General features: G+C 39.8%; 1 protein-coding gene, 120 non-coding genes and 1 pseudogene across 121 annotated transcripts; 120 read left to right on the top strand and 2 right to left on the bottom strand.

Moving 5' to 3' along the window:
- Window positions 1–3,068: 3,068 nt before the first annotated feature.
- LOC118800648 lies at window positions 3,069–4,235 on the bottom strand. The gene has a single exon (XM_036560904.1). The coding sequence runs from the start codon at window positions 4,172–4,174 to the stop codon at window positions 3,242–3,244; it is 933 nt and encodes a 310-aa protein (XP_036416797.1). The 5' UTR covers window positions 4,175–4,235; the 3' UTR covers window positions 3,069–3,241.
- A 62,816-nt stretch (window positions 4,236–67,051) lies between these two features.
- Window positions 67,052–71,420, bottom strand: LOC118800649 (annotated as a pseudogene).
- Window positions 71,421–89,986: 18,566 nt separating this feature from the next.
- On the top strand, window positions 89,987–90,105 carry LOC118800655. The gene has a single exon (XR_005006272.1). It is a non-coding gene; the product is annotated as a 5S ribosomal RNA (ribosomal RNA).
- Window positions 90,106–90,257: 152 nt separating this feature from the next.
- Window positions 90,258–90,376, top strand: LOC118800654. Its single transcript, XR_005006271.1, has one exon. It is a non-coding gene; the product is annotated as a 5S ribosomal RNA (ribosomal RNA).
- Window positions 90,377–90,529: 153 nt separating this feature from the next.
- LOC118800777 lies at window positions 90,530–90,648 on the top strand. The gene has a single exon (XR_005006393.1). It is a non-coding gene; the product is annotated as a 5S ribosomal RNA (ribosomal RNA).
- Window positions 90,649–90,799: 151 nt separating this feature from the next.
- On the top strand, window positions 90,800–90,918 carry LOC118800776. The gene has a single exon (XR_005006392.1). It is a non-coding gene; the product is annotated as a 5S ribosomal RNA (ribosomal RNA).
- Window positions 90,919–91,069: 151 nt separating this feature from the next.
- Window positions 91,070–91,188, top strand: LOC118800775. Its single transcript, XR_005006391.1, has one exon. It is a non-coding gene; the product is annotated as a 5S ribosomal RNA (ribosomal RNA).
- A 152-nt stretch (window positions 91,189–91,340) lies between these two features.
- LOC118800726 lies at window positions 91,341–91,459 on the top strand. The gene has a single exon (XR_005006345.1). It is a non-coding gene; the product is annotated as a 5S ribosomal RNA (ribosomal RNA).
- Window positions 91,460–91,610: 151 nt separating this feature from the next.
- LOC118800725 lies at window positions 91,611–91,729 on the top strand. The gene has a single exon (XR_005006344.1). It is a non-coding gene; the product is annotated as a 5S ribosomal RNA (ribosomal RNA).
- A 152-nt stretch (window positions 91,730–91,881) lies between these two features.
- LOC118800656 lies at window positions 91,882–92,000 on the top strand. The gene has a single exon (XR_005006273.1). It is a non-coding gene; the product is annotated as a 5S ribosomal RNA (ribosomal RNA).
- A 153-nt stretch (window positions 92,001–92,153) lies between these two features.
- Window positions 92,154–92,272, top strand: LOC118800774. The gene has a single exon (XR_005006390.1). It is a non-coding gene; the product is annotated as a 5S ribosomal RNA (ribosomal RNA).
- Window positions 92,273–92,426: 154 nt separating this feature from the next.
- LOC118800773 lies at window positions 92,427–92,545 on the top strand. The gene has a single exon (XR_005006389.1). It is a non-coding gene; the product is annotated as a 5S ribosomal RNA (ribosomal RNA).
- A 152-nt stretch (window positions 92,546–92,697) lies between these two features.
- Window positions 92,698–92,816, top strand: LOC118800771. The gene has a single exon (XR_005006387.1). It is a non-coding gene; the product is annotated as a 5S ribosomal RNA (ribosomal RNA).
- Window positions 92,817–92,968: 152 nt separating this feature from the next.
- LOC118800769 lies at window positions 92,969–93,087 on the top strand. The gene has a single exon (XR_005006386.1). It is a non-coding gene; the product is annotated as a 5S ribosomal RNA (ribosomal RNA).
- Window positions 93,088–93,239: 152 nt separating this feature from the next.
- On the top strand, window positions 93,240–93,358 carry LOC118800724. The gene has a single exon (XR_005006343.1). It is a non-coding gene; the product is annotated as a 5S ribosomal RNA (ribosomal RNA).
- A 152-nt stretch (window positions 93,359–93,510) lies between these two features.
- Window positions 93,511–93,629, top strand: LOC118800768. Its single transcript, XR_005006385.1, has one exon. It is a non-coding gene; the product is annotated as a 5S ribosomal RNA (ribosomal RNA).
- Window positions 93,630–93,780: 151 nt separating this feature from the next.
- Window positions 93,781–93,899, top strand: LOC118800767. The gene has a single exon (XR_005006384.1). It is a non-coding gene; the product is annotated as a 5S ribosomal RNA (ribosomal RNA).
- A 151-nt stretch (window positions 93,900–94,050) lies between these two features.
- LOC118800723 lies at window positions 94,051–94,169 on the top strand. Its single transcript, XR_005006342.1, has one exon. It is a non-coding gene; the product is annotated as a 5S ribosomal RNA (ribosomal RNA).
- A 152-nt stretch (window positions 94,170–94,321) lies between these two features.
- On the top strand, window positions 94,322–94,440 carry LOC118800766. The gene has a single exon (XR_005006383.1). It is a non-coding gene; the product is annotated as a 5S ribosomal RNA (ribosomal RNA).
- Window positions 94,441–94,590: 150 nt separating this feature from the next.
- On the top strand, window positions 94,591–94,709 carry LOC118800765. The gene has a single exon (XR_005006382.1). It is a non-coding gene; the product is annotated as a 5S ribosomal RNA (ribosomal RNA).
- Window positions 94,710–94,861: 152 nt separating this feature from the next.
- On the top strand, window positions 94,862–94,980 carry LOC118800722. Its single transcript, XR_005006341.1, has one exon. It is a non-coding gene; the product is annotated as a 5S ribosomal RNA (ribosomal RNA).
- Window positions 94,981–95,133: 153 nt separating this feature from the next.
- Window positions 95,134–95,252, top strand: LOC118800721. The gene has a single exon (XR_005006340.1). It is a non-coding gene; the product is annotated as a 5S ribosomal RNA (ribosomal RNA).
- A 152-nt stretch (window positions 95,253–95,404) lies between these two features.
- Window positions 95,405–95,523, top strand: LOC118800764. Its single transcript, XR_005006381.1, has one exon. It is a non-coding gene; the product is annotated as a 5S ribosomal RNA (ribosomal RNA).
- Window positions 95,524–95,675: 152 nt separating this feature from the next.
- Window positions 95,676–95,794, top strand: LOC118800763. Its single transcript, XR_005006380.1, has one exon. It is a non-coding gene; the product is annotated as a 5S ribosomal RNA (ribosomal RNA).
- A 152-nt stretch (window positions 95,795–95,946) lies between these two features.
- LOC118800762 lies at window positions 95,947–96,065 on the top strand. Its single transcript, XR_005006379.1, has one exon. It is a non-coding gene; the product is annotated as a 5S ribosomal RNA (ribosomal RNA).
- A 152-nt stretch (window positions 96,066–96,217) lies between these two features.
- On the top strand, window positions 96,218–96,336 carry LOC118800761. The gene has a single exon (XR_005006378.1). It is a non-coding gene; the product is annotated as a 5S ribosomal RNA (ribosomal RNA).
- Window positions 96,337–96,488: 152 nt separating this feature from the next.
- On the top strand, window positions 96,489–96,607 carry LOC118800657. The gene has a single exon (XR_005006274.1). It is a non-coding gene; the product is annotated as a 5S ribosomal RNA (ribosomal RNA).
- Window positions 96,608–96,759: 152 nt separating this feature from the next.
- Window positions 96,760–96,878, top strand: LOC118800720. The gene has a single exon (XR_005006339.1). It is a non-coding gene; the product is annotated as a 5S ribosomal RNA (ribosomal RNA).
- A 152-nt stretch (window positions 96,879–97,030) lies between these two features.
- On the top strand, window positions 97,031–97,149 carry LOC118800719. Its single transcript, XR_005006338.1, has one exon. It is a non-coding gene; the product is annotated as a 5S ribosomal RNA (ribosomal RNA).
- A 152-nt stretch (window positions 97,150–97,301) lies between these two features.
- LOC118800718 lies at window positions 97,302–97,420 on the top strand. The gene has a single exon (XR_005006337.1). It is a non-coding gene; the product is annotated as a 5S ribosomal RNA (ribosomal RNA).
- A 153-nt stretch (window positions 97,421–97,573) lies between these two features.
- LOC118800759 lies at window positions 97,574–97,692 on the top strand. The gene has a single exon (XR_005006376.1). It is a non-coding gene; the product is annotated as a 5S ribosomal RNA (ribosomal RNA).
- A 152-nt stretch (window positions 97,693–97,844) lies between these two features.
- Window positions 97,845–97,963, top strand: LOC118800758. Its single transcript, XR_005006375.1, has one exon. It is a non-coding gene; the product is annotated as a 5S ribosomal RNA (ribosomal RNA).
- A 152-nt stretch (window positions 97,964–98,115) lies between these two features.
- LOC118800757 lies at window positions 98,116–98,234 on the top strand. The gene has a single exon (XR_005006374.1). It is a non-coding gene; the product is annotated as a 5S ribosomal RNA (ribosomal RNA).
- A 151-nt stretch (window positions 98,235–98,385) lies between these two features.
- On the top strand, window positions 98,386–98,504 carry LOC118800717. Its single transcript, XR_005006336.1, has one exon. It is a non-coding gene; the product is annotated as a 5S ribosomal RNA (ribosomal RNA).
- A 152-nt stretch (window positions 98,505–98,656) lies between these two features.
- On the top strand, window positions 98,657–98,775 carry LOC118800715. The gene has a single exon (XR_005006334.1). It is a non-coding gene; the product is annotated as a 5S ribosomal RNA (ribosomal RNA).
- Window positions 98,776–98,926: 151 nt separating this feature from the next.
- Window positions 98,927–99,045, top strand: LOC118800714. Its single transcript, XR_005006333.1, has one exon. It is a non-coding gene; the product is annotated as a 5S ribosomal RNA (ribosomal RNA).
- Window positions 99,046–99,198: 153 nt separating this feature from the next.
- On the top strand, window positions 99,199–99,317 carry LOC118800713. Its single transcript, XR_005006332.1, has one exon. It is a non-coding gene; the product is annotated as a 5S ribosomal RNA (ribosomal RNA).
- Window positions 99,318–99,469: 152 nt separating this feature from the next.
- LOC118800756 lies at window positions 99,470–99,588 on the top strand. Its single transcript, XR_005006373.1, has one exon. It is a non-coding gene; the product is annotated as a 5S ribosomal RNA (ribosomal RNA).
- Window positions 99,589–99,739: 151 nt separating this feature from the next.
- Window positions 99,740–99,858, top strand: LOC118800711. Its single transcript, XR_005006331.1, has one exon. It is a non-coding gene; the product is annotated as a 5S ribosomal RNA (ribosomal RNA).
- A 152-nt stretch (window positions 99,859–100,010) lies between these two features.
- LOC118800710 lies at window positions 100,011–100,129 on the top strand. Its single transcript, XR_005006330.1, has one exon. It is a non-coding gene; the product is annotated as a 5S ribosomal RNA (ribosomal RNA).
- Window positions 100,130–100,281: 152 nt separating this feature from the next.
- Window positions 100,282–100,400, top strand: LOC118800709. The gene has a single exon (XR_005006329.1). It is a non-coding gene; the product is annotated as a 5S ribosomal RNA (ribosomal RNA).
- Window positions 100,401–100,552: 152 nt separating this feature from the next.
- LOC118800708 lies at window positions 100,553–100,671 on the top strand. The gene has a single exon (XR_005006328.1). It is a non-coding gene; the product is annotated as a 5S ribosomal RNA (ribosomal RNA).
- A 152-nt stretch (window positions 100,672–100,823) lies between these two features.
- LOC118800707 lies at window positions 100,824–100,942 on the top strand. Its single transcript, XR_005006327.1, has one exon. It is a non-coding gene; the product is annotated as a 5S ribosomal RNA (ribosomal RNA).
- Window positions 100,943–101,095: 153 nt separating this feature from the next.
- LOC118800706 lies at window positions 101,096–101,214 on the top strand. The gene has a single exon (XR_005006326.1). It is a non-coding gene; the product is annotated as a 5S ribosomal RNA (ribosomal RNA).
- Window positions 101,215–101,366: 152 nt separating this feature from the next.
- Window positions 101,367–101,485, top strand: LOC118800705. The gene has a single exon (XR_005006325.1). It is a non-coding gene; the product is annotated as a 5S ribosomal RNA (ribosomal RNA).
- Window positions 101,486–101,636: 151 nt separating this feature from the next.
- Window positions 101,637–101,755, top strand: LOC118800703. The gene has a single exon (XR_005006323.1). It is a non-coding gene; the product is annotated as a 5S ribosomal RNA (ribosomal RNA).
- Window positions 101,756–101,907: 152 nt separating this feature from the next.
- Window positions 101,908–102,026, top strand: LOC118800702. Its single transcript, XR_005006322.1, has one exon. It is a non-coding gene; the product is annotated as a 5S ribosomal RNA (ribosomal RNA).
- A 154-nt stretch (window positions 102,027–102,180) lies between these two features.
- Window positions 102,181–102,299, top strand: LOC118800701. The gene has a single exon (XR_005006321.1). It is a non-coding gene; the product is annotated as a 5S ribosomal RNA (ribosomal RNA).
- A 152-nt stretch (window positions 102,300–102,451) lies between these two features.
- LOC118800700 lies at window positions 102,452–102,570 on the top strand. The gene has a single exon (XR_005006320.1). It is a non-coding gene; the product is annotated as a 5S ribosomal RNA (ribosomal RNA).
- Window positions 102,571–102,722: 152 nt separating this feature from the next.
- On the top strand, window positions 102,723–102,841 carry LOC118800755. Its single transcript, XR_005006372.1, has one exon. It is a non-coding gene; the product is annotated as a 5S ribosomal RNA (ribosomal RNA).
- A 151-nt stretch (window positions 102,842–102,992) lies between these two features.
- On the top strand, window positions 102,993–103,111 carry LOC118800754. Its single transcript, XR_005006371.1, has one exon. It is a non-coding gene; the product is annotated as a 5S ribosomal RNA (ribosomal RNA).
- Window positions 103,112–103,263: 152 nt separating this feature from the next.
- LOC118800699 lies at window positions 103,264–103,382 on the top strand. Its single transcript, XR_005006319.1, has one exon. It is a non-coding gene; the product is annotated as a 5S ribosomal RNA (ribosomal RNA).
- A 151-nt stretch (window positions 103,383–103,533) lies between these two features.
- On the top strand, window positions 103,534–103,652 carry LOC118800698. Its single transcript, XR_005006318.1, has one exon. It is a non-coding gene; the product is annotated as a 5S ribosomal RNA (ribosomal RNA).
- A 153-nt stretch (window positions 103,653–103,805) lies between these two features.
- On the top strand, window positions 103,806–103,924 carry LOC118800753. Its single transcript, XR_005006370.1, has one exon. It is a non-coding gene; the product is annotated as a 5S ribosomal RNA (ribosomal RNA).
- A 152-nt stretch (window positions 103,925–104,076) lies between these two features.
- Window positions 104,077–104,195, top strand: LOC118800697. Its single transcript, XR_005006317.1, has one exon. It is a non-coding gene; the product is annotated as a 5S ribosomal RNA (ribosomal RNA).
- Window positions 104,196–104,347: 152 nt separating this feature from the next.
- On the top strand, window positions 104,348–104,466 carry LOC118800752. The gene has a single exon (XR_005006369.1). It is a non-coding gene; the product is annotated as a 5S ribosomal RNA (ribosomal RNA).
- A 152-nt stretch (window positions 104,467–104,618) lies between these two features.
- Window positions 104,619–104,737, top strand: LOC118800696. Its single transcript, XR_005006315.1, has one exon. It is a non-coding gene; the product is annotated as a 5S ribosomal RNA (ribosomal RNA).
- Window positions 104,738–104,888: 151 nt separating this feature from the next.
- On the top strand, window positions 104,889–105,007 carry LOC118800695. Its single transcript, XR_005006314.1, has one exon. It is a non-coding gene; the product is annotated as a 5S ribosomal RNA (ribosomal RNA).
- A 152-nt stretch (window positions 105,008–105,159) lies between these two features.
- Window positions 105,160–105,278, top strand: LOC118800694. The gene has a single exon (XR_005006313.1). It is a non-coding gene; the product is annotated as a 5S ribosomal RNA (ribosomal RNA).
- Window positions 105,279–105,431: 153 nt separating this feature from the next.
- Window positions 105,432–105,550, top strand: LOC118800692. The gene has a single exon (XR_005006311.1). It is a non-coding gene; the product is annotated as a 5S ribosomal RNA (ribosomal RNA).
- A 152-nt stretch (window positions 105,551–105,702) lies between these two features.
- LOC118800691 lies at window positions 105,703–105,821 on the top strand. Its single transcript, XR_005006309.1, has one exon. It is a non-coding gene; the product is annotated as a 5S ribosomal RNA (ribosomal RNA).
- Window positions 105,822–105,972: 151 nt separating this feature from the next.
- On the top strand, window positions 105,973–106,091 carry LOC118800690. Its single transcript, XR_005006308.1, has one exon. It is a non-coding gene; the product is annotated as a 5S ribosomal RNA (ribosomal RNA).
- A 152-nt stretch (window positions 106,092–106,243) lies between these two features.
- On the top strand, window positions 106,244–106,362 carry LOC118800689. Its single transcript, XR_005006307.1, has one exon. It is a non-coding gene; the product is annotated as a 5S ribosomal RNA (ribosomal RNA).
- Window positions 106,363–106,514: 152 nt separating this feature from the next.
- LOC118800688 lies at window positions 106,515–106,633 on the top strand. The gene has a single exon (XR_005006306.1). It is a non-coding gene; the product is annotated as a 5S ribosomal RNA (ribosomal RNA).
- A 152-nt stretch (window positions 106,634–106,785) lies between these two features.
- LOC118800751 lies at window positions 106,786–106,904 on the top strand. The gene has a single exon (XR_005006368.1). It is a non-coding gene; the product is annotated as a 5S ribosomal RNA (ribosomal RNA).
- A 151-nt stretch (window positions 106,905–107,055) lies between these two features.
- LOC118800687 lies at window positions 107,056–107,174 on the top strand. The gene has a single exon (XR_005006305.1). It is a non-coding gene; the product is annotated as a 5S ribosomal RNA (ribosomal RNA).
- A 152-nt stretch (window positions 107,175–107,326) lies between these two features.
- LOC118800732 lies at window positions 107,327–107,444 on the top strand. The gene has a single exon (XR_005006350.1). It is a non-coding gene; the product is annotated as a 5S ribosomal RNA (ribosomal RNA).
- A 153-nt stretch (window positions 107,445–107,597) lies between these two features.
- Window positions 107,598–107,716, top strand: LOC118800686. Its single transcript, XR_005006303.1, has one exon. It is a non-coding gene; the product is annotated as a 5S ribosomal RNA (ribosomal RNA).
- Window positions 107,717–107,869: 153 nt separating this feature from the next.
- Window positions 107,870–107,988, top strand: LOC118800685. The gene has a single exon (XR_005006302.1). It is a non-coding gene; the product is annotated as a 5S ribosomal RNA (ribosomal RNA).
- Window positions 107,989–108,140: 152 nt separating this feature from the next.
- Window positions 108,141–108,259, top strand: LOC118800684. Its single transcript, XR_005006301.1, has one exon. It is a non-coding gene; the product is annotated as a 5S ribosomal RNA (ribosomal RNA).
- A 152-nt stretch (window positions 108,260–108,411) lies between these two features.
- LOC118800683 lies at window positions 108,412–108,530 on the top strand. Its single transcript, XR_005006300.1, has one exon. It is a non-coding gene; the product is annotated as a 5S ribosomal RNA (ribosomal RNA).
- Window positions 108,531–108,683: 153 nt separating this feature from the next.
- On the top strand, window positions 108,684–108,802 carry LOC118800750. The gene has a single exon (XR_005006367.1). It is a non-coding gene; the product is annotated as a 5S ribosomal RNA (ribosomal RNA).
- A 153-nt stretch (window positions 108,803–108,955) lies between these two features.
- Window positions 108,956–109,074, top strand: LOC118800748. The gene has a single exon (XR_005006365.1). It is a non-coding gene; the product is annotated as a 5S ribosomal RNA (ribosomal RNA).
- A 152-nt stretch (window positions 109,075–109,226) lies between these two features.
- LOC118800747 lies at window positions 109,227–109,345 on the top strand. The gene has a single exon (XR_005006364.1). It is a non-coding gene; the product is annotated as a 5S ribosomal RNA (ribosomal RNA).
- A 152-nt stretch (window positions 109,346–109,497) lies between these two features.
- Window positions 109,498–109,616, top strand: LOC118800746. Its single transcript, XR_005006363.1, has one exon. It is a non-coding gene; the product is annotated as a 5S ribosomal RNA (ribosomal RNA).
- Window positions 109,617–109,768: 152 nt separating this feature from the next.
- LOC118800745 lies at window positions 109,769–109,887 on the top strand. Its single transcript, XR_005006362.1, has one exon. It is a non-coding gene; the product is annotated as a 5S ribosomal RNA (ribosomal RNA).
- Window positions 109,888–110,040: 153 nt separating this feature from the next.
- Window positions 110,041–110,159, top strand: LOC118800743. Its single transcript, XR_005006361.1, has one exon. It is a non-coding gene; the product is annotated as a 5S ribosomal RNA (ribosomal RNA).
- Window positions 110,160–110,311: 152 nt separating this feature from the next.
- LOC118800681 lies at window positions 110,312–110,430 on the top strand. Its single transcript, XR_005006297.1, has one exon. It is a non-coding gene; the product is annotated as a 5S ribosomal RNA (ribosomal RNA).
- Window positions 110,431–110,581: 151 nt separating this feature from the next.
- Window positions 110,582–110,700, top strand: LOC118800730. Its single transcript, XR_005006348.1, has one exon. It is a non-coding gene; the product is annotated as a 5S ribosomal RNA (ribosomal RNA).
- Window positions 110,701–110,852: 152 nt separating this feature from the next.
- On the top strand, window positions 110,853–110,971 carry LOC118800680. The gene has a single exon (XR_005006296.1). It is a non-coding gene; the product is annotated as a 5S ribosomal RNA (ribosomal RNA).
- Window positions 110,972–111,125: 154 nt separating this feature from the next.
- LOC118800679 lies at window positions 111,126–111,244 on the top strand. Its single transcript, XR_005006295.1, has one exon. It is a non-coding gene; the product is annotated as a 5S ribosomal RNA (ribosomal RNA).
- A 152-nt stretch (window positions 111,245–111,396) lies between these two features.
- Window positions 111,397–111,515, top strand: LOC118800742. The gene has a single exon (XR_005006360.1). It is a non-coding gene; the product is annotated as a 5S ribosomal RNA (ribosomal RNA).
- Window positions 111,516–111,668: 153 nt separating this feature from the next.
- On the top strand, window positions 111,669–111,787 carry LOC118800678. Its single transcript, XR_005006294.1, has one exon. It is a non-coding gene; the product is annotated as a 5S ribosomal RNA (ribosomal RNA).
- A 153-nt stretch (window positions 111,788–111,940) lies between these two features.
- LOC118800741 lies at window positions 111,941–112,059 on the top strand. The gene has a single exon (XR_005006359.1). It is a non-coding gene; the product is annotated as a 5S ribosomal RNA (ribosomal RNA).
- A 152-nt stretch (window positions 112,060–112,211) lies between these two features.
- LOC118800740 lies at window positions 112,212–112,330 on the top strand. The gene has a single exon (XR_005006358.1). It is a non-coding gene; the product is annotated as a 5S ribosomal RNA (ribosomal RNA).
- A 152-nt stretch (window positions 112,331–112,482) lies between these two features.
- On the top strand, window positions 112,483–112,601 carry LOC118800677. The gene has a single exon (XR_005006293.1). It is a non-coding gene; the product is annotated as a 5S ribosomal RNA (ribosomal RNA).
- A 153-nt stretch (window positions 112,602–112,754) lies between these two features.
- LOC118800675 lies at window positions 112,755–112,873 on the top strand. Its single transcript, XR_005006292.1, has one exon. It is a non-coding gene; the product is annotated as a 5S ribosomal RNA (ribosomal RNA).
- A 151-nt stretch (window positions 112,874–113,024) lies between these two features.
- Window positions 113,025–113,143, top strand: LOC118800674. The gene has a single exon (XR_005006291.1). It is a non-coding gene; the product is annotated as a 5S ribosomal RNA (ribosomal RNA).
- A 153-nt stretch (window positions 113,144–113,296) lies between these two features.
- LOC118800739 lies at window positions 113,297–113,415 on the top strand. The gene has a single exon (XR_005006357.1). It is a non-coding gene; the product is annotated as a 5S ribosomal RNA (ribosomal RNA).
- Window positions 113,416–113,567: 152 nt separating this feature from the next.
- Window positions 113,568–113,686, top strand: LOC118800673. The gene has a single exon (XR_005006290.1). It is a non-coding gene; the product is annotated as a 5S ribosomal RNA (ribosomal RNA).
- Window positions 113,687–113,837: 151 nt separating this feature from the next.
- On the top strand, window positions 113,838–113,956 carry LOC118800672. The gene has a single exon (XR_005006289.1). It is a non-coding gene; the product is annotated as a 5S ribosomal RNA (ribosomal RNA).
- A 151-nt stretch (window positions 113,957–114,107) lies between these two features.
- LOC118800738 lies at window positions 114,108–114,226 on the top strand. Its single transcript, XR_005006356.1, has one exon. It is a non-coding gene; the product is annotated as a 5S ribosomal RNA (ribosomal RNA).
- Window positions 114,227–114,378: 152 nt separating this feature from the next.
- On the top strand, window positions 114,379–114,497 carry LOC118800671. The gene has a single exon (XR_005006288.1). It is a non-coding gene; the product is annotated as a 5S ribosomal RNA (ribosomal RNA).
- A 152-nt stretch (window positions 114,498–114,649) lies between these two features.
- Window positions 114,650–114,768, top strand: LOC118800736. The gene has a single exon (XR_005006354.1). It is a non-coding gene; the product is annotated as a 5S ribosomal RNA (ribosomal RNA).
- A 152-nt stretch (window positions 114,769–114,920) lies between these two features.
- On the top strand, window positions 114,921–115,039 carry LOC118800669. Its single transcript, XR_005006286.1, has one exon. It is a non-coding gene; the product is annotated as a 5S ribosomal RNA (ribosomal RNA).
- A 151-nt stretch (window positions 115,040–115,190) lies between these two features.
- On the top strand, window positions 115,191–115,308 carry LOC118800731. Its single transcript, XR_005006349.1, has one exon. It is a non-coding gene; the product is annotated as a 5S ribosomal RNA (ribosomal RNA).
- Window positions 115,309–115,459: 151 nt separating this feature from the next.
- On the top strand, window positions 115,460–115,578 carry LOC118800735. Its single transcript, XR_005006353.1, has one exon. It is a non-coding gene; the product is annotated as a 5S ribosomal RNA (ribosomal RNA).
- Window positions 115,579–115,730: 152 nt separating this feature from the next.
- LOC118800734 lies at window positions 115,731–115,849 on the top strand. Its single transcript, XR_005006352.1, has one exon. It is a non-coding gene; the product is annotated as a 5S ribosomal RNA (ribosomal RNA).
- A 151-nt stretch (window positions 115,850–116,000) lies between these two features.
- LOC118800668 lies at window positions 116,001–116,119 on the top strand. Its single transcript, XR_005006285.1, has one exon. It is a non-coding gene; the product is annotated as a 5S ribosomal RNA (ribosomal RNA).
- A 151-nt stretch (window positions 116,120–116,270) lies between these two features.
- Window positions 116,271–116,389, top strand: LOC118800727. The gene has a single exon (XR_005006346.1). It is a non-coding gene; the product is annotated as a 5S ribosomal RNA (ribosomal RNA).
- Window positions 116,390–116,540: 151 nt separating this feature from the next.
- On the top strand, window positions 116,541–116,659 carry LOC118800667. Its single transcript, XR_005006284.1, has one exon. It is a non-coding gene; the product is annotated as a 5S ribosomal RNA (ribosomal RNA).
- Window positions 116,660–116,811: 152 nt separating this feature from the next.
- LOC118800716 lies at window positions 116,812–116,930 on the top strand. Its single transcript, XR_005006335.1, has one exon. It is a non-coding gene; the product is annotated as a 5S ribosomal RNA (ribosomal RNA).
- Window positions 116,931–117,084: 154 nt separating this feature from the next.
- Window positions 117,085–117,203, top strand: LOC118800704. Its single transcript, XR_005006324.1, has one exon. It is a non-coding gene; the product is annotated as a 5S ribosomal RNA (ribosomal RNA).
- A 152-nt stretch (window positions 117,204–117,355) lies between these two features.
- LOC118800693 lies at window positions 117,356–117,474 on the top strand. The gene has a single exon (XR_005006312.1). It is a non-coding gene; the product is annotated as a 5S ribosomal RNA (ribosomal RNA).
- A 152-nt stretch (window positions 117,475–117,626) lies between these two features.
- On the top strand, window positions 117,627–117,745 carry LOC118800666. The gene has a single exon (XR_005006283.1). It is a non-coding gene; the product is annotated as a 5S ribosomal RNA (ribosomal RNA).
- Window positions 117,746–117,896: 151 nt separating this feature from the next.
- Window positions 117,897–118,015, top strand: LOC118800665. Its single transcript, XR_005006282.1, has one exon. It is a non-coding gene; the product is annotated as a 5S ribosomal RNA (ribosomal RNA).
- Window positions 118,016–118,167: 152 nt separating this feature from the next.
- LOC118800682 lies at window positions 118,168–118,286 on the top strand. The gene has a single exon (XR_005006299.1). It is a non-coding gene; the product is annotated as a 5S ribosomal RNA (ribosomal RNA).
- Window positions 118,287–118,438: 152 nt separating this feature from the next.
- On the top strand, window positions 118,439–118,557 carry LOC118800670. Its single transcript, XR_005006287.1, has one exon. It is a non-coding gene; the product is annotated as a 5S ribosomal RNA (ribosomal RNA).
- Window positions 118,558–118,709: 152 nt separating this feature from the next.
- On the top strand, window positions 118,710–118,828 carry LOC118800664. Its single transcript, XR_005006281.1, has one exon. It is a non-coding gene; the product is annotated as a 5S ribosomal RNA (ribosomal RNA).
- Window positions 118,829–118,979: 151 nt separating this feature from the next.
- On the top strand, window positions 118,980–119,098 carry LOC118800663. The gene has a single exon (XR_005006280.1). It is a non-coding gene; the product is annotated as a 5S ribosomal RNA (ribosomal RNA).
- A 152-nt stretch (window positions 119,099–119,250) lies between these two features.
- Window positions 119,251–119,369, top strand: LOC118800662. Its single transcript, XR_005006279.1, has one exon. It is a non-coding gene; the product is annotated as a 5S ribosomal RNA (ribosomal RNA).
- A 152-nt stretch (window positions 119,370–119,521) lies between these two features.
- Window positions 119,522–119,640, top strand: LOC118800659. The gene has a single exon (XR_005006276.1). It is a non-coding gene; the product is annotated as a 5S ribosomal RNA (ribosomal RNA).
- Window positions 119,641–119,792: 152 nt separating this feature from the next.
- On the top strand, window positions 119,793–119,911 carry LOC118800772. Its single transcript, XR_005006388.1, has one exon. It is a non-coding gene; the product is annotated as a 5S ribosomal RNA (ribosomal RNA).
- A 152-nt stretch (window positions 119,912–120,063) lies between these two features.
- On the top strand, window positions 120,064–120,182 carry LOC118800760. Its single transcript, XR_005006377.1, has one exon. It is a non-coding gene; the product is annotated as a 5S ribosomal RNA (ribosomal RNA).
- Window positions 120,183–120,334: 152 nt separating this feature from the next.
- On the top strand, window positions 120,335–120,453 carry LOC118800733. Its single transcript, XR_005006351.1, has one exon. It is a non-coding gene; the product is annotated as a 5S ribosomal RNA (ribosomal RNA).
- Window positions 120,454–120,605: 152 nt separating this feature from the next.
- Window positions 120,606–120,725, top strand: LOC118800729. The gene has a single exon (XR_005006347.1). It is a non-coding gene; the product is annotated as a 5S ribosomal RNA (ribosomal RNA).
- Window positions 120,726–120,878: 153 nt separating this feature from the next.
- Window positions 120,879–120,997, top strand: LOC118800749. The gene has a single exon (XR_005006366.1). It is a non-coding gene; the product is annotated as a 5S ribosomal RNA (ribosomal RNA).
- A 152-nt stretch (window positions 120,998–121,149) lies between these two features.
- Window positions 121,150–121,268, top strand: LOC118800661. Its single transcript, XR_005006278.1, has one exon. It is a non-coding gene; the product is annotated as a 5S ribosomal RNA (ribosomal RNA).
- A 152-nt stretch (window positions 121,269–121,420) lies between these two features.
- On the top strand, window positions 121,421–121,539 carry LOC118800737. Its single transcript, XR_005006355.1, has one exon. It is a non-coding gene; the product is annotated as a 5S ribosomal RNA (ribosomal RNA).
- Window positions 121,540–121,691: 152 nt separating this feature from the next.
- LOC118800660 lies at window positions 121,692–121,810 on the top strand. The gene has a single exon (XR_005006277.1). It is a non-coding gene; the product is annotated as a 5S ribosomal RNA (ribosomal RNA).
- A 152-nt stretch (window positions 121,811–121,962) lies between these two features.
- LOC118800658 lies at window positions 121,963–122,081 on the top strand. The gene has a single exon (XR_005006275.1). It is a non-coding gene; the product is annotated as a 5S ribosomal RNA (ribosomal RNA).
- Window positions 122,082–122,233: 152 nt separating this feature from the next.
- Window positions 122,234–122,352, top strand: LOC118800653. Its single transcript, XR_005006270.1, has one exon. It is a non-coding gene; the product is annotated as a 5S ribosomal RNA (ribosomal RNA).
- The last annotated feature ends 160 nt before the right edge of the window (window positions 122,353–122,512 follow it).

The raw sequence follows: 122,512 nt of genomic DNA, 5'->3' as shown, positions 1-122,512 counted from the left end.
ACACAGACACGGGAGCACCCTGAAACAATCTGGCATCCCTCCACTCCACCGTCCACAAACCTGAGTGATCGCGTGCGCGCGGCGGGACAACAGCACCAGCGTCTCAGTTTACTATAATTCCCTGCGTCCATGGACCCCTGGATCTGCTGCCTTTATCTAAGGGGGAACATTAACTACCAAAAGCTAAACTAAACAAGTGAGTTTTCAGCCTAGATTTGAAGATTGCGACTGAGTCTGAGTCCCGAACATTTTCTGGAAGATCATTCCAGAGTTTGGGGGCTTTATAAGAAAAGGCTCTTCCCCCAGCTGAAACCTTCTGAATTTTGGGAACTGTTAAAAAGCCAGCACTCTGTGATCTGAGTAATCGTGGTGGCTCATAATGGGAAATAAGGTCTTGCAGGTACTCAGGAGCGAGCCCACGTAGGGCTTTATACGTCAATAAAAGAATTTTGTAATCGATACGGAATTTAACAGGCAGCCAGTGAAGTGATGATAGAACTGGACTGATATGATCAAATTTTCTGGTTTTAGTGAGAACCCTGGCTGCAGCATTTTGAACTAGTTGAAGTTTACTTAAATTCCTGCTGGTGCATCCTGACAGTAGTGCGTTACAATAGTCTAGCCTTGAAGTAATAAAGGCATGTACTAATGTTTCTGCATCATGCAGCGATAAGGCATTTCTTATTTTGGCAATGTTGCGAAGATGTAAAAAAGCTGTCCTAGTGATACTGCCTATGTGTTGATCAAATGATAAATCTGAATCAATTATGATGCCAAGGTTTTTTGCTGCTGAACCAGGTATAACTGGAAAGTCAGCAAGATTTAAAATTAAATCTGGTAATTTATTTCTTGCCAGTTTTGGACCCAGAAGAAGAACCTCTGTTTTGTTGCTGTTTAGAAGGAGGAAGTTACGTAACATCCAGCCTTTCACATCTTTTACACAGTCCTCTATTTTCTTTAACCTGTATTTGTCATCAGGCTTGGCTGATATGTATAATTGCGTATTGTCTGCGTAACAGTGAAAGTTAATGCCATAGCTACTTATAACTGTGCCTAACGGTAACATGTATAATGTAAATAATAATGGTCCTAAAATAGAGCCTTGCGGAATTTCAAATCTTACTTGTGAATAACTGGAAGATGAATCATTTACCTTTACGAACTGATAACGTTCCGTTAAGTAGGATTTGAACCACGATAGGGCGGTCCCTGTGATTCCAACCATGTTTTCTAACCTTTCTAGGAGAATATAGTGGTCTATCGTATCGAAAGCTGCGCTGAGGTCAAGTAGTACCAACAGGGATACGTAGCCTTGATCAGAGGCAAGAAGAAGATCATTTGTTATCTTAACTAGAGCTGTCTCAGTGCTGTGATGTGGCCTGAATCCAGATTGGAATTTTTCATATATGTGGTTCTTATCTAGATATGAACTAAGTTGTTGGGCTACAGCTTTTTCTAAGATCTTAGATATAAATGGTAGGTTAGAAATAGGCCTGTAATTAGACAATACGCTAGCATCAAGGTTTGGTTTCTTGATCAGAGGCTTAATAACTGCTAGTTTAAAAGATCTGGGTACATGGCCCAGGCTAAGGGACGAGTTTACTATAGTTAAAAGAGGATTAATGATAACTGGTAGCACTTCTTTGAGTAATTTTGAGGGGATTGCATCAAGTGTGCAGGTTGTACAATTTGCAGAGTAGATAATCTTCTCTAGTTCTAACTGTGGTAGTGGGTAGAAAGTTTCCAGCCTTTCCTCTGCAACTACGTTATGTTTTATATCAGCCACATCAGATGACAGCCAAGTTGGATTTAATACTGTGGGTTGAGTTTGTTGTCTAATATTTTCAATTTTATTATTAAAAAAGTCCATAAAAACATCACTGGTGAGAGTCGCCGGAATTTGTGGTTCAGTGCCTGCCTGATTTTTTGTAATTCTGGAAATCACACTAAACAGTCCTCTAGGATTATATTTATTAGTCTCGATCAGCGAGGCCAGATATGCTGAGCGAGCTTTAGTGAGAGCATTTCTATACTCTATAAGGCTTTCCTTCCAGGCAAAGTGGAACACTTCTAGCTTGGTTGATCGCCATTTCCGCTCTAGTTTCCGTACTGTTTGTTTTAAGGTACGGGTTTTATCATCGTACCATGGGGCAAGCTTTTTCTGTCTTATCCTTTTGATTTTAAGTGGCGCCACATTTTCTAAAGTAGATCGAAAGGTATTTTCTAAATAGTCGGTTAGTACATCTAGCTCCATTGGGTCTGATGGAGTGGAGACTAGGGTTGTTAGTTCTGGGAGGTTTTCTATGAATTGCAGGGCGGTAAATGGTTTTATTGAGCGCTTTGTAGAATAGCGAGGGGACGTACATATATTATGGCTAAGACGTAGCTCATAAGAAATTAAGTAATGGTCAGAGATTACTGAGGTTTGCGGTAGGATATTAAGCCTGTCTATGTCAAGTCCAAGTGTCAGAACTAGATCTAAAGTGTGACTACAGTAGTGTGTAGGCCCTGTTACATTTTGCGTAATACCAACAGAGTCTAGGATTGAAGTAAATGCCTTTTTTAGTGGGTCATCTGCCTTCTCAAAATGGATATTAAAATCACCTACAATTATTACTTTATCATTGCACACAGCTAGGTTTGCAGTGAAATCACTAAATTCTTTAAAAAATTCTGTGTAGGGCCCTGGTGGTCTGTAAATGTTAAATAATGAAAATGCGTTCTTTTTTGTGGCCGGATTTGTAATGTTGATGGAAAGAACCTCAAAAGAAGTGAAAGTGTCACACTGTTTCTGTCTGATATCTAGGGTATTCTGGTAGATTACACATAATCCACCTCCGTTGCCTGATAATCTTGGGCTGTGTACATAATTATAGCCTATAGGGGTGGCTTCATTTAGTGCTGAATATTCATCCTGTCTAACCCATGTTTCAGTGAGACAGAAAACGTCAAATTTATGATCACTTATTATTTTATTTACGATGACTGCTTTTGAGTTTAGTGATCTTATATTGAATAACCCAAATTTTAGAACTGAGGTGTTGCTGCTATCATCTAAATATGATTTAATGTTGATTAGGTTATTGAGGCGGGCTGATTGAGTTTTTCTACATTTAGATTTTGATTTAATTCGGGGCAAAGACACAGTCTCAATATAGTGGATCCTAGGTGACGCCTCAAGGCGGTTCGCAGACGGTCGGTTTAGCCTGTCTGTCTGCGGCCTGGTCCCGGCTCTGGATTGTCAGCAGCTGTTTACACTACTCTGCCGACTAACTAAAAGGCTATGTGCTATGCTGCAAGAAAGTAAGGCAGCACCCTCCCGCGTGGGGTGGACACCATCCCTACCTATAAGACCAGGCTTGCTCTCGAAATGTAACCAATTATCTATAAAGCCCAATTTATTTTCCGAACACCACTTGGACATCCAGCAGTTTAACGCTGAGAGTCTGCTGTAGGCTTCAGCGCCGCACCGCATTGGGATGGGACCAGAGCAGATTACGGCATCGGACATCGTCTGGGCCAGTTTAATCACCTCTCTAATGTTACCCTTAGTTACCTCAGACTGCCGCAGACGAATATCATTGGCCCCTACATGGATGACTATCCTCGAATATCTCTTATTAGCTAACAGTCTAAGGTTGCCGCTAATGTCCGGCGCTCTGGCTCCCGGTAAACAGCTAACTGTTACTGCTGGCGCCCCTAAAGGAGTAGCTAATTTCACGTGTCGAACGATCGAGTCTCCTATAACCAGAGCACTTTTAACAGGCTCCTCAGCGGGTGTTTCGCTGAGCGGGGCAAACCTGTTTGACACGTGAATCGGAGGAGCGTGGTGTTCTGGTGGGCTAGCTTTGGCCTCAGCGTTAGCATTAGCCTTAGCTTTCCGGCTATGTCGCCGAGACGTCACCCATTCACCCCGCTGTGAGGGCTCTAACGCCGGAGTCGAGGGGGTGCTGACTCTCCCTAAGACACCCAGGGCTGCTAGCGGTGAATCTCGCTGTCTGTCCCTTAATAAATCCTGGATGCGCACCTCTAGCTGGTCCACCTTTTCCACCAGGGAGCTAACTAGCTGGCACTTAGCACAAACACAGCCACTATCATTATCGCTAGAGGTGGAAAAGGGGATTAAACTAAACATGCCACACTCTGAGCAGGCAAAGAAACCAGCAGTAGCCATGGTATTGCAGGAACTTACCGTTTTTGGTTGATTTAGAAACTTAGCAGAAAGATAGCGCTGGAGCGGCGGGTCAGCAGTCTGTGCGTCTGTGCGTCGTCTCTGTGCGTCTGACGTCTCAGATCCCTGGTTGCTCATTGCCTGTGGGCGTTTCTGAACTTGAGCAGGCCGTTGGTTGTCATGGTTTCACTGATGCCAAGCACAAATCAGATGCATCACTTGTGTGCTTATTTTTATTTAATCCCTGTGTCTGTGCAGTCAGTCTGTGAGGAAAACAGTATTTGTGATAACTGTCTATTTGCAGCGTAAGCACCGCCGCCATTATTCCACCTCTAGTAGGAAGAAATTATCTAGGAACCAAAAAAGGAGCGTACAGTTTCACTGTGGTGGAGATAAAGCACATACTACACTGCTCAATGCTCAATTTCTACAAGCCTTTCTCTCATTTCTGGGTTCAACATTTCCCATTTGGGAAGTTTTTCCATCTGCAATGTTTGCAATGGCATAAGTTAGCAGTAAGTGTTCTTGTAGCGAGCCTTCGTGCACTAATTCTAAACAAAAACAGCCATATTTGAGTTTCCATCTGATGTGAATCTCAGAAAGAAATGGTTAGTTGCAATAAAAATGTAATGGAAAGCAACTGAGTACATGTGCCTTGTGTTGTCTTAAGAGAAAACCCGTAAATGATCTTTTTCAACTTGAAATTTGATGGCTTTTTCTAAACTAACATCTGCATGTTCCTGTGCTGGACAGGTTTTTCAACCAGGAGGACACACATCCAGATTTTCGGAGGCCCTGGCAGTGCTGCTGGAGCTTCTCAACCGAGAGAGGTGATATGGATGGGGTGCCACAATTGAGACCCTGGTATTTCTGTTCTGGCTGGCAAACGGGACATCATATAGGGTCATATAGGTTTGGGATGCCTCGTTCCACTGTCCACCACATCATCCACACTGAGGTCACTGAGGAGGTGGTGGCCATTCGACACAAAGTCATCCACCTCTTCAAGGCACCAGAAGACTTGAAGTAAATATCCCATGGGTTTGCAGGGCTGGCAGGACACAGGGCCTTCCATAAAACAGCTGGAGCAATCGACGGCTGCCATGTCCGCATCAAGCCACGAAGCAGCCCTGATGGTCAGTGCTACAGGAACATGGAACTGTTCCCTTCCATAATCTTGCAGGCTGTTTGTGACCATCAGGATTGCTTTAATGATACCTACGTGGGATTCTCTGGGTCAGTATTGGTATTACTGTTGTATTCCTGCTGGCAAGGTGTGTTGCGTTTATTTTTTTGTTTTAATTCCAAACTGCACATGCCTATTTCAGATACACACAGTAACCTACATGAGTGCTAAGATGTATTTGGAAGTAGATGTATTCGAATAGCTTCATCCATTCCTATGAAATTATAGATCAGATAATCTATGTTGCTTTATCCATCCATCCATCCATCATCTAAACCGCTTATCCTTCTGGGTCGCGGTGGGGTGCTGGAGCCTATCCCAGCTGTCATTGGGCGGAAGGCAGGATACACCCTGGACAGGTCGCCAGTCCATCACAGGGCAGACAGACAGACATACACATTCACACACACTCACACCTAGGGGCAATTTAGCATGTCCAATTGGCCTGATTACATGTTTTTGGACTGTGGGAGGAAACCGGAGTACCCAGAGGAAACCCACGCAGGCACGGGGAGAACAGGCAAACTCCACACAGAAATGACCCTGGTCACCCGGCCGGGAATCGAACCCAACCCACTGCGCCACCGTGCCGCCCTATGTTGCTTTATATTAGACATAAAACTTTTACATGCATTCTTACACATTAAATGTCTTGCGAAAGAACATAAACTGGGTTTTACTGTGGAAAAATACAATAAACCTGAACATTTTGGTTATATCAGCATTTTTTGAGAATATTGATATGTTCATAGAGAAGCATTCATTTTACAGCAGCCAGTGGCTTCACTGTGATGTCATCAGCATTCTAGCTCTCTCTCTCTCTCACTCACTTACTCACATGCACATATAATATTTGTCACCATGCATCTCCATTATGACATCATCAGTGACATCACAAGTGGGTGACAGTTCATAAACCCAACATTTCCGTTTAGCAGTTCATTCTTGATTAATCACTCTCAGTGATAGGTTGATGATTTATGCTGTTAAATGACCAAGACAGTGAAAAGGAAAGCGAGTGAAGGTAGTGATGGCCAGACCCTCGCCCAGACATTCCCCATCAAAAGGACCCGCACTGATGGTGTGGAGGTGAACTTTTCCACACTCACCTTCCCACAGAAGTTGTGGCACATAGTGGAGAACGACATCTACAAGTCCATCGAATGGCACCGGTGGGAAACCTGCATTATCATTGGTGTAGAGCTTTTCTCGGCTGAGATTCTCAGTCGACAGGGAGAGTTAAAGATCTTCGAGACTTCAGTTATGAAGAGCTTCATGCGACAACTCAACCTGTATGGCTTCAAGAAGACTTCTAAGGTAATCTACTTCTAAGGTAAGATGGCTAAGAATAGCGACCAACAGTTCCCATTCTAGGGAGAGGAGACCTTTACAGTTTAATTTCCCAGTTTGTGGGTGGAAATCACCAAACTGTGCTGGACTCTGGCCCTTCCGGATCAGAACTGGTGACCCCTGGTGGCCCCTGAACAACTGCAGCTGAATAGATGTCACACATGCAAACGGGCTGTAACCTATTCACTCTCCATGTTTACTATAGAAAGAGGTTTTCTACAACGGCTACTTCTGCAGAGAGCACCCTGAGCTGCTCATCCACGTGAAGCGCCGTTTGCAGGTCAAGGCGAAACGGAACCCTGGTTCCAAGCCCATGACTTTGGCCTCCACCTCCCGAAGTCAGACCCCTCAGTCAGGTCTGATTGAGGAGGCGACTCCTAACACCTCAAAGACTTCTCTGGATCTCGGAATCAGCCAGGACGACATCACTGATGCTCCATCCCTGACCTCCTCTATCAAGTCCAGCCTGGACCCTATCCTGCTGTCTCTTCTGGCCAAAATGACTGATTTGGTCCAGACCACCACCACAGACCTCCACCGGAATGCTGCCCAGCTGCAGAGCACCTTGGCTGCATTGATCTCACTCTGTATCCCTTCAATGTCACCATCAGTGCTCGCTGACTTGAGCAGCCTGGTCTCCAGAACACTGGCCCAGCCTTGCCCCAAATGTGGACACAATCCTCTGTGCTCTGAGGATTCTGAGAAAGCTGGACATCAGTAACAGTCTCTTCCCAGTTCATTTTGATACTGTAGTGTGAAATATAACAACAAAGTTCACAATAAAATGATATTGCACCAATGTTGGGTTTTAATGTATCATTTATTTATTTATTTATTTATTAACAGAAACAAAAAGTAATAAATAATAAGAAATGAATCAAGTACATTCAAACGGGTAAAAAACATAAAATTATTTTCTGAACAACATATAGACAAAATGCACAGGGTCCATTACTGAAGCCACAGCTCCAGTGCTGCATACTTCTGGAAGTAAATTGTTCTTATTATACTTGCATTGATTTTTGATGGTTTTTAAAGTCTGTTTCTTTAAGATATGCATCAAACTGTTATGTAGTTGTTGTTTTCTGCAGAGCCCATCTGACCTCATGTAATGTACTGCATTTTTCTTTTTGAAAATTCTTTATTTTATTACATTTTTAGTACATTTTATTGTACTAATAATATGACTGTCTCTGTGGGAATCCCTGTGATATGTTAACTGAGATTTACATTCACTTCTCCACCCTGGATTAAGTGCTACTTGTTGGAACTCTACATTAATAAGGACGTTTAAAACTGGTAAGACATTCATATTATATATTCTTTGTTTAAGCAGTTTTTCACTGAAACCTTACGAATATATTTAAAATTCCAAGCCTTACTCTGAATAGTACCAAAGGGTAGCCTCTTAGCCTGTTAGCGAGCTGAGCTATCTGCTAAGCTGGTCAGTAGAGATCTGGTAAAACTAAACTGCATTCTTAAACAGAGTATGTTCAGACTTTTGTGAGAAGTGTGGTTTCAGACATTTTTCTTCATATACATGCAGTTTGTGACTGCAAACATACATTACACATGTTCCTGCATACTCTGCATTTGTAGATTGAAAGCCATGTTCAAAGCTACCTAATTACAAGATAAACCAATCTGGTGCCTACAAAAATCACCTCAAATTTAGTACTATTTAACTGCTAAATAATTTAGCAATTCAACCATGTATATCCCCACAGCAGCTAGTTGCCCAAGATAAAGCAAGCTGTGAATTTGTGTTTGAAAATATATTGTGTCATCCAAAAATGCTAAAAAGAAATATTATTCTTGTGAAAAGTATAGCCCAGAAGAACTATATAAATAAGGAACAGGATAGGACCCAGTGCTGACCCCTGGACTGTACTGAAGGCCGCACTCAAGTAAAATGAGCAGGCTAGGAGAACCAGAATCTGCGGCCAACCAAAAAAATCATTAACCACACAAACCAGCGCAGTTTGAGTGCTGTGAAATGTGCGATATCCAGAGCGAAAAACTTTATACATCATGCTGGATTCCAAATAAGTCTCTAACTGGCTGGCAACAACCTTCTCTGAAACTTTAGATAAAAAAGATAAGTTGGAGATTGGCCTACATGTTTAAATGTCATGCTTAAATGTTTCCTTACATGGTGAAATGGTTCTTCAGATTGACAGAGAATGTGTTTTAAACGCTTTTTGAAAAGGGTTTTATATAGCACCAAAAATTCTGTGCTATTGTTACAATGTAAAGAACATTTTTGGTGTTATGTAGTACCCTTTTCAAAAAGGATCATATATATATATATATATATATATATATATATAATATATATATATATATGTATATATATAAAACCATATGCAGTATTCTCAATATGAAGAGCCGTTTAATCATGCAAAAACCAATTAAGCATACGAATGTTTTCTTGAGTGTTCATGATCCTATTTAGAACCGTCACCTTTACTAAAGAACTCTTGAAGAACCATCTTTTTAAGAGTGTATAGTTAGATAAGAGCAATCAAGATCATCTTTTTTCTGCAGGGGTTTCTCTGGTTTCTGCAGCCATTTTAATAAGTGATGTTACCACAACTGTTGTCCAAGATCTATTAATAATATAGGTAACCAAAGTTTATAGGCCACTTGCACTGTAAAAAATGTTTAGCTTTGGTACAGAATTTCCCTGAATTATTTTTTTTGTTCACTCAACTTTTGTAAATTAGTAGTTATACTTATTGATATTTTTGTCAACACTAAAATAAATATTTGGTTGAGCTAACATGAGAACCATGAGAGTTACATTCATTTTTCTTTCTTTGCTTAACAAACTATATAACTATAATAATTTATGTAACAATTACATTCTTGTTTACTAAAGAAAGCTGATTAAAGGTGAGTGAACTAAAAACATACATTGGAAATCAGTACTAAGGAATATTAAGTTTTGTCATTAAACTTAAAGAACATAGTTGGTGTCTGAAGTGTAAAGAAACAGAAGAGGCACTACTCTCTAAAAGAAACAAGCTTTGTTTTATTAATCTCACAGTCTCAGCAGATGCAACATGAATCAAGAGGAGAAAAACAGCAAATTAGTAGTATGACTGTGGTATGTAGTTCAGAAGAGTAAAATACAAACACCAACTATTATATGTAATTATTTTAACCTTAGTCCACATCTGAACACATTTCATCTGACCACAAAGTTTAAAAAAAAAACTTTGTTAAGGGAGCATCAACATCCTATGACAGGATAAAAAGAAAATGAACAAAAACAGATGTTTAGCTGCTCCTGAATTTACCAACAATAAAAGGCTTTACAATGTTGCAGCCAACAAACAACAAAATCAGACCATCGGACTGGACTGTCTTTGAGAATGCAGGGTCCAAAGTGGTGTAGCAACCAACCCAGCTGACTTATTTCATCTTAAGGGATGGACTTCACAGTGATAAATGTGGGTAAAATACCCACCAACTGAACAGCAACACTTTCTCTGTCTACGGCTTGAAGAGTTTATTCTTTAGGCACTGAACTCTGCTGGTGCACCTGCCTCCTAGTCAGAGATGTTTTGCACTGCCTGTGCATTGTAGTCCCTTTGGATATTCCTTGTTCAGCGTATACAACAGTCCAAAAAGCGTCATGAAGGCTGTGGTGTCATAAAGTCATAAAGATTTTCCATTACCACTGGTCCCTCAATGACAATGGCCAGGTTCACAAGTGTCTGAGCAAGTTCATCCTCCATCACTTCAACGATGATATTTTTTCTCTGCTTTTGTAAGACTCCTCTGGATCGGTATCCTAAGTTTAAGAAAAAATATGCAAAATCATGATGCCCTTACATGCTCCCTCATAAAAAAGGCAATTTTAAGTACACTCTTTCTGAAACAGTAAACATGTGAAAATATTTCAGTGCAGCATATCATTTCCTGGCTCGTTTTACATTGGTCACTAACTACACACCTATGATATCAAAACTCCACACTTTTTTAAACGTTTTATCTACTATACTGTGCAAACTAAAACACTATCCAGAATAATATTTTCTGAAAGCATCTTAGAACAAAGATTACTGTTAAACAGTGGATCAAGCATCACAGTGAACACTAACACTCTCTACCAGTATTGTTAAGATAATCTAAACAATAATATAATTTTGGAGATCTGGCCCAGCTAAATAATAACTGCTGACTATTTTTAATGGGTGTGCTAAAGCAGGGAAAGCAGTGAAATGTGCAGGTCAATGTTAATCCAAGACTAGTGGTCCTCTGACCGTCCTCTGAACTGGTCACCATGTCAAGAACATCAGTGTTTGTGCAGCAACAAGCTCTCCTATTCAATCAAGAATCACTTGGAAAAAAATCACTTGGGACAGAATTATCCTCAATCTAGTTAGTGAGTGTTAAAATGTCACCAGCAGCAGTTGCTGTTGCTAGCTCTGTATTGTATTAAACAAGCATCAAGCGCTGCGCCAATAACACCGAAGTTTAGACTTGTCTGTGCGTGATTTGACTGGCCAATTTGAAAGGGATGTCAGACCTGTGTAATTACCCCAAATAGCCTGGATCAAAACATTATCACATGGATGTTTACATCATGAGACGATCAACACATTTCCAAACAAATAACACACTAACTGGCAAATATGCAAATAAATGTAAAATAATAAAACGTGAGACTGGATGAGGGAGTAGACTTTATATCTAATGTCAATGTGGGGTGATGCAAATGATGAAATGATGGTGTGTAGTAGTGGGCGATATACTGGTTCATGTGGTAGACTGGTTTGAAATTCTTTTTAAGGTGTTGTTGTCATTACCTTTGTCATTACATTACAGATAATGTGATTTACAAACAATGCAGAACACACCGATTCTCTCAGTTGCAGCCTGAGGTAAGTTAGTCTAGTTTATTGTCAAAAGAACAGACACAAGATTGTAATCAGTTAACAGGGGGAAAAAGAGTGGAAGTAAAAGGGGTTTGCAATTAGCCTAGCATATACAATATGATACAATACACTTTACTGTCAGATTTCTCTGAAATTTTTCTTGCATCATAGCAGCTCTGTGGTGAAAATAAGGGGGAGGGGGAGGGAAAGATGACAGGCAATCAGACAAACACAAACACAAACAATAAATACAATAAAAAAACACATACAATAAATCACAACAATACACTTTACACCATTACCACCACAGTACACCCTACAACCCAACCCAAGATCTGTGTTTTGCTACCTGTGACTCATCTAAACAGTTCACTCATTTGGTTAAGTATCACAACTGACTGAGGGATGAAGGAATTCCTAAACCTGTTAAATTTTGACTTCGGTACTTTAAAACATCTGTTTGAAGGCAAAATATTATATTCACCATATAGCACACGAAATGGATCAGACAAAATACCACAAGCTAATATTTCCATATTTTTCCTCCAGGCAATTATAAAACCTTCCTCCAGAGGCTGACCTGCAACCTTGGAACAGATTTGTATCAGTCTAAACAATCACGTCTTTGATTTCACAGAGAGACAACTATACCATGCTGTCACACAGTATTGCATCACACTCTGGATTACTGTAGTATAAAACAAAAATAAAATCTGTTTACTGGCCCCAAACAATCTTAACCTACAGAAAAAATAAATACGTTGCTACATCTTAATAAAGACATAATCAATATGACTATTCCATGATAGTGCTGCATCTATATGTACACCAAGGAATTTATATGACGTAACCTGTTTAATTTCCATGATCATGAACTGAGGAGGTGGATATGAATCAGGGGAGAGACCAAAATAACCTCCTCTGTCTTCTTTCTAATAAGATCATTCTCATTGCACCAATCTACTGGCCCATCAACACCCTGCTGAAATAGATCAATATCATGGTCTAAAACTAGGACTGCTTAATATAAGTTCCCTTACTCCTAAAGCCGTCGTTGTTAATGAAATTATTACCGATCACAGCTTTGATGCTCTGTGCCTCACAGAAACGTGGATTAGACCCGATGACTACTTTAGTCTAAACGAAGCCACACCCCCAGGCTACAGCTATGCACATAGCCCTCGTTTAAGCGGCCGAGGTGGAGGTATAGCAACCATCCATACTAAAGCTTTAGGCGTGAGGCAGAAAGTAGGCTATACATTCTCTTCTTTTGAAGTTATTTTACTTAATATAAGTGATCAAGGAACAAATAAAACTTCCTTTACACTAATTACAGTCTACAGGCCACCAGGGCCTTATTCTCAGTTCTTACAGGAATTCTCTGTCAAGTCTAATAACGCTTTCAAATAAAATAATAGTTGTCGGAGATTTTAATATCCATTTAGACAATCCCCAAGATGCACTAAGCAAGGCATTTATATCTATCATAGACTCCATAGGTTTCACCCAAATCATAAAGGGGCCCACACACTACCACAACCACACTCTAGACTTAATACTGACTTTTGGTGTAAACATAGATAACTTAGCCATTCTCCCCCAGAGCACAGCAGTCTCTGACCATTACTTAATCTCTTACGAAATTCACTTTAGTGGTAATGTGCGTTCATCACCATGTTATTGTGTCAAGCGGACAATAACTCCCTCCACAGCTGGTGGCTTTATTAGAAACCTTCCTAAATTATCAGCCGCTCTCAGCTGTCCATCTAATCCTACTGAGCTAGATGCTATGACCAAGCTCTTAGAGGATAGTTTTCGATCTACTCTAGATAGTGTGGCCCCATTAAAAAGTAAAATAGTAAGGCAGAAAAAACTCGCCCCCTGGTATAATGACAACACTCGGGCTTTAAAACAGAACGCCAGACAACTTGAGCGTAAATGGCGCCTGACTAAGCTAGAAGTGTTCCAGTCCGCCTGGAAGGAGAGCCTTACAGACTATAGACGAGCACTTGCTACAGCACGCTCATCTTATCTCTCCTCTCTCATAGAAAACAATAAGAATAATCCTAGATTACTTTTCAGCACAATCTCTAAACTAACAGAGAACAAAACAGTTAGTGAACCCCAGATGCCATCAGCCTATAGCAGCAACGATTTTATGAATTTCTTTAGTGATAAAATTGAAAAAATTAGGCAGAAAATTCAGAATACGCAATTAAACTCTAGAAACCTGCTTCCCCATAATGCCAGCCTCAACCTTGAAAATATTATAATTCCTGCAGAGAGGCTGGAATCGTTTACCTTACTCCAAGAAAATGAACTATTTAAAATAGTCTCTTCCGCGAAATCATCTACCTGTATGCTAGATCCGATTCCTACAGGTTTACTCAAGGAAATTCTGCCAGAAATAACCAAGCCTATTCTGTCAATAATAAACTCTTCTCTTAGCCTTGGGTACATCCCAAAATCTCTTAAACTAGCAGTAATTAGACCGCTGATTAAGAAAGCGAACCTCGATCCATGCGAACTTTCAAATTATAGACCCATCTCGAATCTCCCCTTTATATCGAAGATCTTGGAAAAAGTTGTAGCAAAAAAAATACATAGGAATCAAATACATGAAAAATTCCAATCTGGTTTTAGGCCACATCATAGTACAGAAACAGCACTAGTAAAAATTGTAAATGATCTATTATTATTTTCTGACCAAGATCATGTGTCCTTGTTAGTTCTCCTCGATCTTAGTGCGGCATTTGACACAATAGACCACACTATCTTACTAGACAGACTAGAAAACCTTGTAGGGGTAACAGGAACAGCTCTTTCCTGGTTCCGGTCCTACCTCACTGATCGGTATCAGTTTGTTAATATAAACGGTGAATCATCTGTTCTCACAAAAGTAAAATATGGTGTTCCACAAGGCTCTGTTTTAGGACCTGTATTATTCACTTTATATATGCTATCACTGGGCACCATTATCACTAGACACGGCATAAACTTCCACTGCTATGCCGATGACACTCAGTTATATTTAGCAAGCGACCCAGATGATAGAATTAAACTTAGCAAGATTGAAGACTGTATACAAGACATAAAGGACTGGATGTCGAGTAACTTTCTCCTTCTAAACTCGGATAAAACAGAGGTTCTGCTTCTTGGTCCAAAAGCAGCTAGAAACAAACTGTCTAATTTAACACTTAAACTTAACAATTTCTCAGTTGCATCAAGCTCATATGTAAAAAACCTTGGTGTCATTATAGACCCTGATCTGTCCTTCGACAGACATATAACTAATATTACTAGAACAGCCTTCCTGCATCTCCGCAATATTGCTAAATTGAGAAATGCATTATCTCTACAGGATGCAGAAAAGTTAGTTCATGCATTTATTACTTCAAGGCTAGATTACTGTAATGCCCTGCTGGCTGGATGTCCCAGCAAAAGCGTTAACAAGCTTCAGTTGGTCCAGAACGCTGCAGCCAGAGTCCTTACAAGAACCAGAAAGTTTGACCATATCAGCCCAGTTTTATCAGCCTTACACTGGTTGCCAGTAAAATTTCGGATTGATTATAAAATTCTCTTGCTGACTTATAAAGCACTAAACGGACTCGCCCCGCTGTACCTGAGTGAACTTCTCTCTCACTATGAACCATCCCGCCTACTTAGATCACAAGGTGCTGGCTTACTATTAGTACCCAGAATTAATAAAGTTACGTCAGGGAGGAGAGCTTTCTCATACAAAGCCCCCCAGCTTTGGAATAGTCTTCCTGTTAATGTTCGGGACTCAGACACAGCCTCAGTGTTTAAGTCTAAGCTAAAAACCTACTTGTATATTCAAGCCTTTGGTAATTAGTTTTCCCTGTTCTATACCTGCCAGAGTCTCTGCTAACACTGTAATTTGTGATCGGTCACCCATTACAGAACTAACTCTGTGTGTTTTCCTCTCTGTGTGTTTTCCTTTCTTTTCCTCGCCGAGTTGAACAGCTGCCCATCCTGTGCGTTCTGATGCTGCTGCCTTTTCTGCCTCGATCGGGTGCCACTGCTTGCCAGCCCTCTGGACCAGGTTACCAACATTGAGCCTCCTGCTGTACAACGCCGTGCAAACCTCACCCTCACAACCTGACCCCACTGATACTACTGCTGTTGCTGCATGAACTATTCAAAATTATTCACTTGAACCAATCAATCATTCAAACTAATTCAAATTAATCAATCACCCATTGACTGTGTTTTTCCTCTCTTTCCTTTGCTGAGTTGAACAGCTGCCCATCCTGCTGCTGATGCTGCTGCCTCTGCTGCCTTGATCGGGTGCCACTGCTCACCGTGCAAACCTCACCCCCACAACCTGACCCCACTGATGCTGCTGCAGCATGAACTGAACTATTCAAATTAATTGTTTCCTTCACCTTTTACCCTGTTTTTGTACTATAATACTTTATACTAACAATGTTTACTATCCGGTGTTGACCAGAGGAGGATGGGTTCCCCTTCTGAGTCCTGGTTCCTCTCAAGGTTTCTTCCTGTTTCTCTTAGGGAGTTTTTCCTTGCCACTGTCGCCACTGGCTTGCTCATGGGGGCTCGGACCCGGATTTCTTTTTGTAATGCTCATTTCCTTGTAAAGCTGCTTTGTGACAACACCTGTTGTAAAAAGCGCTATATAAATAAACTTTACTTACTTACTTACTTACTTACTAATCATCATTATCAGCAACAAAGCTAATAACACAGAATCATCAGAATATTTTAAAATAAAATGATTTGGTTCCTGAGCTTTGCAGTTATTTGTATACAATGTAAATAGCAGCGGAGAACTTACACATCCTTCTGGTGCTCCAACATTAGTTATAACAGGCAGTGATAGTGTTTTATTCACTTTCACCTGCTGTACTCTGTTAATAAGAAAATCCCTATACCAGTAGAGAAGATAAGGATTAATATCTAATTCAACCATTTTTAACAGTAGAATATCAGGTCTGATGGTGTTGAATGCAGAAGAAAAATCCAGAAAAAGTGCTCTAGCATATGTATGAGGCTTGTCCAAATCTTTTAACACAAAGTGGACCAATGTAGTTACTGCATCTTCGGTACTACGGCCTTGTTTATAAGCAAACTGATATGAATCTTGTACCATTCATTGCCTTAGTAGGACCCCGAACTAAGATCTGCTCAAAAGATTTCATCAAGACTGATGTAATTGCTACTGGATGAAAATCCTTACAATCCCTAGGACATGATTTCTTAAGGACTGGAGTAATATATGATGTCTTCCATATTCTAGGAATAGTGTGTGTATCTACAGACAGCTGGAACACTACTTGCCAAACTGGAACCAGTTCCCTTGCAAATGAGTTTAGAACAAAAGCACTAATATTATCTAGAACAGTAGCTTTTCTTACATTACTTCATCTAAATGTGCTTAGTACATCACCTACAGAGATTATTATCTTAAGTAAGCTAGTGGGTATAATAGTCCTGAGAATATCGGTACATTTATCCTCAATGTCCACCATTTCAGTCTCAAACCTCGTAAAATAACCATTCAATAAGTTTGAGAATTCAAAGTCATTTTCCACTGGAATTGGTTTCCTTACTGACAACATCTCCATCATTTTCTTCATAGTGTCTCAGCGTCTCTTTGGGTTCTTGGTTCTAAAAGCATCCTCCAGTCTTTTACTATACATCATTTTCGCCTCTTTCAGCTTCCCTCTCATATATATATATGTAATATATATGTATATATATATATATATATATATATATAATATATTATATATATATATATATATATATATATATATTTTTTTTTATATAAGTTTAACAGCACCCCAGTCCTGATTTCTACAGGCCTTCGTCCTCTGATTGATCACATGTTTAATATCCTTAGTGATATACAACTTACTATTTGGCCAGACCTTGATTTAAAACAGGAACAGTTCTGAGAACAAGTCATGTGTAGAAAATGTGTTTACTACTAAATCTACTGCAACTTTAGTAAGATCATTATGAGAAAAATATTTGACTGTAGAGTAGATGAATGAATTTCATAACAGCAGACATGTCTCAAGTTATTTCTTGAGTAATCAAGTTAGTTTTTTGCATATTTGTCATCACAGCCGAATTGACTTGGCGATTTCAGTGGAAATAATCTGTACAAACAAAAATAAAATCAACCATGACATTACATGAGAAAAAAGTTTTGAGTCCTGAGACTGATAACAGTATGCTGTATGCACTGCTAGGCTTTAATATTAGCCATTTCTTGCCCCTGATATACAGCATACCAGCCACAGAATGACTGATCAGAGAATGGCAACAACTGAGCTAAGATAAATGACTGGGCAGCTCCACTATCTCTTAATATTTTAAAGGTACAGTATCGATCTGGAGAACAACGCTTGATGTTTGAACTCACAAGCAAAACAAATACACCCCTCCCTTCAGTGCTCCTTCAGAAGCTCCGCCCCCCAAGTTCATGGACGTGCATTGCACCTCTGGGTGAACCATCTTCGTGCTAAAGAAGACCAGCTGTTTTGCCAAGTCCCACCCTTCTCTCCTTCTGATTGGTTGCGGGAAGAATTGTTTGGAAGATTTGTTTTACAGCTGTCTCAAATGATTGGTGACTGGGAATGACTGGAACTGGCCCTGTGCAATTGGCCAGTGTGGTTGCCCAGTCACATGTATGTATGTTATAATCGTATTTCTGCACTAATTAAGGGGTGTTAGCTTGCTGGCTACACATCACAGTTTCAATAGTGTTTTTTATTAAACAGTAAAATGTTTTTGTCCCTGTAGAATTCTTCCTTTTTGTCAGTTTTCTTTTGATTATCTTGCTTAATCTTTGTAAAATGTTTATGTATCATTTATTTTTTTAAATATTTTTTCCACTGGAGTTTTTCTTTAACAAATTTTCCTCCTTTTATATATTAATTTATCTTGCTAAATTGCTGGAATGATTTTAATTGCTATCAAACATTGTTTATACGTAGAATATTAAATTTGTCAATTACTAGTACCGATATGGCAATATTTTATCATATGAACAGTAAATTACATTACAAATGACTTTTGTGAGCATATTGTCATTTAAAGATCATGTAGTCAGTATTTATGGACCCTGACCAAAAGCATGTTCCTTCAGAAAGAGAGCAGAATTAGTTTTGTTTAATTGGATTTAGTGCAGTGTTTAAACAAAAATTTTATGTTCATAGCTTTTATAGTCATTTTTAGATGTGGCAATACTGTGGCTTTTCAATCATCAGAAAAACAAAATATAGTGAAACATACCCACGCAACACCTGATCACACTTTTTCATAATATTTTTGAAACGTGTCATTAAGGCTGTGTTGGGTCTGTTGCAGCATAACAAATATCCAAAAAATGAAATGTGAAAAGTGATAGATGCACTATGAAAACATTAACATTACAATAGTTGTCTTAAATTACCATGATTCTATATTTTTGCCATATCACTCACTCCTTACATTAATTTATTTTATTTTTATTTAGAAGTATTTTCTAGAATTGATCTAAGGCCAGCATTTCGTTGTGAGGAGAATGATGATGAGCTGATTGTGTGCGCAATGGAGGTGGACATACCAGGTATGTGTTTCATGATTTCGTCTTTTATTTTTGAAGGAATGATGTTACATACAATATGTAATGAATGTATTGTAGCTTTTTCCTATACATCAATGTATTTATTAGCTCTTTGAGAGTGGTGCAGAAGAAGTTAAGGTCAGTGTTGTAACTGGCCCATTGAATATTAAACCCACTCATAGCACTCATGGCTTAGTTGGCTCTAGTGTGCATGTCCTGTCCTTCTGTCCCTTACTTTGGTAGAATAATTGCATAGAATGCTCAACATCCTTTATCTCCATGCTGCACTGCGCACGGGTTCTACCTCCCTTGAGTCATTCCACCTACAACCACTTTATTGTGATATAATTGCATGTACTTTGTAAATAAATGAGAACTTTTAATTACATCTATAACTTGTGATAGTACAGGTGTACAGAACATACTTTGTAAATAAATTAGTATTTTGTATTATTTAAATTCATTTTTTATATTTATAATTTATTGCTTGTATGTGCCCTGCAAATGAGTGATGCTGTATTATTTAGATTATTAAGATTTTTTATATTTCTCAAAAATAATTTAATAAAAAAAATGATCTGCCCAAATACTGTATTGTTTATAAAGCACAGATTATAAAAACAAAAAATAACTCAGATTATAAAAAATAAAACAAGAGTATGGTGGCCTTTTCCTTCTCCAGCCTTTTCTTCATCCTCCAGGCAGTTGTTTTTCAGGATAGCCCTCAGCTGATCCTGTCCAGCTGCACTCTTCTGCTCCACCAGCCAGTCTGAGACACTCCTTGTGCTTTTGCCCCTGTAGTAGCTGTGGCCAAAGTTCACCCTTGACAGAGTTTACAGGGGTAGGCCGTTGGGTCCTGCCGGCGATGGACTCTGCCACCGTTCTCCTGCGTCTTCTTGTCCTCCTCCATTATCTTCTTCCTCTGCCACGCTGTAGCTCTTGGGACCCTTTCCATGGCCACTTGAGCCACCGATAGTAGTCCTAACCAAACATATAAAGCATCTCACAAAAGAGTCTAAAAACAATGATGTAAAAACTAAATGAATATTAAAAAAACATTTGTCAAAATACACTACCTGGTCTGGGTAGATTTTTAAGCATCTTTCTCTGAACATAGGAAATTTTATTTCCTATGTTCAGAGAAAGATGTAAAATTATAAATGACGTAGTAATAATGGATTAATTAAGACAAACTAAAAACACAGGCAAATGAAAGACAACAACTAGATCATTAAAAAAACAATATTTTCTGGCCTTTGAACTCCTTGAGGCATGGACCCTCTGGAGCATTTCCTTCACATTGTCCGGTAGCTTTTTAATCCTGAAAAGAAAAATGAAAAAAAAGTAAATCAATTAAAAACTTTGGCAAAGCAAACATACAAAGAGGCATACTAAGTACATAATGCACCTGAAGTGTTCCATTTATCGTCTTCACTGTGAGACACGCCGTTCTGTCTTCTCACGGGGTAGGGAGTAAAGGTGAACTGTGATGCTCCGCACCTTGATTTAAGTTTGATAGCAAAACCCTGAAACCACGCCCTTTCTCGGTGAAGGACCGCCCTCTTAAGAGAGCAACGGCACAGCGAAGAGTGTGTGTGGTCCGCCACCGCTCAGCCTGCAGCAGCCTGCAGTGTTTTTTCCACTTTAAACCATCAAATGCAAGCGCTGCAGAGGCGCAGTGGGTCTATAGTTGTATAGATTTGTACAAATGAACAAAAACTTCTACTTGTTGATATCTAAAAATGAACAATAAATGTCAGTTCAAGTTTTGTATAGATTTGGAAAAAATGAACAATAAAACCTCAATCAAACTGTACAAACTGATTGAACTGACTGAAACAACTGTTAATAATGAAAGTTTTAAATGCATCAAGTGCTCACAAGCAGAGCCTTACTGATCAACTTCTGAGTCATGAACTATATCACCATGAAGGTTACACAGGGCTGCACAAACTCTCAGAATCTTGTCAAATTTAGGCACAAGGTTAATTGGGACTGTTTGAGAAATTATTCTGAAGTTTTCTATGACCCGTTCAACGTGGACACGTACATTGGCAATGCGCCTAGTTTTGGTGGTGTCTTCTTCTGAAAGTTGCATGCCTCCTTTGATAAACGCTGGCAGGATGAGCTTAACTTTCCTTTCATAGAGGAAATCTTGGAAGACAAACCCTCTGTCAGCCATGACCTCATCACCTAGGTGTAGATATTCCAGAACGTCAGAATTTGCTGTGATGAACTTACCACTACATGTTCCTCCATACGCTGGTGAAATGAACATTATTAGCCCACAGGGTGCAACCGCCACTAAGTACTTGATGTTTTTTTGGCCGTAATAGTGACTGTAAGACTCACCTCTTTAGTCAAGGTTGTGTGGATTCTGAAGCAGAGTCTCTGAACAGTCAAGTACACATAGTGTTTGGGTAATGTTCTCTGAAGCACTGAGGCATTGTTGTTTGGATTGTCTCCCTGTGCAGCCACGGGATGTAACACCTCATCATTTCCTCCATGAGGTCCAACCAACATGAAGTGACCTTACTGACCTCTCTGCAATGTCATCCTGCAAAAAATTTAGCTGAAGCTTCATCAGGGTCGTTAAGAGCTGATCTTTGGGGTGTAACTGGAAGCAGTTGTTTTATCTGTGTGTCAGGTCATCAGCCAGTGAATTAAATGCATCTAAAGGAAATCCTGTATATACAATGGTGGACATTTCTTAGTACATCAGCATGCGTTTGTGCTGGTTCAGTACACTGTGTTGCCTGATCACACAGAAGGGGCAGGTGAAGTGGTGCACAGGCAGCATAGCTGTTGTCTGACACAACTGGATCTTCCCATTGTGTGGCTGCATCACAATGTGTCACAGCTATCTGATCATTAGCGTCAGTGCCCCCCTCTACATTGCTGGTCGGTTTATCTGTGAAAATAATACTCACAAGTAAGTTTTACTATTTTGGCAACTGTGAAAATAGTACACATAAGCAAATGTTGGACTATTGGACTATTCATATTTGCAGCCTATTACTGCACTATTGATATTTGCACAGACAGTTACTGTACATGTTTTACCCTGCATACTTACCCTTCACATATGCTGCTCTCAGAGTACATACAACCAACATTTGAATTTTCTTTGTATATATGTATATTATATTTATACTTGCACATCTTTTTATACCTCTCTACCATCCTCAACTGTACATATTGTGACCACAGCATCACTTACCACGGTTACCTCATGCACTTTATATGTAAATAATACTGTATTTGCACTTCTGGTTAGATGCTAACTGCACAAAGCAGTTAAACCTAATCTAATCTAATATTACAATGCATTTCTGCATCTGTAAAAATATACACATAACTGTAAAAAATGTCTTTTTATTAATATTCACTCTTTAAAAATCTGAAATGAATACCGTGTGAAGTAGCTAGGTTACTGCTTTGGACACTGATCATAATGTAGCTATGCTAATGCAACATTTCAACAAGCTATTTGACGTTAGCTAGCATAGCCAACTAGCTAACATTCGCTCTTAGGTTAACGTTTTACTTGACAGTCTCACAAGCACCCGACGTGTCCGTTTCACGTCGGCATGAGGGTGAAGGCTAGCACAGGCTTCCTCTGAGACCTGTGAAGCACCACCGCATCTTTTCTCACTGCTGCTCACGCAACGTCATTGGACAGCTGAACACGCTCTGAGGAAAGTTACAACCACCAGATGACTTCCGGTCACGGATGGCTGTAGCATATGTTTGCTACATACCATGCACTGATTTTAAAATAGTTAATAAACAAGCATTGGTGGTGTTTCTTTTGAAGATTAGATGTCCTCCTAAAATTTAAAAGGTAAGTGTATTCTTAATACTGCCTTTACAAAATGTAACTTGGGCTGAATACAGATATTTAATTTCTGTTTAATATTTAATCTGAATGCGTATTTCGACTATTTGTATTCCATGCATGCAAACACTGTGTAATACTTATTTTGTGTCTCTTGTAATATTCTTTTCTAATAACAGTCTACATTTTTCACATACAGCTGCCATGATGAGCTTCCACTGAGGTGGAAGCTGAGAAGTGTTTAAAGGCACCAAGGAGATGTTAAATTCTGCTGTTTGTGTTCATTGTTAATTTTTCATTTAATCAACTTGTTAAATTGATATTTAATTTAATTTTTTGCATATCTCAAGGAATATTATTAAAGTTAATAATGTCTGATGTTTGACATTTTAAATATATAATTATTAAATGCTGTTATGATCCCTGATTCCTGGATGTATTTTAAAAAGTAGCATTCCTCAGTAAACTGGATAATTTAAAGCTGCGATCAACACAGTAGTGTTCTATTGCTTTTATGTAAATGTAGGTCTGTAAATCTGGAATACAGTGGCTGAATGTTTAAGTTACTGCAGATGCATAAACATTTTGTGAAAACATATTGCAGACGAACAAATGTGCTATTAAATATATATTCCAGACTCATGGTCTTGCATGCCCAGAATGTGTATTTTCAGAGCTGTGGGCTTTTGTTTTCGGGATAACAGAAAACAAAAACCCAAAATGTTTTTAACTTCGCCTCTTGAACCTAGAAGTAATCTATTGTCCTAGCATAGCAAACATAAATGGTACACATAGGTTGTTTGATAGCTGGCTAGGTTAGCCAGCATGCTAACAGGCCAACAAATCTCCACCGTTAAAATAATAATAATAATAATAATAATAATGAATTAAACATTTTAAGGAAAAAGAATCTGTGTCTAGTGCCCTATCAGCTCATCATTTATTATTTATGATTTAACATTAATATTGCATTTGACTGCTTTATCGTTAAATTTCGTAAAGTGAGCCCACACTTTTGAATGTCTTACACTTTCTGCCCTAACAATTCGGGCAGATCTGCCGAGCTCTCTGAATGTCTCAAGGAGCAAGGTAACCTCCAATGACTGAGTTCGCTGCTGGAGCAGTGTGTATTTAGCCATTACATTTTCTTTGAGTATCCACCAGTAACCCCACTGACACATACACCAAATTATCCAGTTTGTAATTATTAATCTACAAAAATCTAACTACTCCTCTTGAAACTAGACATAATCTATTATTCAAGCATAGCAAACATAAGTGGTACAAGTGGGTTGCTTGATAGCTATAGCTAGGTTAGCCAGCATGCTAACGGCCAATAAATGTACATGGTAAAAAATAAATAAAGATATAACTACGGCTTTATGCAAAACCCAGCCCCCTTCTAGGGCAGCCATCTTTGGGTAGCGTTCAGTAAGCACTTTATCAAATCTATGTACTAAAAACTAAATGGCAACAAGCATTTTAAATCTGACACAACACAGAAAGTAAGTCAATTCTAAAAACTTAACAAATACCTTACTGTGATCAGCCCCATCAGGCAGGTTTATAGTCTTCTTTCCTAATCCAGTCTGCATTAAGATCATCTCCTCTGCAGGTTCTGGAGTGTGATCAAGATTGGATTCAAGAGATTAAACTGCAGTAGGATGGACTTTTGGCTGACGGGGCTTTTATAGCCTTTAAGTCACTGCCTTCCCCTCAGTGGAGTCCTTTGAAATAATCCTGGAAATGATCTCTGATCAAGACACCCTAATAAATGAGTGTTTAGAAGCTTTCTTTATTTTACACATTCTTAAATGTAACCAAGTATAGATATAAACTGGATTAACATAAGATGTGTACTATTAACAACAGTTCTAAGTTCTCAGTTCTCGCTTATTTGAGGAATTCACATTAAAAGTGTATACCAGAACTATTTCACAGTCTGTCACTTAACCATGTAAGTTAATGCTAGGTAATATCAGCTAACATTTTCACTACTCAATACCTTCCCATTTCTGCGTCTGCACTGATGTTGAGCTGATTTCTGAATCACCTTTATAACACATAACAAAATTACCAGTAGATGTTATCAGTAACTAAAATGAGAGATAACTACGTAATGTTAGCTACTGTATTAGCAATACATAATTTACACAGTCTTTTACCTGTTCTAGCTGGTCAGTAGGATAGCAGAAACAAAATTTAAAACGATGTAGTGCCTTGATATTTGGGGTCAGTAGTCACGACGGCTAGCTAGTTAAATTAGCCAAATTATATAGCTAGTTAGTTGAGATGACTGACATAAGTTATCATGGCTGTGACATTGATACACCCTTATCAAACAGCAACTAGGTCACATTAAAAAACATCCACAAATACTACCTGAGGCGACTCCGCCATTCTGGCAAATACAGCAAAGCAGACTGTATTGGAATAATTCGGCCCCTGTACCTCTTAACCAATCATCACTCACTTTAAGTAAACTATGTCGCAACTGGTTGGACCAACAGGCTCGCCTGATTGGCTGGAGTTTTAACCCAAATGTTCTTATGTTTTAAATTGAGCAGATGTGAAACCTGAGAGAGGTTTTAAACACTTGCCATTAATATTACATATTGATCCTTTAAATAGCTTTATTTTTACTAAAATATATTTTTTAAATATAATATTCCATAAAAATTTAAATTAAAGCCAAACGGAAAAGTCAGAGCCAATAAAAGAACAGCCAATGAAAACTGGACAAGCACAGCCAGTAACAAGTAGCATGTGTGTGTGACTAGCAGCCACATCAGACCCCTCACTCTTTAAGTGGGGTCACTCTCAAAAACACTGGTTCTTCAGCAGCATTTCCAGCTGCAGGACTATCAGTGAAAATTAAGAGACCCTTTAAGATTAGAGAAGCACAGCTGGAACAAAACACACTGGAAAAGCAACATGTGGAGTAACTGGTGAGAGCTTCCTGAGATCCTGCTGTAATAAACTTAATGTAGTGATTGTACACAGGATTAAGTTAATAGACTTGTGTTGTATATAGTTCAGGTTTTTAGGAGGACAAATTTACCCACTGAAGATAACTGCATACAGAAGACTGAAGACTGAGGACATCTTTCTGAAGACAGGGAGGACTTTCACACAGCCACAGCCACACTTGAACAAACTGGTGAACATTCATATACACTATATGTACAGACACACACACACACACACACACACACACAAAAAACACATTGATTTGGACTTTTTATTTTGTTTATTTGTGAACAGCATTCAAAACTCAGGAATAGTATTTGGGGGAAAAAGAAGATGCACTAAAGTTTACCCCAGGGCCCCAGGGGGCTTAGGTTACATGGTGATTATTAATATCTCTATTCATGTGAATCCTGACGAAAGATTATACCTCTGTTCCTGTCATTCCCGTTAACATGAAAGGAAGTAAACAAAAATACGATTAGGTTAAAATATTTTTGAATAAAGTCTGGTTGCTGATGTAAATATAAACCCAAAATGTTTTTAACTTCGCCTCTTGAACCTAGAAGTAATCTATTGTCCTAGCATAGCAAACATAAATGGTACACATAGGTTGTTTGATAGCTGGCTAGGTTAGCCAGCATGCTAACAGGCCAACAAATCTCCACAGTTAAAATAATAATAATAATAATAATAATATAATAATAATAAAACAGTTTGGGCTGAATTAAACATTTTAAGGAAAAAGAATCTGTGTCTAGTGCCCTATCAGCTCATCATTTATTATTTATGATTTAACATTAATATTGCATTTGACTGCTTTATCGTTAAATTTCGTAAAGTGAGCCCACACTTTCTGCCCTAACGATTCGGGCAGATCTGCCGAGCTCTCTGAATGTCTCAAGGAGCAAGGTAACCTCCAATGACTGAGTTCACTGCTGGTGCAGTGTGTATTTAGCCATTACATTTTTTTTGAGTATCCACCAATAACCCCACTGACACATACACCAAATTATTTTAATTTGTCATAATAGTCATTAGCCATACAAAATTGCATTTCAGTGCTCAGTGGGTGAAGTGTGGACAAAATAAGGTGCACATCTTCTTTCTAAACATTCGGTTCCCTTTGTCTTGCATTTACACAGGCATCACTAAATTTGAAGTCACAGAGAAAAATGCTTTAGGAGTTACAAACTTGTAGAATTATTTTTTTCTCCCACAAACACAACAGTTACACCTCCTCAACTTTTCATTGCAGGAGCACAAAATAAGAAAATCTTACGCTCACAGTTTTGCTACAGTGAATATGGTGCAAAACATTCACACCCATATCAAAAAATGTAGTCATAAACAAAATTTGCACATCCGTGATTCAATATGTGAATTCATGCAATAAGAGTTGCTCATTTGTAGAATATTTCTTCACAAATAATTTCTAATATTTTTTTTTCTTGGACATTTTTCTAGCACAAACACAAGTCAATAACTATAACTGCTCAAATCTGCTGCTACAAGTCTCCAATGCTGTTTTTTCGCTCACAAATGACAATTTCCGTATGCTCTCACCTTTGCACACATATCTGAGTGAAATGTGGAGCACTGATTTGTGTAGCTGTAGAGTCAGGGTGGGCACTGTTCAGAGATCCAAGAACCCTTATAGCCAAACAAAAGAACTCGTTTGGCAAGGGTGGGATATCTAGTCAATCACTGGCTGCTGGTGATAACACCCACCAGCCTAATACATCTCACTGGACAATGGAGAACATTGAGCCAGTGCAGATAAACTGTCTATTTTTAATGTTTTATGTGTTTTAGTAATGCACTATTTGTCATAAGAGCAGAGAATAAAGCTGCTAACTGCTGTGGTTACACTAGGTAGGTTTTAGCTATGTAGGAGCACAGCATTCCATATACTTCAGTATTCCATACAGTTGACCTTTTTCTGTGATTTAAACAATAAATTACTTCCAGGTTATGCGCTAAATATAATCTGGTGTCATTGTCATTCATTCCTATTTCATTGTGTTTTGCCTTCAAATCCGGGTAGGTAGCGAGGAAGTTTAGCAATGTGAATGCAATGGGGTGGGAACAAATTTATTGACTAATTTATGTATGTTTTACCCCCTTTTAACATCACATTTAACTTTACATTTAATAAGATTAAATGTGAAACATTTAAATAAGACCATAACATGTAATATTGTAATGCTGAATTAGCATAAGAGTTTATAACTTACATTGAAAACGAGCCAACTCCAGCTTCACATACCACAGGCCTTAACTAACAGTTAACATGACCTTGTCAGTTATTTTAAAGGAACACAAGAAGGTCAGGAAAGGAAAAAAAAATAAATACTAAGGAGACCCTGTTGAGAGCATTAGAAGAGGTGAAGGCAGGGAGCAGTTTGAGGGCAACTGCAAAATGGAGTTCCCGATATGACACTGGGGAACAATAAGGCAAATGCTGTAGTGCAGGCACCACACCCTAACCATGCCTTTACAGTGGATAAAGAGGAAGCCTTCATTCATTTCATCCTGTGGATAGTGAACCATGGCTTCCCCATCACCCGTACTATGGTGAAAAAGGTAGTGCACAGTATGGTCAGGCAAAGTAGGGAGGCGCATCTTAATAAACATGGAGACTTAAGTTTCTGGTCACTCAGACCTGTCCATGAGAACACCTGACTCCCTGGACCAAGGCTGCATCCATGGGGCGAACCCTAAGGTCATGCAGGGATTCCTTACCATCTTTGAACCCCTCTACATCCAGCGTAGCAGGAAAAAACACACCTTCTCTTCAGCTGTGACAAGACAGGGTTTGGGGACAAGGTCCAGAGAGAGGATCCTTTGCCTCAGGGGGAGAAAACACATTTATAGGCAGCACCAGACAACAAGGGACCACATCACTGCACTGCTGTGTGAGTGTAATGGGGTGAGCATCCCTCCATTCATTATTTACCCCTGCTGCTTACCTCATATGCACTGCTAGGGCTCTCTGGCGCTCTGTCTGGAGTTTCAGATGAGAGCTACATGGATTCAGAGCTCTTTCTGAAGTGGCTGGGCCACTTCATCAAACATGTCCCTGCAGAGGGGCCCCTGGTGGTGGTCATGGACCAACACGAAACCCACCTGTCTTCTGTGGCCATCACTTTTTGCACAGAAAACAACATTGAGCACACACAACACATGTCCTGCAAGCCCTGGGCATTAGCGTCTTGGACCCCTAAAGCACCATGTAACTAAAGTTGACCACCAGCATGCGCTTAGTGCGGGGAAGCATAATGGTTCTCAGAAACAGTTCTCAGTTCTCACAGGTGCTAAGGTACTGCTGCCCAAAGGCCTCCACACCTGTGAAAGTCCAGGGCAGGATCAGGAAAGCTGGGATCTCACCTCTTTGTCTCCAAACTTGTTCCAGCAAATTGTGCAGCCACTGTGGGGGCAACCTTGGCGGCCACTCCAGCGACCACATCAGCTGCCACCGTTTGGGCAAGCCCAGTGGTCCATCCCTGCTGCCTTGCCCAACATGCCACCAGATGCCCTCATCCAACCATTTTTGGAAGTAGGAGTGATACCTCCTGGCTTGGCCCACATTCTGGTCCCTCCTTGCTTTGAATGCAGTGGAGGTGTGCATCGTCGCCTGCCTGTGTCTGCCCGTTTCATCACAAGTGATGAATTTTACACCCTGATGCAGCAGAAGCAGGCTAAAGAAAAGAGAAAGAGGAAAAGAAGAGGGTGAGGAAGGAAAAGATGACTGGGAAAAAGAAAAGTAGGACTGAGGAGGCACAGGAGTGCGGCTCCAGTTCTAGCATTACCATAGACATGGAAGGTGAACAGTGTGCCTTCTGCCACAGTGTGGTCCCACCTGATTCTGATGTAGAGGTGGACGAATGGGTTGAATGCAGCTCTTGTCAGCTGTGGTTCCACAATGTTTGGGTGGACCTTCAGGAGGTGCCACAGGGTACTTGGTACTGCCCCAAATGTACTTTGTACAAATGTTATTGAATGAAATAGAAAATGCTGATTATTACTTGATTTTATACATAGGTTTGTAACATTTAATGTTGTTAAGTCTTTATACAAGTTAAATTCATGTTATTGTAAATAGTTTTAAGATTTAAAGCCCAGTTAAGTCATATTGGAAGTTAAAGTTGTTTTTGTTTTGTTTTTAAGTTAATGTTTATGAATAATGTTTAGGGAAAACATTAACAATTAAATTACAAGTAATCTATGTTTACTGACAACTATTATTAATATTTGACGTGATTACGATAAATTTCTCTCTGACACGTCCACTTATTAACTGAACTGAAGAAAAAAAATTAAATACAACTTTTTCCCTAGAAGACAAAATGTAATTTTATTGTACAACATATAAAAGTAGTATCAAACTGTAATTTTACTTACTGGAGGCCAAGTTCTGCAAAAAAAACATCACCACGTGTGGAAAAAGATGTACGAATTACCGTTGCTTGTTTGCCAAAAGGTGTTCGGAATACTGACGCTCCAGTCTCATTTTCTTTAGAACGATTGGTCCAATTAACCAATCAAAATGGATTTTGGTTGCTGGGCAGTTATTCCATAGCTCAGCCAATCATTATAGCCTCCCAGTAAACATTTGGCCGTTGAAACAACGTTGAAATCACGTATCTGACTGCCGTTTAAACTACGCTTTATTAAGGTTGAAAATGAAAGTTGAAAAGACGTCTAAACCTAGCTGTTGAAAAAACGACCAAAATAGTCCCATTAAAGACGTCATTTTAAGGCCGTTGAAACAACGTTGAAATCACGTACATAACTGCTGTTTAATTTACGTTTTGTTAAGGTTGAAAATGAAAGTTGAAAAGACGTCTAAACTTAGCCGTTGAAAAAACGACCAAAATAGTCCCATTAAAGACGTCATTTTAAGGCCGTTGAAACAACGTTGAAATCACGTACATAACTGCTGTTTAATTTACGTTTTGTTAAGGTTGAAAATGAAAGTTGAAAAGACGTCTAAACTTAGCCGTTGAAAAAACGACCAAAATAGTCCCATTAAAGACGTCATTTTAAGGCCGTTGAAATCACGTACATAACTGCTGTTTAATTTACGTTTTGTTAAGGTTGAAAATGAAAGTTGAAAAGACGACCAAGCTTAGCTGTTGAAAAAACGAACCAAAAAGTCACAGTAAAAACGTCATTTTAAGGTGTTTTAAAGCCTTGGAAAAAAGTAGAAATAAATTAAATAAATTAAAATATACTACCAGAGTCACCTAGCAGACATAGTGTCTGGGTTAAAAGGCATTGAAAAGTAATCCAAAATTATTTGCCACTAGTCCCATTAAAGACATCATTTTAAGGTATTTTAAGACATTGGAAAATGTTTAAATAAATTGAAATAGTCACCTAACAGACAGTTTTGGGTTAAAAGGCACTGAAAAGTTGTTCAAAATTTAACTTAAGTCCATTAGTACACTCTCAAAAAAAGAAACAGAACGGTTCTATCTAAACCATCAGTTCTATATGGAATCATTTCATGCTTAATACGCTAACAATAGAAGAACCTTTTTCGTGCTATATAGAATTCTATACAAAAACATATATTCTCCATCTATCTGAAGAACCATTTCACCATGCAAAGACTCTTCATGTAGTTAACAGTTTGATCCCAACATAAACATAAGATAAAACAAATTGTTAAATGGCAAGTTTATTGAAAATATTTGTTCATTTAATTTGTGGAACATTAAACTGAACCATGATCTTGGTCAGTATTATGTATGGCAATGCCAACAAAAGATCATGTACCATGCCTCAATTCACAACAAATTTCATTTTTGAAACAACTTGAAACAATGAACTTCCTCAGTATATATGATTTTCAATGTTCTAACATGAAGAAAATAAAGGTAATTATTTAATACGACAAATCACGTTAATTTTGGTTTTGAGAAGTCAAATAACAAACATACATAAGTGAAAAGTTCCTGGTATGTGACATTTTCAGTTTCACTCCTTCTTTTTGTAACCACCTCCCCCAGATCTACCAGGGGCATGCTTGAGGTGATCGGCCATGGCAGCATCCATTTCATGAGCTGTGGCTTTGTCGTTCCACTTCAGAACTGCAGCTAATATAAAATACAGACAACACTTTCAATTAATGCACACAATGTATTAAAATCTTTTGACAAAAACAGACAGATGTCTGGAAGGTGAAAGCTATACTGTCATCTACTTATTAATCAGTGATCACAATCCCAGAAGGCTTTTGATGGCTTTTAGGACCTCGATCAGAAGCAACTGATGATGCAGATGAAGCACCAACAGCTCCGGTCCAGTAAATTTAGCTTTATTTGTGTCATGCGATCTTTGAGATTCAGTTCTTATTTGTAGCTGAAACTTGTGTGTTAATCTCTCTTTGCCTTGTTGTCTAGTGTGAGCGCCCTCATGACAAAAAGACTAATCTAGACCGCAGAGAACTGAAAAGCCTATCTATTTTATTTTGGTAAGAGTTTATCTGTCCAAAAAGGAACTGGGTAGTAGATAGTACACAATGCAGCTGTATAACATAGGAAGTGTCACAGAAAAGCTCAGATAAACATCAAGCTCCAGTATTATTATTTGACTTTTTTTTTTAAATGCCTTACAAATTCCAATATCAAATTTGACTAATAATGCCCATTCATAGTTTCAAAGTTCTACATTTATTTGCAATGGGAGGGTCTGCTGCTGATGGGCTGTTAAACATCCTTTCTGATTGACATGACAAGAAGCAAACACATAATGTCCATTGTAATGCACACGGGATCTGAAGGGGTTAAAAAAATTTGAAAAGTAAGCAAATACCTTGCACAACCGAGTAGAGTTTGGTGCTTTCAAATGCCCTTTTTGAGCCAATCCCTCTTCCCTTCATATTAAATTTTGTCATCAGGCCATTTGTGAAGAGTCTAAGACGACATCAAATGTTAATCAGATCTACAGAGCATCAACATCTAAAAATCATCTATACATTAGTGAGTATAGTAAATCATGAAAAGATTATGATCACAACAGTAGCATATGAAAAATTAAGAATAAAATTACCTATCCAAGATTCGATTGGTGCAGTCTTTTGTGTTTTTACCTCCAACTTTTGGTAACTGAGCAATCTGAGGGTAAGAACAGGAAATACTTAAGACAAACTAGCATGGTTATGTTTAAAAGATGAAAAGCTGTAAATGTGTCTAGCTGTTGTAGTTTGCACAAAAAGAACACTTCACCTTGACACTTACACAATCACAACCAAAATACTCATTTACTAAACTAAACTTAACTGTTAATCTTACCATAAGCTGGCGTGACTCTGGAGTTTTAAGCTCTCTCTCCAGGACATCAAATTCCTCTTCTGTGTCCATTCTGTGTATATGGAAATCAGAGTCCTCAGGTTCGAATCTCCTACCCACACGCCTCACCTCCTCTAGTATTTCCACCAGTTTTCCAAGGACACACTTTTGGAATCCTTTAAAGCAAAATGGACACATAAGCAAGGCCAGACATCATCTCATAAATTATAATGTATGGGGAATACCATGAAAAACTTTGGGCTAAATGTGGGTGGGAGAAAAACATGCATAGTAAAATATATGTTTCCTTTTGCAAAAGTAAAACAATTACATTAGCTACTGTTGGTTGGTGGAGTATTCTCAGTCCAGCAGCGACACTGATGTGTTTAAAAACTCCTGATCCACTTGCACCAGCGCAAACACAGAACTACCAAGTCAGTATCACTGTAATGCTGTGAATGATCCACCACCCAAATAATTGCTCTATGGTGGTCCTGACCACTGAACAACAGGGCAAAGGGGGCTAACAAAGTATCAGAGAAACAGATGGACTACAGTCTGTAACTGTAGAACTACAAAGTGCACCTATATGATAAGTACAGCAGATTAAATTGGCGAGTGTGGAAACAAGTACTTAGTGAAGTGGCTGATGGGTGTATGTATTCAGTTATCAAGAGTAACCAACATACTTGCTGTAGACATTGGAAAGGGCCCAGGTTGAGGGGATTCTGAAGCCTCATGTGACACACTTCCTACAGCATAGGTAGAATCAAGGTTAAGGGTTTGTATACCAAATGCTATAATAACCCTTTGAAATTATAAGGTTCCATCCGTGTTCTGAGCAGATTTGTTATTGAGCTTCAAAGATTTTGCATTCCAAATAGCAAAACTGATATGAGGAACACATCTCTTTCATACATGAAAACCACAGACACTCTAAATTTGATCCAAATGTCAAAATTGTAATCCTAACAACTCAATTTCTGCTTGGAATTATAAGGTGCTATGATTTTAACACAAACAGTTTACTCATTTGTTTTAAAACATAAAATTTGCGTTCTAGTAGAGTGTCTACACATATCAGAAAGTTGAATTTAATGCTTTCTATGACATGAGATACCGCGACCCAGAACGATAAGCGGTTTAGATGATGGATGGATGGATGGATGGATGACATGAGATTTATTTGTATTATTTATTTATTATGACATTTATTTCTTGCTTTAGGACAAATCATCTTTTTCTTATTCAAAAGAGCATTGCAGATAAGAATAAATTTCAGTGCTAAATATTGTGTCCAGTGCAGAGGTCAGTTTTCGGTAGGAAACATTAAGTTTCCTTTAAGTCAGACAGCAAACAGCTACTGTAATAAACCCTCTCAACAAGTGAGTGCAGCAGATCAGTTTTAACATAGTATGGGTTTTTTGTTCTGTATCAGAAATGTTGACTCTAATGCACCAAAATATCTTATTTTGGGAAAAAAGGAAAAAGAAAAGATGGATGAACAAATGAAATTGTTTATGTTGTAGTTACAACTCCATCAATGCAAATGTTTACTATTTTATTAACATTAAGGTGTAATATTTATACAATGTAAGACAGTAAAACTACAAGAAGACAGGCAGTGTTTCAGCAACATGTTTTAAAGTTTTATAAACATTTCCCACAGTCACTGACCAGTGCAGCGACATGACAAAGAAGCAGAATCTGACTGGTCCTCTTGTGTGTATTGACAGTGCTGACTGGCATGCAGATAGAACCTTATAGAACTAAGTTAGAGTTTGATTTTGGATATAGAACTTTTTTTTCTGGATAAAGAGTCCAAAACCGCCAACAACTTACATACAAAACCACCTCACATAATTTTAAGAAAGTGTCACAGAATTAGAGTACATGAGTTACTCAATTTTGACAAAAATGTCAGATAGAACATTGTAATTCCAATGGGACAATTAGTGTAAAAAAAGAAAACACGTAAATCAACTAAATAAATAACTCGTACCATGAACTGAAGACTGACTGGAGGCACATATATGCTTTGGGACTGATGAGCACACCTGCTCAGAATCTTCCTGGTCATGAATAGATGCCTTCTCTTTAGGAAACATGAAAGTTTAAAACAAATACACACACACACACACACACACCACACACACACACACACACACCCACCTCATCACCACCAATTCAGTGTAACAGTACATCATTCTCCTTTGTCACATGCTATTACTGTACATATACCTGAACTTAAAGGGGCAGGTACACTTCGGTCTTGGTGCAGATAATCCTTAACACATGGATCTAGAGTCCTTTCTGGAATAATAGATAGTTTTACCATTAATCTCACATTACAGTACGTAACACCAGTGTCACTAAATCAACTCAACACTCACTAGTTGCATTAGGTGCTGCAGTTAATGCTCTGGCCTTGCTGTAACTTGCTGTGACTTTCTCAGGTGGGACAGGAAGATGTGTGCTTAGGTTAGGGCCTACAAAAAGATCACAAAGATCACATTAAAGCCACAGTGCCACACAATATTATTAAAATATGGAACACAGTCATCCTGAGATTCTTCCTGAGCTATGAGTTTTGTCATAACCTTTATACTGGAATGCCATGAATAGGTGCAAATAAAGCAACATACAAACTGTGGAAAACAAGCCCACGTTATACTGTTTAGCTGAATGGCTAAGTCAGAAATGTTTGTTATATTTCAAATGAAAATAATTTGCGGTATGAGGCCACATTAGTCCAGTTTGTTTTCAAGGCAACAGACATAAGAGAGAAATATAAAAAAACGAATGGTGTGTCTTGTTAGCCTTTTAGCTGACCGCTTCTATTTCCTCTCGCACTGCCTGCAGCACCGTCTCACAGTCAGGCACATCAGACGACACGGCAGTCTTAGGGCCTGGCAAGCCAAGGCTTTGCATCTGCTCAACAGGTACTAATACATGAATGACTTGCAATATTTGTAAATTCCATCAGTACCTGACCGTTGAAGATGTATGCACAAGTAAGTAGGACACACACTTATAAGACAAATGGTGTGAGAAGTATTTACATTGAAGTGTAAAATTCCACACTTTTTTTTGGTCAGACCTAGAGAAGCTGCCATGTGTTTAGGCAAATACATCTTGTTGGGGTCAGAAACCAGCACAGACTTATATTTGTGTTGTAGACATTGCAACCCCTGATTCCCATCACGAACACTAAGTATGACAACAGTTCACACACACACATACATATGCACTCACACACACTTACATGTCTTAGTAACAACTGGATGAGTTTCGTCTTCATCTGAGAAAATGGGTTCTAAAATACAGAAATACATCCTTGGTAAAACTTCTGCATAGCTTGGAAAAACTGTATAATTAGCGAATGTAAGTAGGCAATACCTTGAACAAAATCCTCAAAAATCTTTGCTTTTTTTTTTCTCTTTCCTAGAGGCTCCTCAGTTTCACTGTCTGACTGGCCAGTAGTGTAGTCATAATCATGACATTCCTGCTCTACATCTACAAATTACAATAGAAAAATAATTGACTTCACATAACTTTGTAATGCATACACACACATTAATAATTTTGCCAATAGTTACCTGATGTCATCTTCCGTTTGACAAGTCGAAAGGTGAACCAGTCTCTTTCAGGCTCTAACTTTCGGTTAAACGCAGACAGCTGCCCCCTTCTAGGCCACCTTACTTCCTCCTTTTCACAGTCAATCCATCGATTAGGGAGAACACCTTCCATTTGCACACCATTTTCTATCCACACAGCTCTTGCAAAAGCCATTATCTTAAAAGGAAAAAAACGTTCATGCTTATATCTCCATCAAAACACACACATGCACTTAAAATATGTACAGACAAGTTTCCTAAAAATATGACTGCACAATAATTAGGCTCCAACTGAAAATAATCCTGTTATAAATTTAGTAAAAGTATTTATTAGTACCCTTTTTGCTACTCTGTGCCATGCAGGAGAGGGAAAATGGCATAGCCCTCACCACACTGGAGACAAACTGCTTTTTTGTAGATATCCTTGCGCTGGAGTAACAGCCTCTTTGCTCGTTCCGCTGGTCTCCTCACAAAAACAATGTTCAATAGCTTTGACGCACATGGCTTGGTGAAGAGGTTTTCACAACTGTCCTGTGATATAACTTCACAAATCAACTGTCCTTCTGGTCTCAGTTCTTTAATGAATGCATATGTCATCACTGAGCAAAAAGCAGCAGTCCTTCTTCTTAGATGATATGTAATATGACTTCATTTTTGATTTCTTCTCAGCACCTCTGTTAAATTTTTCAATTTCATGCATTCTCTTTGTTACTTGAGCAATAGGGTTATGGCCATTCTTCACTAGCTTTTTGACAGTGTGGAGATAGTTTTCAAATGGAAAGCATGAGATGTCATTCAAAGAGCAGTTAAAATAAGAAACATCTTCTGGTAAATGAATAAGATTATGTACATTGTACACTGCAAAAGTTTTGCCATAAATCTCAGTGCTATTCTCAACAAAGTAACTCAAGAGTTCTTTTGCATATCCAAGGTAGGCATTCCATCTGTCAGCATCAGACTTGAGCAGGATGGACAGTGAAACAGTTAAAGAGAGGAAATGCGTGTATACTTCCTTGGACACAGTATTTCTTAAGACAATGGGTCCAGTGTAAAGCATAAATTGCCTGAATTCAGTGGCTTTCCATCGATCAACTTCCTGTAATGAACGAGGCTGTCTGGCAAATTCAGTGGGCATAGCACCAGTCAAGCTCACAAGTTTGGCCGAAATTTCAGTTCTCTGTCTAACCGACAAACGACAGGTATTGGGTCCTCTGAATAAAAACACAAGCACACGTTTCACAACACCTAAACACACCAAATGCATGTAGTCCAACACAAAACTACTGACACATGATATTCCAGCTGTAATAAGTGGGCTTTTTTGTAACTGGTGGTTTTCGTGGTATGCAAACTGACTGAACTCTTCATCCGTTCTGTGCTTAAAAGTTTGCTTTTGATTAAAAACAACCCTGCCCTCCCACTGGCCAGGAGCTGTACACCTCTCACAGCTAAAATAAGCATTATGCATTCTGGTACATTTTAGAAAAGCTCTAGCAGGTGCATCACATGTAAACGCTTTGATGTGCACTTTGTAGGTGTTTCCCTGAAAGACAAAACCTTCATTCTATAGTTTTCCCAGCTCTTCTAGGAAGTCATCAAGGTAGTCCACTAGTGGATGGGGCTTTGACTGTCCACAGAACAGTGCAACAACAAATGGCTCTATGTTGTGGAATTTCACTGAAATAGGCCAAAATTGTGTGCTGTTTGACTTGAAAATTGGAAGCCCATCAACATTCACTATTAAATCAATGGTGCTACCTGATTGTGTTAAGCATGAACTCTGACCTAGTCTTCGACAAATGCTGGATTCTAGACCATAATAAATATATTGTCCACTACATTTCATTTTGACCTCAACAGCTGTGGGGGATGAAAGCAGAGTGCGTGCATCTTTGGGTAGACTGTGTCCATGATCCTTAAGGATTCCTAAAAGTTCATTAATGCTGCTTTGAGTGGCCCTATTCTTTGTGGCCCATTTTGCAAGGTCCGAGCCAAGGTCAGGTCCATCGCAATCTGTGTCTTCATTTAAAAGTTCTGTATCTGTGTCAGAGGATTCCACACTTTCAGAATATCCATAGTCTGTAATACTTTGATGCATGCTAGAACCAGAATTCAACGTTACATCTGGAAAATCTACATTCACACTGGCAGCAGTGTTCACTGTAATATCCTCATTAACTTCATTCTGTATATGTGGTCCATGGTCAGAACTTGCTAAAGCGTTCACTTTAGCCATTCGGCTTCTCCATCTTTTTAGATACTGGGCATTGGATGCCATTTGTGGTTCTGTAAAATGAGTTAGACAATAATTAAATTAAGATAATAGAAAATAAATTAAAACACAGAGTGGGAACACATAGTAGGTAACAGTAAAAACTTAAAGAAATCCAATTTATACAATTTTCCCCTTACTTCAGATGTAACCAATTAGCCAAGACATGTTAAAATTTTGCTTCTTTAGTTTAGCACTGCCATTATGAGTAACATTGCTCACAAACACTAGAAGACAATATTAACCCAAATGTTTTTCCATTAATACATCCCTAAAACTTCTCACCCCTCTCAAACCACATCTAGGTCTCCATTAAAGGCAGCAGACTTGTCAGCGTAGTGTAGGACACAAAATGACTTACTTTAAGCTATAAAATTAACAAAGCTTCACTGCTACAGACAGTCATTTCAGGCAATGACAAGACTTCTTGGATCAGTATTTATGACTGTCATTTCCATAAAAACTATTCTAGATCAGCAATCCTACTCCTGAGACAGAGAGATCACCTGCAGCATTTTATTCAGTTTTCATACTGTGCCCTAAACCATATTGACAAGTCTACGCCACCTTAATGAAGACATAGATGTGGTTTGAGAGAGTTGAAAGAAGTCTTCGGAAAGCATTTGCAGAAATTATTTAGGTAAGTATTCAGTTTGTGTTTTTAAGAAATGTTAGCTTCACAGCTCCATTGCTAAACTAAAGAAGCGAAATTTGGACATTGAACATGTTTTGTTTGATAGACTACATCAGGGGTAAGTGGAAAATCATTTACATTTCTGCTGAACCAGTCCTTTAAATGGATTCTTAGTCATAAAATGAGTATGGCAACTGATAACCAGGAAAACAGTGCATAAATTATTATACCACATTAAGTTATCTTGTGTTGCAATAAAACTTATTTTTTAAACTTGTTTGTATTATTTGACCACAGCCTGGATGATGTGACACACAAACAAATCTAGTCAGCTTCTGAAACATCTACAAAAGAAGATAGTCAGCTATTACAGTTAATTCAGTACCTCTGCTGGTACATTTCATTGTCTAATAAAAACTCCCTAATACATTTACCTTGTGCAACCAAAGCTAATGAAAGAAGTATTCGGATGATTGCCACATTTTCCCCTGCCTACCAACATGCAGCTATATTCACAACTACTTTAAAATATTATTAAACAATCAGTAGTCAGCTATAGTACTTCGTTTTGAAGAAAAAATATGCTTCTGGAAGTTTTAAAATTAGCCTCAAACTATTCATGCATGGGACTACAAGCTTAGTTGAATACAGCAAATATAGCTCAATATAGCAAGCTAATGGCTATTTACAAATAAGCCCGCGCAAAAATCCAAGATACCACGCACCGATGTAGACGTTACATAAAATGCTAAATACACAATATACAGCTATAAAAGTACTAAATACACAATATACAGCTCATTTCGAAAAGTGTTTTATTAGAATGATTATGTGGTATTTCTAAATAAGTTAGTTAGCAAAGACTCATACGTTGGGCAATCACAAAAACAGCTAGCTAACGTCAGGAAATGTGTGTTGTGTTGGACCAAGAAAATTAACCTAGCTAGTTTAGCTAGCTAACCTAGCTTAGCTAAGATAGCTTTTATCAGGACCATCAATGGCACTGAACTGAGGAAAATAAAATGGCTCTTTATTAACAATACCTTTGTTAGTAAAATTTTAATTCGCTAACTGTTAGCTAACTATATTTACCCAAGGCAGACAAATCTTTAAATCTAACTTAGCTAGCTAGCGTTAACGATGTGCACCACCGAACGCCATGTTTCACTTAGCCAACAAGACTGTTCTAGCACTAGCTAACCTTAGCACAGTGGATGGCAACCCACATGTTAAGACATTTTGTTCTCTTCTTAACACCACCTTGGGATCCATAGCGTTAACATTTTAGGTCCATTTTACCATCATGGCTATTAATTTGTCACAGTACGTGCTAATAAACTGGCAAAGGCAAAAATATAAATGAAAACGCACTTACTTCGCTCTGCTCTGCTTTAAGCTTTAGCGTTAGCTTAGCTGTAGACGCTTTTCTCGCACATCCGCCAGGAAACGTTTCCTTAAAAGTAGAATATTCGACTTTTTCCGAGGCTCAAGTCGCTTCTCATTCACCGGCTTCTTGTTCGAATCTTCCCGTTCCACCTTAAATGGTACAGCAGTTACATTTTGACGCTATTTAAGGTGGAACAGGGAAAATTCGAACTTTTGGCTTCACGGCTTAAGTTTCTGTCAGTTTTGGTTGCAGATTACACTTATCAGGAAACCAGCTGAGCGCTTATTAACGCAAACAAGTCCACTCAACTCCGAATTATCGGTGTTCGTCTCAATCTCTCTCGTTGATGTTTTGTTAGCTACTAGCTAGGCGAAATTCTTGTCTGGTTGCTGTGGTGACCAGCGCTCTGCGCGCCAACCTTTAGGGTAGGTCGGTGAATGAGCAGTTATAGGCTGCATTAACTCAAGCGTTTAAGATGATTTAGCAGCAATATCAACGAATGGCAGCGCTTTATTTTACTGCAAAGGAAGATTATTTTATTTTTATTATATAATTCTGCTATGGAGCTGGGACAGACAAGATAGCTTCTGCAGTTGTATAAAATACTAACTAGCTAGCTGGCTAACATATACCCTCTATTCATTAACAAACGATAATAGTAATATTAAAAGATTTTCTGTAATCTTACTGACTCCTATATGGCAGAGGGGTCTACTTAAAAACAGCTGGTTTAAATCGTTTACTCACCCAGATCAAAGTCGACAATATCGCGTATGCCCTGGGTGGCTCACTGAAATTGACTTTCTGAAATGAGAGCATCCTAAAGGGGCGTTGCCCAATGCGTTTGATTGACAAGACTGACTATTTTCATTTTGGCACCATGATGATAAATGCTATCGCAAATAAGCGATTTTGTCAGAGTCAGACCATTAAGACAATGAAAACGAATAGTCAAAAACGCTTTTCTATAATAAAAGATTCCAGCCATTATACACAGAAATTAAAGCGCAAATAGTTTTGCATTTGAATTGTGTATTAAATAATGCACACACCTATGGGATATGAAGTTGTAAATACACATTTAGAATTTGCTTTTAAATTAGAAAGAAGTCCAGAAAAATATTACAAAGACAAGCTGATGGCACCATGTGGTATACTGACCATCACACTCCAAGTGATGTCATATGGCATGTTTTTTTTTTAACATCATAGAGACGTGTAAAATATTATCAAGATTCAGCAAGTTATTTCATGAACAATCAACATCTAACATAACAGTCAGCCAAAACCATCTACAGCATATTTGACATTTGGTATTTTCAAGAAAAGAAATGAAAAATCAGATTAATTCTCATAACCATACCATACTACCTTGGAGATGTGAGTGAAATTCTTCACAATTTACAAATTATTTTGTGAAACCTAGCTTTGTTGACATGTGACTTGACCAAAACAAATCAGTATTGGAAAATTAGTTTTGGAAACCATGCCTTTAATTTTCAATTGCTGAGCAGTTGCAAACAGGATTGCAAAGACATTTTCATTTTGGCAGAGCTGAAGGGCCATGATGACGAAATACAATAAAATGGGCGTTTTTTATGTCAGAGTCAGACCATATTAAGATAATGAAAATGAATGGTCAAAAACGCTGCTTTTCTATATTAAAAGTTTCCAGCTATTATACAATACAATAAATTAAAACGCAAATAGGTTTGCATTCAAATTCGAATTGTGTCTTAAATAATGCACACTGCTATGAGATATGCAATTACAAACACCATTTAGCACTTGCATTAAAATTTGAAAAAAGTCCAGAAAATATAGAAAAGCTGATGGCACCATGTTAAATAATGACAACCACACTCCATGTGACGTCATATGGCATGTTCTTTACACCATAAAGACAAGTGAAATATTATCAAGCTTCAGCAATCAACATCTAACATAACAGTAAGCCAATCTATATTTAACATTTGGTACCTTTGAGAAAAGAAACATAACATAATATCTCTGGACTGGAATACAGCTTTTTTTTTTGTTGTTTTTTCTTCTTCTTACTATTACTATTATTATTAGTAGTAGTAGTAGTAGTAGTAGCAGTAGGCTAGAAGCAGTGGTACTGGTATTGTTATTATCATGATCGTTATCATTATTTTTGGGTTATAGTGAAACATCCATTGACGTTATTAACGGGTCACCAACGGACTGACTTTTTGAAATGGATTTTGGATGTCTATTGACGTTATTAACGGGTCACCAATGGACTGACTTTTAAAAACTAATTTTGGACGTCTTTGGACGTTATTAACAGGTCACCAATGGACTGACTTTTTAAAACTAATTTTGGACGTCTATGGACGTTATTAACAGGTCAGCAATGGACTGACTTTTTGAAACGGATTTCGGACGTCTATTGACGTTCATAACATGTCCCCGACTGACCGACTATTTTTAAACACATTTTGGACGTCCACAGACGTTCTTTGTTTACTGGGCTGTGTGACTTCGGGTACTTCCGTAATATCCACTGAAACGCGGAAAATACCGAAGTGGTGTACGGAACACAGCGCTCTCACGTTACACACTGCGAAGAAGAGCATCCAGTTACTGCCTTAATGGTCAGCATGAAGCCCATAAGCACTTACAGTGACATTAACAGTGACGTCATCTGAAACATCTCGATCAGAAAATGACAACTAGCTGCTATATAAGTTTAAAATGCTGAGACACAGCAAGACTTTCACCACAACTGCCGCTGCAGACTCAACCTGTGATTAAAGTTCAAGAACCACACAGTTATCCCAAAACAACAACCACAAACAAATCTGCACATCGTAAGAAAGTACAACAAGCTTACACTGCGCAGCGGCAGCCATTAAATCCATTTGTCTTACCTTACGAAGACTAAAGCACTGGAAAATGGCTGAAGAGTGATGATTAAATCTTTAATTAACTGAACACAGGCAGCAATCTGAACAAACGATGACAAGAAGCTGTGAAAGTGGCGATTTACTAAACCGAAGCGCTAAGAACATTAAAGCAGGCAGTTTAGCGAGTTCTGAGCAGGAGAAACGGCCAGCAGCCTGTTAATTCATGACTTGATGCTCTGAATCTAGGAATCGATTCTTGAATCCTTTGAGCCGACTCCTTTCCATCACTAGCGAATGGCTGGATGGAATGGACTCCTGAAGTCGACTCATTTGAATCAACAGAATTGATTCCGTTGTCTGAGACTCTCAAAGACATCAGTGTGAGTCTCAGAGAATGGAATTGACTCAATCGAGTCGTTTCCATTCAGCATATCCACACTCTACCAAGTCAAACTCTTTTTTAGTGATTAGTACGAGTCTTTGGTTGAGAAAAAGGAGATGTGCTATGCAGTAAGTTTACAGGAGAAGGAAAAAACACTCTAAATTTGCAATTTAGCAAACTTTTGGAAATTTCTAATGTTTTATTGTGGAAAGACCATATACATATTTAAATGATTTTATAGTTATTTATCAAGACGCAGATACATTTATTGGAGATAGGAGGTTTTTGCACTGTTTCATGTGGACTTTAGATTTCAGAATTCAACCGTTCCGTCAGCGCCTCTGTTGCCTCCGTCTGTTTACAAGCGTAAGCTTTCACTGGGAGCGTTTTCAAAACATCAAGGTCGATTTTTCAGACGTGAATTAATAGTTTTGTACGGAATTGCAGTGTCAGCAGTGATTTACAAATAAAAATCATTTGAAGTCTAGGCTTAGATTTAATGTGTATAAAAAAACTGGCTGTTTTAAATAGTGACAGCAAAATGATGACTTTGTTCTTTTCTGTATTAAATCTCTGTTCTGTGACCCATGAAAACAAATAACAACCGAGACACAAGTTTAAATTATTTCATTATTATTTTTCCCCAATGAACATGTAATAAAATCAGTTTCATGTTGTGTATTATTCAAATAATTCACGCAAATATATAAATAACAATAAAACGCAAAAAATGTTTAAGCTTTTGCATAACATGGTATGAATGTGTAATATCTTAACTTGATATTTCTCAAATGAAATTTGCATTTCTGAGTCTTGCAGCTCAGCTTTTAGAAATCTTCTTCCTAAATAGATTCTGACAAAGGGAATATTAGGAATATGAAATAAATAGATGTTTTTAAATACAATTTGTAACAGAAATGAGAGTAAAGTGTGTGTGTCCAATATATACATATATATATATATATATATATATATATATATATATGTATATATATATATATATAAAAATGAAATGAATCTTGAAAAGCAAGAGTTGAAGCAAGTTGCAGGTTAATGGGACACGACATCAGGGTGCACTGTGATTTCTACAGACAGACGGATGAAATACTTTAACTGTCAACGATCAGCAAGCTTCTCTTTGAGACCATCAAGGGCCAGAATCTCAGCACACTTAACGTTTTACTTCCTGGTATGTTTCTGAATAAATACTTAAAAACTTCTGTTTAATAAGTTTAACAGTTCTGAATAAGTACTTTAAATGTTGGTTATTTTCTAAAAGAATCACTTAGTTAGCTCATTAGTCTCATGGTCATGTTGTAAGATTATACACAATAATGCTAAAAGTGTTTAAACTAACATGCTGAAAGTCACTGTTTTAGGTGTCTGAATTATTTAATTAACCTTTAGTAATAAAACAACAATGATTATCATAATGTGTCACTCGAAAGGTATCAATTTGCTCACATGTATGTGTGTGTGTGTGTGTGTGTATATATAGCAATGTCTAACATTTTAAGATCAAGTTATTTGTTTTTACTTAAGCGTTTTCCTAGATTCTAATATGTTCAACTCTCAAATCATTGATTTTCTGTTTAAAAATCCTAAACCCTGTAATCTGTTGCTTTGGCAATACAAATGTAGCATTATTTGTTATGCCAGTAAAGTACCTTGAATTGAATTGAACTGAACTGAATTGAGAGAGAGAGTGAGGTAGAGGAAGAGACAGAGGGAGAGACTGAGAATATGGTCCCAGAATGAACTGGAGTTAAGTGATTTCACCAAGTCATTTACTTGATTTTGCATATGTTTGTACTTTTTTGCTTTCAGTATATGTTTATATTCTTAAGTACCTCACAGTAAATGTGCAGTGAAAATTGAAATGGAGTTATTTCCTCAGTCATGTGGAGTGAGACAAGGCTGCAGCCTGAGCCCCACTCGGTTTAATATACATATTAATGAACTGGCTAAAGAACTTGATCAGTGTAATGAAATACCCGGTCTCTCTATGGGAGACACCACAATTAAACACCTCCTCTATGCAGATGACCTTGTCCTACTGTCACCTACCAGAGACAGGCTTCAACAAAGTTTAGAAATCTTTGAAAACTTCTGTAAAAATTGGGCTTTGAAAATAAACCAAAAAAAAAAAAAATTGTATTGTTTCAAAATAAGTCTGAAAGTCAAGGGAATTATATTTTCACAATTAACAAGACCAACATTGAACAAGCTAAAACATACACTTATTTGGGCATAACAATCAGTTCCACAGGAAGTTTTGACTTGGCTGTGAAGGAACTCAGAGAAAAGGTGAGGAGAGCTATTTTTGCTATTAAAAATCAATCAAATTTGAAATATCAATCACAATTTGGCTTAAAATCTTCAAATCAGTAATCAAACCAATCGCACTATATAGCAGTGAGGCATGGGGACCCCTGACACAAAACAGTTTTACAAACTGGAACAAACATCTAATTGAAGCCCTGCACACTGAATTCTGCAACAACATCCTTCATGTGCAGAAAGAAACACAGAATAATGTGTGCAGGGCTGAATTAGTATTAGTGACAATATCCACTCCTATTAAATATTCAGAAAAGAGCTCTAAACTTCTGGAAACTCATAAAATCCAGTGACCCCCAGTCACTCCACTATAAAGCACTGGCCAGTCAGGAGCTGAACATCGACAGGAGTCCAGAGCCAGCTGGTACTGAGTCTCAGTGACCTAAAACCCAATGACATTTCCGACACCAATCAGCCTGACCACACACACACCCAGAAAATCAGACCCAACCAAATTATCACCAACCAAAAATACAACTACATCACCCACTGGACTGAAACCACACAACAACAACACAAGCTTTGGTGCTATTTGACCCTAAATCGAGATGAGACATTAGCAACATATCTGACAACAATTAAAGAGAGAAAACTAGGAGAGTGTTGATGATGTACAGACTCAGTGAGCACAGTCTGGCCATCGGAACTGGCCGGCACAGACAGAGCTGGTTACCCAGAGAGGCCAGACTGTTCTCACTGTGAGCTCTCAGTGGTGGAGACGGAGCTGCACTTCCTCACAGAGTCTGCGGTGTCTGTCGTGACACTGTAAGTTAACTGCTGACAGAGCAGTTTTATTTGGACTGCTGTAAAGACTGAAAAGTAGGTTTACTTGCCTGAAATCCGCACCAAAAGAATGTTAAAGCTTCTCTAAAATGTACATCATCCACCAAAGATGTGTAAAATAGCCAGTATGCGCTAATCGGCTTCATAAGCCTCACACCCGTTGTACAATGGACTAAACTGTGGTCAGACAAGGCAACTGGTGAGATTTATCAATATGTAAATACATCAAGATGAACTTAAAGTCTTGCTAGAGAGATTAGGTTCTCTCTTATATGTGCCCATGTGAACTGTTGTTGGCCATTCAACAAAAAACAAAATTCACCATCTGCACGAAGCAGCGTGTGGTTCTAGGTGATTTCTATCTGCATTTGACTCTTTGTAGTTAAAATCACCAGCTAAAACTAAATACTCATCACTGCTGCAGCCGTCCAGCGTTTAGCACAGAGCATCTAAAAACAGCATCCTGTCTCCCTCCACTGCAGGTACACACACAGAAAGACAAAGGCACGATGTTCAAAAATAGCACAGACTTTGAAAAGTCTACCTCCCATTATGTCCTGAACTTCAACTGACTGAGGAACTCCGCTTTTAGAGATGACCAGTACTACACCTCCAGCTCACAGAGCTTCTGTGACTGAGACCAGTCTACAGTGTTCTGCTCATCACTGCGTTTCTTGAACAAACATTACATCAATGTGTTTAAGTCTAATCAAGTTAAACAGCTGTGCTCTCTTATTCACATCTCTGGCTCCATTAACATTTAATGTCACCACCTTGAACTCATTCATGTTAAAAATAAAGCATAAAAGCAACTCAACCAGCACTTCACAGCATAGAACTCTGAAGAAATGTTTACACCATCTCGCTACTGTCATCAGTGAGCTGGTGATTTAGTTTGGCCACTATCTTCTTTAGGTGGAACATCTCCTGGTTAGTGAGCCCCTCCTCACTGAGTTATTCTGTAAATACAAATACTGTACTGACTGTACAAACCCATCATGATCTGGGAAATGATCTTCCATTCGCACCCCTTTTGCATGTTTTATGCTCTCCAAAAAGTCTCTGATCATTTCAAAGTATACATTTTTCTGGAACCACAAGTCTTTTAACATGATGAGATATTGGAGTCAGATGAGTCGTTTTCAGTGTTATCAGTGTCAGCGGCTGCACCGTCATCCAGCTGCCCTCCGGCTCCTACAGCTTTCTTTACACTGCAGTTCTGAAACTGACTGTGACGGCCGTTTTTCTTTTAGTAACTGGGGTTTTAATTTTTTTTTTTTACCTATTTTTCTTACATTTTTTTGTTTTGGTTTATTTTATTGTTATTAGTATTGTTATTAGTCTACCAGAGGATCATTACCATGTTCATTTTCTTAGTCAGTGTTCAGCTCTTCCTCAGTTCTGTGCTCACTCCACAGTCACACTGCACTCCGGCCCATCGCTCTCCTTACCTCTACTGCCATGTTCACCTCCTGCGGTTCTCGGCCTGCTGTTGGGCCCTGTCTCCTGTGCTCCTTCCCCATCCTCGGTGCATGGAGCGGGGTCGGACAATTTCTCCAGGCAAGACCGGACAAGACGACCTTCTCCTCCACAGCCAGAATATTTCATATTCTCTGTGATGGTCTCAACTCTAAATTTGAAGGAAACATTCAGTTCATCTGTGTTACCTTTCAGGATCATGAAAACATGCCACCTAAAAGACACAACAAGTTTCAGCAGCGGTGATTTGCAGCTGAGGGGGATGTTTTAAATGGAGTCATTATCTGTCTGAGCCGGGATATCTCACATGATAAAGCTTCATCTGTGATAAATGGTGGTACGTTAGAGTAAATCTCTTGGAGGGGGTGATGAGTGGAAGAACATTAGTCAATCAACCATCCAAAACAATTCCAAGATTAACAGTGTCAGTAACCAACATTATTCAAAAACAAAACAATAGAGCTGTTCATTCTTAAGCCTGACAGACAACTTCCCCCCCTGCGAGACTAAACTCCTCCACAGTAACATTAGTACCTACGGCGATGTTAATACCAATAAAGTCGCCGACTTGTTCAAAGAGTGACATGGAGTATCATGGTAAACTGGGAGTGTTGGTGCTGTCATCCCACTGATCTCACACGTTCACTTAAGTTTGCTGATGGTAGAGCAGAGGGGCCCTGACATCTCAGGGGACCCTCATGTCTCTGTTACCTTTCTGCTTTCTTCCTTTTAGTTAGGCTATAATAACGAGACCTGCCAGAGTCTCTGCTGCTCTGTTAATACTGTAATCTGTGATCAGACACTCTTTACAGAATTAACTCTTTGTGTGTTTCTTTTTCTTTCGCTGAGTTGAACAGCTGCCCATTCTGTCTGGTCTGATGCTGATGCTTCTTCTGCCTTGGTTGAGAGTCCACTGCTTGCCAGCCGTCTATACTGGTTTGACCACCATGGAGCTTCTCCCTGCACAACGCTGTGCAAACCTCACCTGCATAGTCAGGCGTGACAAGCTGGTCAGGCGTGCAGGGTCAGTGGTTAGGCTCTTCAACTCATTCCAGTGGGTCCTGAAGAGAAAAGAGAAGAGGGAAGAGGAGAAATGAGGACTGAATCTGAATCTCATGCTAAATCACAGGCTTATCTCATGGTAAATCATAGGTTTATTTGATCTATCTGCACATATGGACACCTTACTGTACACACTGCATTTTCTGCACACCTTATCGCGCATCTTGCACACCTTGACACTTTATTTCAGTACCAATATCTGCATGTATGTATTCAGTATTGTCATTATATGCTGTTACCTGTGCCTCCTTTGTACAGTCATTATTGCAGTGCCTTTTTCATCTCAGGTTATAGATATTATTGCACATTTTTTGTATTTTTATATTTGTATATATGCTTATAGATAGGATCTATCTATCTATCTATCTATCTATCTGCATGAACTAATCTTTCTGATGATACTGCTGGTGCTGTTTAATTATAACCATTGCTTCACCTGTTTTTCCTATTTCTGTATTTCATATTTTATACTAACATTAAAACCTTATCCTCTGTTCATCTTAATGTGAGCTTCACTGGCTGTTGCTTTTATCATATTCAGCTTCTCAACACAGCACTTTTCCATTCACAGCAAATCTTCAATAACGCCCTGTTGTATTACTGCAGGTAAGGTGTGTTGCTGCTCCCTAATTTTTTTTTTCTTTCTTGTAATTCCAAACTGCACATGCAGTTTCTCAGATATACACAGTAATCTATATGAATGCTAAGATGTGTTTGGATGTACATGTATTCGAATAGCTTCATCCATTCCTATGAAATTATAGATCAGATAATCTATGCTATATTAGACATTAAACTTTTTCATGGATTCTTACGCAAGAAATATCTTATGAAAGAACATAAACTGGGTTTTTCCGCAGAAAAACATATTAAATCTGAGCCTTTTTGTTATATCAGCATTTTTGAGAATATCTTAATGTTACGTCCATAAACAACCATTCATTTTACAGCAGCCAATGGCTTCACTGTGATGTCATCAGCATTCTGGTTCTCTCTCTCTCTCTCTCTCTCACTCACTCACACACACATGTAGTATTGTCGCCACGCAGCTCCATTATGACATCATCAGTGACATCACAAGTGGGTGACAGTTCATAAATCCAACATTTCAGTTCAGCAGCTCATTCTTGATTAATCACTCTCAGCGATAGGTTGATGATTTATGCTGTTAAGTGACCAACACAATGAAAAGGAAAGCAAGTGAAGGTAGTGATGACCAGACCCTCGCCCAGACATTCCCCATCAAAAGGACCCGCACTGACGGTAAGGAGGTGAACTTTTCCACACTCACCTTCCCACAGAAGTTGTGGCACATAGTGGAGAACGAGACCTACAAGTCCATCGGATGGCACCGGTGGGGAACCTGCATCGTCATTGATGTAGATCTTTTCTTGGCTGAGATTCTTAGTCGACAGGGAGAGTTAAAGATCTTCGAGACTTCAGTTATGAAGAGCTTCATGCGACAACTCAACCTGTATGGCTTCAAGAAGATCAGATCCTTGGAGGGCAGGTTAGAGAGCACCTGTATGGATCAGATGGAATCTACTTCTAAGGTAAGATGGCAAAGAATAGAGACCAACAGTTCCCATTCTGGGGGGAGGAGACCTTCCCAGTTTGTTGGTGGAAATCACCAAACTGTGCTGGACTCTGACCCTTCAGGATCAGAACTGGTGAGCCCTGGATTAGAACTACTACAGCTGAATAGATGTTAAGCATGTAAACAGGCTGTAACCTATTCACTCTCCATGTTTACCATAGAAAGAAGTTTTCCACAACGGCTACTTCCGCAGAGAGCACCCTGAGCTCCTCATCCACGTGAAGCGCCGTTTGCAGGTCAAGGCGAAACGGAACTCTGGTTCTAAGCCCATGACTTTGGCCTCCACCTCCCGAAGTCAGACCCCTCAGTCAGGTCTGATTGAGCAGGTGACTCCTAATGCAACCAAGACCTCTCTGGATCTCGGCTTCAGCCAGGACACCATCAGTGATGCTCCATCCCTGACCTCCTCTGTCGAGTCCAGCCTGGACCCTACCCTGCTGTCTCTTCTGGCCAAAATGACTGATTTGGCTCAGACCACCAGCACAGACCTCCACCTAAACGCTGCCCAGCTGCAGAGCACCTTGGCTGCATTGATCCCTTCAATGTCACCATCAGTGCTCGCTAACTTGAGCAGCCTGGTCTCCAGAACACTGGCCCAGCCTTGCCCCAAATGTGGACACAATCCTCTGTGCTCTGAGGACTCTGAGAAAGCTGAACATCAGTAACAGTCTATTCCCAGCTCATCTTGATACTTTAGTGTGAAATATTACAACAAAGTTCACAATAAAATGCAACTGCACCAATGTAGGTTTTTAATGTGTCATTTCTTTATTTTTTTATTTACAGTAACAAAAAGTAATGAATAATAAGAAATTAATCAGGTACATTCAAATGGGTAAAAACATAAAATTATTTTCTGAACAACGTATAGACAAAATGCTGCATGTCATCTATTAATCTAGAGGGTGCATTACTGAAGCCACTGCTCCAGTGCTGCATACTTCCTAGAAGTAAATTGTTCTTATTATACTTGCATTGATTTTTGATGTTTTTTAAAGTCTGTTTCTTTAAGATATGCATCAAACTGTTATGTAATTTTTGTTTTCTGCATAGCCCATCTGACCTTGTGTAATACACTGCATTTTTCTTTTTGAAAATTAATTGTTTTATTATATTATTATTGTACTAATAATACAACTGTCTCTACGGGAATCCCTGTGATATGTTAACTGGGATTTACATTCACTTCTCCACACTGGATTAAATGCTACTTGTTGGAAGTCTACATTAATAAGGACGTTTGCAGCTGGTAAGACATTCATATTACATATATATTCTTTGTTTAAGCAGTTTTTCAGTGAAACCTCACAAATACATTTAAAATTTCAAGCCTTACTCTGAATAGTACCAAATGGTAGCCTCTTAGCCTGTTAGCGAGCTGAGCTAACTGCTAAGCTGGTCAGTAGAGATCTGGTAAGACTAAACTGCTTTCTTAAACAGAGTATGTTTAGACTTTTGTGAAAAGTTTTTGGTTTCAGACATTTTTCTTCATATACAGTTAGAAATATTTGGACAGTGACGCAAGTTTTGGCATTTTAGCTGTTTACCAAAACATATTCAAGATACAGTTGTATAATCAACATGGGCTTAAAGTGCAGACTCTCAGCTTTAATTTGAGGGTACTCCTAATTGGAGGAAAGGTTTAGGAATTACAGCACTTTAATGTGTAGCTGCCTCTTTTGCAAGGGACCAAAGGTAATTGAACAATTATCTCACAAGCTATTTCATGGGCTATTCCCTCATTAATCCATCATCATTTAAGCAGGTAAAAGGTCTGGAGTTGATTTCAGGTGTGGCATTTGCATTTGGAAGCTGTTGCTGTGAACCCACAACATGCGGTCAAAGGAGCTCTCAATGGAAGTGAAACAGACCATCATTAGGCTGAAAAAAAGAAGAAATCCATCAGAGAGATAGCAGAAATGTTAGGAGTGGCAAAATCAACAGTTTGGTACATTCTGGGGAAAAAAGAACACACTGGTGAGCTCGGGAACTTAAAAAGGCCTGGACGTCCACGGAAGACAACAGTGGTGGATGATCGCAGAATCCTTTCCATAGTGAAGAAAAACCCCTCACAACATCCATCTTCCAAGTGAAGAACACTCTCCAGGAAGTAGGTGTATCAGTATCTATGTCTCCCATAAAGAGAAGACTTCATGAGAGCAAATACAGAGGGTTCACCACAAGGGGCAAACCATTAATCAGCCTCAAAAATAGAAAGGCCAGATTAGACTTTGCCAAAAACCATCTAAAGAAGCCAGCCCAGTTCTGGAACAGCATTCTTTGGACAGATCAACCTGTAGCAGAATGATGGGAAGAAGAAAGTATGGAGAAGGCTCATGATCCAAAGCACACCACATCCTCTGTAAAACATGGTGGAGGCAGTGTGATGGCATGGGCATGCATGGCTTCCAATGGCACTGGGTCACTAGTGTTTATTAATGATGTGACAGAAGACAGAAGCAGTCGGCTGAATTCTGAAGTGTATGGGGATATACTTTCTGCTCAGATTCAACCAAATGCAGCAAGGTTGATTGGACGTCGCTTCATAGTACAGATGGACAATAACATGCAAAAGCAACCCAGGAGTTTTTTAAGGCAAAGAAGTGGAATATTCTGCAATGGCCGAGTCAATCACCAGATCTCAACCCAATCAAGCATGCATTTCACTTGCTTAAGACGAAACTTAAGGCAGAAAGACCCACAAACAAGCAACAACTGACGACAGCTGCAGTAAAGGCCTGGCAAAGCATCACAAAGGAGGAAACCCAGCGTTTGGTGATGTCCATGGGTTCTAGACTTCAGGCAGTCATTGCCTGCAAAGGATTCTCAACAAAGTATTAAAAATGAACATTTTATTTATGGTAAAGTTAATTTGTCCAATTACTTTTGAGCCCCTGAAATGAGGAGGCTTTGTGGAAAAATGGTTGCAATTCCTAAATGTTTCATAGGGTATTTTTGTTCAACCCCTTGAATTAAACCTGAAAGTCTACACTTACATTGCATCTCAGTTGTTTCATTTCAAATCCAATGTGGTGGAATGCAGAGCCCAAATCATGAAGATTGTGTCACTGTCCAAATATTTCTGGGCCTAACTGTATTTACCACAGAGGTGCCACCGCAATAAAGACGGCGAGAAGATGAAATTTTGAGTTGAGGAGAGAGCAACCGCTGGACACGTTCACACACTATGCACACGCAGTTTGAATTCACTGAAAAAGCTCCATAACGATAAGAGAATTGAATTGTTTCTTAAAAAAGCACAGAAATTATTACTGTTAAATTACGCCTATTTTTTTACAGTGTAAAGCAGACTTCATTAAACACCTGTTTTTGTGCAAGGAGAAGCACTCTGCCATACCTCCATCCCAGCTCCAAGAGCTTCCTCCATCCCAGCTCCAACTATTTCCTCCATCCCAGCTCCAAGAGCTTCCTCCATCCCAGCTCCAACTATTTCCTCCATCCCAGCTCCAAGAGCTTCCTCCATCCTAGCTCCAACTATTTCCTCCATCCTAGCTCCAAGAGCTTCCTCCATCCCAGCTCCAACTATTTCCTCCATCTTAGATCCAAGAGCTTCCTCAATCCTAGCTCCAGCTATTTCCTCCATCCCAGTTCCAACAACAAAGATCATCCAAGCTTCAATAATGTCCACGGACGCAGCTCCATCAACGTCCACTAAAATCTCGATCTGTATAATGACACATTGTTTATTCATTAATTGCAGGAGGAAATCGACTTGAAAGACGTCTTAGTCTTTCCAGCATGGACCAATGTAAACGGGTCCGAGCACTTTGTTCTAAGTGTAAGGGAACATTACTGTTAGCGAAAAGTAGATTAAGAATAATGTAATTCTTAATAATGTGTGTTCTAACAGAGTGAACCTCATTTCTACTCCCTGTGCTAATGACTATGGAATTCTTGTGCATCTCTTTACCCATTACCACATTATAGATCATGAAGCCACGACTGAGAGAGCTGATAGTTTTAGACTCCCTGTACACAATGCAGGAGTCTGGGTTTGGTGATAAAGAGTATAGAGCCATATTTAGGTCCACAGATGTTTGACATTTTAACATACCAAATTACATTTTGGCTGCGTTCCTATAGCCTTTACTGGTTTGTTTTGGCTATGTTCCTATAGCCTTTACTGGTTTGTTTGGGCTATGTTCCTTTAGCCTTTACTGGTATATTTTGGCTATGTTCCTATAGCCTTTACTGGTTTGTTTTGGCTATGTTCCTATAGCCTTTACTGGTATGTTTTGGCTACGTTCCTATAGCCTTTACAGGTATGTTTTGGCTATGCTCCTATAGCCTTTACTGGTATGTTTTGGCTACGTTCCTATAGCCTTTACTGGTTTGTTTTGGCTATGTTCCTATAGCCTTTACTGGTATATTTTGGCTATGTTCCTATAGCCTTTACTGGTTTGTTTTGGCTATGTTCCTATAGCCTTTACTGGTATGTTTTGGCTACGTTCCTATAGCCTTTACTGGTTTGTTTGGGCTATGTTCCTATAGCCTTTACTGGTATATTTTGGCTACGTTCCTATAGCCTTTACTGGTTTGTTTTGGCTATGTTCCTATAGCCTTTACTGGTATGTTTTGGCTACGTTCCTATAGCCTTTACTGGTATGTTTTGGCTACGTTCCTATAGCCTTTACTGGTTTGTTTTGGCTATGTTCCTATAGCCTTTACTGGTTTGTTTTGGCTACGTTCCTATAGCCTTTACTGGTATATTTTGGCTATGTTCCTATAGCCTTTACTGGTTTGTTTTGGCTATGTTCCTATAGCCTTTACTGGTATGTTTTGGCTATGTTCCTATAGCCTTTACTGGTATATTTTGGCTATGTTCCTATAGCCTTTACTGGTATGTTTTCGCTATGTTCCTATAGCCTTTACTGGTTTGTTTTGGCTATGTTCCTATAGCCTTTACTGGTTTGTTTTGGCTATGTTCCTATAGCCTTTACTAGTATGTTTTGGCTACGTTCCTATAGCCTTTACTGGTATGTTTTGGCTATGTTCTTATAGCCTTTACCTTTATGTTTTGGCTACGTTCCTATAGCCTTTACCTTTATGTTTTGGCTACGTTCCTATAGCCTTTACTGGTATGTTTTGGCTATGTTCCTATAGCCTTTACCTTTATGTTTTGGCTACGTTCCTATAGCCTTTACTGGTATGTTTTGGCTACGTTCCTATAGCCTTTACTGGTATGTTTTGGCTGCGTTCCTATAGCCTTTACTGATATGTTTTGGCTACGTTCCTATAGCCTTTACTGGTTTGTTTTGGCTATGTTCCTTTAGCCTTTACTGGTATGTTTTGGCTACGTTCCTATAGCCTTTACTGATATGTTTTGGCTACGTTCCTATAGCCTTTACTGGTATGTTTTGGCTACGTTCCTATAGCCTTTACTGGTTTGTTTTGGCTATGTTCCTATAGCCTTTACTGGTATGTTTTGGCTATGTTTTTATAGCCTTTACTGGTATATTTTGGCTATGTTCCTGTAGCCTTTACTGGTATGTTTGGCTACGTTCTTATAGCCTTTACTGATATGTTTTGGCTACGTTCCTATAGCCTTTACCTTTATGTTTTGGCTACGTTCCTATAGCCTTTACTGGTATGTTTTGGCTATGTTCCTATAGCCTTTACTGTATGTTTTGGCTACGTTCCTATAGCCTTTACTGGTATGTTTTGGCTACGTTCCTATAGCCTTTACTGGTATGTTTTGGCTGCGTTCCTATAGCCTTTACTGATATGTTTTGGCTACGTTCCTATAGCCTTTACTGGTTTTGGCTATGTTCCTTAGCTACTGGTTTGCGCTTTTCTTAGCCTTTACTGGTATGTTTTGGCTACGTTCCTATAGCCTTTACTGATATGTTTTGGCTACGTTCCTATAGCCTTTACTGGTATGTTTTGGCTACGTTCCTATAGCCTTTACTGGTTTGTTTTGGCTATGTTCCTATAGCCTTTACTGGTATGTTTTGGCTATGTTTTTATAGCCTTTACTGGTATATTTTGGCTATGTTCCTGTAGCCTTTACTGGTATGTTTGGCTACGTTCTTATAGCCTTTACTGATATGTTTTGGCTACGTTCCTATAGCCTTTACTGGTATGTTTGGCTACGTTCCTATAGCCTTTACTGATATGTTTTGGCTACGTTCCTATAGCCTTTACCGGTATATTTTGGCTACGTTCCTATAGCCTTTACTTTCATGTTTTGGACATGTTACTATTGTCTTGTCTCTGTGGTCGTCATATCTGTTTCAAATTATTTTTATTATCTTGGATTTAATCTTTTCTCTGATTTTAGGAGAGAATTTTCATCTCTTTTAAACGTCTGTTCATGTCACTGCTTCAAGCCAGTCCCACACAGAAGAACATTTAATGTGAAAACTAGGCTAAATTTTGACAGATATCTGGCAGCCACTGCAGACTTATGTACAATAGTACAAAAGAACAGTTTCATTATTAATTCCAAATAATTTAGATCATTTTAGTTTTTTTTCTAGAGAGATATTGCTCAGCAAATTGATCCTGGGAGCTGGACTGAGAAGACTGGACATGATATTGTGGCGAATAATTAATGCGTAATTAGCTAAAGAAATATTATTGTTCCTGGTACTCCACTTCATATTGGAAGTAATCATATAATGGACAAAAACAGCAGCTTTTATCTGTGGGTCATGTTTGTTTCTTTGTTTACTTACTTGCTTACATTTTAGGGCTTACCAAGCTAAATCTGTGGAAATGACTGTGGCATTGTTGTGCTTATGGTAAGGTCTCAGTTGTTTTGGTAAGCATGTACAGGCCTCTGTCAGCATACTAAATGAAATGCTTTGTTTTTCATCTTCTCTGTTCCAGTATACCCTTTCCATTATATCAAGCATGGAGTTTGAATTCCAGGAGGTTAGTTTATTTAAAAAACAACCAAAGAGGAAAATGCTTCCTTAAAATGTTGTTTATTTTGCAACATACTATTCAACTTGAAGAGAATGAATACATTGTGAACTAAAGATTCTCCTTGTAATTCTCCTTCTTTCAGATGGACATGCCTTTGATCCGGAAGTGGTGGTGTCTTCTACTCATGGAGCGCTTCAAAATAGGAGGGTATGATGGCTCTAAACAATATGTATATGTTCATTTTGTTGACATTTTGTTTTAAGGGTCACTTGTACATGATCTCAAACTTTAAAAAACCATAAGTAGAACATCTGTTGACCATAAGTAATAAAAGATGTAAGACTCTTGATGGCAGACACACCAGTTCTTCAGCTTTTTCCTATGCAATATTTTAAGATGTTATTGATTGAAAGCCATGGCTAAAGGTTTGCTTTCTGGACGGATGAGGCCAGAAAATCACTCCAGGGAACCCTTCAGCCAGTATACCGAGTTGCAAGACAGAGTGCAGTCACTGAAGAGGTACCAGTCCACATGCCGGCTGTCACTGACTGCACTGCAGATGAAAAGAGACTGGTGGACTTCATTGTGCAATCAGAGGGAACTGAACAGCATTTGTTGGTCCTTGATGTTAAGATTTTCTCATCTGGTTATAGACAGATTCACCTGGGCCTTTGCTAGAAATATCAACAAAAAACCTATCATTTCATTATGTGGCTCATTTATTGTACCTTTTATTTATAATCCATGTATTTAATGTAACTGACATTTACTATCAGTTGTTCAGTAACTAACAACTACCACACAATAAACTGAAACAATCAATTACCACAAAATAATAGTTTGTATAACTTGATTTGCCTACAGGGCGTGCTCAACGGGAAGCCTTCAAAGTGGATTCCTCTTAAGCCCTCTTCCCAGGTGTCTGTCTGTCTGTCTCAACTGTGAGGAACAACAGGACGCCCTGTTCTGAAGTCTGATCTGAAGTCATTACTGCGTAGAACACCAACACAATTAAGCTTCACGGATGAAGTTCAGGTCATCTTTAGTGTTCTATTTCCAGAGGTAAGCCCAACCATGTAATGTATTTGTGATTGTTTCTGCTCCTGCACTTTCAAAACCAGGCCTATATAAACAGTAAATCTACCATGGTGCTACGTGTTTACAGACTTATGTATAATGACTTGCTGTTCTGTATTCTGTATTGGTATAACAGTATATTTAAAATATACTGTTTAAAATTGGTATTTTTTTCTTTGGTAGGTCATCATATATGGCCTAGCTGTGTTGAAGAATCTATCCTGGCAGCAGGCTGAGCAGGTCTTCCTCTTTGTCCAGTTCATCACCACAAGTAAGAGTAAAGAATGTAATTGTTTTTGCATAATGCCATAAAATATTGGTCAGTGCCTTAATTAAAAAGTGGTAACATCAATTAATGCACCATTTCTACAGTTGTTACAGATATTTCTGTTAAGCGAGCAGTAATTATGTTGTCTTTTTACTACTTCAGTGAAGTGGAGGAATTTAACAGACTGATAGACAAACAACTGAAGAAAGAAGGGAGACCATTGAATTGGTAGGTAGTGATGTAACCTAATTCACAAAGTGGGGTTTGAGTATTGAAACTGAAACAAACGTCAATAACATAAGGTTTTCTCACATTTCTCTCTTTTGCAGGAGTCGATGAGCTCCAAGTTAACAAATGGCCCTTTTTAACCCATTTGCTCGTGTGTGTGTGTGTGTGTGATTGAGGGAGATTATATGTTACTTGTTGAATCTTGTTGGTTGTTATTGTTCATGTATTAAATATATATTATAGTACCAAAGTCTTCCTTGTGTCTCAAATATCTGGTTGAGATTAGTGACTGTAAAAGCAATATGTGCAATTGATGCATCTTTATTTACACAATTACACAAAATGCAACTCTTAGTAAACGTGAAAAGTTTAATTCTGAGACAAAATAGTATTTGGGTGGAATAAGCCTTTAAAACTATGACAGTTAGATAAAAACATTGGGTCCTAGAAGGGCAGTCCTGGAACTGCTAGATAAAAAGGAGCATTGGTCATCCACTTTGCTAGGGGTCAGTGTCGCGAAAACATAGGGTCCTAGAATTGCGGTCCTGAAACTGCTGCATCCTGTTCTGCAGGAATATAGTGTAGGGGGCTCTAAGCACACGCTTCCCGCCTCTGTGGTGGTGATGGCTCGGACTTCAGTACGGGTAGAATCTGCTTCAGTAGGAGTGGTATCTGCCTCTATACAGGTGGAATCTGCCTCTGTACAGGTGGAATCTGCCCTTGTATTTTTTTGAGCGTCCCGATTCTGGTGTGCCAAAACTCTTCGCCGCACAGCAGCCAAATTCGGACTGTCTCTTTATCTCAGCTGATTTATTAGCCCATTAGCATGTTATCGAGCTAATGGCCAACCTTCTACAAGCAAATATACAGGGCTGGGATAGCTACTGAAAAATGAGTAGTTAGCTACTTTTCCAGAAAAAGCTTTTAGCTAGTTTTTGAAAAGTATTGCACTACTTTTTAGCTACTTTCAAAGTGGGATTGTCAGAATATTTGTGAATCTCCACCTGACACACCAAACAAGCCAAACCAGTGAACAAGACACTGCATTTAGTCATGTGCCAGAAAGAAACATACAATTGAAAATCTGCAAATATACAAAAAGATCACCAAAAAGTGAGTTTAAGTGTAACCAACAATCAAACTCACACAACCAAAGGCACGATATCCAACAAAAACTTAGACTAAAGGCAAAGTCGATCATTCCAGGTTTTTCCTAACAAAGATCAACAAAAATAACCGAATACAAACCAAACAATTCTGTGCAAAGCATTGTCAACTGTTGAAATAAAACTGCTCCAATTTGAACATTTCAGTAAGATATTTACAGACATGACATTCAGAGTCCTTTAAACTTCAGCAACACTTTAGCCTCAAAATCCTCATCAGTGACTCTGGCTCTGTTCGAGGTGAGAATCAGGCCTGAATAATCTCTCCACTGCTGCAGAGCTGCTGCAGCTCCACAGCAGAAGTAGATTTTAAGGTAAAATAACATAATAATCCTCCTTTGCTGTAAAATCATTATAATACACAGTTCTAACACAGTTTTCACAATAAATGGACTTAAACGCTGGAGTTAATGTAGAACTGCTAATTCACCCTTTAACGCTGAAGACTGATGCACAGACTGCTGGTCACACAGCAACGAAGATAATGAAACAGCAAAGAGAGAGATTTAACATGAACATCGATAATTTGGAGATGAATGGACTTACTTGCATTTATAATCACGCTGGTTTCCTCATTGAGGCCGAAGTCGCTTCTAATTCTCCAGCTTGTCGTTCAAATTGTCCCGCTCCACCTTAAATGGTGCCTGAGGTGGAATGGCTGCACCATTTAAGGTGGAACGGGACAATTCAAATGAGTAGCTGGTGAATGAGAAGCAACTTCACCCTCATAAAAAGTCGAACATTGAGAGACATTTTACAAGAACCTTGCGGAAAAGTTTCCTGACTGAGGTGTGAAAAAAGCGGCTACAGCTGACCTAAAGCTTAAAGCAGAGCAAAGAAAGTCTGAGTTTTCGTTTTTATTTTTAGCCGACACCAGCACATCAGCACATACTGAGACTTATTTACAGCCAAGATGCTAAAACGGATATGAAATGTTGTCTCTCCCGAGGTTGTTTCATTTTTGTTGAAAGGACTAAATGGCTCTTCTTAACATTTCGGGTGCGACCCCTGAGCTAAGCCTACTAGTATGGGGTGATCAGAGCATGGGACTCACTCGTGACCGTTTGCTCGATCTGTCCGCGTCTCAGTCAGGATCGCACAGTCGCCACTAGCCCAGATAATGACCGCGCCATATGGTTCATATTTTGAGCGGATTGTCTGAAGCCTGTAGCGAAATTGTAGCGAAAATTATCGCTATAGCTACACAACCATTTATAGTTAGCTACAAAAAGTAGTGCACTACTTAGCTACTCCCCCATCCCTGCAAATATACTTAGTTCAGCTACAAGGAATGTACCGTATAAACCAAATATGTTAATGGAAAATATGCTAATGGCTGTTTTTGTTAACTTTTGCAGCCAAAATATTTCTATGTGTAGTTTTGTACACTGAGTTTGATAAACTCTGTTATGTAGCTCCTTGTTTATATAGAGTCATTTGGACGCTACTGAGTCAGTTTACTGAACAGCGACCCGCTCAGATACTAGACCTCATATAAAAACATTACATAAACTTGAAATTGTCAATTGATGCAATGTGACTGCTATGAGAGTCATGAACTCAATACTCAGTAAATCAGTTAAATTCAATCATTATGAGAAAATTGAGCCAACTGTACTTTTTAAATTGGCCTAACATTTAGCAAGTTGGATTTTGTACAGTTTAGTTACTCTACATTAAAAGCTGCATGTTTTAGTAACACAAGCCACACCATCAGATGAGCTAATGCTAAAGTTAACACTAGAGCTAATGTCAGATTAATGTTAAATGGGGAGGAGGTCTCGTCATTTTTACACAAGATTGTTCAACATGGTTTAATTAAACAGTGGAAAGAATGTTGTGTAGGAGTGCATTAATGTTTAGCTTTACACACTTACAAACTAAAGTTGGCTTCTTGTTCGCCAGCTTCTTCCAGTCAACCTTAAAAGTGCACAAAAGGAATATTTTGCTGGTAGAGGTTAATATTCAACTGACTGGTAAAACCAAACTGCAAAAATGAGAAAGCGTGTTTGCATGTTGGACATATTTGCTGGAGATTTGGATCCAGACAACCAGATCGTCTGTAGATCTCACATCAAACTCTGAGAATCAGTTTAACAGACCCTAAAAGCCTCATAATAAAAAAGCCCCCCTCTCTATCTTCACACTGTGAGCATGGAGTGTGACAACACTGTGATAACTGAGCTCTTCCTGTTTGACCCACAGATATAAATACATTGATGCTGCAAAATGTCTGCACTGCTTTTTGAACAACACAGTATACAGGACAGCCAACCAGATCAGAGCTCATTTACATATAAAGTTTCAGTCAAGAGCTCAGTTGAATTGTAAGGGATAAACTGGTCATGCAGAAATTAATTATGACTGTTTTTGGTCCATCATATCACATGAAAGTCATGAGTGGAGCTCAAGAAAAAAGAACAAGACAATTGTAGCATATGGGCCCTTTAATACTCTACAGGCCTTGGTTAGATTCCTGGCTGGGTGACCGGGGTCCTTTCTGTGTGGAGTGTGCATGATCTCGTGGGTTTCCTCTGGGTGCTCCAGGTTCTTCCCACAGGCCAACTGGACATACTATATTGCTTTTGGCTGTGAATGTATATGTCTGTGTATCTGCCCTGCAATGGACTGACGACCTGTCCAGAGTGTTTCCTGCCTTCCACCCAATGACTGTTTATTGTCCTGCTCATAAACAGAGCAGCCTCTTCTTTGATTAGTTATGTAGGAAAAATGACTTGTGATGTCACACCTGTTACTTGTTTTAGATCATTTTAAAATGTAAGACCTGCTTGATTTACTTACACATTTATATATCTTTGCCATACTGCAAACTCTTCAGCTTTTACCCTGCATATTCCCTTCTAATTATAAGTTATGTTTTCAGTATCTGTTCCTCTGTACTTAGTTACTGCATATGCCTAATTCACCTTGATGCTCCCATTTATCTTACCCTGAGATAGACCACCTCTGAAGTTCAGACGCCCTTGAACAATGTCTGTTTTGTCATAAAAGGGAAAGTCTCCACGAACCATCCTGAACAGCAGGACACCAAGTGACCAAACTGTCGCAGGATTGGCATGATAATTGTGCTCCAGAAGAAACTCAGGAGGGCAGTATAGGAATGTGCCTGAGAACATAACAAAGGAAAGAAACCAGCACAGGTGAGCACAATACTCTATTACAGCATTGTGTTCGAGTAAAAGTCCGACTGAAAACTTGGTACGTCAAATAAATTTACTTACCAGATGCATTTTGAAGCCTTTCAAAGTTTCCAGAAGCTGCTCTAAGCGCGCACTTCCCGCCTCTGCAATGAAGCATTGGTGACGGCTCGGACCTCAATACAGGTAGAGTCTTCCTCAGAATGGGTGGGAACCTGCTTCAGATCGTGTGTATTCTGCCTCAGTACGGGTAGAGTCTTCCTCAGAACGGGTGGGAACCTGCTTCAGATCGGGTGTAATCTGCCTCAATATGGGTGGGAATCTGCCTCAGATCGGGTGTAATCTGCCTTCCAAAGGCGCCACATGAGAAATTGGAATGGTTTTAGAGGGCCAGACTAATATACTTAACTCAGTTCTACCCAAAAGTAAATGAAACATTACAATGATACAATGAAAATGTGGAGGACAGAATTATGTCATTAATGAACTTGTGATTGTTCAGTTTAGAAAACTGTAAAATTTTGCAATGTTTAAAAAAACTAGCATCACAACCTGACATAAAATAGCAAGTTTTTCAAAGACCAGCATCACTTTAACTTAATAAAGAACAGTAAATGAAACATTACAATGATGCAATGAAAATGCAGAGCTCAGAATTATAGCACTATTTAACGAAGACTTATAAAAAGTTTTGAAAATGTGTCTCTTTTGCAGCGTTTAAAAAACTAGCATCACAACTTTACACAAAAAAATCTATTTTTTCAAAGACCAGCATCACATTAACTTTATATAAAAAAGCAATAAATGCACCCAGCTTTGTTTGTATGTTCTACCTCAGTTCTTTTTTCTTCAATGAGAGAAATCTAGCCTGTTTTGGGCTTGAACAAGTGCAGTCAGGTTGAATATCTGAGGTCGATATGCGAAGGACAGCACACAAGTGATCATCACTGAGACAGGATCTGTATCTGGATTTGTTGAACTTCATCACTGGGAATATTTGTTCACATATGTAGGTAGATCCAAAGAGAACCAACATCTTCTGAGCATGCCTCCTTATGTGTGGAAGGTTTTCCTCTTTGAGAGATAAATAAAACTGCAGCAGTGACACTGACTTAAAATGCTCTGCCAGTAGATTGTCAGCCTGCAGATCAATGAGTTCAAGCTGGACATCATTGGGAGCGTTATCCACGCTGCATGTAAAGGGAGAAAAAATCATGAGCTAAAATTCAACTCTTTGTACACAGTTGTCATGGTAAATTGACGTAAAGTTGATTTTTATTTTCATTATTGTATACCAATAAAGTCCCATTTTTTTTCTAAGCAGGACCTTTCAGTCCATGGGTCCATGCTGCTCTGTTTATAGTGCTGCATTTTGTTTTTTTTTTACCCTGTGACCTTTTTGCTATACAGTAGATATACAGTGTTCAATCTTATACCAAAAAGGCAGTGTGACTACAAATTTTCATTCTGGCAAAGACTTATGGAATGAAATCTGGGTAACACTTTATAATAACGTTCATTTATAAAACATTTATAAGCTTTTAATTCATAATTAACTAATCATGAACTAATGATGTATTTAGAGTATTTACTAATCATGAACTAATGATGTATTTAGATTTGTTAATATATTAACAACACTTTATAAGACACCTATAAGCTCTTACTTCATGATTAACAAATGATGAGTAGCTCGGGAATTCAGTAGTTATTCATCAGTTATGTCCATACCATAATAAAAATTCATATGTTAGTAGCATATTTACAAACTTTAAAGTTGAGGAGTTCTTTAGCCAAAAAACCTTTCAAAGTATTTTCTCGATAATATCTCTCGATAAGTGCTTTTTCTATATGCAATAAATGTAATTTAAATATATATGCTACTATTTCATAACTAATGATTGACAAATCAGGATGTTATTCATATATTGTTTAGTATAACAATTGTATATTGTTTAGTGAATGTACTGCATATGCATTTACAAAACACATTAAAAAATAAAATCTTCACAAATTGAAGCTGCTAATTCAATGTGCCGTTTGTGAACCACGGTAAAATTCATCAAAAATTTTGGGCCTACAAGTGATTTGTTAAACATTAACAAACAGTAGTGACTTTCTTACTCATGTTTTATAAATGACCTGTTCATTACATATAAATTATTTACAACATTTTTGCAGCCCCTAATCTAAAGTGGAAACCACAAACAATGTATAGACATTTACTCAATGTAACCATTGAGCATAAGCTGGTATACTTTTTTTTTTACCTGCCTTTTGACTTTAGGACCTTAAAATCACTGAGAAACCTCAAAAGGAGATAACAGAGTAATTAGAACTTTATTGAATAAACCAAAAAAAAAAGCAACTGAATAATCACACTGTAGTTCTTTACTCTGTAACACAACACAGTAGCAAATATTTTTATTCTCTCTTTTCAAAAATTTTAAAACAAAACAAAGAGGGTCTTACCAAAGCAAATTTACTCTATTATGCACAACTTCTAATTCCTAATTTGAGTGTTGGCAGTTGTAGCAAATTTTTATCTTATTTTCTTTTCATTAAAGGTAAAAGTTTGTTTTTATTTTTGTACATTACTACAGTGGTCAACAACTGTGCATCATTGTTTAAAACATCCATGCACTTCTTTGCAAACACCTGCAATTTCTCTTGTCACGAGTAACCCCCCAACAGCTTACTGTACTCTTGAGGTGCCACAATAGCAAGCTCTGCAATGGGAGCATTGGCCACTACGGTGTTTCTATCTACACCGACAGCCTTGTAGGCAGCATGAAGATTTTTCCCCCTCCTGTACTGCTGCAAAATCTTTCTGTATCTTCTTACCGCCTGCTGAGGATTTCCTGCTACAGAGAAACAACACAAAGATAAAAAAAAACAATTAAAAACATTACAAACAAATCAACTGAAATATTCCTTTAATCTTCCATCAGTCTCTTAATCTTATTTCATTTTACACAGCAGGACTCTAGTCAGCGACTCCCGACTGATTTAAAACTTAAGACTTACGACTTGTGAGTTCTCTGCCAGAGAACTGAAACTGATTTGAACCGCTAACCTTAATAGAGGAAATGAATAAGATATTTAAAATCTAATCTAGTCTCTGCCGTTCAGTTTTGCTAACTGATACAGTCTTGGGCAGACATTACTTCAGTGTTGTTTTCCTGCACCTCACAGCATTGTCTGATTTGAAACAGCTTTAAAAATTAGCCTTTTGTTAGAAAAAAAATGATATTGCAGAGATGTTTACAAGCTTACATACTATATAAACTGCAGACTAACCACCTGTTTCAAGTTGTGTTGTCTTTCTTTTTTAAACAGTGTAATGTTTTTGTATATGGGAAGGCCCATTATATTAGTCAGGTTTTTAGTAGGCTTTTACTTTTGGTTTGGCTCAACTCATAGACATAGACCCCAAAGACTCCACTCAGATTTATGAACACCTCTGTTTTACAGCAAGTAGAACATTAAATATATCTATGGGTTACTTGTGGTTTCATTTACCTCTCTGTCTGAATTTTTCTTGTGACAGCACTTGTGTTTCTTTCCTTTCTTTCTCCGCTCATCAGAGGAACTTGAGGTTGATGTAGAAGAGGATGATGTAGTGGATGAAGACGAGTCAGACCACTCTGAGTCCTGGTCCCCACAAAGATCAATCAAATCTTCCTCTGCTGTGTCACCTTTCTGATCTTTCTTCTGGTCTAATATCAAACAAACCAAACATCAATGAGACATGAACAGAAATAACAGATCTTTCTTTTGCAAATGATTCCAGTACTTATAAAATAGACCTACATAAAGCTGAATGTAATTTTGAGATGGGGTGCCCAAACTTTTATTCATACACGTGTGTGTGTGTGTGGTGTGTGTGTATGTATATGTGTATATATATATATATATATATATATATATATATATATATATATATATATATATATATAAAACCTGGACAAACACAAAGTATTCTTACAATATAAGCAATGCGTGTCTGTGTGGGGGTAATTAGCCTCCTTAGCCTCCTGTATTAGTGATGTCTGCCATAAATCATGTGCACAGAATTGCAATACACTCTAGTGAGATGACTAATGACAAGGCAAAGTAACCAAACTGGAGCTATATTTATGACAACTTCCTTAACCAAAGTCTGTCACAGTAGGCTACAAAATTAAACCCAGAGGAAAAACTCTTGTTAAGAGCTGAACTGAAGAAGCATAGGAGGCTCTGTTAAGTGGTTGCAACTCAGAGGGTGGGGTCTACCCTTGAAACAAAACAGCAGAGAGAGCTCCGTCATAATACTGGGAGGGGCTTTTATCATTTAATGTGTCTTGGAGAGATGGATGTATGCACACTCATATAACATATGACTAAAATTTGTCTCAAACTAAAAATGTGACGAATGTACCCTTTTGATCCCGATTAGATTTTTAAACTTATAATGACGCAACAAAACTACAGACCTACGGCGCTGAGCAATTTAACATTAATAAGTTTACATCAATGACATTTTTGTTGTGGGACGTTTGATCTTTGGTGAGAGTTTGTTGCTCACCACTACAGCAAATCCACATATAGCAAGTGTCTGATGATATGTTAACTGTCAACCATTAGTGACTTATTATTTTGTCAAATAAACACGTGTGGGTTTTAATGATGTAGGCTAGATTTATGAGGTAAAAACCTATCGAGCGGATAAGTAAATGTGGTTGTGCCACACAGTAATTTTTACCCTCAGGCTTTTCCCTCTGCCAAAAAGCACGTATATATGTCTGGTTGGAAACCTGCGTCTATGCACATAGCCTTTCACGTTGAAATTTTCACATATGACCATTTTAAGACCAAATGAGGTCCCAGGTGTAAATAGGGTCACTGTGTATTCTTCAATCAGCCAAAAAAAATGTAGTGATCAGATCAGTCATCTTGCTATGAGTGTAAATAAATAAGCAGTTTTGTAAATGAGTCATAACCATAAATGCCCAAATACACAGAATTATGATTAACTACACACTCAAATTGTATGTCATTTTGCAATTTTCTCTGCTGTTCTGCAATCTGTGCGGCAAATTGATGAAGATTTTGAATAAATATTCCCTTAGTAATCAAATAGATTAGATGTTGCAATCAATAACCAAATAGCAAGTATTGCCAAACAGAGAATATTAATTCTCTCACAAAGGGTAGGCCTTAGTCTGTCTGCATAGGAGACTCTAGACACTGGGAAGCCCCTGGGTTCACAGAGAGACCTGTGTGTACCTACTGACCCAGTGAAGAGAGGGGCAAGTTGACCTTGAAAGGTAGAGCAGGCTGGTAAAAACCTGTTGAAGCCAGTTTTGAGGATTGAGCTCATTATGCGATGGCCAAATTGATGGACGAAGAGATGCACCTATTAGAGAATGAGCTAATATCAAAATTTGAGAAGTAAGGTAGGGGGATATCACATTACCCCAGATAAATGGTATATAAACTGTTTGGAACACTGTATTTGCGCAGTTGGGTCTCTCGAGACCCTGTGCCACCTGATGCTGAAATAAAGAAGAAGGCTTTTTCTCCCTTCCACAAGAACTCAGTGGCTGAAGTCTTTTATTCTACTTTCTTTTATGATTGAATACCCTTTCTATTTTTTTTATTTTATTTTTGTTTATTTTTTGTAAGCGATTAAGACAATAATTAGAACAAAACCACAGCACAGAATAGTTTAGATTTTAAAAACCATCATATGTCGGGGCTTTGGGCAAGGAAGCAAATAGCTCTTGGTCCCGACAAAATGTAAAACTGTGCTACTGATGCATTACCGTTACTTTAAAAGGACATAAACTGCAGCAAAACTTAAATAAAAAAAAACAAAAAAACATTCATTGTTGTGTGAAGTAGTAGGAATTAACCACAGATATTTTTGTACAATTATTTTGCTGTAGGAGCACTAAAAGGTTAATAAGACTACACTGCACCTCTATTAATAAAAATTACTTACATTTGGCTAATTGCTTTAGAAGACTGTCCCTTTCTTCTTTCAGGTCAGTAATTGTTTTTGACATAGCCTCTTCATTCTTCTTTGCTTCAGCCAGCAGAATCTGTTGTTTTTTCAAGGACATTGCAGCTGTTGGGGCTAATAGGGGGCCTGCAATATTGTCAAAGAATTAAAGAAATTAATCTTGTTGCTGAGATTGTTTTGATATTGTATCAATGCAATCCTTACATATGCGGTGAGCTGTTTTAAATGTAATGTGATGTTAACATTTCTCAAGAACAAAACACTTTTTTGTTGGTTCTCTATTTACTGAGACCTGAAAGAATAAATATTATAAACTATATCTGTGCGTTATACATTTCTCACAAGTCCTAACAAGATAGCGTCAACAGAATATTAACTAATGTTAGCCCAACAGCCACTGAGCTGCACAAGAGGAAGTTGAGTGACTGACATACTGACTGAGAGGCTCCTAAAACGATCGTGGGAGCGATGAGCCGCCTAACCTATCAGTCATCATTCGCTATACTTTTCTCCAGCGATATTCAGAGCAAACCCGTACTAGCTCACTAGTTGGCTAACATAGCTTTACTCTTACAGACTCCAACAAAGCTGAAATGTTGAAATTCGACCGAGAATGTTAAAAACATACGATATTGACAACGAACTGCGAACTAACTCGCTAACGATAGCCAAGCGCCCTAGGAACAGGAGCTAACGCTAACTAGCGACATTTGCTAACGTTCGTTTACAGCTGGCAGACCGCTAACGCTAGCTGGCTGTATCATTACATTAACGCCACCTACCTGTGCCATCCTCTCCATCCTTGTTGTCTTCCGTTCGCTTGTTTGTCTTTGTTGACGACGACGTTTTGCCTTTATTTCCCTTCTGAGCTCGCCTGGAGCGAGTTGAAGTGGCTGTGTTTAACTCCATTACCGCGACACTTCTCCATGCAGCAGCGTGCGTGTTGTTGCGCCCCCTGGTGCAGTCCTGAATAAACTCAACGCGTCCACCAAAGTTCCACCTTCACTTTTAATAGTTTATTTGTATTTCAAAATACATATAATTCATTAAACGTAAATCAAGTTAGTCTGTGAAGTAAAAAAAGGTATATAAATATGCATTATGCATGATTAATATAAATATGTACAATATATAGATAATAAATAGTGATATAAGGTTGAATCTCATCCACTCGAGTGGAACATATTTAACTGCAGCGCATCCGGTTATAATTGCGCCAAAATGTTGTATTTTGAGAAAAAAAGTGAGGAAACTGATCGAGGGCAAGAAATCAAAAAGAAAACATCTAAAATGAATAAAGTGGCTCCAAAAGAAGAAACTACTACAAAGAAAGGTGAAATGCAGTCTTTGTCACCACAAGATGAAGCTCAAAGTCAGCGACTGCTCGGATTGCTATGAATGGTAAGTCACGTTACGCTTTTTTTTTAATGTAAGTTAACGTAAGAGAACAGAAGAAGTTAACCTAAGTTATCTAAAATAAGTTATTTAGTTGGCAGAAGAAAAACTATAGTTTAACAAATAATCATTACAGAAAGTAAATATTATTATCTGAAATAGATTTTGTATTTGGTTTTGTAATTAGAAGTTTTGATCAAATACCTTTATGCAGTATATTTTTTAAAAGTAAAACTACATTGTCTGTTCTAACTTATCAGATGTCAGAAATCATAAACTTCTTGAAGTGTTGTGGTAGTATGTTTTTGCCATATTGCTCATCTCTATAATGAATATTAATTTAGTGTTGGAATTGAACATGACTATCCAAAATACCTTTTAGCTTAAATACACCTTGGACATAAATATAATTCCTATCCATACAGGAGGTGTCAACGGGCTATCCACAGAGAACAGCAAGTAAAGAGATCTGTCAGGCACAACTCTGCGTTTAGTCGTTCCAAAGTGTCTCTCTTCAAATGGATGGAATTTGTATACAGGTGAAAGCAGCTTACACCTACAGGTTTACTAGGTCTTAGCAACAGCATTCTATTACTGCATATTACAGGTGTGGGCGGGGTGACCATTTGAACTTGAATTTTGCACTTGAGTTTAATATTGCCAAATACTAAATATATTCTTGTTAAGAATGTACAAAGACTATGTGTTTCTGCCCTGTAAAAATATGTTTACAATGCAACCTATAAAAGCACCTCTAATGAGCAAGTTTACTTGTTATGTTTAAGTGAAATATCTTCTTTGTTTAAAATGAAGCAAAGCAAACATTTCAGGTGAACAAAAGCACTTCAAACATCTTAGTCCAGTTCCATTTTTAGGTATCCATACACTACATGAAATGCTGCACTTTACAACTTAAATTCATACAATCCGAGTCTTGGTGAGGTGTTAAAAACAATTAAAAAGTTTTCTATCATTATGTGCCCACAGGTTTTCTCAAGGTCTGCGTTTACGCCAAATCGACATGATTGCTGATGAAATAGCAGGGAGTTCAGCAACTCTGTCAAAAATGGCCAAAAAGGTGAGAGAGGCTTGTGTGATGTCAAAGGAAAAACTCAGAAGAAGGAAAGGACAGCATATTGGAGGACACAGGCAGTTCATTGTTATAGACGAGAGTCACTTCAGGCATAAAAGAAAGGCAGGTATATTTTAATATGAGTATAGCGTTTTGTATAGTCATGATGATGTTGAATGGACACACATTTTTTAATTTCTTCATAGTTTTCTTCCTTTCCTTCCTTTGTTTGTAGTAATAATTAAATTGAAACAATTAACCATTGCAGGCCTTTTATTTAGCTATTAATCTTAAGACTTACTGCCAAGTAAAAATGATGAATTTTTTGGTTATATGTAACAGGTGGTAACACTTTACTGAAAGGCAGTGTTTGAGGCTAGGTGACATCCTACACAAGTCTCTTATGACTGACATTATCTTACATTTATAAAAGTTTATCACAACAAGTGTTGGTTGTCATAAAGGCTGGTTCTGTCAAGTTCAAAGTTGATGTAATGAATACGCCAATGTACAGATTTATGTCAGCATCAGGTAACGACATTTCACTTTCTGTGTGAAATAACATAACATGTTATGACAACTGATGTTTCAGTGTTGTCATATCTTTTCCACAGCTCTCCTATTCCTAAAGTTAATGCTTGTTGGAGCCTTTGTAAATGTTTATGTAGATTTATCTTTGTTTTCATGAAAGACTAATGGAGGTTGTCATGCAGCTTTATGAAGGCTGCCCATCGGTAAAGCATTACCTAAAAGGCTAATATATTATGTAATTATGAGAGTAAGGAACTGATGTGTCATAGACAAGCTTTTGCAGTTTAAGAGGTTAATCCCTATCCTGGCTTATTATTCATTAACCATAAGAACCATAAGTATTTCTTAATTTTTATTACTTTGTAACAGAAGATGAGACTGGGTGGCAGGACATAGCCATTTAAGCAGTTAATGTGATACTGCTTTCCTTTTTATCTAACTTAGTATGGAAGAGGACGGATGGCTGGGGGATGGAGGAGGAAGTGGGTGTTCGGCATGCTTGGTTTGAAAGTTGTGGACACAAATCAAAGAAAGCCAGTTCTTCGCCTCGTCGAGCGGAGGTCCAGAGGGGAACTCATGCCACTCATCACTCAACATGTCAGGAGGGGATCCACTATCCTAAGTGATGAGTGGCGTGCCTACCGGCAGGCTCTACCTCTGCTTGGCTACAGGCATTACACAGTCAATCACAGTGTATCATATGTGGATGCTCAGACAGGGGCTCACATCCAGCATATAGAGAGGGCCTGGAGAACATACAAGGAAACAGTTTGGAGGCTTAGAGGTAACCGGACAGAAGAGCTATTGAAGAATCACTTGACTGTAATTGAATGGTATGAATGGCTAGCAAAAAAGCATCATAATGGGCCTCTAGGACAGCTAATTCATGATCTTGGAAAACTCCATGAATGAGATGCCACATTAAACTCAACTGGACTTTAGTCCTATTAATTTAGCAGGCAACCTGTGAAGACTGTACATGCATTTTTGCACTAATGTTCATGCAGGACAAGTTACAATATAGTTAAGGTTGAAGGAATTTCAAATGTGTCAAATTTTATGAATTAATTTGTGCTACAAATTGTCATGTCTTGTTTGCCAAAAATTAAATACTACTTTTAAATGTGTAGCAAATAGCTATTACAAAACATTAACTCAAATTTGTCTACTATATGGAATAAAAATTCAAACAACACACTTGTTCTCTTTTGATAAATTGTGTTTTATGGTTGAATAAAATCAAGAATTTGTGTGCCAGCTCATGCTTAATACTAGCAATAGTACAGCGTAAACAGCCTGATTAAAAGTCTATACATTGTTTTTTGTTTCCACATTAGATTAGGGGCTGCAAAATGTTTTATAAATGTTGACCAATTAATGTATAAATAACTTAACAAAAGGACTTTAGTTTGTAAAAGACTTACAGGCATTTTTAGATATTCATAAGTACGGAATAGTTTCCACTTTAGATTAGGGGCAGCAAAATGTTTTATAAATGTTGACCAATTAATGTATAAATGACTTAACAAAAGGACTTCAGTTTGTAAATGACTTATAGGCATTTTTAGATATTCATATATATGGAATAGTGTCCTCTTTAGATTAGCAAAAATGTTGCAAATAATTTTTATGTAATGAACAGGTCATTTATAAAACATGAGTAAGAAAGTCACTACTGTTTGTTAATGTTTAACAAATCACTTGTAGACCCAAAAATTTTTAATGAATCTTACTGTGGTTCACAAACGGCACATTGAATTAGCAGCTTCGATTTGTGAAGATTTTATTTTTTAATTTAATGTTTTTTTTTTGTTTGTTTGGTTTTTTTTGTAAATGCATATGCAGTACATTCACTAAAAGTGAATAACAACCTGATTTGTCAATCATTAGTTATGAAATAGTAGCATATATATTTAAATCACATTTATTGCATATAGAAAAAGCACTTATCAAGAGAAAAGTGCTTTCTTGTCCACTCAGAAAATATATCCCTACTACTGTAAATAGGCTGGAGTCTAAAGATGGATCTTCAGTCACCATTTGAAGACGGTGAGGAATTCTGCTGTCCAGTGGAAGTTTGTTCCACCACATGGGATCCAATGGAAAAGTCTTGATGTTTGTCTTTTCATGTGTCCTGGGTCAAGCTGGGCTGTACTTGAAGCTTAAACTGCTCTAGGTCATCAGGTAGGAAGGAGCTGGTCCATTTTTTGGCTTTGTAGGCAGGTGTCAGAGGTTAATTCTGATGTGAACAGTTACTGGACATAAGTGAAAAGAATGCAGCAGTGGGGTGATATAAGTAACCCTTTTGATCATTTGAAAGGGCCTGACTGTAATCAAGCCTTGAGGTTGCAAGGCACTGGACGAGCACTTAGGTGACCGTCCTAGAGAGGAAGGATCAAATTGTCCAGATGCTGTAGTGGACAAACCTGCATGACAGGTTTGCAGTGATGGGTAACAGTCATCAACAACACCAGGTCTTCATACGTATGCAGACAGCGAATAAGGAGTTCTCCAGGGAGGTGTGATGACAGTTCTATGTATTATTATATATGGGCCATTATAAAACCCTGATATCTTGTAAAGAGAACATGTTGTAGACTGTATTGCTCAAATGGCACCACTGCCATTAATATATAAAACAATGAAGAACAACTCTTAATACTTGATTAGTTTATGATTAGTAAATCATAAAGTAGAAGTTTATAGATGTTTTACTTTGAAAGGTTTTTTGGCTAAAGAACTCCTAAACTTTAAAGTTTGTAAAACTTTTATTTGTTTTATTATGGTATGGACATAACTGATGAATAACTACTGAATTCCCGAGCTACTCATCATTTGTTAATCATGAAGTAAGAGCTTATAGGTGTCTTATAAAGTGTTGTTAATATATTAATTAATGATTTATAATTATAAATACATCATTAGTTCATGATTAGTTAATCATGAATTAAAAGCTTATAAATGTTTTATAAATGAACGTTATTATAAAGTGTTATCGAAATCTGCAGCTACACCAGCCCTTTGCAGATAAGACTGGCCACTTCTCCTATGCAAGAATGAATTCTGAATGGTAAAAAAAAAAAATATGGTGCTTTAACTTAAAAATTTACAAATGACTGTTTTGGGTATTTTCTATTAGAAAATTAATAAAGACATATATATATATATTCGTATAGAGTTACCCTACATTCAATATTAAATACTCTAGAGTTAATAAATATTATTATGTATTAAATATAAATATGACTGAGCTTACCTTCACTAACACAAATATGTTTTGTGTGGTTTACAGAAAATAGAGAGCGCTGCTGTTACCGAAGAGGTCGACATTGTCGGGATCCCCTCCAGTGCATCAGGCACCATCATTTTAACGGCAATGATGGAGGAACACAACTTCCATCATCGGTGTGGAGTGGCGTCATTGACACCATAGTCTACATGCTTCCTTTAAGTGCGACAGTTAGGAGGGAAAGAGGGAATAATTTCCTCCATATCCCTTCCTGACTTTAGCAAACTCTAAAGAAGTGGTTTGGCATAAATAAATTTAGCATAAGTAGTTTTAGCAGTTGTTGATTTTTTATTATTTAATTAGATTTATATAGTAATAGTTTTGAGTAGTTTTAGGATGTTTATATTTGTGATTGTGTTTTTTTGTTGTTGTTGTTTTTCCTAATGGGTTAATTAAAGTTAAGCATGTTACTTTTAAACGTTTACAGTGATACAGTTTCCATTTCAATTTTTAAAAACTTTAAAGTTTAAGTGTAAGTTTAAATTAAGCATGAATGTATGATTTATGGTTTGTAACTGATTAGATGAATACAATTAGGGAAAAAAAAGGTTTGGTTCTTGCCTTATTGCTGCCCTCCAGCCATCGTTTATATGAGTTTAATTATCTCCTAATGAAGAACACACTAACATTTCAGTCAGTAGTAATGAGTTATCATATATTTCACTGTATAATACTGTTCTAGATAATTTAACTCATAATGAAGAATACAGTAGCTCTTCAGTTATTAGAAATGAGCAAGGTTGGGATAGCTACTGAAAAATTTGTAGTTAGCTACTTTGTAGCTACTTTCCCAAAACATGTAGCTATTTTAGCTACTTTTCCAGAAAAAAAGTGTGATAGCCAACAAAAATGTAGATTAAGCAAAGGCAAAGTCAATCATTCCAGGTTTTTCTTAACAAAATTCAACAAAAATAACAGAATACAAACCAAACAATGTGCAAAGCATTGTCAAAAGCTCCAATTTAAACATTTCAGCTAGATATTTACAGACATGACATTCAGAGTCCTTTATTAAACTTCAGCAACACTTCAGCCTCAAATGTTTATCAGTGACCCTGACTCTGCAGAGTACTACTAGTAATACTCTATTACGAAAATGTTTGTTCCCCTTTAGCTAAGGCAGCGTTCGGCAACACACGGCTCTTTTACTGCCCTGTTACGGCTCCATAGCAGAACTAGATTTTTAGGTAAAATAACAATCAGCTATGCTTATCATTCTAACACAGTTTTAACAGTAAATGGTCTTAAACGCTGGAGTTAACATAAAACTGCTAACAGGGCCGTAACTGGGATCAGAATTTTTGTGAGGTCCATTTAGCAGAAATGTTACTTACATCTGATTGTGATTAAAATAACTACCAAATATGAGAATTACAGCAACAATAATTGTCTCCTTTTGTTTTTTTTATTCAATTACTGCTCCTTTTTTACCCATCTATAACTGTTATGCACCTTTTCTTTCATTTGTTCCTTCTTCATCCCTCCATTCTTCCATAAGCTGCTATTAATGTTCCATAAACTTATTTGACTTCAATTGCCCTGTTTATCCTTAATTAATCATTTAACTATTTATTTGTGTTTATTTTTAGCTAAAAAAAATACATTAAACCTACATTAAATCAGGTGAAAGTTTCAAATTGATTTTGTTTCATTTACCTCTCTCTCTGTCTTTGCTTGTCTCTTTTGCATCTCTGTACTCACTGATTATTGTAAAAGCACACAATAAACATATGTTATAAAGGCTGTCTGTACCAAAGCCCAGCTGGAGGGAAAGGCGGCTACTCATATAGTTAATGAGACAAAATACAGTTTAATGTAGCTGCTGATTTCTTAATGTTTGCTACATGATACTATACCTTCAATATGCTGGTTAACAGTGAACTTTAATGTTGTTTGTAGTCTGTTATGAGTAGGTAACACTATATAACTTTAATTTCACATCTAATCTCTAATATAGCCCACTATGGAGCCTGTAGCCTAAACTGAGCAGCTACTGGAGCCAGACTAAAGCAGCTGATTTGGCCAGCAACATTACAAGCAGTTAAAAAAAATGAAATATAGGGTCATTTTACAATCTTAATGTGTTAATTGTGCTCATAAACTCTCTGCTAGATACATTTTTGTCATAGCGATGTTATGTGTTAGCTTATAGCCTGTGAGCTGCATACCTGAACATCTCAAGAAGTCAAAGTTACTCTGGTTCTCTGGGTGGTGTAGCGTCTCGTACAGAGACAAACAGAGCGGGCAGTTCAGTCTATAGCCGAGCCACAGCTGTACTGAGGTCAGCTGAGAACCTCTCACTGCTCGCTGTGTAGTTTCATCGCTTTTTGAATCTCATAAAACCCTGAGATACTTCTGAGGAGCTCGGAGTCCTAATTCTAGTTACTGACATCACAGGAGCGGATTACTGAAGTAATTGTAGACGTCAACAATTAATAAGCGGTGATTGGAGGGTTGAGAAAATAACGCAGAGCTTGGCAGAGTCTGATTGGCCATTATTCAGTGACAGCGCTCACAGAGAACAAATCAAATTTCATATCAAAAATGAGGCATAATATTCTGTCTCCAGATTTTAGACTGTCAAACACCAAGTCATGAAGTCAGCTTCTCGTTCGAATTCTCCCGTTCCACCTTAAATGGTGCAGCAGTAATGTACATTCTGGTGCCTCATGCACCATTTAAGGTGGAACAGGAATATTCCAACAAGAAGCTGGTAAATGAGAATCTGACTTCAGCCTTGGAAAAAGTCAGACGTTCAAAGACATTTAACATTTTAAACTTTCCTGACTGATGTGCGAGAGAAGCGGCTACAGCTGACCTAAAGCTTAAAGCAGAGCAAAGTAAATCACGTTTATTGTCACATCACATTTACACAGGTGGAAAGTGAGTGAAAATCTTAGGTGCATACCCCCCTTACAGAATTTACATACAAAGAATATATAAATATCTAAGAACAAAACTAACCAAAACTATTATCAACATAATCTGTAATTGCAAGAAATAAGAACACTAACATTAAAGAATCACTCTACTATGTTAACAACACAGAGTATTTGTTTATTTCACATTTTATTTTTTTTCCAGTTGTTTTCATTTTAATACTATTAAGTTTGGTCAGCAGGGGATGAGTGCATTCACTGCTGGACATCAAACTCCACCCACGAGCATGGCCATTAGCTTTCATGCCAAACACTGCCGTTTTATTGGCTGGCTACTGAAACATCTGCATGAATTAGTGTGTGCTTCATGTAAATGATATGTAAATGAGGTGCTGGTAGGCTGGTTTCATGCACTGAAGCTGATTTATCATTCATGCTCAAATCTCTACTTGTTTCCACATCGTACAAAATTGTTATGAATCAGACGCAGAGCAGTTCATATGTTCTAAAATAAAACATGTTTGTGTGACATGTTTATGCTGAATGATTTTACTCAATAAACCAACAGAAATCAGGAAAATCACATAGAGTGATTGTTTCGTGTTAGTGTTCTTATTTTTGGTATTACAGATTATGTTGATAATAGTTTTGGTTAGTTAACCTCATACCCAGCATTTATGCCCAAATTTACATGCACTCCTACCAGATACGAGTTAGTTTGTACAGATACGCCAAAGATGAAAGTGTTGAATAACAAAACCGTCCATGAATTTGTGTGCACTCATCTTACAGTCAGATGTGACCATAAGCATCTTTAATGAACAAGAACCAATGTGAGAAAAGTGAAGCAACTGAATATATGGAGGTGATGGAAAGTTAATTAACAGATAATTAACAGGACTTACACATAAGTGCTAGTAAGTTATCATGTTACTTCTTTATATGAATAAAAAATATTTATTAGTTAATTAACAATGTAATAAGCGGCAGTTAGTACACAGATTATGAGCAAGTAAGCCATAAACTAATGACAAACTAACTTATCAACAGTGTATTCAATTACTAATTGATAAGTGCTTAATCAATTACTAAGTAATAACTAATGCTTAATGAAGAGTTAACTAATAACTAAATTATGGGAAATTAATGGTTGATTATTATATAATTAATGATTGATTGGCGACCCTTGATGTAAAGTGTTACCTCTCCTAGTTCAATTACCTAAGTAGGCCTATCTTAGTTTTGCAATGCTATAGGCCACTCAGTTGTCCATTGCAGTTATTCACGTCTTTAATGGTTTCAGGCTTTCTTCATTTAACACGGTGCTGCGGTCACTGTCCGCAGCCTGTCTCAGTACAGTATATACTGATTTAGTTTGTAATCATGATGACAAGTGTGTTATTTTCTGCGTAACTGGACATACAACTTCCTTAAAGCTCTCACAGATTAAAACTTCTGCTAACAATTCTTTACACAGAAATTATGTAGACTACAGGGCACAGTTCATTACAGTTCATTCATTTCTATGTGATTTTTTTTCTTAAATAAACATTATATTTCATATGTGAACATTGCAAAAGCTCCCAGCTCACATGACATACTGCTCTGCAGCTGTGCAGGTGGACAGATATCTTCTCAGCTCCTCTTTCAACTGACGGCTGTGAGTGTTTTTCTGCAGACCCAGACGAGACATCAATGTTGCAATTCTCACAGACACAACACACAACCACCATGACGGCTGACTTACAGACCAACACATTTGTCTACTGAAGCATTTTGAAATTATTTACTATTTGTATTTTAAATTTCTTTAAAATGCAATAAAGTCTACATAAAAACACACATATTAAATGACTGTGCACCACAGACTCTTCAATTATCACATTGTTATCATTGTTATACACAAACACCAAATATAAACACCAAAATTATTGCACTCACTGTGATAGTTTGAAAATAACTGTGTAGACAGTCATGTTAAACTTATAGAATAGACTGAACATGACCCATTGTCATCTACATGTCATCTATGTGTAATAAATTACTAATATTGATCAAGTTTGGGTTTTATGACAGGACAGTAACCATAGTCATACTCATACAACAGCTGATGTATAAAGTATGGCCAACTGCAAAGAAAACATTGGTTACATTTTTCAATCAAACAATTTGTGCAAGTGTAACAGACTAGCTTCAAGTGTAGCTTCTAAGTATATTAAGCTGAGTTTTTATGCTAGCATCTTTTTATTACTAACGTAAAGATACTGGCATACTAGTATACAGGGAGCTATTAGTGTACAAATACCACCTTCTATATGAATATTTGGAATGTGAAGAAAGTGTGAAAATGTTACTAAATCACAACAACATTAGAATGCATGTGTTTGTAGTACATAATCTGACCATTGGAAAGGAAACTGTGAATTATGTACAACTGTATGGGTTACTATAATACTACTGAATTGCATATGTTAGTGTTATTGCTAATGTACAGTAACACATAGCAAAGCCTACACATATGTGCACAGGGGCCCACATGCTTCACTCTATCCATTTTCTGTAAGTGGTACACTACTAAAAAGTAAGCTTGAATTAAGCAGTATATGTTCATACTCTCTGTGTGTATCATTTCAAAATGGGATAAACTAATATAACTGAAGATAACTCTGTGATGACATAATTTTACCAGTATAATATACTTAGATTTGTTCTGGATCGTTGGACATGGTCTGTGCCCTGATAAACCATTCCTGTACACAAAATGAAGTATATCAGTTTGATATATTGTTCTGTGATGTAGTAACATGTTGAAGACAAAATGGCTGTTAAAATGGCTGTATTTAATGGCACACAAGCTATTAGACCATGTAAAACAAATGGATGTGTTTTGATCATATGTCAGGCATGCATTTACAACAACCCAGCTACATGGGTTAATTCTTAAAGTGAAGTGCTATAATTAATCACTAATGATGAATGGTAAATCCATTGTTTTCTAAAATGTGTAAGCACATAGGTAAAAACATATGAGATGTACAACTGTACCATCAGGGCAAACGCACACGATGGTGCAATGAATGCTGCATGTTTTTTGTCTCGAGAAATCAATTTAATATCAGCAGTATCATTTACTGCAGTGATGCTGACATACCCCTTACCTACAGAGAACACAGAAAACATAAGAATTAGCACTCCATGTAAAGACTTTTCCTGATATTTAAAAGTAAGTTCTACGCATGAAAAAAGCAATAGAAGATACCTTGTGCATGTGCAAGTGGGAAAATTTGTGGTGTTCTAAAACTGGCTAAAGGTTTAATCACACTTATTTCATTATCATCCTCCATAAAGCTTTACATCAATATAAAACAGAAAAACAAAGAAAATTATCTTTAGTACTAATGCTTGTGATGTATATGCTACACATAAAACATTAGTAATACTTTATTCCTTTGTATGACACGGAAACGGTAGTTCTGATCTGTATGTTGCTATACATATTTTAACAAAATATCCCAATATTGATGATTATGTTCATCATGCAGTACATAAAAACAATATAATCATAAAAGCTGATAATTGTTGTACAGTAGAGGTCTTGAAACTTACATACAGATTCAAGTTAGGTTATACTATTGAGCTCTTACAAAACCAATTACTGACTATACGGATTGGTATTTGTGGTGGTAGAATGTTTACACCAAAAATGTGCCATTCATAGAGAAGGTAGAGATGGAAACAGAACATGTACTGTTACCAAGATAAGTGTCCTTTGAATAACAAGGTTTGTTAATACATACCCAACCTGAGGAAGCCCTCACCAGAATGGGATCTACTAATCCATAATTCCAGCTTGATGTATCCCGATAATCATGTGCTGTAGTCAAATTTTGATAAACCATAAAGTTGTAATCAGTACTACCATCTCTAACAGTATACTGACAGCCAATAATCCGGGAGCTATCAGCATTAGATTGTAAAAGGCAGCTCTATTTGACTTCAGACATCTAACAATAGACAATGACCTGTTATCTTCATTTATACCATCTACCATCATTTCTATTATTCTCATAAGTTCAGATGCAGAATGGTCTGTACATAAATCTTGTGCAGAGATGTTAGTCATTGGGATCACATAATAGCAGAGATGCAAGGCATGACAAACAAAACAACCATCACCTCCTAAGGTATGATTTTGTGCCCACAGGATGGCCTGAGCACAGACCATCCTCCATCATGCCTGCAAAAGCTATTGTTGGAATGTTTATGAAAACTACAGATTTCATTCTTCTTTATTTCCTTTTTGTTATAAAAAGTCTTTTTGTCATGCAGCTTGTTGCAGTGGTAGCCATCTTCTCTTCCAGAATAGTGGGAGCAAGTATTGATGTGTCCAAACAACTTGCATGGCAGCGGCAGGGGACTTAGATAGGCTTTGATGTCAGTTCGTCCACCACCATTCAGGAACCCGTCTCATGTCCTGTTTCTTCGTCACTGTCTCAGGTCTGCTCTGGCATGTCCTAAAACAAAACACATAAACGCAACAGCAGTATTGTGTTCTTCTTACACAAACCATGCTGTATGCCCTTGTGTAAAGGTTTAGTTAAGCCCTTGTCATGGATACCTTCTTTCCCTACCTAACCTGGGTCCTGGCCTCTGATGGGAGTAGGGGAGTGCTAGTCACAAAGGGGAATTAGGAAGTTCTTCACTCTGAGGGTAACCCCCATGATCTAAACATCATAGTTCTTCCCCAGAGCATGTCCCAACCTGAGTCACCCATTTTATCCCTGAACTGGCCATCACCATCAGGCGGTGGTACCACATTGGCATGGCTCACATGTATCCATTTTGGTTTTCTTTGGCATTTTACGGCAGAGAATGTAGTAAGGAGGACCTGATATGGACCTTCCCTCTTTGGCCCTAATGGCTGAGTGTTATGCATCTTAATCTCTTGTCCTCAGACAATAGGGTGACCTCCCTTTGTAAGTTCTTATGCATCCAACTACTGTTTCTGAGCAACAGCTTCAGATAAAGCTGGAAGTATTGCAGCAGACTATCAGACATAACATGTCTGCAGCTTTTATAACAAGCTGTAATCGTGGCATTTGCCATGACAAGACATTAGCTTTTAATCTTTAGTAAGAACACAGGTGATCCAACAATCTACCTATAGCTATTTCAATATACTGCTTTGTGACAGCCCACCCTGTGTGTCGTCTGTTGTCATACTGGACCATCAGTGTTTAATTAACATTAGCATTTGGCAAAGGTGTTTCCGCATACATACTTTGCACTGAACTAGACACCAAAGTTTCACAGTCATGATCATCTGAATCATGCTCCAGTTCCACCAAATGACCTGAAATAGCACTCACAGGTGTTCTTTTGATCACTATATTAGGGGGAGTTAAAACCACACAAATAGTTTGCCTGGGCTGCTCTCAGGCAGGGGACATTCCAAGCATAACCATGTCTATTTTAGCAGAGTAATAAAACACAGGCCTCTCTCTCTCTCCATGATTTTGAGTTAAACAGCTAGACACAAATCCTAGTGATTCTGAAACATACAGTGTGAACAGCAGTTCCATGTTCACTAGACCTAGGGCACTGTGTAATGCAGGTTTAAGAGAATGAAAACTCTTAACTGATCATCATTTAGCTGAAACTCAGGTTTCTGATTCTCTGTTTTCGTTAGATTGTATAGTGGTTGAACAGTTTTTCACATAAACCTCAATTCTAGGTCATCAATAATTTCACAACCCCACAAAAGACTGCAGCTGTGCTAACGTATCAGGTCCTGAGCCTGTAAAACCTTTAAGTGAACAGAGGTTTGATTAATCTTGGCCTTTTTTTTTTGTCTAACTAAAAACTCTGACAATGCTGCATTATTAATTATATACTGCTTGGTATTCAGACAAGGAAAACCCAGTCAGGTTGACCTGTTCAACCTTTAGTTAGCCACAATCTGCAAAAGATTTGCGTCAATTCAGACATAAAAAAATAAACCTATAAGACCTTGCCCCATGAGCTGATTGATGACACCTAATGCCACCATGACAACACAGGACAACCATAAAAATGTGCACAGACACCAGTACAGGGCAGAGGTCAGCGCTACCTTGGGCTTCTAAACACAGCTTCAGTTGTATCTGAAACTCTACCCTGAGCTTTTCCAGGAAGTTAGTCCCAGTCACTGTACTTCCACAGGCCTATTTTGCCTTGGAGGTTGCATGCATTAAGACATGCTCTGCGAGTTTGCCAGAATGAAATATTTAGCTTCTTATCTAGGGACCATATTTTATCTGAATGAACAGGCACTTTCTTTTGATAGTATTTGTCCAAACTAGATGAGTCTATATGTTTATATAACTGTTCATCCACTCTGACAATGAAAACATTATCAGACCAATCAGGTGCCTCCCTACCACCCCTCTGTGTGGTAGCCTTCTCTCCTGCCATGGGCTTATGGGAACACTACCATGGTCTTCCCCTCTGTTCCATCAACGAGAGGAGAATAACCTACTGGTTTCAGGGTTTGCTTTGAAATGGGCACTCACCTACAGCATAGAGATGAGATGGCCAATCCGGGTCACGGCACCACTTGAAGAATCCAAACCCTAACGAACCAGGGGACTCGATCTGTTGTCTGGACAAGTGAAGTTTATTCGTTGCGCGCTCTCAGGTTCCAGACACCCAGAAATACTTAAGCATCAAATGAACAAATGGTTCTAAGTACAATCATTTCATTTACTAAAATGCCTTTAAAAACACTTCACCAAACACCTGCCATCACTGCATTTTGAAACAATGGAAAACACATGTAGAAATTCAGAATAATTTATACATAAATAAATGCTTCACTACACAATTGTGTTGGTCTGGACTTCTAGACACTGTACTGTGGAACGTCTTGTCAAAGTTGCAAAATTGATGTCTCGTCTGGGTCTCCAGACAAACACGTCTGGTACTATAACAACTTTGCTCCAAACCTGATTATCAGTTCTTTTAAGACTTGAAACAATGTTGCTGTTTACTGCAACATGGAGTACAAATATGGCTACAGGACAATCACAATTTACTTGTGAATCACGGACCGTCAACATGGCAACTCCAGCGAAGCATCCCAGACAAGACGAAGAGACCATTTCCTGCTTCATCCACAGCGTGTCCCCCATGAAATTTTCTGCCAACAGCGTGGAGTTCTTTAACGTGGTGCTGCAAACCGGCTGGGAGGACTTCCACTATGCGGTGGTCTTCAGCCCAGGCACGCATTTCTGCAGGCTGCGCAGAATGGAACTCCACTTTGCTTAAAAAAATGTAAAGAAGGCGTTATGTAAGTACTTCTCTTACGCACAACTCTATGAATATCTCACCGTTTACCCACCTCTTCCTAATGCAGTATTCTACGTTTTTCAGGTTTCAGGGGGACATCAGACTTTGACATGATCGTGAGTAACAGGAGCAACATCTCAGTCACCACGGTGCCGTTCGCCGCACGAAGCCCCCCATCGCAGCAGAAAAAGACTCTAAAAGAAGTCATGACAATGCTGCCAGGCAGAAAGGTAAACACTTTAAACGCTCTATGAGCTGCAAATTGCATTTTAATGCATTTTAATACTGCACTTTACTGAGCCTTTTGTCCTTGCTTGTCTCACTGGTTGCAGGTCAGCCTGGTGGAAACTAAAGTGGTCTCCGTAAGTCCATCTGTACGAACGGTGAACATCGGCGGGGCTGAGCACGAGGTCAGAAACTGCTGCATCTCCAACGGGATTGCGCAGATGACGCTGCAGCTGGGGGAGAGACAGGTGAACACCGTCCAGGCGCTGAACATTTGAGGGCAAACTTCAACTTACCATGTGCCTGCGGCTCTTCAGATGTGCGGTTGAGCTCCGTCACTGGCCCCGTTCATGCGTTAGAGATCCGGGCTACCATGAATTACTTTCTCTGTGTTCAGCCGGCAGAACAACTTCATCCCCAGGAGCAAGTTCCACCGCTGCCAGCAGTGCCGGATGATGCACTGCTGAACACTCTGAGCCCGAGAAACACTGACTGTCTCCGTGAGTTCCCAATCCTTAGTGCCTGTTAGGTGAGTTTGCTTTCTTAGCATGGTTTCTGAACATTGTACATTACAGTATGCTAGTATTGTTTTGTTAGCTCATAATTTTACTTCTTAAAAGTCTTTATTTTTTTGGTTCAATTGTCACATTTGTTAGTCGATCGTTGTTTTGCAATGCTTTGCCTTTAAGTAACAATTGCTGTTCACTGCTGTTTTTTGTAATAAAGTCGTTGTAATTTAACTTTTGTGTGAACATTTGGATTATTACGTTTCTTTCAATCCAAACTTTAAATTACGTTAATGTCCTAGAATGCATCACAAACACACAACCTTAATGTTCAGTGATCTATTGGTGTAAAATTCGTTACTAATACGAGTTAATAAACTGCTACACACTTCTACATAAACTCATCCAGATAATCTAATAATATAACTTAAATAAAACCAAATTTTCTTTAATGCTCCTTTCAGCTCCTCAACTGTAGCCTACAATATGTTTGACAAAATATAATTTACACAATATTTTCAAGCTTTATTGAACCCACAACTACCAATAGCACCAATAAAAATATATATCCTAAAATTGTTCTTTTATAATATGTACCAACCACTTACTAAATGCTTTTCACTAACTTTTACCTCAAAAACACTTGCTTTACTTCTTTCCTTTCTTTCCTGCCGTTTACTCTGCCCTATACCTATAAAGCTGATAAAACACATATTTTTGCTGCCTAGTAACTGTAAAGCGAAGTTTCCTGAACCAGCGAAGCTTTGTTAGAACTTCTATCGAAAAAGGTTCCTTCCTCTGTGTTTAAAACATAAATGACATCTAGTGGTTAAAAAGGTGAACTGCACTTGTAACTCCACTCTGCTAAATTGACTCTACTAAAACTTGATCTCCAATGCATTTAAAATAACCTAATTTATTTGTAAAGGACTACAGGTAATTCCTAAACATGACTCTTGACGTATATCACCTCACAGGTCATCTTTACAGCTGATATTTCTAAAAACTCCCCTTATAACGTCTACACAACTGTACAGAGATAACTTTTCCTTATTTTTTCACAGTCAACTTGGGGCCTTGATATAAAAGCTAAATAAATGTGTACACATATAAAGTTTTATTGCTTTAAAACCATGAACAACTACCAGTTCGTTTCTGTTGAATACGTTTTTCAACAATGTCACGTGATTGTATCCATAAGCTTCAGAGGTCATTGGTCACGTGGGTTTTTCAAGCACAAACGCTATTCAATGATCAACACAGTTCTCCGGTGTAAAGTAAGTTGTTTTTTCTTATACATGCTACAGACTTTCTGTACAAAATGTAATATCGCTATCAAGTATTTACTTACCCGTTTATCTACATCTCAGGTGCTAAGTCTCCACTGCGGAACTTAGCATGTAGCTGCTCTTACGCCTATTTTTATCTACTTACTACAGCTAAACGTATCCACATATCTTGTGTGTTGTGAACATTTTTTAGGAATGGTTATCCATCAAATCTTCCTGTTTTGATCATACTCTCACAAAACAAAACAGAGGATGTTTGTTATTGTACATGTCATACCACACAGTGAAGCATAGCACACTTCTTTGCCCCTCTTCACTACTGCAGAACACAATATGCAGTAATCTAGCTAGCGTTAATAATACCTACACAACCTCTCATAGCATCAACTTCACCTTATTTTTCTCTACGTAAACTTTAATGTGTTCTCATATACAACATATTTCCTTATCAGAAAACTGCTATGTTAAGCATTCAATTCACTTTTATCAACACAATTCATAGACACTTTGTTCTAATAACCCAGTTGCTAATATTTGCTTATATTTTCATTTGTTAATTTCAGAACTGTTAGTAACTAACTTACATTACTTTACATGACACCATGAGCATCTTTGAAATGTGTCCTTGGTACCCCAAAAAAGGCTAAATTTTTATAGCATGCTTTCAGTAGAATAACCTATGATGCATCTTCATATAATCATGTTGAACACATTCACTGCAGTCATTATTTGTTGTCTTTACAAATACCACATATTAATTTCCAATGTGTCCTGCTTTTTCAACCCATCACTGCCAGCACATTATGTAAATATTTCAAATATAATACAAATATTTCAAGCAACATACAGTTCAAATTCACATACAATCAAATAAACTATTATAAAAAAAATTTAAAAAGTTACGTTAAATGGTTTATAGAGTGGATTGAAGCCATAATGGGGCTGTATTGGAGGTCGGCTTTCGCTTACGGCCATACCACTCTGAGAACGCCCGATCTCGTCTGATCTCGGAAGCTAAGCAGGGTCGGGCCTGGTTAGTACTTGGATGGGAGACCGCCTGGGAATACCAGGTGCTGTAAGCTTTTCAGCTCAGCTATTAATGTAATAGTCCATTGTAAACAGCTTGGAAAGCTAATTTTGTCAAGGTTCAAGGAAGAAAACTTAAAAAGAATAAGTTTAATGGTTTATAGAGTGGATAGAAGCTATAATGGGGCTGTATTGGAGGTCAGCTTTCGCTTACGGCCATACCACTCTGAGAACGCCCGATCTCGTCTGATCTCGGAAGCTAAGCAGGGTCGGGCCTGGTTAGTACTTGGATGGGAGACCGCCTGGGAATACCAGGTGCTGTAAGCTTTTCAGCTCAGCTATTAATGTAATAGTCCATTGTAAACAGCTTGGAAAGCTAATTTTGTCAAGGTTCAAGGAAGAAAACTTAAAAAAAAATAAGTAAAATGGTTTATAGAGTGGATAGAAGCTATAATGGGGCTGTATTGGAGGTCGGCTTTCGCTTACGGCCATACCACTCTGAGAACGCCCGATCTCGTCTGATCTCGGAAGCTAAGCAGGGTCGGGCCTGGTTAGTACTTGGATGGGAGACCGCCTGGGAATACCAGGTGCTGTAAGCTTTTCAGCTCAGCTATTAATGTAATAGTCCATTGTAAACAGCTTGGAAAGCTAATTTTGTCAAGGTTCAAGGAAGAAAACTTAAAAAAGTAAATAAAATGGTTTATAGAGTGGATAGAAGCTATAATGGGGCTGTATTGGAGGTCGGCTTTCGCTTACGGCCATACCACTCTGAGAACGCCCGATCTCGTCTGATCTCGGAAGCTAAGCAGGGTCGGGCCTGGTTAGTACTTGGATGGGAGACCGCCTGGGAATACCAGGTGCTGTAAGCTTTTCAGCTCAGCTATTAATGTAATAGTCCATTGTAAACAGCTTGGAAAGCTAATTTTGTCAAGGTTCAAGGAAGAAAACTTAAAAAAATAAGTTAAATGGTTTATAGAGTGGATAGAAGCTATAATGGGGCTGTATTGGAGGTCAGCTTTCGCTTACGGCCATACCACTCTGAGAACGCCCGATCTCGTCTGATCTCGGAAGCTAAGCAGGGTCGGGCCTGGTTAGTACTTGGATGGGAGACCGCCTGGGAATACCAGGTGCTGTAAGCTTTTCAGCTCAGCTATTAATGTAATAGTCCATTGTAAACAGCTTGGAAAGCTAATTTTGTCAAGGTTCAAGGAAGAAAACTTAAAAAAAATAAGTAAAATGGTTTATAGAGTGGATAGAAGCTATAATGGGGCTGTATTGGAGGTCGGCTTTCGCCTACGGCCATACCACTCTGAGAACGCCCGATCTCGTCTGATCTCGGAAGCTAAGCAGGGTCGGGCCTGGTTAGTACTTGGATGGGAGACCGCCTGGGAATACCAGGTGCTGTAAGCTTTTCAGCTCAGCTATTAATGTAATAGTCCATTGTAAACAGCTTGGAAAGCTAATTTTGTCAAGGTTCAAGGAAGAAAACTTAAAAAAATAAGTAAAATGGTTTATAGAGTGGATAAAAGCTATAATGGGGCTGTATTGGAGGTCAGCTTTCGCCTACGGCCATACCACTCTGAGAACGCCCGATCTCGTCTGATCTCGGAAGCTAAGCAGGGTCGGGCCTGGTTAGTACTTGGATGGGAGACCGCCTGGGAATACCAGGTGCTGTAAGCTTTTCAGCTCAGCTATTAATGTAATAGTCCATTGTAAACAGCTTGGAAAGCTAATTTTGTCAAGGTTCAAGGAAGAAAACTTAAAAAGAATAAGTTTAATGGTTTATAGAGTGGATAGAAGCTATAATGGGGCTGTATTGGAGGTCGGCTTTCGCTTATGGCCATACCACTCTGAGAACGCCCGATCTCGTCTGATCTCGGAAGCTAAGCAGGGTCGGGCCTGGTTAGTACTTGGATGGGAGACCGCCTGGGAATACCAGGTGCTGTAAGCTTTTCAGCTCAGCTATTAATGTAATAGTCCATTGTAAACAGCTTGGAAAGCTAATTTTGTCAAGGTTCAAGGAAGAAAACTTAAAAAAAAATAAGTAAAATGGTTTATAGAGTGGATAGAAGCTATAATGGGGCTGTATTGGAGGTCGGCTTTCGCTTACGGCCATACCACTCTGAGAACGCCCGATCTCGTCTGATCTCGGAAGCTAAGCAGGGTCGGGCCTGGTTAGTACTTGGATGGGAGACCGCCTGGGAATACCAGGTGCTGTAAGCTTTTCAGCTCAGCTATTAATGTAATAGTCCATTGTAAACAGCTTGGAAAGCTAATTTTGTCAAGGTTCAAGGAAGAAAACTTAAAAAGAAAAAAGTTAAAATGGTTTATAGAGTGGATAGAAGCTATAATGGGGCTGTATTGGAGGTCGGCTTTCGCTTACGGCCATACCACTCTGAGAACGCCCGATCTCGTCTGATCTCGGAAGCTAAGCAGGGTCGGGCCTGGTTAGTACTTGGATGGGAGACCGCCTGGGAATACCAGGTGCTGTAAGCTTTTCAGCTCAGCTATTAATGTAATAGTCCATTGTAAACAGCTTGGAAAGCTAATTTTGTCAAGGTTCAAGGAAGAAAACTTAAAAAAGTTAAGTTTAATGGTTTATAGAGTGGATAGAAGCTATAATGGGGCTGTATTGGAGGTCAGCTTTCGCTTACGGCCATACCACTCTGAGAACGCCCGATCTCGTCTGATCTCGGAAGCTAAGCAGGGTCGGGCCTGGTTAGTACTTGGATGGGAGACCGCCTGGGAATACCAGGTGCTGTAAGCTTTTCAGCTCAGCTATTAATGTAATAGTCCATTGTAAACAGCTTGGAAAGCTAATTTTGTCAAGGTTCAAGGAAGAAAACTTAAAAAAAATAAGTAAAATGGTTTATAGAGTGGATAAAAGCTATAATGGGGCTGTATTGGAGGTCAGCTTTCGCTTACGGCCATACCACTCTGAGAACGCCCGATCTCGTCTGATCTCGGAAGCTAAGCAGGGTCGGGCCTGGTTAGTACTTGGATGGGAGACCGCCTGGGAATACCAGGTGCTGTAAGCTTTTCAGCTCAGCTATTAATGTAATAGTCCATTGTAAACAGCTTGGAAAGCTAATTTTGTCAAGGTTCAAGGAAGAAAACTTAAAAAAAATAAGTAAAATGGTTTATAGAGTGGATAGAAGCTATAATGGGGCTGTATTGGAGGTCAGCTTTCGCCTACGGCCATACCACTCTGAGAACGCCCGATCTCGTCTGATCTCGGAAGCTAAGCAGGGTCGGGCCTGGTTAGTACTTGGATGGGAGACCGCCTGGGAATACCAGGTGCTGTAAGCTTTTCAGCTCAGCTATTAATGTAATAGTCCATTGTAAACAGCTTGGAAAGCTAATTTTGTCAAGGTTCAAGGAAGAAAACTTTAAAAAGTTAAGTAAAATGGTTTATAGAGTGGATAGAAGCTATAATGGGGCTGTATTGGAGGTCGGCTTTCGCTTACGGCCATACCACTCTGAGAACGCCCGATCTCGTCTGATCTCGGAAGCTAAGCAGGGTCGGGCCTGGTTAGTACTTGGATGGGAGACCGCCTGGGAATACCAGGTGCTGTAAGCTTTTCAGCTCAGCTATTAATGTAATAGTCCATTGTAAACAGCTTGGAAAGCTAATTTTGTCAAGGTTCAAGGAAGAAAACTTAAAAAAATAAGTATAATGGTTTATAGAGTGGATAGAAGCTATAATGGGGCTGTATTGGAGGTCGGCTTTCGCTTACGGCCATACCACTCTGAGAACGCCCGATCTCGTCTGATCTCGGAAGCTAAGCAGGGTCGGGCCTGGTTAGTACTTGGATGGGAGACCGCCTGGGAATACCAGGTGCTGTAAGCTTTTCAGCTCAGCTATTAATGTAATAGTCCATTGTAAACAGCTTGGAAAGCTAATTTTGTCAAGGTTCAAGGAAGAAAACTTAAAAAAATAAGTAAAATGGTTTATAGAGTGGATAGAAGCTATAATGGGGCTGTATTGGAGGTCGGCTTTCGCCTACGGCCATACCACTCTGAGAACGCCCGATCTCGTCTGATCTCGGAAGCTAAGCAGGGTCGGGCCTGGTTAGTACTTGGATGGGAGACCGCCTGGGAATACCAGGTGCTGTAAGCTTTTCAGCTCAGCTATTAATGTAATAGTCCATTGTAAACAGCTTGGAAAGCTAATTTTGTCAAGGTTCAAGGAAGAAAACTTAAAAAGAATAAGTTTAATGGTTTATAGAGTGGATAGAAGCTATAATGGGGCTGTATTGGAGGTCGGCTTTCGCTTACGGCCATACCACTCTGAGAACGCCCGATCTCGTCTGATCTCGGAAGCTAAGCAGGGTCGGGCCTGGTTAGTACTTGGATGGGAGACCGCCTGGGAATACCAGGTGCTGTAAGCTTTTCAGCTCAGCTATTAATGTAATAGTCCATTGTAAACAGCTTGGAAAGCTAATTTTGTCAAGGTTCAAGGAAGAAAACTTAAAAAAATAAGTTAATGGTTTATAGAGTGGATAGAAGCTATAATGGGGCTGTATTGGAGGTCGGCTTTCGCTTACGGCCATACCACTCTGAGAACGCCCGATCTCGTCTGATCTCGGAAGCTAAGCAGGGTCGGGCCTGGTTAGTACTTGGATGGGAGACCGCCTGGGAATACCAGGTGCTGTAAGCTTTTCAGCTCAGCTATTAATGTAATAGTCCATTGTAAACAGCTTGGAAAGCTAATTTTGTCAAGGTTCAAGGAAGAAAACTTAAAAAAATAAGTTTAAATGGTTTATAGAGTGGATAGAAGCTATAATGGGGCTGTATTGGAGGTCAGCTTTCGCCTACGGCCATACCACTCTGAGAACGCCCGATCTCGTCTGATCTCGGAAGCTAAGCAGGGTCGGGCCTGGTTAGTACTTGGATGGGAGACCGCCTGGGAATACCAGGTGCTGTAAGCTTTTCAGCTCAGCTATTAATGTAATAGTCCATTGTAAACAGCTTGGAAAGCTAATTTTGTCAAGGTTCAAGGAAGAAAACTTAAAAAAAATAAGTAAAATGGTTTATAGAGTGGATAGAAAGCTATAATGGGGCTGTATTGGAGGTCAGCTTTCGCCTACGGCCATACCACTCTGAGAACGCCCGATCTCGTCTGATCTCGGAAGCTAAGCAGGGTCGGGCCTGGTTAGTACTTGGATGGGAGACCGCCTGGGAATACCAGGTGCTGTAAGCTTTTCAGCTCAGCTATTAATGTAATAGTCCATTGTAAACAGCTTGGAAAGCTAATTTTGTCAAGGTTCAAGGAAGAAAACTTAAAAAGAATAAGTAAAATGGTTTATAGAGTGGATAGAAGCTATAATGGGGCTGTATTGGAGGTCAGCTTTCGCTTACGGCCATACCACTCTGAGAACGCCCGATCTCGTCTGATCTCGGAAGCTAAGCAGGGTCGGGCCTGGTTAGTACTTGGATGGGAGACCGCCTGGGAATACCAGGTGCTGTAAGCTTTTCAGCTCAGCTATTAATGTAATAGTCCATTGTAAACAGCTTGGAAAGCTAATTTTGTCAAGGTTCAAGGAAGAAAACTTTAAAAAATTAAGTAAAATGGTTTATAGAGTGGATAGAAGCTATAATGGGGCTGTATTGGAGGTCAGCTTTCGCTTACGGCCATACCACTCTGAGAACGCCCGATCTCGTCTGATCTCGGAAGCTAAGCAGGGTCGGGCCTGGTTAGTACTTGGATGGGAGACCGCCTGGGAATACCAGGTGCTGTAAGCTTTTCAGCTCAGCTATTAATGTAATAGTCCATTGTAAACAGCTTGGAAAGCTAATTTTGTCAAGGTTCAAGGAAGAAAACTTAAAAAGAATAAGTTTAATGGTTTATAGAGTGGATAGAAGCTATAATGGGGCTGTATTGGAGGTCAGCTTTCGCTTACGGCCATACCACTCTGAGAACGCCCGATCTCGTCTGATCTCGGAAGCTAAGCAGGGTCGGGCCTGGTTAGTACTTGGATGGGAGACCGCCTGGGAATACCAGGTGCTGTAAGCTTTTCAGCTCAGCTATTAATGTAATAGTCCATTGTAAACAGCTTGGAAAGCTAATTTTGTCAAGGTTCAAGGAAGAAAACTTAAAAAAATAAGTATAAATGGTTTATAGAGTGGATAGAAGCTATAATGGGGCTGTATTGGAGGTCGGCTTTCGCTTACGGCCATACCACTCTGAGAACGCCCGATCTCGTCTGATCTCGGAAGCTAAGCAGGGTCGGGCCTGGTTAGTACTTGGATGGGAGACCGCCTGGGAATACCAGGTGCTGTAAGCTTTTCAGCTCAGCTATTAATGTAATAGTCCATTGTAAACAGCTTGGAAAGCTAATTTTGTCAAGGTTCAAGGAAGAAAACTTTAAAAAGTTAATTAAAATGGTTTATAGAGTGGATAGAAGCTATAATGGGGCTGTATTGGAGGGCCGCTTTCGCTTACGGCCATACCACTCTGAGAACGCCCGGTCTCGTCTGATCTCGGAAGCTAAGCAGGGTCGGGCCTGGTTAGTACTTGGATGGGAGACCGCCTGGGAATACCAGGTGCTGTAAGCTTTTCAGCTCAGCTATTAATGTAATAGTCCATTGTAAACAGCTTGGAAAGCTAATTTTGTCAAGGTTCAAGGAAGAAAACTTAAAAAAATAAGTTTAAATGGTTTATAGAGTGGATAGAAGCTATAATGGGGCTGTATTGGAGGTCAGCTTTCGCCTACGGCCATACCACTCTGAGAACGCCCGATCTCGTCTGATCTCGGAAGCTAAGCAGGGTCGGGCCTGGTTAGTACTTGGATGGGAGACCGCCTGGGAATACCAGGTGCTGTAAGCTTTTCAGCTCAGCTATTAATGTAATAGTCCATTGTAAACAGCTTGGAAAGCTAATTTTGTCAAGGTTCAAGGAAGAAAACTTAAAAAAAATAAGTAAAATGGTTTTTAGAGTGGATAGAAGCTATAATGGGGCTGTATTGGAGGTCGGCTTTCGCCTACGGCCATACCACTCTGAGAACGCCCGATCTCGTCTGATCTCGGAAGCTAAGCAGGGTCGGGCCTGGTTAGTACTTGGATGGGAGACCGCCTGGGAATACCAGGTGCTGTAAGCTTTTCAGCTCAGCTATTAATGTAATAGTCCATTGTAAACAGCTTGGAAAGCTAATTTTGTCAAGGTTCAAGGAAGAAAACTTAAAAAAATAAGTTAAAATGGTTTATAGAGTGGATAGAAGCTATAATGGGGCTGTATTGGAGGTCGGCTTTCGCCTACGGCCATACCACTCTGAGAACGCCCGATCTCGTCTGATCTCGGAAGCTAAGCAGGGTCGGGCCTGGTTAGTACTTGGATGGGAGACCGCCTGGGAATACCAGGTGCTGTAAGCTTTTCAGCTCAGCTATTAATGTAATAGTCCATTGTAAACAGCTTGGAAAGCTAATTTTGTCAAGGTTCAAGGAAGAAAACTTAAAAAAGATAAGTTAAAATGGTTTATAGAGTGGATAGAAGCTATAATGGGGCTGTATTGGAGGTCGGCTTTCGCTTACGGCCATACCACTCTGAGAACGCCCGATCTCGTCTGATCTCGGAAGCTAAGCAGGGTCGGGCCTGGTTAGTACTTGGATGGGAGACCGCCTGGGAATACCAGGTGCTGTAAGCTTTTCAGCTCAGCTATTAATGTAATAGTCCATTGTAAACAGCTTGGAAAGCTAATTTTGTCAAGGTTCAAGGAAGAAAACTTAAAAAAAGTAAGTTAAATGGTTTATAGAGTGGATAGAAGCTATAATGGGGCTGTATTGGAGGTCAGCTTTCGCTTACGGCCATACCACTCTGAGAACGCCCGATCTCGTCTGATCTCGGAAGCTAAGCAGGGTCGGGCCTGGTTAGTACTTGGATGGGAGACCGCCTGGGAATACCAGGTGCTGTAAGCTTTTCAGCTCAGCTATTAATGTAATAGTCCATTGTAAACAGCTTGGAAAGCTAATTTTGTCAAGGTTCAAGGAAGAAAACTTAAAAAAATAAGTTTAAATGGTTTATAGAGTGGATAGAAGCTATAATGGGGCTGTATTGGAGGTCAGCTTTCGCTTACGGCCATACCACTCTGAGAACGCCCGATCTCGTCTGATCTCGGAAGCTAAGCAGGGTCGGGCCTGGTTAGTACTTGGATGGGAGACCGCCTGGGAATACCAGGTGCTGTAAGCTTTTCAGCTCAGCTATTAATGTAATAGTCCATTGTAAACAGCTTGGAAAGCTAATTTTGTCAAGGTTCAAGGAAGAAAACTTAAAAAAATAAGTTAAATGGTTTATAGAGTGGATAGAAGCTATAATGGGGCTGTATTGGAGGTCAGCTTTCGCCTACGGCCATACCACTCTGAGAACGCCCGATCTCGTCTGATCTCGGAAGCTAAGCAGGGTCGGGCCTGGTTAGTACTTGGATGGGAGACCGCCTGGGAATACCAGGTGCTGTAAGCTTTTCAGCTCAGCTATTAATGTAATAGTCCATTGTAAACAGCTTGGAAAGCTAATTTTGTCAAGGTTCAAGGAAGAAAACTTAAAAAAATAAGTTAAAATGGTTTATAGAGTGGATAGAAGCTATAATGGGGCTGTATTGGAGGTCAGCTTTCGCCTACGGCCATACCACTCTGAGAACGCCCGATCTCGTCTGATCTCGGAAGCTAAGCAGGGTCGGGCCTGGTTAGTACTTGGATGGGAGACCGCCTGGGAATACCAGGTGCTGTAAGCTTTTCAGCTCAGCTATTAATGTAATAGTCCATTGTAAACAGCTTGGAAAGCTAATTTTGTCAAGGTTCAAGGAAGAAAACTTAAAAAAATAAGTAAAATGGTTTATAGAGTGGATAGAAGCTATAATGGGGCTGTATTGGAGGTCGGCTTTCGCCTACGGCCATACCACTCTGAGAACGCCCGATCTCGTCTGATCTCGGAAGCTAAGCAGGGTCGGGCCTGGTTAGTACTTGGATGGGAGACCGCCTGGGAATACCAGGTGCTGTAAGCTTTTCAGCTCAGCTATTAATGTAATAGTCCATTGTAAACAGCATGGAAAGCTAATTTTGTCAAGGTTCAAGGAAGAAAACTTAAAAAGAAATAAGTAAAATGGTTTATAGAGTGGATAGAAGCTATAATGGGGCTGTATTGGAGGTCAGCTTTCGCCTACGGCCATACCACTCTGAGAACGCCCGATCTCGTCTGATCTCGGAAGCTAAGCAGGGTCGGGCCTGGTTAGTACTTGGATGGGAGACCGCCTGGGAATACCAGGTGCTGTAAGCTTTTCAGCTCAGCTATTAATGTAATAGTCCATTGTAAACAGCTTGGAAAGCTAATTTTGTCAAGGTTCAAGGAAGAAAACTTAAAAAGAATAAGTTTAATGGTTTATAGAGTGGATAGAAGCTATAATGGGGCTGTATTGGAGGTCGGCTTTCGCTTACGGCCATACCACTCTGAGAACGCCCGATCTCGTCTGATCTCGGAAGCTAAGCAGGGTCGGGCCTGGTTAGTACTTGGATGGGAGACCGCCTGGGAATACCAGGTGCTGTAAGCTTTTCAGCTCAGCTATTAATGTAATAGTCCATTGTAAACAGCTTGGAAAGCTAATTTTGTCAAGGTTCAAGGAAGAAAACTTAAAAAAATAAGTAAAATGGTTTTTAGAGTGGATAAAAGCTATAATGGGGCTGTATTGGAGGTCGGCTTTCGCCTACGGCCATACCACTCTGAGAACGCCCGATCTCGTCTGATCTCGGAAGCTAAGCAGGGTCGGGCCTGGTTAGTACTTGGATGGGAGACCGCCTGGGAATACCAGGTGCTGTAAGCTTTTCAGCTCAGCTATTAATGTAATAGTCCATTGTAAACAGCTTGGAAAGCTAATTTTGTCAAGGTTCAAGGAAGAAAACTTAAAAAAAATAAGTAAAATGGTTTATAGAGTGGATAGAAGCTATAATGGGGCTGTATTGGAGGTCGGCTTTCGCCTACGGCCATACCACTCTGAGAACGCCCGATCTCGTCTGATCTCGGAAGCTAAGCAGGGTCGGGCCTGGTTAGTACTTGGATGGGAGACCGCCTGGGAATACCAGGTGCTGTAAGCTTTTCAGCTCAGCTATTAATGTAATAGTCCATTGTAAACAGCTTGGAAAGCTAATTTTGTCAAGGTTCAAGGAAGAAAACTTAAAAAAATAAGTTTAAATGGTTTATAGAGTGGATAGAAGCTATAATGGGGCTGTATTGGAGGTCAGCTTTCGCCTACGGCCATACCACTCTGAGAACGCCCGATCTCGTCTGATCTCGGAAGCTAAGCAGGGTCGGGCCTGGTTAGTACTTGGATGGGAGACCGCCTGGGAATACCAGGTGCTGTAAGCTTTTCAGCTCAGCTATTAATGTAATAGTCCATTGTAAACAGCTTGGAAAGCTAATTTTGTCAAGGTTCAAGGAAGAAAACTTAAAAAAGATAAGTATAATGGTTTATAGAGTGGATAGAAGCTATAATGGGGCTGTATTGGAGGTCAGCTTTCGCCTACGGCCATACCACTCTGAGAACGCCCGATCTCGTCTGATCTCGGAAGCTAAGCAGGGTCGGGCCTGGTTAGTACTTGGATGGGAGACCGCCTGGGAATACCAGGTGCTGTAAGCTTTTCAGCTCAGCTATTAATGTAATAGTCCATTGTAAACAGCTTGGAAAGCTAATTTTGTCAAGGTTCAAGGAAGAAAACTTAAAAAAATAAGTTTAAATGGTTTATAGAGTGGATAGAAGCTATAATGGGGCTGTATTGGAGGTCAGCTTTCGCCTACGGCCATACCACTCTGAGAACGCCCGATCTCGTCTGATCTCGGAAGCTAAGCAGGGTCGGGCCTGGTTAGTACTTGGATGGGAGACCGCCTGGGAATACCAGGTGCTGTAAGCTTTTCAGCTCAGCTATTAATGTAATAGTCCATTGTAAACAGCTTGGAAAGCTAATTTTGTCAAGGTTCAAGGAAGAAAACTTAAAAAAAATAAGTTAAAATGGTTTATAGAGTGGATAGAAGCTATAATGGGGCTGTATTGGAGGTCAGCTTTCGCCTACGGCCATACCACTCTGAGAACGCCCGATCTCGTCTGATCTCGGAAGCTAAGCAGGGTCGGGCCTGGTTAGTACTTGGATGGGAGACCGCCTGGGAATACCAGGTGCTGTAAGCTTTTCAGCTCAGCTATTAATGTAATAGTCCATTGTAAACAGCTTGGAAAGCTAATTTTGTCAAGGTTCAAGGAAGAAAACTTAAAAAAAATAAGTAAAATGGTTTATAGAGTGGATAAAAGCTATAATGGGGCTGTATTGGAGGTCAGCTTTCGCCTACGGCCATACCACTCTGAGAACGCCCGATCTCGTCTGATCTCGGAAGCTAAGCAGGGTCGGGCCTGGTTAGTACTTGGATGGGAGACCGCCTGGGAATACCAGGTGCTGTAAGCTTTTCAGCTCAGCTATTAATGTAATAGTCCATTGTAAACAGCTTGGAAAGCTAATTTTGTCAAGGTTCAAGGAAGAAAACTTAAAAAAATAAGTTAAATGGTTTATAGAGTGGATAGAAGCTATAATGGGGCTGTATTGGAGGTCAGCTTTCGCCTACGGCCATACCACTCTGAGAACGCCCGATCTCGTCTGATCTCGGAAGCTAAGCAGGGTCGGGCCTGGTTAGTACTTGGATGGGAGACCGCCTGGGAATACCAGGTGCTGTAAGCTTTTCAGCTCAGCTATTAATGTAATAGTCCATTGTAAACAGCTTGGAAAGCTAATTTTGTCAAGGTTCAAGGAAGAAAACTTAAAAAAATAAGTATAAATGGTTTATAGAGTGGATAGAAGCTATAATGGGGCTGTATTGGAGGTCGGCTTTCGCCTACGGCCATACCACTCTGAGAACGCCCGATCTCGTCTGATCTCGGAAGCTAAGCAGGGTCGGGCCTGGTTAGTACTTGGATGGGAGACCGCCTGGGAATACCAGGTGCTGTAAGCTTTTCAGCTCAGCTATTAATGTAATAGTCCATTGTAAACAGCTTGGAAAGCTAATTTTGTCAAGGTTCAAGGAAGAAAACTTAAAAAAAATAAGTTTAAAATGGTTTATAGAGTGGATAGAAGCTATAATGGGGCTGTATTGGAGGTCAGCTTTCGCCTACGGCCATACCACTCTGAGAACGCCCGATCTCGTCTGATCTCGGAAGCTAAGCAGGGTCGGGCCTGGTTAGTACTTGGATGGGAGACCGCCTGGGAATACCAGGTGCTGTAAGCTTTTCAGCTCAGCTATTAATGTAATAGTCCATTGTAAACAGCTTGGAAAGCTAATTTTGTCAAGGTTCAAGGAAGAAAACTTAAAAAAATAAGTTTAAATGGTTTATAGAGTGGATAGAAGCTATAATGGGGCTGTATTGGAGGTCGGCTTTCGCCTACGGCCATACCACTCTGAGAACGCCCGATCTCGTCTGATCTCGGAAGCTAAGCAGGGTCGGGCCTGGTTAGTACTTGGATGGGAGACCGCCTGGGAATACCAGGTGCTGTAAGCTTTTCAGCTCAGCTATTAATGTAATAGTCCATTGTAAACAGCTTGGAAAGCTAATTTTGTCAAGGTTCAAGGAAGAAAACTTAAAAAAATAAGTTAAAATGGTTTATAGAGTGGATAGAAGCTATAATGGGGCTGTATTGGAGGTCGGCTTTCGCTTACGGCCATACCACTCTGAGAACGCCCGATCTCGTCTGATCTCGGAAGCTAAGCAGGGTCGGGCCTGGTTAGTACTTGGATGGGAGACCGCCTGGGAATACCAGGTGCTGTAAGCTTTTCAGCTCAGCTATTAATGTAATAGTCCATTGTAAACAGCTTGGAAAGCTAATTTTGTCAAGGTTCAAGGAAGAAAACTTAAAAAAGATAAGTTAATGGTTTATAGAGTGGATAGAAGCTATAATGGGGCTGTATTGGAGGTCAGCTTTCGCTTACGGCCATACCACTCTGAGAACGCCCGATCTCGTCTGATCTCGGAAGCTAAGCAGGGTCGGGCCTGGTTAGTACTTGGATGGGAGACCGCCTGGGAATACCAGGTGCTGTAAGCTTTTCAGCTCAGCTATTAATGTAATAGTCCATTGTAAACAGCTTGGAAAGCTAATTTTGTCAAGGTTCAAGGAAGAAAACTTAAAAAAAATAAGTAAAATGGTTTATAGAGTGGATAGAAGCTATAATGGGGCTGTATTGGAGGTCAGCTTTCGCCTACGGCCATACCACTCTGAGAACGCCCGATCTCGTCTGATCTCGGAAGCTAAGCAGGGTCGGGCCTGGTTAGTACTTGGATGGGAGACCGCCTGGGAATACCAGGTGCTGTAAGCTTTTCAGCTCAGCTATTAATGTAATAGTCCATTGTAAACAGCTTGGAAAGCTAATTTTGTCAAGGTTCAAGGAAGAAAACTTAAAAAAATAAGTAAAATGGTTTATAGAGTGGATAGAAGCTATAATGGGGCTGTATTGGAGGTCGGCTTTCGCCTACGGCCATACCACTCTGAGAACGCCCGATCTCGTCTGATCTCGGAAGCTAAGCAGGGTCGGGCCTGGTTAGTACTTGGATGGGAGACCGCCTGGGAATACCAGGTGCTGTAAGCTTTTCAGCTCAGCTATTAATGTAATAGTCCATTGTAAACAGCTTGGAAAGCTAATTTTGTCAAGGTTCAAGGAAGAAAACTTAAAAAAGTTAAGTTTAAATGGTTTATAGAGTGGATAGAAGCTATAATGGGGCTGTATTGGAGGTCAGCTTTCGCTTACGGCCATACCACTCTGAGAACGCCCGATCTCGTCTGATCTCGGAAGCTAAGCAGGGTCGGGCCTGGTTAGTACTTGGATGGGAGACCGCCTGGGAATACCAGGTGCTGTAAGCTTTTCAGCTCAGCTATTAATGTAATAGTCCATTGTAAACAGCTTGGAAAGCTAATTTTGTCAAGGTTCAAGGAAGAAAACTTAAAAAAATAAGTTAAAATGGTTTATAGAGTGGATAGAAGCTATAATGGGGCTGTATTGGAGGTCGGCTTTCGCCTACGGCCATACCACTCTGAGAACGCCCGATCTCGTCTGATCTCGGAAGCTAAGCAGGGTCGGGCCTGGTTAGTACTTGGATGGGAGACCGCCTGGGAATACCAGGTGCTGTAAGCTTTTCAGCTCAGCTATTAATGTAATAGTCCATTGTAAACAGCTTGGAAAGCTAATTTTGTCAAGGTTCAAGGAAGAAAACTTAAAAAAGTTAAGTAAAATGGTTTATAGAGTGGATAGAAGCTATAATGGGGCTGTATTGGAGGTCGGCTTTCGCTTACGGCCATACCACTCTGAGAACGCCCGATCTCGTCTGATCTCGGAAGCTAAGCAGGGTCGGGCCTGGTTAGTACTTGGATGGGAGACCGCCTGGGAATACCAGGTGCTGTAAGCTTTTCAGCTCAGCTATTAATGTAATAGTCCATTGTAAACAGCTTGGAAAGCTAATTTTGTCAAGGTTCAAGGAAGAAAACTTAAAAAAAATAAGTAAAATGGTTTATAGAGTGGATGAAAGCTATAATGGGGCTGTATTGGAGGTCGGCTTTCGCCTACGGCCATACCACTCTGAGAACGCCCGATCTCGTCTGATCTCGGAAGCTAAGCAGGGTCGGGCCTGGTTAGTACTTGGATGGGAGACCGCCTGGGAATACCAGGTGCTGTAAGCTTTTCAGCTCAGCTATTAATGTAATAGTCCATTGTAAACAGCTTGGAAAGCTAATTTTGTCAAGGTTCAAGGAAGAAAACTTAAAAAAATAAGTTAAATGGTTTATAGAGTGGATAGAAGCTATAATGGGGCTGTATTGGAGGTCAGCTTTCGCCTACGGCCATACCACTCTGAGAACGCCCGATCTCGTCTGATCTCGGAAGCTAAGCAGGGTCGGGCCTGGTTAGTACTTGGATGGGAGACCGCCTGGGAATACCAGGTGCTGTAAGCTTTTCAGCTCAGCTATTAATGTAATAGTCCATTGTAAACAGCTTGGAAAGCTAATTTTGTCAAGGTTCAAGGAAGAAAACTTAAAAAAATAAGTTAAAATGGTTTATAGAGTGGATAGAAGCTATAATGGGGCTGTATTGGAGGTCAGCTTTCGCCTACGGCCATACCACTCTGAGAACGCCCGATCTCGTCTGATCTCGGAAGCTAAGCAGGGTCGGGCCTGGTTAGTACTTGGATGGGAGACCGCCTGGGAATACCAGGTGCTGTAAGCTTTTCAGCTCAGCTATTAATGTAATAGTCCATTGTAAACAGCTTGGAAAGCTAATTTTGTCAAGGTTCAAGGAAGAAAACTTAAAAAAAATAAGTTTAAATGGTTTATAGAGTGGATAGAAGCTATAATGGGGCTGTATTGGAGGTCAGCTTTCGCCTACGGCCATACCACTCTGAGAACGCCCGATCTCGTCTGATCTCGGAAGCTAAGCAGGGTCGGGCCTGGTTAGTACTTGGATGGGAGACCGCCTGGGAATACCAGGTGCTGTAAGCTTTTCAGCTCAGCTATTAATGTAATAGTCCATTGTAAACAGCTTGGAAAGCTAATTTTGTCAAGGTTCAAGGAAGAAAACTTAAAAAAGTTAAGTTTAATGGTTTATAGAGTGGATAGAAGCTATAATGGGGCTGTATTGGAGGTCAGCTTTCGCCTACGGCCATACCACTCTGAGAACGCCCGATCTCGTCTGATCTCGGAAGCTAAGCAGGGTCGGGCCTGGTTAGTACTTGGATGGGAGACCGCCTGGGAATACCAGGTGCTGTAAGCTTTTCAGCTCAGCTATTAATGTAATAGTCCATTGTAAACAGCTTGGAAAGCTAATTTTGTCAAGGTTCAAGGAAGAAAACTTAAAAAAATAAGTAAAATGGTTTATAGAGTGGATAGAAGCTATAATGGGGCTGTATTGGAGGTCGGCTTTCGCCTACGGCCATACCACTCTGAGAACGCCCGATCTCGTCTGATCTCGGAAGCTAAGCAGGGTCGGGCCTGGTTAGTACTTGGATGGGAGACCGCCTGGGAATACCAGGTGCTGTAAGCTTTTCAGCTCAGCTATTAATGTAATAGTCCATTGTAAACAGCTTGGAAAGCTAATTTTGTCAAGGTTCAAGGAAGAAAACTTAAAAAAGTTAAGTTTAATGGTTTATAGAGTGGATAGAAGCTATAATGGGGCTGTATTGGAGGTCGGCTTTCGCCTACGGCCATACCACTCTGAGAACGCCCGATCTCGTCTGATCTCGGAAGCTAAGCAGGGTCGGGCCTGGTTAGTACTTGGATGGGAGACCGCCTGGGAATACCAGGTGCTGTAAGCTTTTCAGCTCAGCTATTAATGTAATAGTCCATTGTAAACAGCTTGGAAAGCTAATTTTGTCAAGGTTCAAGGAAGAAAACTTAAAAAAAATAAGTATAATGGTTTATAGAGTGGATAGAAGCTATAATGGGGCTGTATTGGAGGTCAGCTTTCGCCTACGGCCATACCACTCTGAGAACGCCCGATCTCGTCTGATCTCGGAAGCTAAGCAGGGTCGGGCCTGGTTAGTACTTGGATGGGAGACCGCCTGGGAATACCAGGTGCTGTAAGCTTTTCAGCTCAGCTATTAATGTAATAGTCCATTGTAAACAGCTTGGAAAGCTAATTTTGTCAAGGTTCAAGGAAGAAAACTTAAAAAAGATAAGTTTAATGGTTTATAGAGTGGATAGAAGCTATAATGGGGCTGTATTGGAGGTCGGCTTTCGCTTACGGCCATACCACTCTGAGAACGCCCGATCTCGTCTGATCTCGGAAGCTAAGCAGGGTCGGGCCTGGTTAGTACTTGGATGGGAGACCGCCTGGGAATACCAGGTGCTGTAAGCTTTTCAGCTCAGCTATTAATGTAATAGTCCATTGTAAACAGCTTGGAAAGCTAATTTTGTCAAGGTTCAAGGAAGAAAACTTAAAAAAATAAGTAAAATGGTTTATAGAGTGGATAAAAGCTATAATGGGGCTGTATTGGAGGTCGGCTTTCGCCTACGGCCATACCACTCTGAGAACGCCCGATCTCGTCTGATCTCGGAAGCTAAGCAGGGTCGGGCCTGGTTAGTACTTGGATGGGAGACCGCCTGGGAATACCAGGTGCTGTAAGCTTTTCAGCTCAGCTATTAATGTAATAGTCCATTGTAAACAGCTTGGAAAGCTAATTTTGTCAAGGTTCAAGGAAGAAAACTTAAAAAGAATAAGTTTAATGGTTTATAGAGTGGATAGAAGCTATAATGGGGCTGTATTGGAGGTCGGCTTTCGCTACGGCCATACCACTCTGAGAACGCCCGATCTCGTCTGATCTCGGAAGCTAAGCAGGGTCGGGCCTGGTTAGTACTTGGATGGGAGACCGCCTGGGAATACCAGGTGCTGTAAGCTTTTCAGCTCAGCTATTAATGTAATAGTCCATTGTAAACAGCTTGGAAAGCTAATTTTGTCAAGGTTCAAGGAAGAAAACTTAAAAAAGTTAAGTTTAAATGGTTTATAGAGTGGATAGAAGCTATAATGGGGCTGTATTGGAGGTCAGCTTTCGCCTACGGCCATACCACTCTGAGAACGCCCGATCTCGTCTGATCTCGGAAGCTAAGCAGGGTCGGGCCTGGTTAGTACTTGGATGGGAGACCGCCTGGGAATACCAGGTGCTGTAAGCTTTTCAGCTCAGCTATTAATGTAATAGTCCATTGTAAACAGCTTGGAAAGCTAATTTTGTCAAGGTTCAAGGAAGAAAACTTAAAAAAAATAAGTTAAAATGGTTTATAGAGTGGATAGAAGCTATAATGGGGCTGTATTGGAGGTCAGCTTTCGCCTACGGCCATACCACTCTGAGAACGCCCGATCTCGTCTGATCTCGGAAGCTAAGCAGGGTCGGGCCTGGTTAGTACTTGGATGGGAGACCGCCTGGGAATACCAGGTGCTGTAAGCTTTTCAGCTCAGCTATTAATGTAATAGTCCATTGTAAACAGCTTGGAAAGCTAATTTTGTCAAGGTTCAAGGAAGAAAACTTAAAAAAAATAAGTAAAATGGTTTATAGAGTGGATAAAAGCTATAATGGGGCTGTATTGGAGGTCGGCTTTCGCCTACGGCCATACCACTCTGAGAACGCCCGATCTCGTCTGATCTCGGAAGCTAAGCAGGGTCGGGCCTGGTTAGTACTTGGATGGGAGACCGCCTGGGAATACCAGGTGCTGTAAGCTTTTCAGCTCAGCTATTAATGTAATAGTCCATTGTAAACAGCTTGGAAAGCTAATTTTGTCAAGGTTCAAGGAAGAAAACTTAAAAAAATAAGTTAAAATGGTTTATAGAGTGGATGAAAGCTATAATGGGGCTGTATTGGAGGTCGGCTTTCGCCTACGGCCATACCACTCTGAGAACGCCCGATCTCGTCTGATCTCGGAAGCTAAGCAGGGTCGGGCCTGGTTAGTACTTGGATGGGAGACCGCCTGGGAATACCAGGTGCTGTAAGCTTTTCAGCTCAGCTATTAATGTAATAGTCCATTGTAAACAGCTTGGAAAGCTAATTTTGTCAAGGTTCAAGGAAGAAAACTTAAAAAAGTTAAGTTTAAATGGTTTATAGAGTGGATAGAAGCTATAATGGGGCTGTATTGGAGGTCAGCTTTCGCTTACGGCCATACCACTCTGAGAACGCCCGATCTCGTCTGATCTCGGAAGCTAAGCAGGGTCGGGCCTGGTTAGTACTTGGATGGGAGACCGCCTGGGAATACCAGGTGCTGTAAGCTTTTCAGCTCAGCTATTAATGTAATAGTCCATTGTAAACAGCTTGGAAAGCTAATTTTGTCAAGGTTCAAGGAAGAAAACTTAAAAAAAATAAGTTTAAATGGTTTATAGAGTGGATAGAAGCTATAATGGGGCTGTATTGGAGGTCGGCTTTCGCTTACGGCCATACCACTCTGAGAACGCCCGATCTCGTCTGATCTCGGAAGCTAAGCAGGGTCGGGCCTGGTTAGTACTTGGATGGGAGACCGCCTGGGAATACCAGGTGCTGTAAGCTTTTCAGCTCAGCTATTAATGTAATAGTCCATTGTAAACAGCTTGGAAAGCTAATTTTGTCAAGGTTCAAGGAAGAAAACTTAAAAAAATAAGTTTAAATGGTTTATAGAGTGGATAGAAGCTATAATGGGGCTGTATTGGAGGTCAGCTTTCGCTTACGGCCATACCACTCTGAGAACGCCCGATCTCGTCTGATCTCGGAAGCTAAGCAGGGTCGGGCCTGGTTAGTACTTGGATGGGAGACCGCCTGGGAATACCAGGTGCTGTAAGCTTTTCAGCTCAGCTATTAATGTAATAGTCCATTGTAAACAGCTTGGAAAGCTAATTTTGTCAAGGTTCAAGGAAGAAAACTTAAAAAAAATAAGTTTAATGGTTTATAGAGTGGATAGAAGCTATAATGGGGCTGTATTGGAGGTCGGCTTTCGCTTACGGCCATACCACTCTGAGAACGCCCGATCTCGTCTGATCTCGGAAGCTAAGCAGGGTCGGGCCTGGTTAGTACTTGGATGGGAGACCGCCTGGGAATACCAGGTGCTGTAAGCTTTTCAGCTCAGCTATTAATGTAATAGTCCATTGTAAACAGCTTGGAAAGCTAATTTTGTCAAGGTTCAAGGAAGAAAACTTAAAAAAATAAGTTTAAATGGTTTATAGAGTGGATAGAAGCTATAATGGGGCTGTATTGGAGGTCAGCTTTCGCTTACGGCCATACCACTCTGAGAACGCCCGATCTCGTCTGATCTCGGAAGCTAAGCAGGGTCGGGCCTGGTTAGTACTTGGATGGGAGACCGCCTGGGAATACCAGGTGCTGTAAGCTTTTCAGCTCAGCTATTAATGTAATAGTCCATTGTAAACAGCTTGGAAAGCTAATTTTGTCAAGGTTCAAGGAAGAAAACTTAAAAAAAGTTAAGTTTAATGGTTTATAGAGTGGATAGAAGCTATAATGGGGCTGTATTGGAGGTCAGCTTTCGCTTACGGCCATACCACTCTGAGAACGCCCGATCTCGTCTGATCTCGGAAGCTAAGCAGGGTCGGGCCTGGTTAGTACTTGGATGGGAGACCGCCTGGGAATACCAGGTGCTGTAAGCTTTTCAGCTCAGCTATTAATGTAATAGTCCATTGTAAACAGCTTGGAAAGCTAATTTTGTCAAGGTTCAAGGAAGAAAACTTAAAAAAATAAGTTAAAATGGTTTATAGAGTGGATAGAAGCTATAATGGGGCTGTATTGGAGGTCGGCTTTCGCCTACGGCCATACCACTCTGAGAACGCCCGATCTCGTCTGATCTCGGAAGCTAAGCAGGGTCGGGCCTGGTTAGTACTTGGATGGGAGACCGCCTGGGAATACCAGGTGCTGTAAGCTTTTCAGCTCAGCTATTAATGTAATAGTCCATTGTAAACAGCTTGGAAAGCTAATTTTGTCAAGGTTCAAGGAAGAAAACTTAAAAAAGATAAGTTAAATGGTTTATAGAGTGGATAGAAGCTATAATGGGGCTGTATTGGAGGTCAGCTTTCGTTACGGCCATACCACTCTGAGAACGCCCGATCTCGTCTGATCTCGGAAGCTAAGCAGGGTCGGGCCTGGTTAGTACTTGGATGGGAGACCGCCTGGGAATACCAGGTGCTGTAAGCTTTTCAGCTCAGCTATTAATGTAATAGTCCATTGTAAACAGCTTGGAAAGCTAATTTTGTCAAGGTTCAAGGAAGAAAACTTAAAAAAAATAAGTAAAATGGTTTATAGAGTGGATAGAAGCTATAATGGGGCTGTATTGGAGGTCGGCTTTCGCCTACGGCCATACCACTCTGAGAACGCCCGATCTCGTCTGATCTCGGAAGCTAAGCAGGGTCGGGCCTGGTTAGTACTTGGATGGGAGACCGCCTGGGAATACCAGGTGCTGTAAGCTTTTCAGCTCAGCTATTAATGTAATAGTCCATTGTAAACAGCTTGGAAAGCTAATTTTGTCAAGGTTCAAGGAAGAAAACTTAAAAAAAGATAAGTTAAAATGGTTTATAGAGTGGATAGAAGCTATAATGGGGCTGTATTGGAGGTCAGCTTTCGCCTACGGCCATACCACTCTGAGAACGCCCGATCTCGTCTGATCTCGGAAGCTAAGCAGGGTCGGGCCTGGTTAGTACTTGGATGGGAGACCGCCTGGGAATACCAGGTGCTGTAAGCTTTTCAGCTCAGCTATTAATGTAATAGTCCATTGTAAACAGCTTGGAAAGCTAATTTTGTCAAGGTTCAAGGAAGAAAACTTAAAAAAATAAGTTAAAATGGTTTATAGAGTGGATAGAAGCTATAATGGGGCTGTATTGGAGGTCGGCTTTCGCTTACGGCCATACCACTCTGAGAACGCCCGATCTCGTCTGATCTCGGAAGCTAAGCAGGGTCGGGCCTGGTTAGTACTTGGATGGGAGACCGCCTGGGAATACCAGGTGCTGTAAGCTTTTCAGCTCAGCTATTAATGTAATAGTCCATTGTAAACAGCTTGGAAAGCTAATTTTGTCAAGGTTCAAGGAAGAAAACTTAAAAAAATAAGTTAAAATGGTTTATAGAGTGGATAGAAAGCTATAATGGGGCTGTATTGGAGGTCAGCTTTCGCCTACGGCCATACCACTCTGAGAACGCCCGATCTCGTCTGATCTCGGAAGCTAAGCAGGGTCGGGCCTGGTTAGTACTTGGATGGGAGACCGCCTGGGAATACCAGGTGCTGTAAGCTTTTCAGCTCAGCTATTAATGTAATAGTCCATTGTAAACAGCTTGGAAAGCTAATTTTGTCAAGGTTCAAGGAAGAAAACTTAAAAAAGATAAGTTTAAATGGTTTATAGAGTGGATAGAAGCTATAATGGGGCTGTATTGGAGGTCGGCTTTCGCTTACGGCCATACCACTCTGAGAACGCCCGATCTCGTCTGATCTCGGAAGCTAAGCAGGGTCGGGCCTGGTTAGTACTTGGATGGGAGACCGCCTGGGAATACCAGGTGCTGTAAGCTTTTCAGCTCAGCTATTAATGTAATAGTCCATTGTAAACAGCTTGGAAAGCTAATTTTGTCAAGGTTCAAGGAAGAAAACTTAAAAAAGTTAAGTTTAATGGTTTATAGAGTGGATAGAAGCTATAATGGGGCTGTATTGGAGGTCAGCTTTCGCTTACGGCCATACCACTCTGAGAACGCCCGATCTCGTCTGATCTCGGAAGCTAAGCAGGGTCGGGCCTGGTTAGTACTTGGATGGGAGACCGCCTGGGAATACCAGGTGCTGTAAGCTTTTCAGCTCAGCTATTAATGTAATAGTCCATTGTAAACAGCTTGGAAAGCTAATTTTGTCAAGGTTCAAGGAAGAAAACTTAAAAAAGTTAAGTTTAATGGTTTATAGAGTGGATAGAAGCTATAATGGGGCTGTATTGGAGGTCAGCTTTCGCCTACGGCCATACCACTCTGAGAACGCCCGATCTCGTCTGATCTCGGAAGCTAAGCAGGGTCGGGCCTGGTTAGTACTTGGATGGGAGACCGCCTGGGAATACCAGGTGCTGTAAGCTTTTCAGCTCAGCTATTAATGTAATAGTCCATTGTAAACAGCTTGGAAAGCTAATTTTGTCAAGGTTCAAGGAAGAAAACTTAAAAAAAATAAGTAAAATGGTTTATAGAGTGGATAGAAAGCTATAATGGGGCTGTATTGGAGGTCAGCTTTCGCCTACGGCCATACCACTCTGAGAACGCCCGATCTCGTCTGATCTCGGAAGCTAAGCAGGGTCGGGCCTGGTTAGTACTTGGATGGGAGACCGCCTGGGAATACCAGGTGCTGTAAGCTTTTCAGCTCAGCTATTAATGTAATAGTCCATTGTAAACAGCTTGGAAAGCTAATTTTGTCAAGGTTCAAGGAAGAAAACTTAAAAAAATAAGTAAAATGGTTTATAGAGTGGATAGAAGCTATAATGGGGCTGTATTGGAGGTCGGCTTTCGCCTACGGCCATACCACTCTGAGAACGCCCGATCTCGTCTGATCTCGGAAGCTAAGCAGGGTCGGGCCTGGTTAGTACTTGGATGGGAGACCGCCTGGGAATACCAGGTGCTGTAAGCTTTTCAGCTCAGCTATTAATGTAATAGTCCATTGTAAACAGCTTGGAAAGCTAATTTTGTCAAGGTTCAAGGAAGAAAACTTAAAAAAGATAAGTTTAAATGGTTTATAGAGTGGATAGAAGCTATAATGGGGCTGTATTGGAGGTCAGCTTTCGCTTACGGCCATACCACTCTGAGAACGCCCGATCTCGTCTGATCTCGGAAGCTAAGCAGGGTCGGGCCTGGTTAGTACTTGGATGGGAGACCGCCTGGGAATACCAGGTGCTGTAAGCTTTTCAGCTCAGCTATTAATGTAATAGTCCATTGTAAACAGCTTGGAAAGCTAATTTTGTCAAGGTTCAAGGAAGAAAACTTAAAAAAAATAAGTAAAATGGTTTATAGAGTGGATAAAAGCTATAATGGGGCTGTATTGGAGGTCAGCTTTCGCCTACGGCCATACCACTCTGAGAACGCCCGATCTCGTCTGATCTCGGAAGCTAAGCAGGGTCGGGCCTGGTTAGTACTTGGATGGGAGACCGCCTGGGAATACCAGGTGCTGTAAGCTTTTCAGCTCAGCTATTAATGTAATAGTCCATTGTAAACAGCTTGGAAAGCTAATTTTGTCAAGGTTCAAGGAAGAAAACTTAAAAAAATAAGTAAAATGGTTTATAGAGTGGATGAAAGCTATAATGGGGCTGTATTGGAGGTCAGCTTTCGCCTACGGCCATACCACTCTGAGAACGCCCGATCTCGTCTGATCTCGGAAGCTAAGCAGGGTCGGGCCTGGTTAGTACTTGGATGGGAGACCGCCTGGGAATACCAGGTGCTGTAAGCTTTTCAGCTCAGCTATTAATGTAATAGTCCATTGTAAACAGCTTGGAAAGCTAATTTTGTCAAGGTTCAAGGAAGAAAACTTAAAAAAATAAGTTTAATGGTTTATAGAGTGGATAGAAGCTATAATGGGGCTGTATTGGAGGTCGGCTTTCGCTTACGGCCATACCACTCTGAGAACGCCCGATCTCGTCTGATCTCGGAAGCTAAGCAGGGTCGGGCCTGGTTAGTACTTGGATGGGAGACCGCCTGGGAATACCAGGTGCTGTAAGCTTTTCAGCTCAGCTATTAATGTAATAGTCCATTGTAAACAGCTTGGAAAGCTAATTTTGTCAAGGTTCAAGGAAGAAAACTTAAAAAAAATAAGTAAAATGGTTTATAGAGTGGATAAAAGCTATAATGGGGCTGTATTGGAGGTCGGCTTTCGCCTACGGCCATACCACTCTGAGAACGCCCGATCTCGTCTGATCTCGGAAGCTAAGCAGGGTCGGGCCTGGTTAGTACTTGGATGGGAGACCGCCTGGGAATACCAGGTGCTGTAAGCTTTTCAGCTCAGCTATTAATGTAATAGTCCATTGTAAACAGCTTGGAAAGCTAATTTTGTCAAGGTTCAAGGAAGAAAACTTAAAAAAGTTAAGTTTAATGGTTTATAGAGTGGATAGAAGCTATAATGGGGCTGTATTGGAGGTCAGCTTTCGCTTACGGCCATACCACTCTGAGAACGCCCGATCTCGTCTGATCTCGGAAGCTAAGCAGGGTCGGGCCTGGTTAGTACTTGGATGGGAGACCGCCTGGGAATACCAGGTGCTGTAAGCTTTTCAGCTCAGCTATTAATGTAATAGTCCATTGTAAACAGCTTGGAAAGCTAATTTTGTCAAGGTTCAAGGAAGAAAACTTAAAAAAATAAGTTAAAATGGTTTATAGAGTGGATGAAAGCTATAATGGGGCTGTATTGGAGGTCAGCTTTCGCCTACGGCCATACCACTCTGAGAACGCCCGATCTCGTCTGATCTCGGAAGCTAAGCAGGGTCGGGCCTGGTTAGTACTTGGATGGGAGACCGCCTGGGAATACCAGGTGCTGTAAGCTTTTCAGCTCAGCTATTAATGTAATAGTCCATTGTAAACAGCTTGGAAAGCTAATTTTGTCAAGGTTCAAGGAAGAAAACTTAAAAAAATAAGTTAAATGGTTTATAGAGTGGATAGAAGCTATAATGGGGCTGTATTGGAGGTCAGCTTTCGCTACGGCCATACCACTCTGAGAACGCCCGATCTCGTCTGATCTCGGAAGCTAAGCAGGGTCGGGCCTGGTTAGTACTTGGATGGGAGACCGCCTGGGAATACCAGGTGCTGTAAGCTTTTCAGCTCAGCTATTAATGTAATAGTCCATTGTAAACAGCTTGGAAAGCTAATTTTGTCAAGGTTCAAGGAAGAAAACTTAAAAAAATAAGTTTAATGGTTTATAGAGTGGATAGAAGCTATAATGGGGCTGTATTGGAGGTCAGCTTTCGCTTACGGCCATACCACTCTGAGAACGCCCGATCTCGTCTGATCTCGGAAGCTAAGCAGGGTCGGGCCTGGTTAGTACTTGGATGGGAGACCGCCTGGGAATACCAGGTGCTGTAAGCTTTTCAGCTCAGCTATTAATGTAATAGTCCATTGTAAACAGCTTGGAAAGCTAATTTTGTCAAGGTTCAAGGAAGAAAACTTAAAAAGAATAAGTTTAATGGTTTATAGAGTGGATAGAAGCTATAATGGGGCTGTATTGGAGGTCGGCTTTCGCTTACGGCCATACCACTCTGAGAACGCCCGATCTCGTCTGATCTCGGAAGCTAAGCAGGGTCGGGCCTGGTTAGTACTTGGATGGGAGACCGCCTGGGAATACCAGGTGCTGTAAGCTTTTCAGCTCAGCTATTAATGTAATAGTCCATTGTAAACAGCTTGGAAAGCTAATTTTGTCAAGGTTCAAGGAAGAAAACTTAAAAAAATAAGTAAAATGGTTTATAGAGTGGATAGAAGCTATAATGGGGCTGTATTGGAGGTCAGCTTTCGCCTACGGCCATACCACTCTGAGAACGCCCGATCTCGTCTGATCTCGGAAGCTAAGCAGGGTCGGGCCTGGTTAGTACTTGGATGGGAGACCGCCTGGGAATACCAGGTGCTGTAAGCTTTTCAGCTCAGCTATTAATGTAATAGTCCATTGTAAACAGCTTGGAAAGCTAATTTTGTCAAGGTTCAAGGAAGAAAACTTAAAAAAATAAGTTAAATGGTTTATAGAGTGGATAGAAGCTATAATGGGGCTGTATTGGAGGTCGGCTTTCGCTTACGGCCATACCACTCTGAGAACGCCCGATCTCGTCTGATCTCGGAAGCTAAGCAGGGTCGGGCCTGGTTAGTACTTGGATGGGAGACCGCCTGGGAATACCAGGTGCTGTAAGCTTTTCAGCTCAGCTATTAATGTAATAGTCCATTGTAAACAGCTTGGAAAGCTAATTTTGTCAAGGTTCAAGGAAGAAAACTTAAAAAAATAAGTAAAATGGTTTATAGAGTGGATAGAAGCTATAATGGGGCTGTATTGGAGGTCGGCTTTCGCCTACGGCCATACCACTCTGAGAACGCCCGATCTCGTCTGATCTCGGAAGCTAAGCAGGGTCGGGCCTGGTTAGTACTTGGATGGGAGACCGCCTGGGAATACCAGGTGCTGTAAGCTTTTCAGCTCAGCTATTAATGTAATAGTCCATTGTAAACAGCTTGGAAAGCTAATTTTGTCAAGGTTCAAGGAAGAAAACTTAAAAAAGATAAGTTTAATGGTTTATAGAGTGGATAGAAGCTATAATGGGGCTGTATTGGAGGTCAGCTTTCGCTTACGGCCATACCACTCTGAGAACGCCCGATCTCGTCTGATCTCGGAAGCTAAGCAGGGTCGGGCCTGGTTAGTACTTGGATGGGAGACCGCCTGGGAATACCAGGTGCTGTAAGCTTTTCAGCTCAGCTATTAATGTAATAGTCCATTGTAAACAGCTTGGAAAGCTAATTTTGTCAAGGTTCAAGGAAGAAAACTTTAAAAAAGTTAAGTTTAAATGGTTTATAGAGTGGATAGAAGCTATAATGGGGCTGTATTGGAGGTCGGCTTTCGCTTACGGCCATACCACTCTGAGAACGCCCGATCTCGTCTGATCTCGGAAGCTAAGCAGGGTCGGGCCTGGTTAGTACTTGGATGGGAGACCGCCTGGGAATACCAGGTGCTGTAAGCTTTTCAGCTCAGCTATTAATGTAATAGTCCATTGTAAACAGCTTGGAAAGCTAATTTTGTCAAGGTTCAAGGAAGAAAACTTAAAAAAGTTAAGTTTAATGGTTTATAGAGTGGATAGAAGCTATAATGGGGCTGTATTGGAGGTCGGCTTTCGCTTACGGCCATACCACTCTGAGAACGCCCGATCTCGTCTGATCTCGGAAGCTAAGCAGGGTCGGGCCTGGTTAGTACTTGGATGGGAGACCGCCTGGGAATACCAGGTGCTGTAAGCTTTTCAGCTCAGCTATTAATGTAATAGTCCATTGTAAACAGCTTGGAAAGCTAATTTTGTCAAGGTTCAAGGAAGAAAACTTAAAAAAGTTAAGTTTAATGGTTTATAGAGTGGATAAAAGCTATAATGGGGCTGTATTGGAGGTCAGCTTTCGCCTACGGCCATACCACTCTGAGAACGCCCGATCTCGTCTGATCTCGGAAGCTAAGCAGGGTCGGGCCTGGTTAGTACTTGGATGGGAGACCGCCTGGGAATACCAGGTGCTGTAAGCTTTTCAGCTCAGCTATTAATGTAATAGTCCATTGTAAACAGCTTGGAAAGCTAATTTTGTCAAGGTTCAAGGAAGAAAACTTAAAAAAATAAGTTTAATGGTTTATAGAGTGGATAGAAGCTATAATGGGGCTGTATTGGAGGTCGGCTTTCGCCTACGGCCATACCACTCTGAGAACGCCCGATCTCGTCTGATCTCGGAAGCTAAGCAGGGTCGGGCCTGGTTAGTACTTGGATGGGAGACCGCCTGGGAATACCAGGTGCTGTAAGCTTTTCAGCTCAGCTATTAATGTAATAGTCCATTGTAAACAGCTTGGAAAGCTAATTTTGTCAAGGTTCAAGGAAGAAAACTTAAAAAAAATAAGTAAAATGGTTTATAGAGTGGATAAAAGCTATAATGGGGCTGTATTGGAGGTCGGCTTTCGCTTACGGCCATACCACTCTGAGAACGCCCGATCTCGTCTGATCTCGGAAGCTAAGCAGGGTCGGGCCTGGTTAGTACTTGGATGGGAGACCGCCTGGGAATACCAGGTGCTGTAAGCTTTTCAGCTCAGCTATTAATGTAATAGTCCATTGTAAACAGCTTGGAAAGCTAATTTTGTCAAGGTTCAAGGAAGAAAACTTAAAAAAAATAAGTTTAATGGTTTATAGAGTGGATAGAAGCTATAATGGGGCTGTATTGGAGGTCAGCTTTCGCTTACGGCCATACCACTCTGAGAACGCCCGATCTCGTCTGATCTCGGAAGCTAAGCAGGGTCGGGCCTGGTTAGTACTTGGATGGGAGACCGCCTGGGAATACCAGGTGCTGTAAGCTTTTCAGCTCAGCTATTAATGTAATAGTCCATTGTAAACAGCTTGGAAAGCTAATTTTGTCAAGGTTCAAGGAAGAAAACTTAAAAAAAATAAGTAAAATGGTTTATAGAGTGGATAGAAGCTATAATGGGGCTGTATTGGAGATCAGCTTTCGCCTACGGCCATACCACTCTGAGAACGCCCGATCTCGTCTGATCTCGGAAGCTAAGCAGGGTCGGGCCTGGTTAGTACTTGGATGGGAGACCGCCTGGGAATACCAGGTGCTGTAAGCTTTTCAGCTCAGCTATTAATGTAATAGTCCATTGTAAACAGCTTGGAAAGCTAATTTTGTCAAGGTTCAAGGAAGAAAACTTAAAAAAATAAGTAAAATGGTTTATAGAGTGGATAAAAGCTATAATGGGGCTGTATTGGAGGTCAGCTTTCGCCTACGGCCATACCACTCTGAGAACGCCCGATCTCGTCTGATCTCGGAAGCTAAGCAGGGTCGGGCCTGGTTAGTACTTGGATGGGAGACCGCCTGGGAATACCAGGTGCTGTAAGCTTTTCAGCTCAGCTATTAATGTAATAGTCCATTGTAAACAGCTTGGAAAGCTAATTTTGTCAAGGTTCAAGGAAGAAAACTTAAAAAAATAAGTAAAATGGTTTTATAGAGTGGATGAAAGCTATAATGGGGCTGTATTGGAGGTCGGCTTTCGCCTACGGCCATACCACTCTGAGAACGCCCGATCTCGTCTGATCTCGGAAGCTAAGCAGGGTCGGGCCTGGTTAGTACTTGGATGGGAGACCGCCTGGGAATACCAGGTGCTGTAAGCTTTTCAGCTCAGCTATTAATGTAATAGTCCATTGTAAACAGCTTGGAAAGCTAATTTTGTCAAGGTTCAAGGAAGAAAACTTAAAAAAGTTAAGTTTAATGGTTTATAGAGTGGATAGAAGCTATAATGGGGCTGTATTGGAGGTCGGCTTTCGCTTACGGCCATACCACTCTGAGAACGCCCGATCTCGTCTGATCTCGGAAGCTAAGCAGGGTCGGGCCTGGTTAGTACTTGGATGGGAGACCGCCTGGGAATACCAGGTGCTGTAAGCTTTTCAGCTCAGCTATTAATGTAATAGTCCATTGTAAACAGCTTGGAAAGCTAATTTTGTCAAGGTTCAAGGAAGAAAACTTAAAAAAGTTAAGTTTAATGGTTTATAGAGTGGATAGAAGCTATAATGGGGCTGTATTGGAGGTCGGCTTTCGCTTACGGCCATACCACTCTGAGAACGCCCGATCTCGTCTGATCTCGGAAGCTAAGCAGGGTCGGGCCTGGTTAGTACTTGGATGGGAGACCGCCTGGGAATACCAGGTGCTGTAAGCTTTTCAGCTCAGCTATTAATGTAATAGTCCATTGTAAACAGCTTGGAAAGCTAATTTTGTCAAGGTTCAAGGAAGAAAACTTAAAAAGAATAAGTTTAATGGTTTATAGAGTGGATAGAAGCTATAATGGGGCTGTATTGGAGGTCAGCTTTCGCTTACGGCCATACCACTCTGAGAACGCCCGATCTCGTCTGATCTCGGAAGCTAAGCAGGGTCGGGCCTGGTTAGTACTTGGATGGGAGACCGCCTGGGAATACCAGGTGCTGTAAGCTTTTCAGCTCAGCTATTAATGTAATAGTCCATTGTAAACAGCTTGGAAAGCTAATTTTGTCAAGGTTCAAGGAAGAAAACTTAAAAAGAATAAGTTTAATGGTTTATAGAGTGGATAGAAGCTATAATGGGGCTGTATTGGAGGTCAGCTTTCGCTTACGGCCATACCACTCTGAGAATTCCCCATGCCGTCTGATCTCGGAAGCTAAGCAGGGTCGGGCCTGGTTAGTACTTGGATGGGAGACCGCCTGGGAATACCAGGTGCTGTAAGCTTTTCAGCTCAGCTATTAATGTAATAGTCCATTGTAAACAGCTTGGAAAGCTAATTTTGTCAAGGTTCAAGGAAGAAAACTTAAAAAAGTTAAGTTTAATGGTTTATAGAGTGGATAGAAGCTATAATGGGGCTGTATTGGAGGTCAGCTTTCGCTTACGGCCATACCACTCTGAGAATCGCCCGATCTCGTCTGATCTCGGAAGCTAAGCAGGGTCGGGCCTGGTTAGTACTTGGATGGGAGACCGCCTGGGAATACCAGGTGCTGTAAGCTTTTCAGCTCAGGTTTTAATGTAATAGTCCATTGTAAACAGCTTGGAAAGCTAATTTTTTTCAAGGTTCAAGGAAGAAAACTTAAAAAAGTTAAGTTTAATGGTTTATAGAGTGGATAGAAGCTATAATGGGGCTGTATTGGAGGTCGGCTTTCGCTTACGGCCATACCACTCTGAGAACGCCCGATCTCGTCTGATCTCGGAAGCTAAGCAGGGTCGGGCCTGGTTAGTACTTGGATGGGAGACCGCCTGGGAATACCAGGTGCTGTAAGCTTTTCAGCTCAGCTATTAATGTAATAGTCCATTGTAAACAGCTTGGAAAGCTAATTTTGTCAAGGTTCAAGGAAGAAAACTTAAAAAGAATAAGTAAAATGGTTTATAGAGTGGATAAAAGCTATAATGGGGCTGTATTGGAGGTCAGCTTTCGCCTACGGCCATACCACTCTGAGAACGCCCGATCTCGTCTGATCTCGGAAGCTAAGCAGGGTCGGGCCTGGTTAGTACTTGGATGGGAGACCGCCTGGGAATACCAGGTGCTGTAAGCTTTTCAGCTCAGGTTTTAATGTAATAGTCCATTGTAAACAGCTTGGAAAGCTAATTTTGTCAAGGTTCAAGGAAGAAAACTTAAAAAAGTTAAGTTTAATGGTTTATAGAGTGGATAGAAGCTATAATGGGGCTGTATTGGAGGTCAGCTTTCGCTTACGGCCATACCACTCTGAGAACGCCCGATCTCGTCTGATCTCGGAAGCTAAGCAGGGTCGGGCCTGGTTAGTACTTGGATGGGAGACCGCCTGGGAATACCAGGTGCTGTAAGCTTTTCAGCTCAGCTATTAATGTAATAGTCCATTGTAAACAGCTTGGAAAGCTAATTTTGTCAAGGTTCAAGGAAGAAAACTTAAAAAAAATAAGTAAAATGGTTTTTAGAGTGGATAAAAGCTATAATGGGGCTGTATTGGAGATCAGCTTTCGCCTACGGCCATACCACTCTGAGAACGCCCGATCTCGTCTGATCTCGGAAGCTAAGCAGGGTCGGGCCTGGTTAGTACTTGGATGGGAGACCGCCTGGGAATACCAGGTGCTGTAAGCTTTTCAGCTCAGCTATTAATGTAATAGTCCATTGTAAACAGCTTGGAAAGCTAATTTTGTCAAGGTTCAAGGAAGAAAACTTAAAAAAATAAGTTTAAATGGTTTATAGAGTGGATAGAAGCTATAATGGGGCTGTATTGGAGGTCAGCTTTCGCCTACGGCCATACCACTCTGAGAACGCCCGATCTCGTCTGATCTCGGAAGCTAAGCAGGGTCGGGCCTGGTTAGTACTTGGATGGGAGACCGCCTGGGAATACCAGGTGCTGTAAGCTTTTCAGCTCAGCTATTAATGTAATAGTCCATTGTAAACAGCTTGGAAAGCTAATTTTGTCAAGGTTCAAGGAAGAAAACTTAAAAAAGATAAGTTTAATGGTTTATAGAGTGGATAGAAGCTATAATGGGGCTGTATTGGAGGTCGGCTTTCGCTTACGGCCATACCACTCTGAGAACGCCCGATCTCGTCTGATCTCGGAAGCTAAGCAGGGTCGGGCCTGGTTAGTACTTGGATGGGAGACCGCCTGGGAATACCAGGTGCTGTAAGCTTTTCAGCTCAGCTATTAATGTAATAGTCCATTGTAAACAGCTTGGAAAGCTAATTTTGTCAAGGTTCAAGGAAGAAAACTTAAAAAAATAAGTTAAAATGGTTTATAGAGTGGATAGAAGCTATAATGGGGCTGTATTGGAGGTTGGCTTTCGCCTACGG

Source organism: Colossoma macropomum, unplaced genomic scaffold (genome assembly GCF_904425465.1).
Source record: "Colossoma macropomum unplaced genomic scaffold, Colossoma_macropomum, whole genome shotgun sequence".
Lineage (NCBI taxonomy): Eukaryota > Metazoa > Chordata > Actinopteri > Characiformes > Serrasalmidae > Colossoma > Colossoma macropomum.
The sequence above is the reverse complement of the archived record's forward strand: the minus strand, read 5'-3'. Positions and strand labels throughout refer to the sequence as shown.

Bases quoted from the DNA above. Each gene is read 5' to 3' on its own strand.
- LOC118800648 (XM_036560904.1), bottom strand. From the start codon at position 4,174: ATGGCTACTGCTGGTTTCTTTGCCTGCTCAGAGTGTGGCATGTTTAGT.